Below are 121896 nucleotides of genomic sequence, written 5' to 3' on the forward strand. Positions count from 1 at the left end.
CCAATTTTGGTGTCATCTGTAAACTTATTAACCATTCTGCATGCATTCACATCCAAAACATTTATATAAATGATGATAAGCAGTGGATTTAGCACTGATCCTTGTGACACATCATCGGTTATAGGCCTTCAGTCCAAAAAACAACCTTCCACCACCATCCTCTGCCCTCTATTTTCAAGCCAATTTTGTATCCAATTGGCTAGCTCCCCATGGATGTTAACCTCCCTAACCAGTACATCATGCAGAACCTTGTCAAATGCTGTACTAAAGTCCATATAGACAATGAGGAGAAAGTGAGGTCTGCAGATGCTGGAGATCAGAGATGGAAATGTGTTGCTGGAAAAGCGCAGCAGGTCAGGCAGCATCTAGGGAGCAGGAGAATCGACGTTTCGGGCATTAGCCCTTCTTCAGGCCATTCCTGAAGAAGGGCTAATGCCCGAAACGTCGATTCTCCTGTTCCCTAGATGCTGCCTGACCTGCTGCGCTTTTCCAGCAACACATTTCCATCCATATAGACAATGTCTGCCATTCTGCCTTCATCAATCTTCTTTGTCACTTCTTCAAAAAGCTTAATCAAGTCATTGATAGTTGATTTTTATGTGCTCGATGTATTGTGAATAGTGTTAAATACTGTCCAATCATCAGCAAATATTTCTGATGTTTCGATTGAAGGATCTTGATAAAGCATCCATAGAGGTTGAGCACGAGACACCACTTTTCTGAGAAATTCCTGAAGTGATGTGCTGGAGAAGAGATTGTTGGACCATCTTCCTTTGTATTAGTTATGACTCTAACCAGTGGGGAGTTTCCTCTAATTGCCATTGACTTGAGTTTTGCTGGGGTTCCTTGGTTCCACATTTAATCAAAAGCTGCTTTGATGGTCAGCCACTCCCACCTTTGGAGTTCAGCTCTTTTGCTTGGACCAGGTCAGGTTATCCAAATGATAAGTTTCCAAAGAACCTGTTTAGCTAGTTTCACAACAGTTTTAATGGCACAAATGCTCTGGTGACTTTTTATCCAAGTTCTTTAATAAACCCAGTTAAATGGTGCATTCGTCTCGAACAAAACCTTTCTAATTCATGATTCTGGCTTCATGATCCTGCCTTCAGCTTTCTGTCCTAGTTAACTAAATTACACACACTTCCTTGAATTATATGCCTTCTCTGTTCTCCCATTTGCTGGGGTGGTCCTCTGTTCTCTACAGCAATTGCCTGTCTGGCCACACAGCTTTTGTGTGTTGATATTCTTCTTGTTGGTATTGCTTCCACTTCAAAGAATGCCAGGTCATATGGACCAATGCCAATTAATATTCGAGAAAATTACAATAGATCCCTTCACAATTGATGGAAACTTCTAAAAGTCTGTTTCAAATGTTTTTAATGAGTTACAGTTTCCACAGATATTATATTTTTTCACACAGAGGTGGTGCGTGTATGGAATGAGCTGCCAGATGAATTGGTGGAGGCTGGTACAATTACAACATTTAAAAAGCATCTGGTTGGGTACATGAATAGGAAGGATTTAGAGGGATAGGACCCAACTGCTGGTAAATGGGACTAGGTTAATTTAGGATATCTGGACAGCATGGATGAGTTGGACCAAAGGGTCTTTTTCTGTGCTATACAACTCTATGATTCTATACGTTTTCTGACTGTACTGCTTCCAGGTCAAATGTTATTACTGGGCAACTTTCTGCAGTATTGTTTAACACCAGTATTGTGACTTAACTTGAAGACCTTGGCCAAGTGCATGACTAGTTCTGGAGCACAAATCTTCACTACCACAGCTGGGATGTTGTTGGGCTTATAGCCTTTATATATTTAGAATCTCCATCCTAAATGGCCTACACTGTATCCTTAGGCTGTGAGCCCTGTTTCTGGACTCCCCAGTCATTGGAAACAGCTGTCCTGCCATTTACCATGTCTAGTCCTGTTATACCTTGGTAGTTTTCTGTGCGATTCCCCCTCATTCTTCTAAACTCCACTGAATACAGTCCTATCCGATCTGGTTTCTGTTCCGATGTCTCAAGAATCAGCTGGAAGAGAAACAGCCTCTGATGGGAAGAGTGGCAACTTGTGAAAACATCCCTACCTTCAGTCTGCCTGAGGCCTGGGAGGAGCAGCAGCAAGACTGAAGTGGGGACGGGTAAGTGCAGAAAGAAAGGATTGCTGCTGTACAGGTTGGGAAATGAAATTGGGAGTCGGGAAGCAGGTCAGATGTCAAGGCTGTGGGTGGGTCAGTGGCTGGGTTGGCAAGTGAATCATGGGATGAAGCTGTGTAGGATGGTGGGATAAGGCTGCAAGTATGCTGGGGACAAGGGTGTGAGTGGGCCAGGGTCAGGGTCAGGTCAGCGAGTGGATCAGGGAATGAGGCTGTGAGCAAGTTGGAGGGGTTAAACTGTAGGGAACTTGACAGGGTGAATGCTGAAAGGTTGCTCCCTCTTGTGGGAAAGATTAGAACTACAGGACAGCATTGAAAATAAATGGGTCACTCATTTAAGACAATCTTTTCCCAGCAGATATTACTGTCTGATTTATTACTCAATTATAATAAGCGCTAGAAATCTCATCATTATTTCTATGACAAGCAAATGCATCCACTGTGTCACTGCTGACTATAATTATACCACAGAGGGCAAAACAACTGACACAAACCCATCTCCCTGGCATCTGTCTGAAATGACAACTTGAATAATTTTTGTTTCAAATGTGCTGTATTTGTTTTTGCCTCACTGGGATCCCACAAGCAGAGGCTACCGAGCAGCACTAACAGTGGAAGTCACCTACGACTGCTATAAATTGCCTAGATGCAGATTTATGTCTCATCCTCTGCTATTCCTATTTCAACCATCTGATGGAGCCTGTGCTCACTTCAGCATTGTCTTGAGGACATGTGTTCTCCCTGCAACAAAATTGTGTTTATATAGCATCAGTGATATAATAAAACTTTCCAGTGTTTCACAGGATGGTACTGGACAACAAAATGTAACACCAAGCCTCAAAAGAGGGATATTAGAGGAAATGACCGAAGTCTGATAGAAGAATTGGTTTTAAGGAGTGACCTGAAGGAGGAGGAAGTCTGTGAGCTTAGGGACTTGTCAGCTGAAGGCACAAGCACCAATAATGGCACAATTAGGGTCAAAGACCAGAGTTAGAGAATCACAGGGATCTCAGAGGGTTGTGGGATTGGTGGAAGTTACAGAGGTAGGAGAAGGCAAGGCCATAGAGGGATTCAAATATAAATATTATAATTTTAAAGTCAAGGCAAGACTTTCCCAGTACAGGTCAGTAAACACAATGGTGATAGGTGAACGGATTGGTGTTAGTTAGGGTACCAGAGTGTTTTGCATCACCTCAAGTTTCCAGAGGGTATAAGATTGCATATCTTCTAGTAATGTGTTGAAATACTCAAATCTCAAATAAAAATGATGTGATTGAGGAGCTGAGGTGTGCAGACATGAAAAATGCTATGGAGGTGGGAACATATGGTCTTTGCATGGGTGGCATACAATTCTCTTGTAGACAGCTTGGCTCAGCCTCAGCCAATGGACCAGGAAAGGGTGTCATGCAGAGCTTGTGATGAGGACTGAAGGTCATGGTTTCAGCTTCCCAATATGTAATTGAAGGACATTTTTCTCATGCAATAATCTGATATTTTACTTAGATGGGAGGGTCCATTGGAGGTGGTGGTGAAGTAGATCTGGGAGTCATCAACATGTAAGTGGAAACTGACATGTTTTCAGATGATGTGACCAAGAGGCAACAGGTAGATGAGAAACAGGAGGGAGGGAACTACATAGATTCGTGGGGGACACCAGAGCTACCTGTGCTATTGCAGGTGATTTTCCACCTATGAACTTATGGACAAAGACTTGTGCTATACCCACCCAGCAAGATGCTAGTGGAGATCTATTGGAAAAGAATGGTGTAATTAATAATGGTAAAAGCCTGCAGTCAGGCTAAGAAGTATGAGGAAGAAACAACAAACTTCATCAGACTCAAATAGATGGTTGTGACCTTAAAGAGCTTTGATTCTGTGGAGGTGAAACATGACTGGAGGGATTGAAACATTGAGTTCTATGAATAACAGATGTGAAGTTAGAAGGTACATCACATTCAAGGGTTTTGGAGTGGAAAAGGAGGATGAAGATTGGACAATAGTTAAAAAGAACTAAGGGGTCAAGGGCTTTTTTTGAGGAGGTAGCGATGAGAGCAGATTTGAAGAAATGGGGGACAGAAGCTGAGGAAAGAGAACTGCCAACAATGTCAGCCAACATGGGAGCCAGGAAGGTGAGTTCCGTGGTGAGCAGTTTAGTGGGAATAGGGTCAAGGGAGAGGAAGGTGAGTCTTATGGACAAGATGAACACAGAAGAAGTATTAGGTGTGATTGGAAACAAACTAGTGAACGATAGGCTTGGGTGGGCTCTAATCGTTTATCATATGCTTATTTTTGCTGATCCAGGTGAGGGTTGGGGCCAGAGTGTTAAGAAAATAATTTTCAGAAAAGACAAGAACACAAAGGCTATTTTTGTAATCGAGGTTGATAATGGAATAGTTTAGATCAGAGTGCGGTGCTGGAAAAGCACAGCTCTTTAAGGTCAGGCAGCATCCGAGGAGCAGGAAAATCGATGTTTCGGGCAAAAACTCTTCATCAGGAATAGAATAGTGACCAGTTCCACAGAAAAGAGCAAGCCCCAATTACACTGTAACTGATCATGAGTTGTATACAATTGAAAGAACTACAGAATATTTGATTCTATCATCCCTCATACTCAATAACAATACATTAGCATGATTTTCAGAATGGAATTTACTAAAATGAAACAATGATAAGAATTACGTTCTGGAAACCTGAAGCAGACAATTCTGTAAACAAAACCAAGCTGTTCAGCTTTCTCGTCAGAGGAGCGTCAATATGGGTTCTGCATCAGAACTTAGATTTTTTAATAGATTAGATTCCACACAGTTGGCCCTTCGGCCCAACAAGTCCACACTGACTCTCCGAAAAGTAACCCACCCAGACCCATTTCCCTCTGACCAATGCACCTAACACTATGGACAATTTAGCATGGCCAATTCACCTGACCTGCACATCTTTGGACTATGGGAGGAAACTGGAGCACCTGGAGGAAACCCACACAGACACTGGGAGAATGTGCACACTCCACACAGACAGTCACCTGAGGCTGGAATTGAACCTGGGACCCTGAGGCTGTGAGGCAGCAGTGCTAACCACTGAGCCACTGTGAACCTGCTTAACAATTGTTCACCTCATGCTTCCTTGTGTGACTTGTAAGTTTAAAAATTGGAATGCTGCTACATATTATCCATCTATATATGATGTAGACATATCAATTCTCCTTCACTGTGAGTGGCGCTTGTGGTTACAGTGTGATAAAATGAGAGTCCTCCACATTTACAAGACCCTACTCTAGCTCAAGCTTTGATTAATATAATAAACAATGGGACTTTTATGGAAGGGACTGAAATAATTCCAAATTGTAATCTTTTCCAGGCTTTGTGTATGTGACAATGTGTGTGAGAATGGTATCATGTTTTAAACCGTTGGGACAAATGTGTGATAATAAAATATCTTCATAATCTTAAAATTCATAAATGCTTGTACAATACTGAAATAATTTAAGTTTGGGCTATTCATTTGGAGGATAAAAAAAAAACAAACACACACACTAAGCTCACAAATTAGAACACTTTGATCGCAGACACCAGTGGGTGGCACGGTGGTTAGTACTGCTGCCTCACAGCGCCAGAGACACGGGTTCAATTCCTGCCTCAGGTGACTCTCTGTATGGAGTTGGCACGTTCTCCCCGTGTCTGCGTGGGTTTCCTCCGGATGCTCCGGTTTCCTCCCACAGTCCAAAAATGTGCAGGTTAGGTGAATTGGCCAAGTTAAATTGCCCATAGTGTTAGGTGTAGGGGAATGGGTCTGGGTGGGTTGCGCTTCGGCGGGTCAGTGTGGACTTGTTGGGTAGAAGGGCCTGTTTCCACACTGTAAGTAATCTAATCTAATCTAAAAAAGCACATAAACTCTGTCCATGACATCACTCCTAGCATGCATCTAGGTGGCTGCTGGTATCTATCCAAAGGAATTATACAAATCCAATCCCAGAATAGATTATTCTACAGAAATAGTGTAATGATGTAAATCTTTGCTCTTTCATGCAAGCTAACTTAAATTGCTGTAAGTGATCAGCAGTAGTTCTGTTAATAACGTGTCCAGATTTAGGAAGCTGATCTTCATGAACGATGATGTATTTATCTTGCAGTTTTAACTCCTGAAAGAGAATAGAAAAGAAATGGACAAAATAATTCCTGCAATTTATCATAGAATTTTACGGTCCAAAATGAGGCCATGCAGCCCACCATTTCTATCCCCTGATTAGATTTAGAACACAAAGCAGAGATGGCCTTTAGTAGAGTGATCTGCTCTTCCTGCTGGACATTGGACTTTATTAGCTGGCTACATGAATAGGAAGGGTTTAGATGGATATGGGCCAAATGCTGGCAAATGGACAAGATTAATTTAAAATATCTGGTCAGCATGGATGAGTTGGACCGAAGGGTCTGTTTCTGTGCTGTACAACTCTATGACTCTAGTCGAACAACTTTGACAGATGCCCCTATCTTTTTCTTTTTCTCTTTGCTTTTGACAGTTACGATGAAATCTTCTTTCCCCTTGCAGATTAAAAAAAATCATATCTGGGATGTAGAAGTCACGATGACATTAGCTTTTGTGCTGAGACTCCCAAAGCGCTGGTAGACAATTCTGGCATTTTGACCCAGCAGTACTGAAATATAACGATACATTTCCAAATCAGGATGGTGTGTAACTTGGCGGGGAATGTGTAGGTCAGTGTGACTACTCATTCTATTTATCTAGGTGGTGGAGGTTTGGGAGATGTTTTTGAAGAAATCTGAGTGAGTTGCCGCACAGTGTGTTGTGGATGGCCACAGTGTGTCAGTGTGTTACATCCAGGTGAGGAGGGATATCTGGCTCCCCTCTTTTAAACCTTGATTGGCAGTTCCAACAAATACTTTTGTTACTTTTCTTACCATGCATCTATCATATGGCAATAATTGAGTAGAAAATGAATTACCAAGGCTTTCTTGTCATAGAGTCACACAGCACGGAGACAGACCCTTCGGTCCAACCAGACCATGTTGAACACAATCCCAAACTAAACTAGTCCCACTTGCCTACTCCTAGCCCATGTCCCTCCAAACCTTTCCTATTCATGTACATATCCAAATGTCTTTTAAAAGTTGTAATATTACCCACAACCACCACTCCCTCAAGAGGTTCATTCTACACATAAACCACCCTCCGTGTAAAAACATTACCACTCATGTCTTTTTAAAAATTCTCTCCTCTCACCTTAAAAATGTGCCCCTAGTCTTGAAATCCCCATCCTAGAGAAAAGAAAACTACCATTAAATCTATCTACACCCCTCATTATTTTATAAACTTCTATAAGGTCGCCTCTCGATCTCCCTACACTCCAGTGAAAAGAAATCCCAGCCAACCCAGCCTTTCTTTGCAACTCAAATCTTCCATACCTGACAACATCCTGGTAAATCTCTTCTGAACCGTCTCCGGTTTAATCACATCCTTCCTATAACTGGGCAACCAGAATTGGACACAGTATTCCAGAAGAGGCCTCACCAATATCCAGTACAATCTCAACATGATTTCCCAACTCCTGTACTTAAAAGGAGGCAAACGTGCCAAATGCCTTTTTATCCACCCTGTCTACATGTGATACAAACTTCAAAGAATTATGTACATGAACCCCTAAGTCCCTCTGTTCTACAACACTACCCATGACCTTATCATTAATTGTATAAGCCCTGTCCTTGTTTGTTGTGTCAAAATGCAATATCTTGTGTTTATCCAGATTGAACTGAAAGGAATTTCACAATCTACTAACCACAAGAAAATATAACAAAATTGTGACAGTAAAACAGGAATTAACAGGAAAAATTGGGCTAAATAAAGTAAAACTGTTACCACTAGTTGTGGATTCTAGTTCGGGGGAATACTCTGAGAATTAGAGCCAGACTCTTCAGGATCCTCCAGCTTTTGGTCTGGCACTTGGAAACTGCCAGCCTATAACACCCCATCATGGACAACCCTTTGCACTGGGAAAATGGCTAGTTTTGAATAGACTGTTTCATCAGCTGAGGCTTATCCTGATGTGCATCCCAGGAAACTGGTGGTGAAGCACTCAGGCCTATATTACAGAGCTTGCCAGGGATGGACATCACAAACTCTAGCCTGGTCTAATTTCTTGGCATCACATGGAGTGGCTTTAACGATGCCGGGAATCTCAGGAACCATCAAGATGGATCACCACCTTGTCACTTTTGGCTGCAGATAAAATTTAATCTTGCCTGTTTTCCCTGCAGTGCTGAGCCGCCACGTCCAGGAGGTCTATTTTATCTCATCGCCAAGGGGTTGGGAGCAATCCACTAAGGTTTCATGTTGACATCACTGCACCGCCTTTCATTTGGGGTGTTTTAAAACACCTTTGTGTTGAGAGCTGTTTGACGCACGCTCCTTGCCCTAGTGCCTGCTTCACTGAGTTTCCAAGTTTCAGCAAAGACAGGAAATTCCGGAGCATCCTGAACTGGCAAAGCGATGAGAGACTGACCATCACCTGCACTGAACAGAATGGTGGGTCATACACACATCATTTCACATTGTTACCTGTGACTTCGTTGTTTAAAAGTTGTCAGGTTGCGTGTAGAACTAAAATGAACGATTCATTGTCGTCAAACGCGCCGTTACTTAATAACACTACAGCTGCAATGTTTTTGTTTGTGGGATTAACTGCAGCAGCCAGTCTTTGCTGGAAGCTGGACTTTGACGTGGTTAAAGTTGTGGGGTGGGGGCTCAGTATTGTTCTCACATCTCCGGCTCCACTTGCTCTGCAGGTTTGCCGTGAGCTGTTACTGCTGGTGGTCTTTCTCCTCCTCCTCCCTGTGCCGGATACCCGGAGTATCTCAGACTGCTGCCCCCGCCGGGGAAAGTGCTCCTGCAAACTTTACCAACTCCTGTACGGCGCAGGTAACCACGGCGCCGGCATCTTAACGGTCGGGAGACGGAACCTGGCACTCGCGGGGCTCGTCTCGTCGTCAGATCTTCAGCTTCGCATATTGACCGGGAAACAGGGCGGGAATGAGCCGAGCAGAGAGCGGGTCTGCAGCTCCACTCCAACCTCCAGCAGCCTCTGTCTCTCTGCAGCAGCCTCTCGCACCAGTCCCTCAACTGGGTGACATGGGAAATGGCAGGTTTCCCACTGAGTGACCGTGAATGTTTTGCTAAGTGATGTGTTGGCAGCACTTAGATATCGAGTGCCGTATGGTTACTTGTGTAGTTCCCTCCATGATATTGTCCAACAGTTGATCTGTATTGTATAATCATCTAACCACAGATCCGACTATCCGAAAACACATGGTGATTTTGCAATGTAAACATGGCCCCACTTGGTATTTGTAATAAATCTTGTTTTCTCTGTTGTTGTTCAGAGCTTGAATGATTAAAAGACACAGTTGAGTATTGATTAGAGACGCAATATCAGTGTATCCTTTAGATTTTGTAAAACTGCGCGGTAAAAAAATCCGCGTGAGGTTGCAAACTACCTTGAAATAAGATCAGTTGTCCGTCAGACAGCGCTTAAACTGTCCAATACGTGGATCCCTCTTTTTGCAGTATATGAGACAAGTTAAGCAAAGAGTAGAGAGGGGCAGTGCGGCAGGAGCATTAATTAAACAGTCTTAACAGTCAACCAAAAACTGGGACTGAAAACGGAGTTTATAACCTGCATTCGGGTAGAACACTTGCTAAAATAAAATAAGGCATGCATCTGATTTTGACACGATTCCTTAGCATAATTATATAAAAAAAGTTTCGATTGTGAACCTGAGACACTGACACAAAAGCTAACTGATTTCACACACAAGCTGGAAAACACCAGGCTGCAAGTGCAGAGCGCGTGTTCTGTTTTTGCACATCGCCTGGCAAGTTTACACATTACGAAGCCTAAGACAGCAACCACTGGCTCCTGAGAACGTCTTGCTGCTGAAAGTACTTTCGTAGGTGACACTGTCAATCACACAACCAAAACATGGATTTAAGCTGCACCTTCAACTAGAAACACAACCAAAAATGTCTCTCAGGATCGTTCGAAAGCAACATTTTGCAATGGTGCCACATCAGCTGATGTTCGGCCACACAACCAAAAGCACAGAGTGGGACATTTTCAGGTTACTTTTCACGATAAACAGGTTCGAGACGGGAAAGATATTCCTGATGGTATGGAAGTCCAGAATCAGGGGTCCACAAAACCTCCAGCACACTAAAAGATCCTATAAATCAACAAACAAAACAAACGTCATTTACAAAATATCTTGCAAGAACTGTAATGGACACCACATTGGACAAATAGGCAGATAACTAGCCACCAGGATACATGAACATCAACTAACCACAAAAAAACATGATCCACTAACACTAGTATCCCGACATACAAATGAGGAAGGACACCACTTTGACTGAAACATCCATCCTATGACAAGCCAAACAGAGACATACACGAGAATTCTGAGAAACGTGGTATTTAAACTGGAACTCTACCAACAAACACATCAATTTGGATCCCATCTACCATTCCCTGAGAAAAAGAAGAAATGACATCACCAATCCAAGGACACCTAAACACATAAATAGAAAGTGGGACATAACACCAGTGCTTCACTGGAGGCTCACTGATGATGTTACAACATCTTAAAATGAACCTTCCAGCTCGGTGATCATGCATCATGGGGGGCTTTGGAGCTGAAGGATTTAAATAAAAGGGTTTGAGGCTATGAAACAAATTGAAATCAAGGATGTTAAAAACCAAGGTGCTAAATTTACTGGGAACCAATATAGGTTAGCAACGAGGACGGGATGATGGGTGAAGAGACTTGAAGCAAGTTAGGGCATAGCCAATAGAAGCTTTGGGTATCCTCAAATTTAGAAAAGGATAATTTATGGGAAGTCAGCCAGGGGTACATTGGAGCAGTCACGTTTAGAAGTTACAACAACGTGGATGAGAGTATCTGCAGCAGATGACCTGAATCAGGAATTGGGTCAGGCACTGTTACTGACCTGAAAATAGTCAATCATAGTGACAGTGCAAAGGTGCAGCCAGAATTTCTTCTCACTGTCAAATATGACACACAGTTCCAATCATTCTGGTACAGTCTCAAACCATTGCTAGGAAGGCATGACTTAGTGGTTAGAAATCTGAGTTTGTAGCTGGAAAAGTATGTTTGTATCTGGGAGGAAAGACAAAAGCTCTATTCTTACTAATATTTAATTGGTGGAAATTTCTTCTCATCCAATACTGGAACAAGCTAGTTGGCAAATTAAGAAACAGTGGCAGAATTGAAAGTGGTGATGGGAAAAGTTGACCTTTCTTCCAGTGTGTCTGTGCCTGAGCAAACATTATATATGCTGCTCTTTCATTGTACCTTCTCTTTTTAAATGCTACTATTAAATTTCATCCACAATTGTACAATGAACAAGAAGAAAGCCCAGGGAACAGGCCCTTTGGCCCTGAGCCGACCAAATCTACTGTCTAAATCTGTTGCCCAATTCCTAAGCAGGGGATTACAACAACTCTGTTTTTTAAGGATGATATGCATGCATACGTGTGTGCAGTCAAACTAGGGCAAAGACTCATTTACCAAGTTTTACTGTGACCCACTCCAATCAGTGGGTCAGCTTCCCCTTATTACACTGTCATTTTTTGCAGGTTTATACTTGCAACAGCAGCATTAACTACCTAATAGCCAATAGTAGTACAGAACTATACTTTTGGGTTCTCCAATCTGTCACTAGACGCACTCTCCCTATAACCAGCCCACCATATGACATGGATAATGAACCTCTGCTTTATCATGATACTGGATACAGACAATTAAAGTAGCCTCAGCCAATCATTTGACTGTTAGCATTATCTGAAACCCAAAATGCTGTCTCTTATGAACGCCTAATTAAATGTGGCCAGTTACAGCTATGCTGAAAATTCGTATGTCCACTTGTTTAAGGATCAATCAATACGAAAGAACTAAAGAATTCCAGGCAACCTCTGTCCCTGTTTTCACCCTGAATAAAAAGGAATATTGGAATTTAATGCCTGCAAGACAAATGTGAATAGATCCCATCAACCTTCCATTATGCAGTGATTGTTTCCCTCATCTAAAGTAGACAGGCTGCCTCAAACTCCCAAGATGTTAAACAACAACATGATGACTATAATCAAAACACATACAAGCCTTTGGGAATAAAAAGACTTCAAACCTGTGGACATCACATGAGGAAGCCAGTATGTTGCCTTCCTTTAAATCTACAGAGTTCCACCTAAATTAATTAAATTGTAAGTGATCTAAGCAATCAACGTAATAAATAGTAAAATTCAGAAATGGGTAATCTTAACAGAAAGGACTCACCTAACCTGTTTTAACAGAGAGTTGACTAGGGATCCAACCACTTGGAAATTCAACTGCAAGAAATCTCTCAGTTTATTGAGAATTCTTCACTTTGAGATCTTCACTTCAAACATAAAGGATCAAATTTATCTAAGAAACTACAGACCTATCACAAACGAAATTGAAATAATTATAACTGTAACAGTACATTACCTTGATCCATACCTAATCTTTGTGTGAGAATATATGAGAGAGAGAAGAGCCAGTGAAATGTTGCCTTATTTTCAAGGTAAGTGGAAGAGAATAAACAGCCTTTATTTTAAAACTCAAAAAGCTCGCTTTTAGAATTATTTAATTAGGAGATATTCTCATGGATACAAAAGCCTGTGACATACAAATGTGATACTGATCATGGACAATAAGGGCACATTCTATGTAAGACATTGGATACAAATTGTGTTCTGACCCCAGCATCCCCAATATACTTGGTCCATGATTTTCTTCGTTTTAAAAGTTCAAAAAGTTTATTTTGTTGAAGGATCGTCTTGATGAGAAGTGTCTGAACCTCTGACTTCATGGGTTGATTAGCTGCAACCATTGAAGCTGGAGTTAAATGCTAACCTAAATCTACGTTCCATTTTATTCATTGGGCTTTCACATTACTAACCTGGGTGTTGAAATTTGGGAATGATCCAGAAAAAGGCAATACTGTTAAGGACCATGCACGCCAAATTTTTAAGCATGTAACAGTTAAAAATGACGAATGACTAAACTTGTAATATAAATGAAAAGTAGGACTAGGGTATCTGGATTTTGTGAACCACATTTTGTGAACGACATCCCTGATCTATATTATCCTTCTTTGCAAGTATTTATATATACATCATATATTACATGTGGAGGAAAAGAGATTTTGTACATCTATATGTTTCATCCTCTGTCAACAGATTATACCATATTTAAACTGTCATTAGTTCTTCAATTACATTGTTAGCAGCCACTTTAAAATTATATATTTTTATAGCAATTTTAATATAGTAAAATATCCCGAGAAACTTTGTGAAAGCAGAATCAGCAATAAACTGACATCAAGTCAAAGGAGACGGTAGAACAGATTACCAAAAGTTTCATCAGAGAGTTATGGTTTTGGGAAGCATCTTAAAGGAGGGGGAAACAAAGAAGCAACAATGCAAATGGACCTGTAAGAGGCCACAATACAGGAAAGTAGAGTTCACAGAGTATCGTAGGGATGAGGGAAGGATGAAGCCCGGACAGGACTGGGATGGGGTTGGATGTTATGGCAGGAAGTAGGTGGTCTTACCAACAAAGAGAGCATAGTGCTGGAATTTCTACCTCAGAGTGAGGGGTTTATAGTGAGGATCAAAGTTTCTCCCTTCTCCCACGTTAAACCGGACAAAATATCTATTCGTGAATATGGGATAAGTGAGCTAAAACCAATGTATGAGGGGGCCAGGCAGGGTCAAGACATTAGGCGGTGAAGTAGACTTGTGTGTCGCTGAAAATGTGTTGCTGGAAAAGCGCAGCAGGTCAGGCAGCATCCAGGGAACAGGAGAATCGACGTTTCGGGCATAAGCCCTTCTTCAGGAATGAGGAAAGTTTGTCCAGCAAGCTAGCTGGACAACCGCCCAGACAACCGCCTCCGCGATCGCCGCCCAGACAACCGCCTCCGCGATCGCCATTTATTTTTTAAACTAAACAAGCTAGACTTGTGTGTCACCAATGTGGAATCTGTTTGTGGATAATGCCATTGAAATGTCGCAAATACAATGGTCATAGGTAGGAAACACAATGTACAGATGCTTGGGGTACTCCAGAGATAATAGCATAAAAGTTAGCTGAGAAGCCACTGCAGGGGAACAATTGGCTCTGCTGAATAGATATTATGGATCCAGGTAAGGTTTACATGATTTCACCTTCTATTACCAACCACTTAGAAACAACTAGCAGAGGAAGTGATTGGTCACAATAATTGCATCTATCATTCTTTAATGTTAGGTATGACAGTGTACTGACTCATCATGTCTTATATAAGTTGATTTCACAGAGAATTCTCATCTTTTACAAGCATCTCCTTTGTACATTTATAAAGAGCATGCCAGGTTCACCAGCAATGCTTTAAAACTGCTGATCTTCTACACCTTTGGATATTATTGGGAGAGAGATCTTAATGCATTTGTAGAAATAGTATCCTGGTATTTGGCTAAATATACTAGAGAGATGTACTGATATGAATATTCTCAATATGAAGTATGATTTTGCACTTAAGAACTAGCCAATTACTTACACAAGATAAGAAATCTGCTATTTTCCACACCATTTGGAATGTACACCATGGACTTTACAGCCATAATGATTATACAAGATATTTAAACACAATGAAAATACCTCATAATATATTTTGTGTATCAGTGGTGCTTTGGAAAATGAATATTAGGGTAATAAGTCCCTTAAGTATCAAAACTGCAAACCAAACAGTTATGCATAAAGGTTAGAACAGGTTATTGCTAATGTAGTTACAGATCATAACTTATGGGATCATTTAAATTAGCAACTTGTGGAATTTAGAAACTATTTTCAAAAAGCAAAAACTAGTTTTATTATAAATTGTTACACACCCAAATAAACTTATCACTTTAACTTACTTATTTCTATATTCTATTTATAATGATTGCTGTATGATTTACTTTGAATTCGTAAAACCATTCGCCGTGCATAGAAGTCTCTGTATTCATCCGGAAGCTCTTCCAGTGTTTTTAAGGCTCGGTCTAAAATCTGCATAGCTCTTGAGGCTGCCACAGGGTCCTTGTTTCCATAAGTGTCCGTTTTATCATAGCAGTTTGCAGGAAGATGTTTCCAAAATACATTCACTCCCACTCCAAACTCTTTAGCAACAGTGTTATGAAACCACAGTGCTGAGAGAGAAATGCAATCAGTAATTCAGATGATTATTAACATGATAATTACAAAGAATAATTCATAGACTGCATGCTGAAAGCATATTAAAACAGTACAAGTTATGAATTGTGGATCAAATTCATTAAATGCAGGCAAGTTATAAACAGCTTTTGTCAGATACAGTTTGCAAAAAGCTTTCTGAAGCCCTTCTATTTTGTCAAGATATAGTGCAATAAAACAAAGTTATGGTCTTAAATTAGTGAACATGTTCAATTGCATTTCCAGAATACACCTTGCGCATTATTATTTTGGGCCTGCTATTTTGAGCCAAGCATTTTACAAGCTCACATGTACTTCAGATATTAATTACCTCACACTAATAAGACTGTGTTCTTAACCAAATTACTCAACTCATTCTATTTTCTACACTTAGTTAAGCTCATCCTGGACCAAATATATTCTTTATAAGCTCTTGGAAAAGACAGAGAAAGATATGGAGGGGCAGTGAGGCCACAGGTGGGCTGGGGGAGCAGAAGTCAGAGTTGTCACAAAAGGTGGTTCAGGTCCTCAAGGCGATGGGAGAAAGAGAGAAGCAACAAGCCTCTCCTTTTTCACATCTGCAACCTCCATTACAATTTACACTGATAATTTGGAGTTAGGGATAAAGTGCAAAATTTGCACACTAAAATGAGTGGTAGAGCAAAGTGTGCAGAGGCCATAAAGTCTGCAGAGGGATAGAGATTGGTTACGTGAATGGTCAAGGGTCTGGCAGATGGAGTATAATGTTGGTAAATGTGAGGTTCTCTATTTTGGTAGGAACAGCATCAAAAAGGACCATTATTTAAATGATGAAAAATTGCACCATGTTGTTGTGCAGAGGGACCTGGGTGTTCTTATGTATGAATCACAAGAAGTTGGCTTGCAAGTGCAACAGGTCATTAAGACGGCGAATGGAATAGTGTCCTTCATTGCTTGAGGGACGGAGTTTAAAAATAGGGAGGTTATGCTGTCGTTGTATAGGGTGCTGGTGAGGTCACACCTGGAGCACTGTGTAGTTCTGGTCTCCCTCCTTCAGAAAGGATGTATTGGCATTGGAGGGGGTGAAGACGAGGTTCACTAGGTTGATTTCAGAGTTGCCAGTGTTGGTTTATGAGGAAAGATTGACTAGACCGGGATTATATTCACTGGAATTTAAAAGAATCGGGGAACTTATAGAGACATAAAAAATTACGAAGGGTGGCATGGTGGCTAGCAATGCTGTCTCACAGCGCTGGGGATCTGGGTTCGATTCCAGCCTCAGGTGACTGTTTGTGTGGAGTTTGCACATTCTCCCAGTGTCTGCGTGGGTTTGCTCCGGTTTCCTCCAATAGTCCAAAGATGTGCAGGTTAGTGAATTGGCCATGCTAAATTGCCCATAGAGTTTGGGGATGCGTAGGTTAGATGCATTAGTCAGGGGTAAACATTGAGTAAACTGTTTGAGTAGGATACTCTTCGGAGGGTCGGTGTGGACTTGTTGGGCCAAAGGGCCTGTTTCCACACTGTTGGGATTCTACGAAATCCTTTTCAAGCCAATCATTAAAGTGGCATACATTGATTCAGTTATATAACCATTGTAACAATGCAGTAAGGTCCTGTTTTATCAGATAGCAACAAATATAAACAAAGTTCTCATATATGTGCCTGATATATGGGCACCTGCACTATGAATTCGTGGAAGGTAAATGGTGTGTTGGCCTCCATAGCGATAGAATTCAAGTACAAGAGTAGGAATGTTTGCTGCAACTGTATAAGGCATTGGTAAGACAATACCTGGAATATTGTTCAGTGTTGGACTCCTTATCTGAGACAGGGTGTTCTAGCTATTGAGGGAGTGCATCAAAGGTTTACTAGACTGATTCGTGGAATGGTAGGACTGACATACTAGGAGAGACTGGACTGGCTAGGACTATATTCACCAGAATTTAGAACAGTGAGGAGAGAAACTAGAAAATTACAACAGGATTAGATAGGCTAGACATAGAATGTTCTTGATGACCAGAGAGTTTAGAATCTGGGTTCACAGTCTAAGGATAAGGGGTAAGTGTTTTAGTTCAGAACTAAAGATGAATGTCTTCACTCAGAGGGTGGTGAGCCTGGGAATTCTCTGCCTCAGAAAACTATTGAGGCCAAACATTGAAGACTTTAAAAAAAAAATGTAGATATGACTTGAGAACTAAAAGGATATGGGGAAGAAGCAGGAACAGGGTATGGAGTTGGATGATGAGCCATGATCACATTGACTGACAAAGCTGGCTTAAAGGGCTGAATCGCCCATTCCTGCTAGTATTTATTTTTAAATCGACCTGCTCATAGATTAGATTACTTTACAGTGTGGAAACAGGCCCTTCGGCCCAACAAGTCCACACCGACCCGCCGAAGCGCAACCCACCCAGACCCATTCCCCTACATTTACCCCTGCACCTAACACTATGGGCAATTTAGCACGGCCAATTCACCTGACCTGCACATTTTTGGACTGTGGGAGGAAACCGGAGTACCCGGAGGAAACCCACGCAGACACGGGGAGAATGTGCAAACTCCAGACAGTCAGTCGCCTGAGGCGGGAATTGAACCCGGGTCTCTGGCGCTGTGAGGCAGCAGTGCTAACCACTGTGCCACCGTGCCGCCCATAATTAGACACTCTGACAGGAAGGATGTTGTGAAATTAGAAAGAGTTCAGAAAAGATTTATGAGAATGTTGCCAGGGTTGGAGGGTTTGAGCTCTAGGGAGAGGCTGAATCGGCTTGGACTGTTTGCCCTGGAGCGTCAGAGGCTGAGGGGTGACCTTATAGAGGTTTAGAAAATCATGAGGGGCATGGATAGGATAAATAGACAAAGTATTTTCCCTGAGGTGGGGGGGGGGGAAGTCCAGAACTAGAGGGCATAGGTTTAGGGTGAGAGGGGAAAGATATAAAAGAGACCTAAGGGGCAACTTTTTCATGCAGAGGGTGGTGTGTGTACGGAATGAGTACGATTATATTTAAAAGGAAATTGAATAGTACATTAATAGGAAGGGTTTAGAGGGAGATTGGCCAAATGCTGGCAAATGGGACTAGATTTATATAGGACATCTGGTCGGCATGGACGAATTGGACTGAAGCATCTATTTCCATCCTGTACATCTGTGCGACTCAAGCTTTGGAGCAAATGCGACTTGAATCTGGCCCTCCTGCCTCAGAGGTAGGGAGACTACTGCTGCACCACAAGAGCCCGACTCCTGCACGTTCAATGTTTCCACAAATTAAACTAGAATACACATAGGTCTGTTCCAATTTCTGGAATCCAATTTTTGTTGAGGTGTGGAGGTGTGTTTCAGTGTTTTAAATAGAGAAATTTCAAGGAATGTCTTCATTCTTTGACTTGCACCATTTCTCACCAGTCTTTTCCACATTGAGAACTGACGAGGATCCAAAACACACCAATGAATTTGGGATCCCCATTTTAAATGGTGATGAAAATCAGATTTTGTCTTGGAAATTTTTGAATGGTGGGGTGGGGTTTTAAAACCCATTAAAAGGACATCAGGTTTGAGAGTTCATAAAGAAAATGTAAGCCTGCTGTGGAATCAGCAACATTTTGAAAGGTAAGTGTGAGACAATATGACACTTTTAAATGTCATTACTTCAGTGCTATGTTGTAATGTTAGTGGGATTTTAATGCAGTGATGTAGCATTGGAATTAGTCCTGTGAAGATAAGTTAACCCTTACATTGCCCAGCACAGTGTAATAGTGCACTGCAGTACTTTTCTAATGTAGCACACACTATAACATAAAATAAAAAGTTCCCTATAATCTTGTATTTGTGCGTTTTCTGTTGAGAGATAATATTTTGAGTCTGATATGACTCTTCTTCAGAATTGTTATTTCTTAATTCAAGAGTTTGGTTCAGAACCTCTGAATGGGCCAGTTACTTGCTGGTCAACGTTATATTGGATAAAGGGGAGACAAATGCCTTCATACAGAACTGAGAAAATAGGTTCTTTTATTTGATAGGGGATAAAGCAATATAAAGGCTACCAGACTTTTGCAAAAAGGAAAATGCAGTATGTAAAAATTCATTTGTTAAAAACAAGATTGACCTATTTAGCTAACAGAAGAATGTGCCCAAGGTTTAAATAAAATGGTTGCCAAAGGATCTGAAATTATCCACCCGGTGTCTGTGAAACTGTTCAGAGTTTGGACCGAACTGCATCATGTGACCTAATTTTGAGAAACATATACAAAACAATTACAAACAAGATGGATGCTATTTGAAGTGTTGTCATGCTGCAGTGTAGGAAGATGTCACTGCTAATTTTTACACAGCAAGACATGATTGGATAATTTATGTTTATTTGTATTAATTAGGAATAATTAGTGGGCATGATAATTAGCATGTTTTGAGTATTGCCATAGGTTTCTTTACATCTAATTATGGGGCAGATGTGATCTCAGCTTAATATCGGACCTGAATGACAGCAATTCTGACAGCTCCTCAATCATTTGAATGTATGCTGCATTCAAGTGTAATCCTAGGTGCTCAAGCCTCTGGAATGAGCTGAACCCATGATCTTTTGACTCAGAGACAAGAGTGACACATTCATTATTTAGTCAAATTTAACAGTAGCATAATGCTTCCTTTCATCTGCAGTTAATATGATAAAAGGATAAAAGTTGATTTTGACAATACCTGGAATGAAAAGCACATCTCCTGGATCTAACTGACATTCATAGCACTGAGCTTTTGCAAATTGTGGATATTTTCTTAGATCTGGATTCTCCACGTCTAAGACCTCAGATTTATCTCCTGTGCAAAGTTAGGAAAAGAAGTGAAGATGACAGTATATTATTTAGCAATAACAGTTTCAAAATCAATTATTTTGAGGAATTTTTAACATTTTAAAATGTCAGTCCACATATGGATTGATTTCGATCTCAGAGATTCTACATTTTACCACTGAAACAGGAAACAATATCAGAACCTTAAAGATGTCATTATCGGTACATCACATATCACTTGCGAAAACAACAACTTGTGCAAATGAATGTGCGTTAGGTAATCCTTAAGGAGGGAAACATTTTTTGTCTATGGTGTTTACCAGATTACATTTATGATTTTTTAGATTGCTGGGACTGTTATTGTCTTTTCTTGTGCTTTAATAATGATCTGATTGACTCTAATGTTCAATACTTGTAAGAAATATATTCACAACACAGTAAATGTCCTTATTCCCTTTCTTTTGCTATTCATTCACTTGCTATACTCATTTCTTCAAAATGCTTCCACTGAGTTAAAGGGACAAAACCCTGATAAAGTTGTGCAACAATTTTTATCACAATTGCCAAGTGTTACTGCTAATACATTTTGTTGATTCTAATATTTTTTTTAAAAATCCATGTGAAAACCATGCAACACTAACTAAAAAAAAATGACCAAAAGAACTTGGTCATTCTCCTGCTCATGCCTGTTTCACTACGTCTGTCTCTTAACTCCACATATCTGTTGGCCTTTGCTCCATATTCTTTCATTCTCTTGCCAAGCAAAATGCCATCGATCTTGTATTTCAGATGCATATTGAGCCAACATCAAATGCATTTTGTGGGAAAGAGCACAAAATTTATGACTCTTCATGTGATTAAGTATTTCTTAAATTCACTCCCAAATGGCCCGTCTTGGATTTTAAGGTCCCATTGACTGAAATACTCCCCCCACCACTGGGGAAAAATAAAAGTTTCTCTATTTACTCTATAATTTTCTTTCACAATCCGAGAACCCAAAATCAAATCATTCCTCAACTGTATAATATTCTCATGTATGCAAGTACAGCTGAGGCAATGTCTTCTTATAATCTAGCCTTGAAGCTCTGATAACACGTTGATGAATCCTAATTACACTTCAAAGGCCAACACGTTGTTTCAAAGATGTGATGCTAAATCAGTTGTGCACAGTTCTCCTGGTGCTTTATGTAGTTGCAACAAAACATCACCTTTTATATTCTATACCTAGCTGAAGTCTAATTATAAAGTGTGATGTTCCATTAGCCTTCATGATTTCAGATTTGTATCTGCTAAGTTTTTCTATATTTATTTATTGAAAATGTTTTACTCTTTCACAAAAAACAAGTTATAGAAGTACAAAAATACAGAAGAGTAGAAATAATACATTATATTATATTAATGTTAACAATAAACTACCTACTACTCTTCAAGATACAATCGTCTCATATTTACTAAAGTTAATGCAAGTTAAAATAAACTCAAATTAAATGAAATAGTATTAAATTAAATTACAATCCAATAAAATTAAACCACATTATGTTACACTACATTACTCCACTTGCCGCACCTCCACCAAAGCTCCCTGTCCTTATTCCCTTTCTTTTGCTATTCATTCACTTGCTTTACTCATTTCTTCAAAATGAGTAACAGTTATTATACCTGTATTTACTAGGCCTCCTCCCCCGGAGTCCTTGGTCCACCATATATGGCCCTCACGACTATGTAAAGGCCCTAATCAGTACCGCTGATAGGTCCATGTCTATGTAATTTAGAAAGGGCTGCCATGTCTTATAAAATCGCTCTGGTCTGTGGCGCACCATACTTGTCAGATAATGTTGGGGGTCGTGCTACATGACAAGTCTGCACCACCCCGCAAGACCTGGAGATTCTTCTGATATCCAGTTCATTAGGATGCTCTTCCTTGCGCAGTGTTTAAGAATGTTAAATAATCTCTTCCCCTGCTCACCTAGAGAGGGCAGATTCAGCAATCCCAAAAGAAGGGATACTGGATCCTCCTTAACTTCAATTCCCAGGATCTTCTCCGGCTCATTCACCATGGCACCCCCATTATTTGCGAATCTTGTAGCAGGACCAAAAGCAATATGTGTGAGGGTGCCTATGCTGATTTTACATTTGGGACATTACAGAGAAACTTTGCTGACCTCTCTGGTGCTATATGGGCCCTGTGAAGGATCTTCAATTGCATAGCTTGTGTTTCATTGCATATTGAAATTTTCTTTACATTCTCCCATATATCCTCCCATGTTTCCGATGAGATTTCTTCCCCTAATTCCAGATCCCATGGAGTCTCTCCATATCCCCTAAGGCATTTCATCTCTGCAGATGATATATATTACTAATCGAGAGAGCGCCCCCACATCGGAGCACTGTTCTCTCTATATTCGACTTGTAGGGCTGAGCCAAGAGCGTGGTCTTCTTCTACATATAATCCCTAAACAGGAAGTATCAGAAAAGGTCTTTATTAGGAATCGCATATTTCTGACTTAATTGGTTGAAAGACATCAAGACCTCTCCCTTGAATAAATCTCCCAAACAGGAGATTCCCTTACCGTCCCATGCTCTGAAGCCAAAGTCCATTGACACCAGTTTAAATCCTGGGGCTCCCACTAATGAGGTGAATGGCAAAGTCTTTAGCAAATTGCCCTCACCCTGCCACATTATCCTCCATGCTTTCACTGTATTTAAGATAATTGAACTCTCACTGTGGTCAGCCACAGATCTCATCTTGTCCATATACAGTAAGTTGGTGAGGGACATCTTGCCTGAGAGGCCGCAGCATCAAGCCATTTCGACCTCGAGTCCTTATGCATCCAGTCACCCACATATGACAGCAGGGCACCTATTTGTTATCTCTTCAGATCTGGGAGGTTCAACTCCCCCATATCTTGTGGAAGTTGCAGCTTGGTAAGTTTAATTAGGGGCACCTAGGGCACCAAATAAATGTTCCATGCCAGCCGGTAAAACTCTGCAGCATCCGCCTGGGTAACAACAAACAGGAGCATCCTCATAGGATATAATAACCGAGGAAGAACATTCATTTCAATCAAGACTATACGGCCTAACCATGATATGGGTAGCCCCTCCCAACACTGCAAGTCCTGCTTTATTCTCTCAAACAATTGTACAAAGTTAACTCTGTACAGCTGATGGAAGGTAGGGGTAATAAAAGTTTCCAGATAGAGAAAATCTTTCAGTGACCACCTGAAAGGAAACTGCATTCCATCCTCCAGTTTTGTTACTTCCACCAATTCCCCCCACGGGCATGACTTCTGACTTCGCAAAATTTATCCTGTATCCTGAAAACTGATGAATAATTTAATTTTTTTGTATTAGCTGGGGTATGGACTTTTCCAGAGTTAGCCAGAAACAGAAGGACATCATCCACATAAAGAGTAATGTTGTGTTCCTCAATTCTCGCCGATGGTGCCACTATTTCAGGATCCTTCTGGATGGCCTCCGCCAATGTATCAGTTACCAAGGTAAACAGCAGCGGCTAGAAAAGACATCCCTGGTGGCTGCCTCTCCCCACACTGAAATTGCTTGATTTGACACCATTCATAACAACCACTGCCTTGTGGTCTCTCCAGCACTGCCACCCACTTGGCCACTTGGAATAACAGGTAAATTCCTCCCATTAGAGTGGAGACACTTCCACACATCCAGTAGCCCCAACTCCTTGCAGAAGTCCACTAGATGTCTAGACTGCAGAGGTGTACTTGACAGACCCCTTGGCGTCCTGTCTACCCCGGGGTCCATGCGATGATTAAAATCTCCTCCTATAACCGTACGATGCACCTCAACAGCCATTCATTTAGAGACTGCATCAACTAAAATTTGAGAAGATGCACCTGTGGGCAGTAAACGTTCAGGATGCCATACTCTTCTCCGTGTACCAGAGCCGTGAGAATGATGAACTGTCCATAATCATCTTTGATTTGATCTATCACCTGAAATGGGAGGTTCTTTCATACCAGTATAGTCACTCCTCTGCTTTTGGAGTTGGAGGAGGAGGAGGAGGAGGAGAATACCCTATCGTATCCCCTCTGCTGTAATTTCAGACGTTCCCTATCAGTTAAATATGTCTCTTGTAACATAGCGATGTCAATCCATTCTTTCTTAAGATTTGAAAGCACCTTTTTCCGTTTAATGGGGGAATGGTTCCCCTTTATTTTCCAGGTGCACAACCTGTAAGATCGCTAGCCCGCGGTTCCCCGAGAGGAAGAAGCCCATTCAATGTGCAGCGAGTGGGGAAAAAACACACTTTATGAAATCTAAGAACGACTCCGACAAACATTACTAAAACTAAGAAACTAACCACTATTCCTAACTTGAACAAATAAACACAAAAACCATAAATCTCCAGAGATCTCCTCCCTCGCCCATAGAGGGCATTAACTCCCAAACTTAGAGCTGCCCTGGCACCTTCCAGTTAAGACCTCGTCCCCAAATCCAGCCAATGGAAAAAAAACCATGTTATTTACACTCCTGTAAGTTAACAATGGACACCACCCCGCTCCGCCCCGCCTCCCCCTCCCCCCCACCCCCCACCCATCACCTTATCTCAACTCCATACATCTTTACACCAAAGAAATAACCGCCCCTCACCCAGAAAAACAGAACTGTAAAATAATAGATAACCACCAAACGGATATAATATGAAACAAACCAGATTTTACACCAAAGCAATACCAAGCCTATAAGGCTCGAGATCACGAAAAGGAAAAGAACAAATAAAGAGAAGATTAAAAAAAAATTATTCCATTGTCCACACACACCTTTTCCTCTTTCCCCCTTTGTCCAAGTCTATTATTTCAGCGAGTTCAGAAATTCTTTTGCTTTCTCCATCAAGTCGAAGTTAGACAGATCCCCCACATTAAAACGTAGTACTGCCGGTACCTCAGAGATTACAGCATATTTAAGTCTCTTAATTTTTTCTTAACATCATCAAAAGTCTTCCTCTTCTTAATTATGGCCCCAGTAAAGTCTTGAAAAAACATTATCCTCGAACCTTTGTATACCAGAGCCTGTGGATCTCTTCCCAGTTTTCTGGATGTTTCTATTATTAACTGCTTTTCTTTATAGTGCTGTAGTTGCACCAGGACTGGGCAGAAGTGTTGATCCGACTCAGACTTGCGCATTGTGATCTGGTGGACCCGCTCCACAGTCGCCCGGCCCGACTCGATCTCCATCCACAGCAACTCCAGGAGCAATTTCTCAAGGAACTCAGCCAGGTTCGGGCCTTCCTCTCAGTCCATGACACACGTTTTTTCCTCCAACCTAGATTTCAAGGTCGTCGACCTGTTCCAGCAAATCCCGAACTTGGCCTTTCAAGGTTTGGGCCCGCCCCTCAGAGTTCTCCGTTGGGGTCTCTGAGGCCGGGGTCCTTTGCTCAACCGTTTCCATGCGTTGATCCAATGCCCGAATCTCCTGCTCATGCTTTGTCAGCATGGCAGTAATTGATTCTAGCGCTGTTTCCATTTTTTTTTCACTGACTTTTGCAAACTCGGTGAGTAGGTGCTGCTGCTCCACCAAGCTTAAAGTCGCCGCCACAGGAGTCAAAGCAGCGGCTGTGGGTGTGTCCAACACAACAGGGGAGTGCTCTGCCTGGTGCACTCTCCTACCTCCCTCTCCTATAGCCGTTTTCATTTCGACTCCAGAACCTCCAAATCCAAATTTGAAAAGGTTCTCGGTGCTCTGCCTGCTTTATACTGAAAAGTTTCCTCAGGGGTGGCAAATGGGGGAGGAGTAGGAGCCCTTGCCTGGGGTATGGCACAGAGCCCAACACAGCAGACTTTTCAGACTGCCGCCATCTTGAATCTCCCTAAATGCAACATATTAATGATCTGTGAATACGGATTCCTAAATTGTTTTGAACTGCCACCGTTCCGAGCTTTTCACCATTTAAAGGCACTTCAATCTATCTTCTCTAGTGCAAAATAGATTACCTCACCTATACCTGTGCTGAAATCCACTTGCAATAGCTTGCTCACTCTTTCAACGCATAAACGTTCCTCTGTCATTTTATGCTCCCATTCACATAATTTACTCATGCTGTGATGTGTTAGTGTGTTATCCAAGTCATTAATACAAAAGAAGTAAATAACTGATGTCCTGGCAAAGATCTTTGTGGATGAGAGATTCAGCAAAGAAGTTTTAGAAGAAATAATTCCCCAAAATTAACACAATACATTTTGAATTCAAAATATTTTTGGGGAAAAAAAAAGAGATGCCATCCTCTATAGGACTCTCTACAGTATCCTTGATATCCAAACATGATTTGGACATATATCTTGAACAAAATTAGCTAAACAAGTTAGATTTGGAGGGAGTGAACAGAGAAAAAAACCCTGAAACAATGCATTAAGAACTGCAGAGCGTAGGTCCTACCTTCACACAGTATATAAAAATGTATCTTTTAGGGCTACCGGGTGAACTATGTCCCCAAACAAAATCCACTTAGGGTAAATATTTTACCAGGACTAGTTCTTCATTCAAATTTCCTTCATCAGAGAGGCAACGGCCAAGTGGCATTATCACTGGACTGTTAATCCAGAGACCCAGGAAAGGTTCAGAGGGCCTGGGTTTGAATCCAGCCATAGCAGATGGTGGAATTTGAATTCAATAAATATCTGGAATTAAGAGTTTAATGATGACCATGAATCCATTGTCAACTGTCAGGAACAAACCCATCTGGTTCACTAATGTCCTTTGGGGTAGGAAACTGCCATTCTTACCTGGTCTGGCCTACACGTGATCCCAGGCCCACAGCAATGTGGTTGACTCTTCACTGCCCTTTGGGCAATTAGGGATGGGTAATAAATGTTGGCCTAGCCAGCGACACCCTCTTCCCATGAATGAATTTTAAAAATGTAATGACATAACTATATATTTATGAGGAAAAGCTCCTCTTAGTAGATTCCGATTACATAAGAATACAACCTTATATTGATCATCATCAATTACTGGTAGTAATTGCACAGCAGTTATAATTAGATCAATTTAAAAAAAGGAATGAGGAGAGCTAATGGGTTAACAGTGAGCTTAAAACACTTGAAAAACATTTTGTTTTTATAACTGGTGTTCAACCTTTAAATGAATATTCAAAAATCATTTACGTTAAGCCGATGGAACTAATCATCCCTTACAGCATCAGCTACAATCATTACACTTTCTAGTTCTGGCAAGATATGTCAATTAGGTTTGATGATATTTATCTTCAAATGAGTTTTTAACAGCCACTATAGGATCTGAGAAAAGAGATTGGGTCTGGTTTATCATCATGGATGAGCTAGAAGTCATAGCTCCCATCCTGAACATGGTCCTCTGTATTCTTGTGGGGGTCTGTTTGGATGTGTGCATGCCTAATTCACAGAGCCAGTGGACAATTTACATCGTCAGCTATTTTCATGGAAGCAGGATTACGGTAGCCCAGGTGTATGAAATGCTGAATAATCTCTGCAATGGTAGTTCTGAACTTTAGCATTTATTTGGCTGTGGATCTGGATACTTTTGCGAGCTGGAGTGGAGGGGAGGGGAAGAAAAGAGAAAATAATGCTCTTTGGTGGCCTTTGGGGTCAAGCTAATGCCCTTTGGAATTGTTTAAAATACGCATAAATGTACATAAACTGTGCATAAAGTCATTGGAATGGTCAACAAACCTGTCTAAATGTCTGAAGCACCTGACAAAGGGACGTGTGAAAGGTTATTGTCAAAAGTTTCAAGAGGGTGAGTCTAAGGGGGCCGTAAAAACTGTCAGGAAGAGCTGTGAGAAGGAACTATAAAGTTATGAGAAGTCTATTCTTTAAAATTCCAAAGAAAACACTGAAATGTTAAATAAAACAGTTGTTTGTTAATTCACTCTGACATAAGCTGGAAGCCTTCCTTATTGGATTACTGCTGCTTCACTGACTTCATAACCATCGTTTATCACAGTAGACTACCTGCAATTTCTCAGTTTCACTGACAGGCACAAGTGATAATACACTTGTTGATGTGGTGCTTGAATTTCAATGCCTGTAATAAAAGATTGTGCATTTGAATACACTGTTTTTTGTCAAAAGGCTTTATTTATCTCTATCAATAAACAAATCGAGTTAGACCCCATCTACCACCCTCTGAGAAAAAGAACAGGAAATGACATCACCAACCCAAAGAAATCCAGACATATAAATAGAAAGCAGGAATCATATACACTGCTTCTCCTGAGGCCCACTGAAGATGTTACCTGGTAGGGTGACGGAATGTCTGGAAATGAACCTTCCAGCTCAGCGGCAAACCTACATCTAGAACCTCAACCTGAGCCACAAATCTTCTCAAAATCTTAGCATATAGATCCCATCCGGTCCTGGAGACTTGTCCACCTTAATGTTTTTTGAGACACTCAACCTCTCTCCTTCTTAATATCAAGATGCCCTAGAATATTAATATACCCCTCCCTAAATTTACCGTTATCCATGTCCTTCTCCCACTTCCTCCAGTTCCATATATAAATTTCCTCTTTTGTCCTGGAGTGGTCCTACCATTTCCGCAGCTACCCTTTTGCTCCTAGTATACATTTAAATGCCTTGGCATTCTCCATAATCCTACTTGCCAAAAACATTTAGTGGCCCCTCTTAGCCCTCCTAATTCCTTCTTTAAGGTTTTCTGCTTTCTTTATATTCTATATCGGCCTTATTTGATTTTAGTTTGCGAAACCTTAAATATGCTTGTTTTCTTTTTCACTAAACTTCCAATATCTTTTGTCATCTAAGGTTCCTGAAATTTGCCATCTTTATTTTTCATCCTCACTGGAACATGCTGGTCCTGAACTCTGGTCAACTGGCCTTTAAATGATACCCACATGTCAGATGTGGATTTACCCTCAAACAGCCACATCCAGTCTAATTCCTTTAGTTCATGTCTATTACTGTTGCAATTCGCTCTCCTCCAATTTAGCATTTTCACCATGGGACCAGTCTAACCTGATCCATAACATGATGAGTACTAGGTGAGTTGGCATGGTATGTGTAAGGGCAAAAGATGATAGACAGCATAGGTTACTATGACCTGAAACTAATTTGGGGGTTTGGCTTGACATGGAGGGTATGAGGGACAGAGCTGTGCATGAGCTGTGAGGGAGAATTAGGGATGAGAGTTAGAGAGATATTTCATGTTTTATATTGTTTCGTTTTCATCTTTGGGCACAATGTCAAGTGCTAAGGCAGGCTTTCGACCCATCCCACTTACATACCTGGCAGTCCTCAGTTCTTTTGGGGTTGCCTACCCTGACTTCTAATTCAAACTTTACCCTCTGACTGAAAATCTGACATCTGGCTGCCATTTTTCAAGGTTGGGTTCATAATGCCAGGAATTCTCCCAAATGGAGAATTAAATTGTAGGCCTGTATTCCTTTTAAAATTTTACTACATATCTTACCTGTTAGGTACAGATAAGGTGCATCCTGAGGACTGAAGAGGATCACTCGCTTCCTGCCGATTACTTGGATCAAAAAGTTATCCATAACCTACGGCAGATAATTATTTTAGATACATTTATTTCATTGAAACTACAGATTCAAGAAGATTCTGTCCATTGAATTTCTAGATATAGCGTACATTTAGTATTCATGCAGAAAGATTTTCACATTATCTGGGAGACTGCTTTTTGCTGTGATTTTTCTTGCTTTTAAAATGGAAAAAAAAAGCCATTCTCTAACAAACTAGGATACTACGATCACCCAATCATCTGGTGAGAAATGAAGACAATATGCAGCCATTGCAGCTGATACATCAGAAATGAGAAGTTGCTCCCAGTGATGCCACTACTGGAAATTTTCAAACAGCAGTCCTCGTTAAAGAAATAGGCAGAGAATGAATAATTAAACATGCAGGGTTTTTGGGAAGAGAGCTAGAACTGCGGGTAGATATATCTTATATTTAACAAGGGGATGAGTAAAACCTGAGGCTGGAGGGGAGGAGGTCAGCCACCAAATGGAGCTGGAGACATTTTAAATCAACCTATTCAGAGATGTTAGGACCCACTTTTAGAACAGGTGGGACTTGAACTCGGGTCTCCAAGCTCAGAGGTAGGGACACCACCACTGCCCAACAAGCGGCCTGGTGCAATACTAGAAAAAAGAATTAATGATAGTTAATACAGCTGCACAACTATTCTTCAAACAAATGAATTCACAATAAAACTAGTTAGGAACTCAAGTACCAAAATTACAAACAACAAATTATCTAAACTGAAAATAACACTATACTGTTTATACATGACAATATCTAAATACTGCTCTGCTAATTCTTTCCCTATTTTGGCTAGTTTTCTTCCCTTCTTCATAAAGTATTGGCTGAAATGTAGCAATTTGTTGCCGGAAATTTAACAGAATTTCACCGGAATGTGAGTGTTCATACAGCACATACAGGCAAATTATTTGAATACAGGACCATTACAGCCAAGACTGGTTCAAGTCTCCGCATGTTTATACTTTTATTGCAGGAGTAGGAACTTCAATTGATCTTCTATTCCAAATATTCCTCTGTTACATTTTAATTGGATTTCTGATGAAGATTACCAGCCCTGCACAAATGAGAAACGTCTAGATTCTAACTTATTTAAGTACTGTCCTCAAAAATCTGCAGGTTGGTGCATCTCTCAGTAAGACTGGGTTTGTTACATTCTGGAAAACCATTGCTATTCCATCAAATTGGTCTGCTGTACCTCTTTCCTCTCGCTCAGGAATAAAAACTTGGTTACCCTTCTTAAAATACACACTAAATGTTTTCTCCTTAACCTTGTGCAGAAACTGGGAGCACCTGTTTCTTGATGCCAGTCAGACCATACCACCATTGATAACTTGACGATGCTGTTGACTTCAGGTAAGAGACATCTGACATTCTAACAAAATCATTACTGAGAAATTGTGATGAGTCAAATTGCTGGGGATTCAACAAATATTCATCTTCATAATTCTAATTTTAAATATGTGTAAAAACACAAGTTTAGCTATGAAGGGAATGAAAGGGCATCTATGTAACCTGACTTCTTAATAAACATGTTTCATGTCAAAAAGTCCCAAACAAGAACAGCAAATAACCGTGCCTGCAGGCTTTGGACATTCTTTCACAGGGAGCTCTTAATATATGGCAGTATTCCAAGAGCTCTGTGATTTCACGGTCCTGTGTTACTTAACTCAGATCTGATTGTCTGGCATGATCATACGAAAGAGTTCAGCTAATCCAGAGTTACCAGTCCAGAACTTAAGTTTATCATGGACAGCATCCTACGGAATTTTCTATTCTGCTGGTGGAATGGTTGACAACTTCAATACAACTGGAATTTTGGATAATCTGAATTCGACTCACACTGATGTTGCTGCATTATTATGTAGTCATATATTAGATTCTAGTACTAAATTAGCATTCAGTGGAACTAATGCTGTTTTATGAAAGTACCCCAGCTTGTAGCTTTGTCCAGACATTGCTGCTTGGGGCTGTCTCCCATTAGCACAGCCGAGGACTACGTGAAACTATTGGCAACTCATATTATGTCCAAATGTTTCTGGTTGTAGCAGTAACCGGAAATATGTGGGAATTACTTGAGTTTTCAACAGTTCCAGACCGTCCTTTTTCATAAACAAAAGCCGGTCCTACTGAATTACTTATTTTATACACAAACTTATACATTATTTAATGCATGAACTTTGTGTCCCTGGAATAGTATTAATAACTGCACAGTGTTTTATAGCCAACAGCCAGAAACACAACCTCTGAATCAAAGTCAACATTTTTCTTTGATCACTGCAATTCTTATATCTGAAATCTATGTCCCTTTTATCTTGTTTGCAATTTCAAAGTTAAAAAGCCTCATTTTATGACATTATAAAGGTTGTTTAATTTAATTTATTCTATGCCTCTTTAATAATATAAAGCATGATGAGTGTTAAACCTGTTAATTTGCCCAAGGGAGCTTTACAGCTATATGACGTGGTCAGCTGAATATGATAGACCCTCGAGAAAGGGCACCATGACTCATTCATTTCCTATTACTGGTTTCCTACTTTTAACAGCATCATAAAACATGGAATTTGATATGTAACCACAAACAATAATATCCGGTAATGAGTACCCATTAATAGAGAGTAAGGTTGTACGGGAAAGTACTTTCAAGGTAAACTGCTTGGACTCTTTTATCTTTGTCACATGCAGTTTATTTTATAAAATTCTGTTAGAAGGCTGGGACTACCGTACTGTGCAAACACACAGAGGAGATGTGGCATTTGAGACTGAGTAGAAGCCACTTTCACTCTCAGCTGCCAATAACAATTACTTAAGCCAGCAAAACCCTGGCCTGCTTCAAGGTAAACAGTCATTTTTTGGATCAGTCTGACCTATTCTCCAGGTTGTAAGTTCAGAAGAAAAACGGCACTGATTGATGTTCTTTTCGACCTACAGTTATTGATTCAGCTTATTTAGAACACTGGCTATGTGGGAATCCACAGTTACGACAAAACTACTGTACTGGGTCTTCTTAGGGATGTCAAATACTTTATACATTTTAAAATTTCTCTCAGAAACAGGACACAAAATTTGCAGTTGTCAAAGCATTTCACCTTCATCTCACTTTGATCAAAGACCCAGCACAATTACGTAGGAACAGGAGTAAGCCATTCACACTGCCATTCAATCCAATTGTAACTGATTAACCAATTCAATGCCTTTTCCCCGCACTATCCCCGAGACCCTTTTAGTCATTGGTATTTAGAAATCTGTTATGTTCTACTTCAAAAATATTTAATGACTGAGCTTCTACAACCACCTGGGATTGCAATCTACATCCCTTTTACTTTATTGGGAATTTCAAAATAATGCCTCATTTTATGAGATCACAAAAGGTTTTCTTAATTAACTTATTCTTTGCTTCTTTAATTCTGGGATACAGAATTCCATGAATTCCCTACCCTTGGAGTAAAAAAAATTCTCTTGGTCTGGTCCGAAGTGGCTTCCCCTTATTTTGAAACTATCTCATCAGGTTCTGGACTTCCAACCACGTTAACATCTTACCTGCATCCACTGACAGTCAACAGTTTTTTTGTTTCTTTTACTGTACATTACATCTACTTGTAAATACTAACACGTTAAAGGATCGGCTTCAAGGTGGCTGCATTCTTCTTCAGTTGGAAGGCTGAAAGTCCCATTTCCTGAGACTGGAGCACTTAGTGGGTGGCACAGCGGTTCACTGCTGCTTCACAGCGCCAGGGAACTGGGTTCAATTACATCTTCTGGTGAGTGTCTGTGTAAAGTTTGCACATTCTCCCCATGTCTGCATGGGTTTCCTTCAGGTGCTCCAGTTTCCTCCCATAGTCCAAAGATGTGCAGGTTAGGCGATTAGCCATGGGATATGCAGGGTTACAGGATAGGGTAGGGGCTTGGATCTGGGTGGGATACTCTTTGGAGGGTTGGTGTGAACTCAATGGATTAAGTCACTTGTAGGGATTCTATGATTCTAGTGTGGACTTATGTGAATACTGATTTGGTGAATACTGAGGGTTTGTTGTTGCTGCCATCTGTTGAATGAGACATTAAATTACAGCCTCAGCACTCTTTTAACATAAATGTAAATGGACTGTGGATAAAGTGGAAGTCAGTTCTCCTGGTATTCAGACCATCTTTCTGCTACTCAATTAAATAACACTAAAACCAAATTTGGTAATTCAGTAGTTTTTTGGCTTGGATCAATTACTAGCTGATTCATATATATTAACAATAGCCCACCAATTTGTGAACATGCTGCAAATAACTGAAATGATCTTCATTCCAACACTATGTGATGTCAACATCTGCTCATTTGTTTATTTCATGGAACCCTGAAAAGTCTGTGAGCCTCCAGGGAACTGTGGCTCCAGCTCGAGAACTACTGTGGAAATCTTTTTCATTGCTATGTGCAAGCTGGTTCTTGCTTTTCTCTATATTTTATCTACATTACAAAAGTACTTTGATTGTGAAGTGCTTTGTGACTTCCAAAACATAAGGTTATGATGGAAATAAAAGTTCTGTCTTTATCTGAGGTGATGTTAAGCTATCTTGCATATCTAACAGTCAGATATTAAAGCAGGTGAGATAACATGTAATTTAAGATTAAATTGAACATTTATATCATATAGAAGTGGAGAAGGCTGATGTGAGTATTGTTTGGCTGGCTAACCACATGGCTTCAAACTGGAAAGAAGCCTTATCCTGGGAAATGTTTAATATATCCATACAATACATACAAATTAACAGAATCACCATATTAACACATGCTCCTTCAAATGAATATCTACTGCTATACACTACTATACTAAATACACTATACTATTAGTAATGTTATGTACATTGGTCATGCTACATACATCATAATGAGTCCACAGCTGCAGGCCTGGTGAGCTGATGCGAAAAACACTGGAGAAAAACTGATCCTTCTCAAAAAACTCTGGGATGTTGATGTCCTCAGCTAGAGGTGGGAATTGTTTTCTGATATCTGCTACATCCTGTTTTTAAATCAACAAATATGTTGTCAGGTCTTCTCTGATCTACAAACTAATAGAAATAACTTTGTATAAAATGGCTACGTTAAGAAATGATATTGCATTGGAATCTGATAATTTGTACAAGTGTCATTATTAAGCCATTCCAAACTTGCAGGTGTAGTGGTTGCATTTAGGATTAACAATCAATTAACTGTATCAAACCTGAAAATTATCTGACAGTTATCTGATTAACACTCAATAAATTATTCCGTTACTTTGACAGCAACATTAATCCATTTATTTTGACTAGATTCACACCCCTTTTAAATGGAAACAATTTATATTAACCTTTGATCCCTTTGTTAAAATATTAGGAAGATTGATTAAGCACAAAGTTTAATACATGTAATAAAACAACTAGTACTTGTATAGTGCCTTCGATGCAATGAAATGCCCCAAAAAGCTTCACAGGAGCATGATAAACAAAGGAGTCACCAAGCGTTATAAGGGCATCTTAAAAGCAGATAATCAAATGCTTGGTTAAAGAGGTAGATTTTAGAGTATGTCTTCAAGGAAGATATAGGTAGTTGGGCAGGTAGACAAAGGGAATTCCAGAGCTGCGGGCCTCAGCACCTGCAATTACCAGTGGTGGATCATCTAAAATTGAAGTCACACAAGGAGCATGAATTAAGGGAGCTCAGTTATTTCAGAGCTGGAGGACTCAACTGAGATAGGGAGGAGTGAGGCCTGAAGGGATTTGAGAACAAGGATGAGAATTTTAAAATCAAGACAGTGCTTGAACTGAAACTAATGTTGGAGAGGGAAATCTGACCCAAGCTATCAAATATTCACAAGGTAACATTGCTTATTGTGATTTCTCTTCACCCAATTTTTGTAAATTTTACTTTACTATTTCGACTTAAATAACAAATTTACATATTACAGTGATCTTCACCAGAGCTGGATTAAGGATTCTTATGGCCACAGATTTAAAACTATTCAGGGTTCCTCAACACCAAATCCACTAATCCATTAAACACAAACTTTCAGTAAAATGCATGAAGATACAGGCCTTTGAAAGTTTACCTTTTACTGGAATAATAAAACATTTCTCAGAACATAATCACTCCAGTGAAAAAAGTATTTCATTGTTTGGGAGAAGATTTGTAGCTCGGGTGCTCATTGTTGTGGTTCTGTTCGCCAAGCTGGGAATTTGTGTTGCAGACGTTTCGTCCCCTGTCTAGGTGACATCCTCAGCGCTTGGGAGCCTCCTGTGAAGCGCTTCTGTGATGTTTCCTCCGGCATTTATAGTGATTTGTACCTGCCGCTTCCGGTTGTCAGTTCCAGCTGTCCGCTGCAGTGGCCAGTATATTGGGTCCAGGTCGATGTGCTTATTGATTGAATCTGTGGATGAGTGCCATGCCCCTAGGAATTCCCTGGCTGTCCTCTGTTTGGCTTGTCCTATAATAGTAGTGTTGTCCCAGTCAAACTCATGTAGCTTGTCATCTGAGTGTGTGGCTACTAAGGCTAGCAGGTCGTTTCATGGCTAGTTGGTGTTCATGGATGCGGACCGTTAGCTGTCTTCCTGTTTGTCCTATGTAGTGTTTTGTGCAGTCCTTGCATGGGATTTTGTACACTACATTAGTTTTGCTCATGCTGGGTATTGAATCCTTCGTCCTGGTGAGTTGTTGTCTGAGAGTGGCTGTTGGTTTGTGTGCTGTTATGAGTCCTAGTGGTCGCAGTAGTCTGGCTGTCAGTTCAGAAATGTTTTTGATGTATGGTAGTGTGGCTAGTCCTTTGGGTTGTGGCATGTCCTCATTCCGTTGTCTTTCCCTTAGGCATCTGTTGATGAAATTGCGGGGGTATCCGTTTTTGGCGAATACATTGTATAGGTGTTCTTCCACTTTTTGCAGTTCTGGTGTACTGCAGTGTGCAGTATTTCATTGTTCATCTAGTAAGGGTCCACCTGGATCAGATGTTCCTTGTGTTTATCCATTCCCACCTTTGTACAACATGTAACTTTCAATCAGAAACCAGAATAAGCAGCTGATCTCTAATATTACTGCATCCAAAAACAGATGTGCTATTTAATTCTTTCCTTCATTCACAAATATCAATTAAAATATTATGCATCTTATAAATTCTTTAACTAAGGAATTTGATTTTTTTTAAAAGGAGGGACTAAAGGTCGAATGTTACTGATGTAGGCACCTCATACACCTGACAATCTGGGCAAAATTACGAAACACATTTGCTACAGCTCGGTGTGAAATGGTACAATGGCTGCCTGCTTTGTCCACTTTTCAATTTTTATTTATTTGTTCATTGAAAGAGGGTATTTCTGACGAGCCTAACATTTTTTGCCCATCCTTTAATGGGTTTGACTGCAGCAAGTGTTTTAAAAATGATTTACTAACCAATACATTTGAGTGTTTAATTGTTTAACTAAAAGACACACAGATAGGTTTACATGTAAGTGGAACAGCACAGACTGGAGTTGTGCATCAGGATCATGCAGAATCCCCTTCGTGGCTGATTCTGTGGGAAATACCTGGGAAACTGAAACTTCTGATAGGTGCTTCACCTGCATCTGGAATCCTCTGAAAATGTCCCTTAGGCTCCAAGAGTTTGAACGGTTCCAACTCACTTAAGCTTGATAGATATTCAGGAAAGATTAGAGGGTTACAAACTCACTGTAACTCTCGGGCAACCATGAAACTGAATACTCAACTCACAAATGACACCTGCTCCCATGAACTACATAACACCCCATCCCTGACATTCCTCAATCCCTGACACATTCAATCCCTGGGCCTGACCACAACCTGGCCCTGACCACCCAATCTCACTCCAGTCGCCCCCACCCCCAACGCCGCACAACCACATTGTCACAACAATCAGAAAAACACAAGGTACAAGTCCTGTATCCGCCTCTGTGACTTTCTGTCCCTGTCTCAACTCATTTGCTGCTGAAACCTGATTTATGCTTTTGTTACGAGCAGGTTTCATTCATCTTGGCTGGCCTCCAACATTCCATTTTTCAATCTGACATCATCCATAACTTCGCCTATCATCCATCTCATAGTAAATCAGGTTCATCTATAATCCGGTGCTCTCTGATCTGGAGTTAAGCAACATCTCAATTTAAAACTTGAATCCTTGTTTATGAATTCCTCAAAACATTAGCTTGCTCTCTCTCCATGGATGCTGCCTGACCTGCTGTGATTTCCACACAACTATATATTTCAATTCATTAGACTTCAATCTTTATTGAGCCACATATAAAATTGACTTCATTTTTCTTGTTGTGACAGAGACATCCAAACCAAATCATCATTCCTACCTCTGTATTTGCAATGCAATAAAATTAAGATCTTCAAAAACCTTTAAAATTAACCCCAATGTTTCCAAACTAGACTTTTGTACAACCAAATCCAGAGTGTCTGAATAATCAATTTCAGAGTCCTGTTTCTATCTTAGATAAAAGACTGAGTAATTTATTAACAATTTCTTAACTTAAGAACTTGTTGTTCTTAAACAACAAAGTAATCTAACTGGCATATTCTTTAAACCTAACAGCCTTTGTTTACAGCCCCAGTCACACAAAAGATAGATAAGCAAACAAATAAACACAGTTAAGAGATATCTAAAAGAAAATAACAAAGCTGGCCAGATTACTTAAGTGGTTTTCATGAAGTGTTGTCCCACAGGCATAGAAAATGGTTTCTTGTTGATTTTCTGAAGATATTGTTCAGGTTCACCTTTACAGTTTACTCAGATAAAGGCGGCAATAGTTACAAATTAGTTTTCTCTTCTCAGAACTTCCAAGAACTGTAATGGGAGATTAGGCAAGGAGCTTTCAAATGTTCATGCTGTGGTATCAACAGTCAGGTTCCTTTTTCCACTGAGAAACAGTCCAAAACGCAATTCCAACACTGACCACTTGTTGACAGACTGTCTCCTCCCCTAGATCCAGTGCTGTTCCCTCCACACTTCACTTCAGCTCTGATGAACAGTCATCTACACTCGAAACATTAGCTTGCTCTCTCTCCATGGATGCTCTATGAGCTGCTGTAATCTCCAGCATTTGTTGTTTTCAGTACAATTTCCAACATCTGCAATAATTTCCAACATCTGCAATAATCTGTCATCTGCTTGAGCATAAAATCTTTTCTAGACTTGCTACTATCAAATTCCAGGTACTGACCTTCTTAATAGCCAGCTTCTGCTACCTGTTTAAACAGAATGCTCTTCCCTTGCGACGAAGTATCTCAGAATCTTTTAATTGGGAACCAACCCACATTTAACTTCCAGGTCTGCCCTCACGAATAAATCAAAGCTTGTTTGGTCTGTTTGCCTTTTAACACAAGCTGTTACCCACAGTTCAAAGGTCATTTTCAGTTCACATTTCTCAGTTCACAGCTTCAAACCAAAATTAATTAAATAATTTTTAAAAATTAAGTCTCAGTGAGGGCTCTAACATTCTGGTCATTGCATCCTTTATAATTCCTAAAGTTTCATATATATCATTTTACAAGTACTTTTTAAAATATTAATTCAAGTTGCTTTGCTAATATATAGCATATTAAAGTTTTGCAATAAACTAGAATTTGTGATGAATCTGTTGCTGTCAAATGTCATATAATTACAAAGTTCCCTGTTGTGAAGCATATTATTAATAATAAATGTGAGACCTGAAGTCCATATTTCTGTATTTCCTTTGTGTTCATGCATCTTTTAATAACAGCAGTGACATCTGAGATCTTTCTAATTGCATAATCTGATTACTGCATTTGATCTGGATTCAAAGGAAAGTTAATTATCTGCAGATTGCAGAAGGTTTACTACAAATAACTGTACAATGATCTATTTGACAGGATGTGGTCAAAACTGAATAGCCTAAGTAATATTTGACTACCAGCAGTTATTTAGTTGAGGTCCTCTAGCAAAGGTTGCCCTGCCTACTCAATGAATATACTGATTAAGAAGGTCACAGGCTGTAGTCCTGGCTTATGTGGCAAATGGCTTACAGACAGTGTGGATTACACAAGTGGATAAAGTAAGCACTGCACACTATACAATGATATCAATTTGATATTCTCCATGGATGAAAGTCAGTAAGGATGGGATCAGACCTGATGATGCTGCTGTTAAGAGACAAAGCACCAGATGTGTTGGCTGACAGCATGAGCATTTGTGAAATATTAATAGATACCAGAGCCCACTAAGTGAAGCCTAACATGACTTCATTACAGCAAAAGAGAAAACTAGAAATAAAATAAGCATAGGTAGTGGTTTAGGAGCTGCACATTGTGAAACACTTCATTGTTTATTCACTCACCTTCCGTGCGTCTACTCCTAATGACCTTAAATAATATTTTTCATCCTGCATGAGAAATAATCATTAAATTAGTCATAAGAGCATTCAACTCATAAATCTGTGCAAGTTACAGGAGTCGTTAAACTTTCATACAACCAAATGTCAATAAAAGTTCTGGAATAAACTCATCTACAGTCTTGACTTTTCATTGATTGCTCCCTGCAGAGTTCTCAAAGAAACATTAGACAATTCACAGGCTTATTTTTGAGGCAAATGGGTGTAAAACAAATCCCTGAAGAGGTTAAGCCAAATGTGTTTCAACTTCAACCAGTCTGTTGAAGCGCTAAACCAAATGAATTATGTAGATAAGCACAGTCATACAAATTACTACAAAATCCATAAAAATTCTGTAAGACAAGACAATAGCAATTTTTCTCTTTGTGACACATTTTGAAAAGTCAAACTGATTGCTTTTGTACTTGCATAATAAATTATTTTGATCAAGTTTAAGGACTTAAATAATTTTAGCATATAATCTGCAGCAACTATCATTCATAGTTGTATTGTCTTTGTAATTTTGATATCTTTCAATTGGAAATTTTAAGAGTTCTCCTGTGGCTCAAAGAATAACAGCACATGGTGAGTCATGTAGATTAAAGTGCCCATTCTAACAAACCTTAACTAGCATTTCAATAGTGATTCTATTCAACTGGTTTTATCTTTTGGAATTTGGCGAGAGAAACAACACACACAAAAATTGTTGCTGAAAGGGCATTTGTGTTTGGTTCTGATGGACTGGTAAAGTTGGATTGCCCAGTAATACTCACTGCCCAGGTAAAAATGGCTTCCTGCCCCATTCATCATTCATATTTCAGCATGCATTTTCAGGAGAGGAACAAGAACAGAGGAAGGTTTGGAGACACAGTAGATAACAATTTCAATCATAGAAGTTTGAAGTGTGGAAGAGGCATGAGCTAAGTTCTTATCCTTTTAGATAAATACATTTACTAAAAAAACTCTGAGACAACATATTAAGACCTACTCACCACAACATACCATAGGAACACAGGACTTGAGAATAGAATTATGTCATTTGGCTCTTTTGAGTCTGTCCTACCTAAATCTAGTTGTGCTCTTAACTCCTCTTTCCTGTCTAATTGCCATAACCCTCGACTCCCTTCCCTAACAAAAATCCAATTCAGCCCTGAATAAATTCAATGATCCAGCATCCTGTGTATTCTGGGGAAGAAGAAATCCACAGAATAATGACATCATAAATGGAAAATCTCCTTTCCTTCAACACTATCCCCTAGTTACAATCACTCTGACAAGGGGAATATCCTCTCAGAATCTGCCCTGTGAAGTCCCTTCAGGATCTTACATGTTTTAATAAGATCAGCTCATACTCTTCTAAATTCAAATAGGTAAAGGCTCAACATGTTCAAACTTTCATCACATATAGGTCTCTTTCATCCCAGGAATGATTCAAATGAACCTTCTCCGAACTACTTCTGGCAATAGCTATATCTTTTTTTCAAAATAAGACAACCAGAATTGAACACAGTAATCCAGATGGTCTCACCAAGGTCTTGTACATCAGCAGTAAAATTTCTCAGACGTTATATTCATTTCCCTTGCAGTAAACAATTTTGAGACTTATGTACCAGGACACCCAGATTCCTCCGAGCCTCCATTTCTGCAGTAATTCTCCATTTAAATCATGTTTAAAAATGTTGCCTGCCAAAGTAGACAAGTTCCCACATTTAACTTCACCTGCCAAAATTTTGCCACAACTTATTTCTATCCCATTGAGGACTTTCTATCTCCTTTTGACATCAATGAAGTACAGATATAGAACAGAGGTGCATATACAATCAGTATATATAAAGTCGCTCTTCACCCTATCCATACTGAAGCAAATATGCCTGACTCCAAAGTTCATTCCTGTGTACCTAAACTGACAGTAAACACTATATGCCCCTCCATGAATTTGTGAAAAAAATTTAATCATCCAGATCTTCTACATATCCAATTTCTTCTTCATTAATATGTACCTTATGGCTTTATTAACCGTGATTCAGTCACAAAGGTATTGTTTATATATATATTAAAACAGAGTGTGTACCTCACTGCTCCGTTAAAACTTTCAAGTCTTGGCAGATAGAACTTCCTACTTGATATTGTTTCTCACTTTGCCAACGTGAACCGAAAATATTCCTGCACACAGCACTGCTGCCTCACAGTTTCTAAGACTTGATTTCAACTTCTGCCTTGGGCATCTGTCTGTGAGGAGATTATATGCTCCACCCACCTCCACATGGGTTTCTGTTGAATTTCTAGTTTCCTCACATAGTCCAAAGATGTGCAGGTTAGGTGGATTGGCCATGCTAAATTGGCGCATAGTGTCCAGGGACGTACAGGCTAGGAGAGTTAGCCATGGTAAATGTGGGGTTATGGGATAGGATGGGCTTGGGTGGGATACCCTTCCAAGTGTCTTCTATTTGCACTGTAGCGATTCTGTGGTCCAATGTAATTCGTTATTTTCAATACCAAACAGTTGAAATATTTTACATTTCTCTCGGCAAGTATAACTTGCAAAGTTGCTGTAGCCAGAGTTAAAATTTAGAAATGGTTTTGTTACCATTAATAGGGGGGCAGGGATGCATTGTAGCAGTTATACAGGGCCTTGGTGAGGCCACACCTAGCATAGTGTGTGCAGTTTTGGTCTCCTCTTCGAAGGAAGGATGCTCTTGCTCTCTCTCTCTCTCTCTCGAGAGTGCAACGAAGGTTTACCAGGCTGATTCTGGGCATGGTGGGAGAAAGTGAGTGCTGGAGATCAGTGTCAAAAAATGTGGTGCTGGAAAAGTACAGCCGGTCAGGCATCATCCCAGGAGCAGGAGTGGATGTTTTGAAAATAAGCTCTTCCAACATTCCTAATGAAGAGCTTATGCTTGAAACATCAACTCTCCCGTTCCTCGGACGCTGCCTGACTGACTGTGCTTTTCCAGCACAACACTTTTTGACTCCAATTCTGAGTATGGTGGAACTGATGTATGAGGAGAGATTGACTAGGTTAGGATTGTTTTCGCTGGAATTCAGATGAATGAGGGGGATCTCAAAGAGACTTACAAAATTCTAACAAGAATAGACAGGATAGAAGAAGGGAAGATGTTCCCAATGGTGGATGTGTCCAGAACTAGAGGTCACAGTCTGAGGATTCGGGGTAGACCATTTCGGACAGAGATGAGGAGACAGTTCTTCACCCAAAGAGTGATGAGCCTATGGAATGCATTACCACAGGAAGAAGTTGATGCCAAAACATTGAATGTATTCTAGATGTGGCTACATATAGCACTTGGGGCAAATGGGATCAATGGTTATTGGGGAGAAAGCAGGATTAGGCTACTTATGAAACTATATTGAGTAGGACGATCAGCCATGACCGTGATAAATGGCGGAGCAGGCTTGAAGGGCCAAATGACCTCCTCCTGCTTCAATGTTATGTTTTTATGTAACTTTCTCATCATTTGGCAACAATTTGAATTAGCTTTAACCCACTGAAATAAACTTGCCATAACCAACCTTGGTTCCAAAGAAGTCATACCGGATTGGAAAGATTAACTGTTTCTCTCTCCATGATGCTACTAGAAATGCTGAGTTTCTCCTAAATTTTCTATTTTTGTTTTAGTGCAAGTTTTAGGATTGGTTGGATTAATACCTCAGATAAGAAGTATTCTGTGTGGACTGACTCTGCTGCTCGCTTCACAAAAACATCAAATGGTAAAGTTCTGCAAACAAGAATCAAAAGCAATTAACCTACAATCTGAAGCCACAAACAACGAAAACATCATTTAACTAAGTCATCTCCAGTAATATTTGATCTCTGGATAACCAAAAGAATAAGAACATATAAACATACATAAAATCACAGCAAAAGACCAGTTGATCTAATGAATTTATTCTACCTTGACGGAGCGAAATGAAGATGATCAAGTTAGCTCTGGGCAATTATTCATGGCAACTGGCATCACAAACATCCATTACCTTACTTATTTGCAAATGATCAAGATGCTCATCACTCATAGGAACTTGTTCAATTGTGTGAAGGCTTGCAGTCAACCAGTGGTATCAGGATATTCCAGAGGTTGTACACTCCTGGCATCACACCTGTCTCTGCTTTGCAATTTGTACTGATATCCTATTAGTTCTTCTTTCCCTTATTAGCTCAAATAGTCTATCCATATGGACAGCATCTGATCCTTTTACGGTTTTAAAGACTTCAATAATATTTCTTACAAGTCTATATTTTCAATTTAAAAAGTCCTCGTTCTATAACCCTGCTTGACAACTACAAGCCTTCAAATTGTATGTCACATTGAATGGTCCTCTGAATCATTTCTGGAGCCTTAACTTCAGTCATCACTTGAAAGAAATAAATTAGAATAGGATATTCTAGATGCGCAAGTCTAAGGCCTTACAGAGTCATGGAGATGGACGACACGGAAACAGACCCTACGGTCCAACGCATCCATGCCAACCAGATATCCTAAATAAATCTAGTCCTATTTCACAGCACTTGGCCCATATCCCTCCAAAGCCTTCCAATTCATACACCCATCCAGATGCCTTTTAAATTTTGAAATTGTACCAGTCTTAATCCCGTCCTCTGGCAGATCATTCCAAATACACACACAAACACCACCCTCTTGCTGAAAAAGTTGTCCCTTAAGTCCCTTTTAAATCGTTCCCCTCTCACCTTAAACCTATGCCCTCTAGTTTTGGACTCCCTCAGCCCAGGGAAAAGACCTTGTCTATTTACCCTATTCATAATGTTATAAACCTCTATAAGGTCACCCCACAGCCTCTGATGGTCCAGGGAAAATAGCCCTATTCAGCCTCAAACCCTCCAATCCTGGCAACATCTTTGTAATTCATTTTTTGTCATGTACAAGGAAAAAAACTGCACTTCTAATTTAACCTCTTAATTGTTTTAACAATACAGCTTTAATTCCTCATATGCTTGTTCAACAGCTTTTAAATCTAATTATGCACCTTCACTGCCCAAATCCTGTTCCACACAGCAGCCATGAGGCTGAACCCTGCTGCAGCAGTTGCAGTTATCTGTACTAAGGCAGGATATTCACTGACTCCCTCTCACCTCAGTACACGCCAACAAGTGCAGGAAGAGCAGGAGCAAGCCGCTAGGCCCTCAAGCCTACTCCACCATTCAATAAGATCATGGCTGATCAGTTTACTCCACATTTCTACCTACCCGATAATCTTTCAACTCCTTAAAAAGAATCTTTCTTTGCCTTAAAAATACTCAAGGACTCTGCTCCAACCTGTTTTGGAGGAAGAGGGTTCCAAATATTCTCACCGCTTGCAAAAAATCTCCTTATCTCAGTCGTAAATGGGCAACCCTTTACTATGAGCTGAAAATGTGTTGCTGGAAAAGCGCAGCAGGTCAGGCAGCATCCAAGGAGCAGGAGAATCGACGTTTCGGGCATGAGCCCTTCTTCAGGAATTCTTCTTCCTGAAGAAGGGCTCATGCCCAAAACATCGATTCTCCTGCTCCCTGGTTGCTGCCTGACCTGCTGCGCTTTTTCAGCAACACATTTTCAGCTCTGATCTCCAGCATGTGCAGTCCTCACTTTCTCCTAGAACCCTTTACTATGAAACAGTGATAAGATTTTCCAGCGGAGGAAACATTCTTTCCACACGCTCCTGGTTAAGGACCTTAGGATCTTGCATGTTTCAATCAAGTCATCCTTTAATTGCCATGTGTTCAGTCTGTTTATACAGGTCATTTATATACAGTAAGACTTTGAGGGCCAGGACTGATCCTGGTGAAACACCAGTCATTATACCTTGCCAATTACAAAAACATGAAAAAGCAGAACCACAGATGTAATAATCACAGGACTACTACCTGAACCATTTGTAACTTGAACTAGGGTAAATAAGATTAGACCTCAAATGGCAAAGTGGGATTCAATTCTTCTGGCACTGTCACCTGTTCTCTGGGTGGGGGCGGAGAAGCTATTCCATTGAGATAAGCTTCATTTTAATGATGCTGGGATCAGTGTTCTGACTGATTGTAAAACAATCATAAATCAGATGTAGATAAGTGGAGGGGGGGAGGGTTCTATTGAAGGGAAGCTTGAAGGACCAAAAAGAAATGAGAGAGATGATGTGCAGGGTAGTGAATAACTTAATAATCAAACTATAATAGAATCAGGTACAAAATACATACACAAGAGTGCAGCAGAAATTGGAACGAGAGTAAATAATAATGGCAAACTGACAAAGCTTAAGGTTCTTTACATGGCTTTTGTATCAAGACAGAACAGTTGATGACACAACCAGTCATTTCTAATGGCAGAAATAAATGAATATGACTTGGTAACTAGTATGGAGACATGGTTGCAGGGTCGCCAAGACTGGGAACTCAGCATTCAAGTGTATTTGAATTCCATAAGAATAGGCAAAAGGAAAAAGGTGAGGTAGCTTCGTGAATAATCAGTGCCATAGTGATTCATGAAGTAAATACAACAGATTGTGATGTGCAATCTGTTTGGATAGAATTAAGTAATAGCAAGGGAAAGTAGACACAGGTGGTAGTCCTCTGTAGGCTCCCCATGAATTGCCTCACTGTAGGACAAGGTATAAATCAGGAAACCATGGTGGTGTGTAAGAAGGGTACTATAACTGTCAAGGGCGATTTTAATCTCCACAATGATTGGACAAATCAGACAAACAAGGGTAATTTTGAAGGCAAATTTGTAGAATACATCAGGGATTGTTTCTTGGAGCAGTACTCTGCAGGACCAATCCAGGAATAGGCGATCTAATAACACGCAATGAAATAGGAATAAGAAGAAATCTCACAGTGAAGGTCTCTAGATGGTAGTGATCACAACATGGTTGTGAATTTCAAATTTACTTTGAGGGAGAGCAAATTGGGTCTGAAACCAGTGTCCTTAATGTAAATAAGGGTAATTACATAGGTATGAAGAAAGAGATGATTAAAGTAAGTTAATTAGATAGTCCAAGGGGAATGTCAGGCACAACCAGTATGAGACACTTGGGAAGATACTTCATTATGCTCAGCAAAAATTTATTCTGGTAAAAAAGGAATCATTGAGAATGATGGTTAAGAAAGGCAATCAAGGAGAATATTCAAGCAAAACCGAAGGCATGCAAAGCGCCAAACACTAGTGGTAAATCAGAGGATTGATTTTAGAACCAGATGACTAAAAACCTGATAAACAGGAAGGAAATGGGTTATAAAACTAAACTGGTAAGAAATATAAAACCAAACAGCAAGAATTTCTGCACGTGTACAAAAAGAGAGTAATTAAACTAAATGTGATGATGACACTGGTGAACAGATAACAGGGATTAGGGAATGGCACATAATTTAAAATAATATTTTGCATTGGTCATCACAGTGGAGGTCATTATCATCATTAAATTATAGATACAAGGTGCTCCTGGGAGGAAAGATCTTCTAGTAACTTCTATCATGAAGGACAACATATTGGACAAACTAAAGGCACTAAATGCAGACAAGTTGTCAGGACCTGATACCGTGCATCCAAGACTTTTAAAGGGAAGTAGCTACAGAGATAGTGGAGGCATTGATCAAAATATTTCAGAACTAGATTCCTGGAGAGTTCCAGCAGGTTGGAAAACCATTAATGTGATGCTTCTATTCACAAAGGGAGGAAGACAGAAAGCAGGACACTATAAGCAAGTCAGCTTAACATCTGTCATTGGGAAAATGCTACAGTCCAATATTCAGGAATTAAGGAGTTAAACATAAGAGTCATGGAGATGTACAGCATGGAAACAGACCCTTCAGACCAACCCGTCCATGCCGACCAGATATCCCAACCCAATCTCGTCCCACCTGCCAGTACCTGGCCCATATCCCTCCAAACCCTTCCTATTCATATACCCATCCAAATGCCTCTTAAATATTGCCATTGTACCAGCCTCCACCACTTCCTCTGGCAGCTCATTCCATACACGTACCACACTCTGTGAGAAAAAGTTGCCTCGTAAGTCTCTTTTATATCTTTCCCCTCTCACCGTAAACCTATGCCCTCTAGTTCTGGACTCCCCGACCCCAGGGAAAAGACTTTGTCTATTTACCCTATCCATGTACCTCATGATTTTGTAAACCTCTATAAGATCACCCCTCAGCCTCCGATGCTCCACGGAAAACAGCCCCAGTCTGTTCAGCCTCTCCCTCCAACCCTGGCAACATCCTTGTAAATCTTTTCTGAACCCTTTCATGGTTAAAAGATTGGTGCAGCTAGAATGGCTTCCATGGGGCACTGGCACGAGTACTGGTGTGGAAAGGAATTTTTCTAGTGAGATGGGCTTTACTTGAAGCAAGGTGGGACCACTGCTGTGGCCACTAGGGCTGTAGAGAGGCCTTAAAACTAGTCGGGGAAGGGGTTAAGTTTGGAAGAGGGAAATTTAGGTTTACAAAACAAGAAGATATGGCAGAATTACATGGACAGGCATGTGGACAATAATACCCAGAGTTGTAAGGAAGAGACAAAGCATATAAGCATTGGATAAGAGCAGTAAATAAGGTCAAAAAGAGAAAATAATGGTTAAAAAAAAGCAAATTTAATGGCACTTTACTTGAATGCTTATAGTATTCAGGTATAAAAATAAATGAATTAACGCACAAATACAGGTTAATGGGCAAGATCTTATAGCCATTAGACAGACATGGTTATAAAGGACATCAAAGCTGGGAACCAAATGTTCAGGAATATGTGTCTTTTCAAAAAGTTTGGAAGGAAGGAAAGGGTGCTGGGATAGCATAAGTCATAGAATAAGTATGATAGCATTGGTGCTGCAGCTTTTACAATTGAATCTCACCAAATAACTCTAAGTGGTCACAGGAAAAACTCAGGAAGACCAACCATTTTATTTTCTCACCTGTCTCTCTACTGGAAGCTCTTAGTAGAATGATTTAAAATGAGCAACTCCACAATTCATCATTCAAAGTGGCATCATGCTCAGCTCTTTGTATAAGTTCTGTATAAGTTACCTAAATTTGAACTCAAAATCTTGATAATCTAGCGTTTGTTTGTGTCAAACACACAAGTACAATTAGATACTGAATCAGAGCAGAAACGTAACTCTGTGAACATTTTCATTACATTAAATATTGCTCTGAAACTAACAATAATGCACTCTATAGAAAATAAATTTAAATTCAAAAGAAGCAATCTATGAGCAGACTAGTATATTAGTACCTGTAGATAAAATTTTTGTTGATAAAATCCATCTGTGGTATTGATGCAACATGAACCTTGACCTCCTGCCTTCCTCCAGTCGTACTCAGGTAGTCAACTGTCCATTTTGATGTGCACGAGCCGAGGGGGATTCCTTTAAGAACTGCAGGTTTTCTCTAAGGTTTATGGGGAGGGAAATATAATGGAAATGCAAATTGACATTCAAATCCCAATTGAAAAAAAACATTTTCCAGCAGTCAACTATTTTGTGAAATTATATTTGCAGACCTGCTCATAACTGCAGTAGTTATTTGTAAGTATCGCATCCAAACTTTGATTTGATTTATCATTGTCACATGTACTGAGACAGTGAAAAGTTTTGCTTTATATGCTATCCAGGCAAATCATACCTTACACAAGTGCATCAAGGTATTAGAACCGAATATTGAATGTAGTGCTCCAGCTACAGAGAAGGTGCAGACAAAAATCAACTTTAATATATGAGAGAACCGTTCAAAAGTCTGATAGCAGGGAAGAAACTGCACTTAAATGTATTGGTGTGCGTTTTCAAACTTTTCTATCTTCCGCCTGACAGGTGAGGGTGGATGACAGTATAACTAGGGTGGGAGGGGTCTATGATTACGTTAGCTGTTTTCCCAAGGCAGCAGAGAGTCAATGTAAGGAAAGTTGGTTTGCAAGATAAACTGGGCTGTGTTCCCAACTGTCAGTATTTATTGAATGGAAAGAGCAGTTGCAACATCAAGCTGTGATGCAACTAGATAAGATGCTTTCTATGATGCAACTTTAAAAATTTTTAAGTCACTGTGGACACTGTCTGAGCAAGTAGAGGGGCAAAACGACTAAATTTGCTTGTGATCCTTCTGTGGTTGAAATTCATTATGTGGGCTCAAACAAGAAGAACAGTCATATCTGCAAGGAATGGAGTGATATGGACTAAGGGTAGGCAGCTGAGCTCTGTCATGGACAAGGACAGCTTCTGCCTCCACAATCTGCTCATCCTCTTCCTCCTCAGAAGATGACTCCCATCCCCCAGTTCCTCAGCATCTAGCATATTGCTTCATTGCTCGTTCCAATTCTGTAGACACAGCGCATCAGGACCTCTGTCTTGATTATCCTCCCAGGCCAGTTCAACCAGTGGAGCTGTACCTTCAACAGCTCTATCATCTGCTCCATGAAGGCCCTGGATGAGGCATAGATGAAATTAAATATGCACTACACATCAGTGCAATGGTGTCATGAGCCATGATCACAATGGGTAGTGCTTGTATTCCACTAACTAGCTTTATGAGGTCCTGGACCTTAAATACATCAGGTACAAGAGAGTGCTCCAGGATGTACATGCTGTGGCAGCTACAGGGTAGTGGGCACACACTTCCAAGGAAGTGGTAGCCTGATCATTTATCAAGTGCAGCCCCTCCTGTTGATGAATTCTCCAATGTTGCCCAAGCTGACACACTGAGCTCGTCACGGGGGATCAAAATGAATGGTTGGCATTGGTCGGTGTTCTGATACATCTTTGAGAGCACTACTGACAGATCCTACACAGGTCACCCACGGTTTCCTGGAAGGATCCAGTAACAGAGTTCAGAGCAGCAGTCACCTTCCAGCCACCAGGAGAGAGTGGCCTCCTGCAACCCTCAGGTGCTGCTCCAGAATCCAACAAAGCTCTTCAACAGTGTCCTGAGACATGAAGAATCTGGATCAACACTTACACCTCACCCATCTTCAGGAAATGAAGTTTGGACTGAAAGCCCCGATCCCCTGTGCACCTCATGTATCCTACAACTGTGACCTCTCACTGAGCTGGATGTTCCTCATCCTCCATGCTGGACTGCTGCTGTTCCTGGGCTTGTCGTCATCCCTGATTCTTCAGCCTTCGCCTTCTTAGGTAGGTAGCCACAGTGACCAATATCATACCAGCAAGAGGTCACAGGACTAGGGCTGGAAATGATATACATTGGGAACAGGAGGAGAAAAAGGGTTCTTAGATAGCAGAAGAGTCACTGGTGCCCTACCCTGATAACAAGGGACATGCCTCCATCATTCATTCCCTTCAGGCTCACTATGTGCTGCAACCTGGTGAAGATGGTCTTGGTCCTGCTAGCTGAGTTACTGCTAAATGTAATCAAAAAGGGAGAGAGAGCCTATAGCACTCCATTACCTTTTTTCTCCCAGATCCACATCAAACTTTCAGCTTCTCGCTTCATTCGTATAGACTATCATTGAACTTACATGACAAATGATAATGCAAAGTTATGTAGCTCTCACTGCATCGTTGGGAGTTGCACTAATACCGGTTCAGCTTCAGCCTGCAATGGTCTTTTGGAGTGACATTTTTGCTAACTGCAAAATCATTGAGGTGCCCATGGACAATGTGTATGATACCAGTCACATTTGTGTCTGACTCAAACTTGCCCTCTGCATGAATAGCAAATGAGAAATGAAACGACTGCAAGTTAACTGTGGCTGGGGTTTGCAAATGGATGTGTGAGAAAATTCATGAAGCAATGTCACAGGGTCCAGCAATTGACGATGCTAGACTTTTGTCCATTAAAGTGACACTGACTTCACCCATCCTGGGCACTGCACCAGCTATTTTCTAGCTGCAGATTGCATCTAGGGGACAACAAATGATAGTAGAAATGCAGATTGAAGTGGGCAGACCCTGTCTGGTTACTCGTTACCTCCCTGCTCCCTGCCAAGGACTTCATGTCTCCTTTTGCCTCACACTATCCCAAACACCCATCCATCCCATGTGGAGATCCACTGCATTGAATTTTGTTCTCCCTCAACCCTGTGTTTTTGCTGCAGAAGCAGCTGGCACACGCTGTAGGTGAGGTGTTAGATTGGTGTCTCAGTATGCCATTCATCAAGAATACCTCCCACCCATCACCTCCAGAATGATTCTCAAGCAGTCTGTGTGTCTGCACTAAACAGCACCTCAATGCAGCAGTAGCCTTTGGCTCTCACTGAAACATCAAAGCACTAACAGGATTGGCACAGCAGGCAATGCAAGGCAAGGATACTGCCTGCATTGTGGGTCAGTGCTAAATGAGACTGACTACAACAGCAAGTAGGCAGCCCTGACATGCAATCTGGTCCAATTCTTGGGCATTCAAAATGTTTCTGCTGCAGCCTTTCAATATTAGTTGCCAATGCATGCTGTAATGCGAGTCAGAGCTTCCGAAGGGACCAGCCAGTATATTAGAGAGATGCTACAATGGTTGTGACAGCTTGGCAAATAGCAGATGCTGGAGATTACTGGAGTTTGATCTGATGAGATTAACCTAGCTGCAAATGGCTCCTACGCCCTGCCCTCAACAGCAGAGGTCTGTTCTTTACTCCAACCTGGCTAACGTTCTCTTGTCCTCAACAGCCAAGGTCCGTTCCATGACGTGACCTGTCAACAGTTGCTTCCTGTGTTAGTGTAAGAGCGTGCAAATAAGTGAGTGAATTAGTGACAGTGAACATGTGTAACAGTCAGTGAATGTGTGGGAGACAGTGACAGACTGAGTATGTACGATTTAAAGTTATTGAGTGTGTTTACAGCTGCACTAGTAGAGGAAGTTATAATTATATAGGCTGTCGTCATCATCATTGGCAGACCCTCACAGATGAAGATGACACTTTTCCACTCTCAGGGTGAGTCCACAGTTGGCTGAACAGTCCGACGCAACTATAGACTCTGTTACACCTGGGTCAGGTGGTCATGGAAAGGGGTGGATGGGGCATTGGTGTGGCAACGCACTCCTTTTTCTCCTGGTTTCTGCTTTTTCCCGACATCAAGTTGCAAGGAGCTTGACACCTTCCTGGATGCTCTTCCTCCACTTTGGACAGTCTTGGGCCAGTGATTCCCAGGTGTGAGTGGGAATGTCGGACTTCACCAGAGAGGCCTTGTGGGTGTCACTGAAGAGCTTCCTCAGTCCACCTGGGGCTTGCCTGTAGACAGCCCATATCTCAGAACCATATGAGTGGGCAATAATCACGACAGCTCTGTATACCATTAGCTTGCTGCTGAATCTGATCTTGTTGTCCTCGAACATCTTTTTCCTCAGGCAGCCTAAGGCTGTGCTAGCACCCTAGAGATGATGCTGCATCTCTTCGTCAATAACTGCTGGTCGACAGGACACTCGCAAGGTATTGGAAGTGGTCACTGTTCTCCAAGGCCTCCCCATGGACCTTGATGGCCAGGGGTTTGGTCAACAATGCCAGGCCAGGTTGGTGGAGAACCTTCATCTTGTGGATGTTCAGGGTGAGACCTACACTCTCATATGCCTCCGTAAGGGCGCAGATGATGGTCTGGATTTTTTTGAGTTTGTATATTGTATTTAATGACGTCATTTACCATGACTCTTATCTCAACATCTCCTCTTATCTGACACATGGTAACCCTCAGGTTAAGCCACTGTCTCTCTTTAATGAGAAAGTAGCCTTATGTCTGGTACGTCGTGTCTTTACCTTTAGCATTCATAGGCAAGCCTTTCTACACTGTTAACAATCTTACAAACTCTCCTATGTTACAATGGTAGCATTCCTATTTCTGAGCCAGGAGGTCTGGGCTGAAGTCCCACCTGTTCCACAACATCTCAGAACAGGTTGATTATAACCCCCTAAAATTTCTAACACTGTGCTGAACCTGAATTTATACTTGACCTTGAAAAGATTGTTTGATAGCTACAACATTGGTGTTAAATCATTTGACCTTTGCAACCTTAAAAACTCAGATTGTTGATACAAGTGGAATCACATTGTGCATTTGGATGCAATTAAAACTTTGAATCACTTTCTTCAGTATAACACAATGCAAGTCATCCAAACTAATTGCACTGACCTCAAGGATAACTGACTGCTTCAATGCTTATAACCCTGACTTTGTCATCAAGGCTTACAGGATGGTGCTGTTGTTGTCTTGTAGAGGCTGAATGCCAACTCTCAGGCACTGCTTCCTATCCTCCTCCTGAACAATGACCCATTACTGAACATCAAGCTGTTATTTCCAGGACTGTTATTAATCTCATCTCCTCTGGAGATCTCACCTCCATAATTTTCTCATAGAGCTCTAACCCTACACAAACCATTTCTACTTCTTCCAAAAATCCACAAACTGCCATGGCACACTTATAACCTGTTTTGCCCGACTGAATTCATTTCTTTCCATCTTGACACTACTTTTTCTCTGCTCATCCAGTCTCTTGTGATACTGAGACGTTCCATCGGTTCCAGTTTCCTGCCCCCAGCCGCTTTCCTCTTTGCCATGGACATACAATCCTACTACAAGTCCAACCACCACCAGGATGGTCTGAAGGCTCTATGCTTCTTCCTTAAAAAGAGGCCTAAACAGTCCGCATCCACAGTTGCCTTCCTTCACCTGGTTGAGTGCATTCTCATTTTGAACAATTTTTCCTTTAAACTCATTTCACTTTGCCCAAGTGAAAGCTGTGACTAATGGATAATTGCCTGGTCCCAGTTATGCTTGTCTCTTGTCAAGTAAGTGGAACGTTGCCCACTTCTATAATTCTTTCTCTGGTACATCAACGAAATTATCAATCCTACTTCCTGCTCGTCCAGAATCAGAAAGATTCATCAATTTTGCTTCAATTTTCATCCTTCCCATATCTTTACCCAGGCTGCAGTTGACTTCTCTCTCTTTCATTTCCAAATATCCATGAAAAACGTATCAATTCCCAACTAAAGTTAACGCAACTACACTTCCTCACATCCTGCTTCTGGTAAGGACTCAATTTCATTCTACTCATTTCTCCACCTCTGTTGGAAGTGTTCCAACGACAGAGAATGATGGGACTTCGATAAGAGTGTTTCTGACAGATTCCTTGTTTCTCAACCAAGAATCACTCGCCACTGTGGTTAACAGAGCCTTTATCATTGTCTGATTCATTTCCCGCATTTCTTCCCTTTCGCTTTTTCTGCTTACTCAGTACAGCCTTCAAGAATCAACAGTGAGTGTAAAAACTTCAGAGCATTAACAGTCCACCATTTTAACTTTGTGTAACAGTGCTACTCTGTCTGTGAGAATGATCTCAACCTCACCATTGCCTGTCATTTTAATGTGGGCTGAAAATGTGTTGCTGGAAAAGCACAGCAGGTCAGGCAGCATCCAGGGAACAGGAGAATCGACGTTTCAGGCATAAGCCCTTCAACGTCGATTCTCCTGTTCCCTGGATGCTGCCTGACCTGCTGTGCTTTTCCAGCAACACATTTTCAGCTCTGATCTCCAGCATCTGCAGACCTCACTTTCTCCTGTCATTTTAATGTACCGTCTTGCTCCCTTGCCAACCAATCCATCCTAGGCCTGCTGCAATGTTCCAAAACATTTCACACAACAGGTGGAACAACTCATCATCTGCTTAAGCACTGTACAGACTTCAAGACTCAACATTGTACTTGAATACTTCAGACTACGAACAGTGTCCTCCACTTTGTTTTTTCATCTTTCCCCCACCAACCAAACATAAACATACACACACATTTTGTTCATTTCACTCTCAGAAGAGCTGACCTCTTTTCTCCTATTCAAATCTACCATTCATACCTATATTATATATTTACATCTCAATTTTTCCTTTATCACAGTTAGCACCCGTTTTGTCTTTTGCTCTGTGCACCCTCACCATCTGATCCATTTGTTCATCCTCACCCTTTGTCAACAATGTAAACCCTATCTTCAGCTCCAAAGATCCACATGTGGACTCGAACATTCAACCTCTCTCCACAGATGCTGCAAGACCTACTGAGTTACTCCAGCATTCGCTATTTTTATTCCAGATTTCCATGTGCACTGTATCATGCTTATTAATTTGAGGGTTCCCTTGCTCCTCACTTTACACACCACCAGCCTTTGCATTCAACGAATAATCCTTTTCCAAAGGATGCCACAATCAAACATGCCTTTCCCCTACCTCGTCAGCATTGTGCAGGGTCCATTCCCATTATGACACTTGAGTCCACTCTTCCATCACTCCGAACACCTCTTCAGCCTCGTTGATACCTTCCTGTTCAATTGTTGTTAATCATGCTTTTATTACCCTTTCCTCATTGTCCAAGGTCCCAAACACTTTTTCCAGGTGAAGCAACAATTTATTTCTACTTATATCAATTTCATTGACCATATCTGCTGCTCACTATGCAGTTCCCCCTCCATGGAATGGGCAACCGTTGTGCGAAGCACATTGGTCTATAAATATGACCCAATCATGTTGTCTTCATGCTACCATTTCTGTCCTAGGCCTGATGTGGCACTCCAAAGACCAACACAACCTGGAGAAACAGCATCTCATTTTCCATTGAGACACCATCAGAACTCAACATCAAGTTCAGCAATTTCTGAGCATGAACACTGTCCTCCTTTGGATTACCCTCTGTGCTGATCACTCCAGTGGCTTGTTTGCATAGGTTTGTTCTCAGCAGAGGTGACTTATTTTCTATTATTCACATCTACCATTAATATCTATTCTGTATCGATTATCACTCCTCTATTATGATTAGCACTCCCTTACCATTAACACTTACTCCTCTTCTTCCCTCCCTACACTCCCACCATTTGTCAACAATAAAACTTGCACTTCCAAATGGACTTGAAACATTAAATCTATTTCTCTCTTCACAGATACTGCAAGACCTGCTGAGATTCTCAGCACTTTTTATTTTTTGTATACTTAGATTGTCATCTATTGCTGTAGCTGTTAGTCAACATAGAGGAAATTCTTATCCACAGCAGTTCACCACAAAATGGTTACTTTGTCACATTTGTTGCACATTTAGCTTAAGGCTAAAATTCAACGTTTTTAAATAATGTACATCATTTCCCACAAATCCCATATTTACAAACATTCAGGAAACATTTGGTTTTCTACGAGAAGATTGGCTGTGTCATATGTTGCTGTCCCTTTGGCTTTCTGCACTGCACACATATTCTATGCATTCCATTCCTAATTACTTTTATTTGTACCACCACACTTTTAGAAATGTGGCAGCTTTCATGATTTCATAAGGGTTCGGTTAGCCTTGAGAAGCAGTTTGTCTCTCTCAAATTAATATTCATAATAGAGTTCAGTCTCCTATCAATTCTTAAGGAATTACAAAATGGAAAATGTATCCTTTGGCACATCTTGCAGTACTAATTTTGAATATTTTTCTGTTGAACTAGCATTTCTTAGGAGGAATGTTCTTGCATGATTCACAGTAGTGAAGCCACTCAGCAATATTCCATCTTGATTTCGTCATCAGCTTTGATCTAGGTCCACCAAATGCCATAGAGCTCAGAGGCTTCTTTCCCAACCACTGACTACAGGATTACTACGAACTTTCGGTTTCAACCAAGAGGGTAGTTTGTCCAGACCTAGTTCAATCTCTTCCACTTTTCTAAAGCATTTATATCCAACATGGTACGTAAGGGCTGGGAGAAGTGTAGGCAAATCAGCCCCTCGTGCCTGCTCTGGCATTTAATGTGATCTTGGCTGATTGTATCTTGGTAACATACAATGGCTAAGCACCACCATAAGTGAACATATTCTAATTTGGTTAATTAACTACTTCAATCACACAGTCTGTCGAATACGTTCCTCAAACACGAACAAAGAACAACAGCAGACCCCTCAGACTTTCCAGCATGTTCTGCCAATAAGATCACGGCTGATCAATTTTAACCGTGCTGCACACCCCTGGTACTTTTTCATCCCCTTTGTAATCAAGAATCTATCTGCCCCACCTTAAAAAGTCTGCATCCACTGTCTTTTAAGGAAGGGAATGACAAGCACTCTAAACCCTCTGACAGAAAAAAAACAATTAATAATATTGTATTTGTGGTTCACTAGAACCATTAAATAGAATACAAGCAAGACAGAGGGCAAACTAGAACAGGGAATATTTTATTGAGTGTCCTCTCATCTCCACGGTTAGTCTTAGACTGCCCTCGAGCTTCTGACTCCAGTTCACCTGACCCACTCTCTTAAAGGGGCAACACATACACAACTATATACATAACACCTCACCTTCTATTTCCATTTTCTCCTTATCAGTATATACACATCCAACAATTATAACTGATGGAAATGTGTTGCTGGAGAAGCGCAGCAGGTCAGGCAGCATCTAGGGAACAGGAGAATCGACGTTTCGGGCATTAGCCCTTCTTCAGGAAGAAGGGCTAATGCCCGAAACGTCGATTCTCCTGTTCCCTAGATGCTGCCTGACCTGCTGCGCTTCTCCAGCAACACATTTCCATCTCTGATCTCCAGCATCTGCAGACCTCATTTTCTCTTCAACAATTATAACTGTCATACAAACATTGGAGCTAACATATATACTTCGTCAGGAATACATACGAGAAAAAGAAACATGGACAAAGAAAACGATCCTTCTGTAATTACAGTGACATGGTCAGTCAGGGGGATAGCGATTCCTCAAATATCGTCTCCTTGCCTCAGGAACCTTTTTCACTGCAGTCTCCTGGGATTCTAGCAGCTCCTGAGTCTTCTGCATGTATGTCCCTCTTTGATTGGCTGTTGTTGTACTGTGATGCTGCTACTGTCTCCTCTCTGAGTATAGCCAACCCCGGCTCAAAGACATATGACTCAATTCATACCACTAGTCCCATCTGGACTGGCTTGATATTCTGAGAGATAGCCCACCCTACCCCAACATTGGTGAGGTGCAGCGACCAGTTGGTCCTTGTGCTCCTCCAGACCAGTTCATCCCAAGTCTGCACTGAGTATGAAAACTGCCCTGTTTGAGCCACCACCACAGCTGGGCTCCATTTTTCCCCAGATGGATAATTCCAAGCCAATATCCTCTCCTCTATGGAATATCTTTGAATTGCGAGGTTCCCATCCTACTGACCATCTGTCCTAGATTTCATTGTCACTTCTCTGATCTCCTCGGGTACAGTAAGTCGAACACAGTTCTCAGCTAGTAGTTGAACATTAAGGACACTGGTGAGCACTAGGTCGTCACATGTGGTGTATTCCAGTACATGCTGAGGAACTTGCTGAGTCACCATCCTGGTGGACCATCCTCTTGCGAGGCCTTTAAGTCTTGTTTCAAGGTTTGTACAAATCTCTCTGCCTGGCCATCTGTTGCCAAGTGATATGCAGTCAATCTCATATGTCTGACTCCATGATTTCCAGGTAATCCTCAAATTCTTGCACTACAAACTGTGGACCATTGCCACTGTGTTCCCGAACCTGGTGGATATTTCATCCAGTCAGTCTATCGTTACTTCCACTGAGACTGGCTTCATGACTGCCACCCCGGGCCATTTGGAGTGAGCATCCATGACTACTAGCAATATCTGTCCCTCTACTGGTCCATGAAAATAACATGAATCCATTGCCATGGTGATCGAGCCACCTTCCTCATTAATATGAAGGATTCACATGATCCCACTGTCTCCTCAACCTGAGAGTCCAAATCCAGCCACCAATTGCATGGCAATTTCTTTCATTTGTGCCACACTGGGTGCCTTTGGTACTCTTGTTCCAATACTTTTCCTCTTAATGATGGAGGAATAACAATTCTCATACCCCAATTAAACACCCAACTGATCTGGACAACTCCCACGTCGTGGACAGGTAAGGGCATAACCGTGTGCAGTTTCTATGACAAGTCCTTCTTCTCATGACTAAGACCACCACTGGGCTCAAGACTGGGTCATTACTGGTAGCATTCTGCATCTGACTCATGTGACACTGGTACCTTGTCTTTCTGGGAAATGGACATAATTTTCAAGTTCCAGTTGGGAACATCTTTATTTCCTGGTAGTGGTAACCTTGATAAAACATGTGCATTGACCTGCTTGTCAGACTGCTGGTATCTGACCTTATTTGAATCGGCAAACAGAGCCAATGCCTATCTCTGCAGGCATGCTGTCTCATTGATGGCATTCCTGTATACAGGCCAAAAATGGAGGTGAGCAGCCTGTGGTTTGTCAGCAGCACCAAGTACCTGCCAGAAAGGAAATGGGTGACCTTAATACCGAACACAATCTTCATCCTTCTTTTTCCACTTGGGCACACTTATCCTTTGTCTTTGTTAGTGACCTTGATGTGAACACAATGGGCTTCTCTTATCCGTTTGGCAAGATGTGTGATTGTACAGTGCCAAACCCATAACATGAGATGTCACAGACTAACTTCAATGGCAACTTTGGGTCAAAATGAGTCAATACTTGCAATCTTTTTTACAACATGCTTCACCTCCTGCTAAGCGTCCTCACCCTGCTTGGTCCATTTCCATTTCCACCCTTTTCTCAGTTGCCAATGCAGAGGTTTTAGCACAGCTGTTAGATCAGACACAAACTTGCATAGCAATTTACAAGTCTGAAGATGCATCTCAGTTGTGTGACATATTCTCTGGTCTAGGGGCCTTCATAATGACCTCCATCATCTTGGGCACCTTGTGTTGTCCCTCGCCATCAATTACATAGCCCAGGTAATCTATAGAGTCCCTAAAAAAATACATATTTCTCTCTTTTAACACTAGACACCTGGCAATCCACTCAAAGTTGGCCCATGGTCACCTGGAATAGAGCCAGCACAGAAGAGATGCCAAAAGACAATTGCTTGTAGCAGAACAATCCACTGTGTGTCACTATTGTCAGTGGTGTCTAGGACTTCTTCATGTCCGCATCCACAAGTTGGCCTGCGACAGATCCATTTTTAAGTCTTGCATTCCCCCAGGTAGTTCAATAAACAGATCCTCAATAGGTACTGATCTAAACAAAGGGTTGAATTGAATGTGACCCTAAAGCCACTACAAATCCTCTCTGTGCCACCTGTTATTAAGACGGGGATGAATGGAGTGGCCCATTCACTGCTGGCTACTGGTTCCAATCTCCCATGTTCACAAGCCATTCTAGTTCTGCTTCCACTTTCAGCTGGAAGCGCCTTCAGACACCTTGGATGAGCCTTGCACTTCAGTTTAATTTCTACTCCTTTCATTTCCCCCAGAGTTCCCTGAAGACATCCTTTTACCTGTCCCAAATCTCTTGCAAACTCATTTTTGAATCCACCAGCCTATTAACCATGCCCCAGTTTAACTTTAATTTCTGTAACCAAGAGCATCTGAATAATACAGGGTAGTCCCCTTTCACTATGCTCTGAGGCAGTTTGACACACTCGTCCCTTAGCTGTACTTCTATCTGTACACAGCCCTTCACTCACACCATTTGTTCCATGTATGTGCGTGCTGTAATCTTGGCAGGCTTCAATACCATTGCCTTTAGCTTTGCCCATATATGATGTGGGTATCAGAGACACCGCTGTACGTGTACCCCAATTCCATCTTTATTGTCTTACACTCTAATTTGGGAAGAACCTAGAAACAATCAGCTTCGCCGCATACCAACAGGACGTTTAACTGAAGCTCTGCTGACTCTGAGCCTTCTGCTTCTACAGCAGACCTAGCTGACTCCCGATCTACTCCCTGCCTTGTAATATGTACCTTATGTCTTGTCCTCTGAATTGTATTCTTCTCCTGCTTGAGTTGTATTTGGTGATTTCAGACAATATGGCTCACTTGTTTAGAGCCACGGCACTGTGCCTCTTGTGGGCGGCACGGTGGCACAGTGGTTAGCACTGCTGCCTCACAGCGCCAGAGACCCGGGTTCAATTCCCGCCTCAGGCGACTGACTGTGTGGAGTTTGCACATTCTCCCCGTGTCTGCGTGGGTTTCCTCCGGGTGCTCCGGTTTCCTCCCACACTTCAAAGATGTGCAGGTCAGGTGAATTGGCCATGCTAAATTGCCTGTAGTGTTGGGTAAGGGGTAAATGTAGGGGTATGGGTGGGTTGCGCTTCAGCGGGGCGGTGTGGACTTGTTGGGCTGAAGGGCCTGTTTCCACACTGTAAGTAATCTAATCTAATCTAATCTTGACTGCAATACGTGTATTTCTTGTGGCTACTCTTGTCACAAGATTGGCAGTATACAGTTGGTACCACGCTCTGCTGAATTTCCATTATTTTATGCACCAGGGCATCTTCATTCTACTGTGTGGCTTTACAGGTGGCCAAATTCGTTGAGGTAGCAATTTCACAAGCTGTCTTCAAAGCATGGTCTTCCCATGTTAGCTTCTGATGGATGGCTGTGTGTCATAGCCAGAAACCAAATGGTCCCACAAATCATCTTGGAGCAATTCTACAGATTCACAACGTTCTGCTAGCTTCTTTAAGACTGCCATAAATGGGGCATAGAGTTTCCTCCATTTAATAAAATGGAAATGTTCCACAATCATCAATGGGTTTGATGCAAAATAACACCCCAACACCTCACATAGTTCTTGGTATGTCTTCTCCACAAATTTCTCTCACTGTACCAAACTCCTTTGAACCAAAGTCTTGCTCCCAACAGTACTCAAGAAAACTGGAACCATCATGTTTTCAGCCACCTTATTCACCTTTAAATACACATCCAAATATTCTGTTTATACCATCCAACATTCTGTCTCTCCATCAAATGGTCCCATGCTCCAAATTAGGCCATCATTTTGTTTTTCTGCTATTTGAATCTAGTCACCATTTGCAGCCCGAGTCCCCTCAGTGATTGCTCTCCATGGCAGTCATTTTCCCACTGACTGTGCAAGCACACCTGTTCTTCCCTGGCCGCAGCCAGTCCCCTCAAGAGCACACCCTACAACAACTTTGGTAAGGTCTTGGATGAGTACTCCCCTCTTCAGGCATTGGTTGCAAAGCCAGTCTCCTCACAATTGTTTCAAGTTTGGGGTGCTGAAAAAGCACAGCAGGTCAGGCAGCATCCAAGGAACAGGAGAATCGACATTTCAGGCAAAAGCCCTTCATCAGGAATTATTATGCCCGTAACGTTGATTCTCCTGCTCCTCGGATGCTGCCTGACCTGCTGTGCTTTTCCAGCACCACACTCTCAACTCTGATCTCCAGCATCTGCAGTCCTCATTTTCTCCTCACAATTGTTTTCCTTGATGTTACCTACACAATTGTGCTATTTTTGAAGTTCAGGCATTTGAGAAAGAATGTGACACTTGCACACGTTGTGGGTCAGACCCCATTCTCCTTGCCAGTTCTTGTAATTGTTGTTCATTTGAACAACTAAATAGATCACAGATTAGACAGAAAGTAAACTACAACATGGATTACTTCAGTGCATCCTCACATCTCCACTGGTCTTAGACTGCCCTCTAGCTTCTGCCTCCAGGTCACCTGACCCGCACTCTTTAAGGGGCAACACACACCCAACTACATATATAACGCGCCACCCCTTATCAGTATATATACATTCAACAATTATAACTATTATACAAAGATTGGAGCTAACATAAATACATCACCAGGAGTATACACAAAAAAAACTTGGAAAAAAAACAACTCCTATGTGGTTATATTGACTTGATTAGTCAGTCGGAGGATGGTCATTCCTCATGTACCATTTCATCGTCGCAGGAACCTTTTCCAGTGCAGTCTCCTGGGATCCCACCAGGACCTGATTCTTCTGCATGTACATCTATCACTGATTGGCTGTTGTTGCCCTGTGATACTGATGCTGTCTCTTCGGAGTATAGCCAACGCTGGGTCAAAGGCACATGACTTTGGTCGACACCATTGGTCCCATCTTGACTGGCTTGGTAGTCTGAGACAACTCCCCCCAACATTGGTGAGATACAGCAACCAGCTGGTCCATATGATCCTCCAGACCAGTGAGTCCCTAGCCTGCAGAGTATGAAAATAGTCCTGTTTGAGCCACCACCATCACCCCAGGTCCATTTTTCCCAGATGGGTAATTCTGGGCCAACACACTCTCTCCTCTTTGGAATACTGTTGACCGCAACGTTCCCGACCCTTCTGACCATCTGTCCTTCTTGATTTTGTGTTGCCACCTCTCTGTTCTCTTCTGGCCTCAATAAGTCAAAAATGGCTCCCAGCTGGTGATTGAACATTAAAGTCACCTGCGAGCAATGGGTCATCGTGTGTGGTGTGTTCCTGTACATGCTGAGGAGCTTGAGTCGCTGTGCTAGCGAACCCTCCTCGTGAGGCCTTTTAAGGCCTGTTCCAAGGTTTGTACTAATCTCTCTACGTGGTTGTTTGTCACAGGGTGACATTGAACTGATTTCATACATCTGACTGCATGATTTCCAGGTATTTCTCAAATTCTTGCAACACAAACTGTGGACCCTTGCCTCTCACAAGTTGTTTGGAGTTCCTGAACCTGATAAATATTTCACTCATTCTTACTTCCACTGATACAGGCTTCATGACCACCATCTTGGATCACTTGGAGTGGGCACTCACGACTAGTAGCAACATCTGTCCCTCCACTGGTCCCATGAAATCAGCGTGAATCCACTGCCACAGTGATTCCCACAAGGAAGGGGCGGCAACAGTAGCACCTTCCTTACTAATGTGAAGGATTCACATGATTCCACTGTCTCCTCAACCTGGTAGTCCACATTCAGCCACCAAATGTAGCTCCTGGCAATTTCTTTCACTTGAACCACACTGGGGTGCCCTTGGTAGTCTTGTTCCAACACCTTTCCTCTTAATGGTGGAGGAATAACAACCCTCATTCCCCACATTAGACATCCAATAGATATGGACAATGCGCTCCTCCTGGACAGGTAAGGGCATAATTGTCTTTCCTCTCATGACTAAGACCACCATTGGACTCAAGACTGGGTCATTCTTGGTCGCATTCCACACCCGACCTGCTGACACCGGTACCCTGTCAAACTGGGAAAAGTAAAGATTTTCAGGTTCCAGTTGGGAACATCTTTATTTCCTGGTAGTGGTAACCTTGATAAAACATATACATTGTTGTGCTCATCACACTGTTGGTATCTGATCTCATGTGAGTAGGCTGACAGAGCCAGTGCCCATGTCTGCACGCGTGCTGCCTCCATTGATGGTATTCCTGTATACAGGCCAAAAATGGAGGTTTGCGATTTGTGGTATGTCAGCAGCACTAAATGCCTGTTGTAAAGGAAATGGCTGACCTTCTTAATACTAAACACAAAGTTTAATCCTTCTTTTCCCACTTGGGCATTCTTCTCCTCTGTCTTCTTTAGTGACCTCAAGTGAACATACTGGGCGTTTCAGATCTATTCCGCAAGACATGTGACAGTTTTCAGGAAGAGGGTGGTGTTTGTGTGTTTGGAACAAGCTGCCAGAGGAAGTGACTGAGACTGGTAGAATTTCAACATTTAAAAGGCATCTGGATGGGTATATGAATAGGAAGGCTTTAGAGGGATATGGACCAAGTGCTGGTACACGGGACTAGATTTATTTAGGATATCTGGTTGGCATGGATGAGTTGGACCATAGGGTCTGTTTCCGTGTTGTCCATCTCCATGACTCTATATGTACAGTGCTAAACCCATAAGGCAAGGCATCACAGACAGACTGCAGTGGCAACTTCGGGCTGAGATGAGTCAATACTTGACCTTTTTTAGGGCTTGCTTCACCTCCTGGTCGGCCTCCTCACACTCCTGGATCGGTTTCCATTTTTCCGGCCTTTTCCCAGCAACCAAAGAAAAGGTTTGAGCACAGGTTTTACTTCCCAAGATAGCAACGGTGCACGGTGACTCTTTGCGAGCTGTTCCCAGCAGATAATCTCCTCACATCTTTTATAATCATTCTATTCTCTTAAATCTGAATTTTAAGTCAGTCAGAATTACTAACAACGCTCTCTTTAATCTACTTACTTTTTTTATTTCAAAAATATACTTTATTCATAAAATGCTTTGATGATCTGTACAACTGGACATGCCATACATATGTAAACATTCCATTTGTTTGCATACCGAAAACAGAGTAATCATTCGTATTTACAGGTCTGTACAATTACATTTTTAGCTGAAGCGTCAGCAGAGCCCAAATGACTGCGCGGGCCCCCTGTTCTTCTTTAGGCAGGCAGATGTTACACGGTGGTCTTTCCCCACCGCACCTTGGCGGCAGCTGCCCCAAGCTTCAGCGCGTCCCTGAACACATAGTCCTGGACCTTGGAATGTGCCAGTCTGCAACACTCAGTCGGGGTCAACTCCTTCAGCTGGAAGATCAGCAGGTTTCGGACCGCCCAGAGAGCGTCCTTCACCAAGTTGATGATCCTCCAGGCACAGTTGATGTTCGTCTCGGTGTGCGTCCCGGGGAACAGGCCGTAGAGCACGGAGTCCCGCGTCACGGCGCTGCTCGGGACGAACCTCAACAAACACCACTGCATTCCTCTCCAGACTTCTTCTGCGTAGGCACATTCCAGAAGGAGATGTGTGACAGTCTCGTCCCCCCCGCAGCCGCTTCGAGGGCAGCATGCGGTGTGGCTGAGAGTCCGGGCGTGCATAAATGATCTCACAGGCAGAGCCCTTCTCACCACCAGCCAAGCCATGTCTTGGTGCTTGTTGGAAAGCTCTGGCGATGAGGCATTCTGCCAAATGGCTTTGACAGTCTGGTCAGGGAACCGCTCGATAGGAATTCGTCCTCTCCTTTTCCCGAAGGGTCTCAAGGACACTATGTGCTGACCACTTCCTGATGGACTTGTGGCCAAAGGTGTTTTTCTTCATAAACTTCTCCACGAAGGACAGGTGATATGGAACGGTCCAACTACTCGGAGCGTTCCGCGGCAGCGAGGCCAGGCCCATCCTTCGCAACACCAGGGACAGGTAGAACCTCAGTATGTAGTGACACTTGGTGTTTGCGTACCGGGGATCCACGCACAGCTTGATGCAGCCACACACAAAGGTGGCCATCAGGGTGAGGGTGGCATTGGGTGTATTTTTTCCCCCGTTGCCCAGATCTTTGTACAGCGAGTCCCTTCGGACCCGGTCCATCTTTGACCTCCATATGAACTGGAAGATGGCCCGGGTGACTGCAGCGGCACAGGTTCTGGGAATAGGCCAGACCTGTGCCACGTATAATAGCAATGACAGTGCCTCACACCTGATGACCAGGTTTTTTCCCGCGATGGAGAGCGACCGTAGCGTCCATCTGCCAAGTTTCTGCCTCATTTGCTGATACGCTCCTCCCAAGACTTGGCGCACGCCCCAGCCCCTCCGAACCAAATACCCAGCACCTTCAGGTGGTCGGTCCTGACGGGGAAGGGGATCGAGGATTGGTCGGCCCAGTTCCCAAAGAGCATGGCCTCGCACTTGCCTCGGTTTACCTTGGCCCCTGAGGCCCGTTCGAACTGGTCACATATGTGCATGAGTCTGCACACGGACAGCGGATCCGAGCAGAAAACGGCGACGTCATCCATGTACTGGGAGGCCTTAACCTGCAGGCCCCGCTGCCAGGAATAGTCACCCCTCTCAGGCTCGCATCCTTCCTGATGGACTCGGCAAATGGCTCTATGCAGCACACAAACAAGGCAGGAGAGAGAGGGCAGCCCTGCCTGACTCCAGATCTGACTGGGAAACTATCTGATTCCCACCCATTGATTGAGACTGCACTGACAATGTTGGTGTAGAGCAGTCTGATTCAATTGCAGATTCCCTCCCCAAAGCCCATTTTGGAGAGAACATCTCTCATATACCTGTGTGATATCCTGTCAAAGGCTTTCTCCTGGTCCAGGCTGATCAGGCAGGTGTCCAACCCACTGTCCTGCACGTAGGCGATCGCATCCCTGAGGAGCGCGAGACTCTCAGCGATCTTCCTGCCCGGCACAGCACAGGTTTGGTCAGGGTGAATCACCGACCCTAGAGCAGACCTGACCCGGTTGGCGATTACCTTTGACAGAATTTTGTAATCCGCATTCAACAGTGAGATTGGTCTCCAATTTTTGAGTTCCTCCCTCTCCCCCTTCCGCTTGTAGATGAGGGTGATGATGCCTTTCCTCATGGATTCGCTCATGGTACCTGCCCGAAGCATACTGACATACACCTCCAGCAGGTCCTGGCCAATCAAGTCCCACAGAGCGGAATAGAGCTCGACCGGTAAGCCATCGCTTCCGGGCCGAGGGCCTTTGTCAGCTCGTCCAGAGATAGCGGCTGATCCAGCCTCTCTCGTGTTCTGTCGTCTAAGACCTCCGTGATAGAGGACAGGAATGACTGGGAGGCCGTGCTGTCGGTCGGCTTCGCGTCATATAGACTGGCATAGAAGGATTTACTGATCCTCATGACGTCAGCCTGAGATGACGTTATCGAGCCATCTTCTTCCTTCAGGCTGCTGAGCACAGAGCTCTCTTTGTGCACCTTCTGGAAGAAGAAACGTGAGCACGTCTCGTCCTGCTCCACCGAGCAGACCCTGGACCAGAAGATTATCTTGGAGGCCTCCGAGGCAAAGAGCGAGGCTTGCTGGTCCTTCACCTCCTTGAGGTCCTCCGTGACATCCACTCCAATCGTCTGCAGCAGGAGCAGGTTCTGCATACTTTCCTGAAGCTGGGACAATTTTCCCCGTCTCTCTCTCACCTCCTGAACACCTTTGAGCATGAAGAACCTCTTGATGTTCCCTTTTACTGTTTCCCACCAGTCCGCTGGGGACTCAAAGAGGGGCTTCACGGTTCTCCAACCTGCATAGTCCCTCGAGCTCCTCAATATTTTGCGGGGTCAACAGCTTTGTGTTCAGCTTCCACGTTCCCTTACTAGCCCGCTGCTCGTCCTGTAGGTGACAGTCGACCAGCAGGAGGCAGTGGTCAGAGAAGAACACCGGCAGGCAGTACAGGTCCGCTGCTTCAAACCCGCAGCACTCCAGCAAAACCTTCTTCACAAACCCTGTCCGATTGACCGGTGTGCGCTCCTCCACCTTCTTCACAGTCACCCTGACTGTGTTGCGAATGCCCTGGCCAGGGCTGCGAGCGGCTACTGAGCCCATAGCTCTGAGGTTGGCTGGTACCTGAATTGGCGTTAGGCCGAAGCCAGCATAAAGATCCACCAAGAGCAGGTCAGCACAACCAAACGATCCTCCAACGTCCAATCACGATCCAGCGATGGTCTCTAGCAGCTCCGACGACTCACAACACGATCCCCTTGGTTTCTTCCCCGCCAGTACACGTCTGCTGCGTCGCACCTGCAGCACTCGAACAGAATCTCTTCCTCTGGTCCTCAGGAACTACACATATTCCGAGCCAAAAGGCTACTTACTTTTTTTTTATTTCAAAAATATACTTTATTCATAAAATAATTTGATGGTCTGTACAGTTGGTCATGCCATACATATGTAAACATGTACATACAGAGATCAGAATTTATCATTTTTACACAGGTCTGTACATTTTTCAATCATATGCCCATATATTTAGCTGAAGCGTCAGCAGAGCCCAAATAACTGCATGGGCCCCCTGTTCTTCTTTAGGCAGGCAGACTTTACACAGTGGTCTTCCCCCACCGTGCCTTGGCGGCAGCTGCCCCAAGCTTCAGCGCGTCCCTCAACACGTAGTCCTGGACCTTGGAATGTGCCAGTCTACAACACTCAGTCGGGGTCAACTCCTTCAGCTGGAAGATCAGCAGGTTTCGGACCACCCAGAGAGCGTCCTTCACCGAGTTGATGATCCTCCAGGCACAGTTGATGCTCGTCTCGGTTTGCGTCCCGGGGAATAGGCCGTAGAGCACGGAGTCCCGCGTCACGGCGCTGCTCGGGACGAACCTCAACTAACACCACTGCATTCCTCTCCAGATTTCTTCTACGTAGGCACATTCCAGAAGGAGGTGTGTGACAGTCTCGTCCCCCCCGCAGCCGCTTCGAGGGCAGCGTGTGGTGCAGCAGAGAGTCCAGGCGTGCATAAATGATCTCACAGGCAGAGCCCTTCTCACCACCAGCCAAGCCATGTCTTGGTGCTTGTTGGAAAGTTCTGGCGATGAGGCATTCTGCCAAATGGCTTTGACAGTCTGCTCAGGGAACCGCTCAAGAGGATCCGCCCTCTCCTTTTCCCGAAGGGTCTCAAGGACACTCCGTGCTGACCACTTCCTTACATGTCGGGTGATTTTTCAACCTCCAGAAACAACCAACTTTCCCCCAGCCCGACTGGATCTGACCCAAATACCTGCACCTTTTGGAGCACCTGACTGCATGAACTGATGCGACTCAACCGTTGCCACGAGAACCATGACAATGAATAGACCAGTCACTTTCCTGTTTATCGAAGGCCTGACCTGGACATTGATCGACAACCCAACCTCATGGAGATCTGACTTTGAGGCCTCACTAGACAGAGAACAAGACCCTTTAGAGTGCCCAAGGCCACAACCATTGTCCAGGATCCCATCAAATGCACCCGAACGGTAGACTGCCAACACGGACTCATGGGCCTGACCAGAGGCAGCCCTTACCTAGGAAATGCCTGCAGGTGAGACCGAAAAAACATGGTTTCAAATCCCACCTCCCCAGCATACTCCTGGCAAATGTACAAGTTACTGAAAACAAGCTGGATGAAGTTTAAGCTAAACTCACCTACTGAAAAGAGTTGAGAGACTGCTACGTGCTCTGTTTTACAGAGACACAGCTCACTCCTACTTTACCTGACTGAGCCTTACAACCTGATGCTTTTTCAGGTCACAAGATGGCCCGCACAACAGCCTTAGGCAAGGCAAAGGTCTTATGGGTCTGTCTCCTAATAAACACCTCTTGGTGCACGGACGTGACGACTCTGGTGAATTATTGCTCATCAGACCTAGAAACACTGTTGGTGAAGTGCCGTTCCTACTACCTGGTGTGGGAGTTCACTTTCGCTATCCTGACAGTTTACATCTCACCTCAGATAGAAGTGATGAGTGAAGTTGATGAAGTATATATTGCCACAAGTAGCCTCGAGACGGAATACCCCAAGATCTTGTTCATTGTAGCTGGTTACTTCAATCAGGCCAACCACAAGATTGCCCTACCAAAATACCATCGACACACCTCCTGTCCCACCGGAGGCCTAAATACCCTTGACCATTGCTACATTACCAAAGATATCTACCGCTCCATCCTCTGCCCACATTTTGATAAATCAGAGTAGATGGCTGTGCTCTTTCTCCTGGCTTACAAGCAGAAACTGAAGCATGAGGATCTGGGACAGAAGGTTATACAGTGCTGCTCTGACAAAATGGATGAACTCCTACGTTACTGCTTAGAGTAGGTGAACTGGTCCATATTCAAGAGCTTAGCACCAAACCGAAATGAGTATGCCACTACCGTCACAGACTTCATCAGTAATTGTGCAGAGGACTGCACGCCAGAGAAGTTAATCGGAGTGCTCCCCGACTGGAAACCATGGATGAACTGGGAGATGCATTCCCTACTGAAGTCCAGGTCTGAGGCATTCAAGTTGGTTGACCCTGATGTATACAGGAAATCCAGGTTTGATTTTTTCAAAGCCATCAAGGCTGCCAAGAGACAAAAACAGACTAAATCCCAGACTAACCCCCTGAAAACACGTCGACTGTGGCAAGGTTTACATGATGTAATGGGCTGCAAAGTGAAGTCGAGTCGAATTGCCGACAGCAATGCATCCCTCCCTGATGAGCTCGATGTATTCTAGGCTCGTTTTGAACAGAAGGCCAATGAAATGGTGTATTTTTACCAACAATCACCATGCAAACGTCAGATCGGCCTTCTTCAGATTGAACCTACGGAAAGTGACTGGCCTGGATGGAGTCCACAGCTGTGCACTCAGATCCTGTATGGACCAGTTGGTAGGAGTATCACAGATATCTTTACACTCTCTGTACTATGATGTGAGGTCCCCACCTGCTTCAAGAAGATCACTACCATTCCGGTGCCAAAGAAAAACCAAGCAGCATGCCTGAATAACTATCGCGCAGTGGCTCCAACATTCATGATTATGAAGTGCTTCAAGAGGTTAATAATAGCACATATCAGCTCCAGCATCTCAGGTTGCCTTAATCCACCACAATTCGCCTATTATCACAACAGGTCCACAGCAGACACCACCTCCTTGGCTCATCTGGATAATGACTTCACCTTCGTCAGACTCCTATTTATTGACTTTAGCTCTGCCTTCAGACACAATAATTCCAAACAAACTCCAAGACCTAGGACTTGGCACCTCCCCTCTGCAACTGGATCATCATTGTGACCCACAGACCACAATCAGCAAGGATAGACGACAATGCCACCTCCATGATAGTCCTCAACACTGGTATCCCACAAGGCTACATACTCAGCCCCTTACTATTCTCCTTACACACACACACATGACTGTGTGGCCAAATTCAGCTCTAACGCCACTTACAAATTTACTGATGACTGCAATGGATAAAGACAACAATCTCTCCCTCAATGCCAGCAAAATGAAGGAGCTGATCATTGACTTCAGGAAGCGGAGTCAAGGTCACGCCCCTGTCTGAATGAATGGAGGTGGCCAAGTGCTTCAAGTTCCGAGGAGTAAATATCAACAACAATCCATGTTGGTGCTACAGACATGAAAGCACACCAACATCTCTATTTCCTCAGAAGGCTAGGGATCTTCAGCATGTCCAAAATAACTCTTACCAATTCTTATAGATGCACCACAGAAAACAGCCTATGTGGAATCATCACAGTTTGACATGGCAACTGCTCTACCCAAGACGCTAAGAAAATACAGAGTTGTGAACACAGCCCAGTCCATCATGCAAACTAGTTTGCCTTCCATTGACTCAGTTTACACTTACTGCATCCTCGGGAAAGCAGCCAACATCATCAAAGACCCCTCTCACCCACTCTCTTCCACCCTCATCCGGCAGAAGGTACAAAAATTTGAAAACATGTACTAACAGATTCAAGAAAAGCTTCTTCCCTGCTGTCTTATCTTATCAGACTTACAAATGGACGACTCATATATTAGAGTTGATCTTTCTCTGCTATATTCTGCATCTTGTATTATTATCCTGATGTACTTATGTATGATTTACCTGGATAGCATGCAAAACAATATTTTTCACTGTATCGTGTACATGTGACAATAATAAGTCAAATCAAAACAAGTTGCCAGATTATGAATGACTTGCCATAGTAATTCACATGTCCCAAGAACGATCGCATTTGATACACATTCTCTGGTCTAGGGGCCTTCATGATGGCCTCCATCTTCATGGACACCTCGTGTAGTCCCTCACAATCAATTACATGGCCCAAGTACTCTATGCAGTCCCTAAACAACACTCGTATTTCTCCCTTTTTACTTGTAAGCTGTGTTCCTGCAAGCATTTAGAGTTTCTTCCACGTTTTTCAAATGCTCCTCTTCATAGGATCCAGTATCTAAAATATTGGTGAGAAAACCTGGCAACCCACTTAAAATTTGGTCAATCACATGTTCCTTCATGACCCTATCTGCAAGTTGGCCTGAGACAGATCCATTTATAACACATTTTTTCCCCCAGACAGTTCAAAGGAACAGATCCTTAATGCATGAAAGAAGATATTGATTCAAACACAGGGTTGAATTGAATGTAACCTTAAAGTCACTACAAATTCTGACCGGGCCATCTGTTTTTAAACCTGGGACGATTGGAATGGCCCATTCACTGCTGGTTACTGGCTCCAACACTCCCAGGAACTCCAACCATTCCAGTTCTGCTTCCACTTTCACCTGGATGGTGTATGCTATTGGATGTGTCTTCATACTCCTTGGATGAGCCTCCCACTTCAACTGATATTTAATTTCTACTTTTTTCATTTTCCCAGAAATGCCCCTGAAGATGTTCTTATACCTGTCCCAAATCTCTTGTAAACTCGATTCTAAGTCCACCAGCCTATTAACCATGCCCCAGTTTAACTTTAATTTCTGTAAACAGGAGCATCCAAATAATTAGGAGCAGTCATCTTTCATAACATAGAGGCAGATGGGTGCACTGGTCCCTTAGCTGTACTTATACCTGTACACAGTCCTTCTTTAGCACCAATTGTTCCATCTATGCCCACAGTGTAATCCTGGCAAGCTTCAATGCCATTGCCTTTAACTTTCTCCTAATATTCTGAATCTGCGCCAGCATCCAATTCCATGTTTATTCTCTTAACTTTAATTCGGGACGAGCCCAGACCGAAACCCTGCTGACTCTGGGTCTCCTGCTTCTCCAGCAGACCCAGCTGACTTCCTGGCTGACGGTACGAACTTTCTGTCTTGTCCTCTGAACTGTTCTCTTTAAATACCACTTCTCTGCCTTGAATTGAACTTGGCAATTTCAGTCCATATGGCCCATTTGCTTAACCCACGGCAATGGGCTTGTTGAGTGCAACACTGACTTCTTGAGACCACTCGTGGCATTGTACAGTTGGTACAGCACTCCATTGAGTTTCCACTATTTTAAGTACCAGGGTATCGTCACTCAACTGTGTTGCTTCTCAGGCAGCCAACTCCATCAAGGTAGCAATTTCGAAAGCCAGGTCTTTCCTTGCTAGTAAGTTCTGTTGAATGGCTTCATTATTGGGGTATACAAACCAAGTGGTCCCACAAAGCTTTTGGAGGAATCCTCCAAATTCACAATGTTCTGCTAACTTTTTGAAGCTGGCTACAAACTGGGCATGAACTATTCTTCATAGTAGCTAAGTAACTATATTCAATTACCACTGCTGCCATCATAGTAGCAATGTTGCAAAATAATTCACATAGTTCTTGGTATGTCTTCTCCGCCACTTTTTCTGATTGCACCAGACTCCTTCGAATCAGCAACACTCAAGGTAAAGAAACATTTACTTTACAGCACAATAATTCCAATGATTTAAACAATAAGGCTACGTGTTATTGGAACAAGTCTATGATATATTGTTTTCAACGGTACTCAGGAAAACTAGTGCCATTATGCCTTCAAACATTTTACTCTTCTTCAAATACATCAAAATCAAACTGCTTGGTGCATAACGTCCATTCTGTCTCTTCATCAAATGGTCCCAAGGCTCGAAACTGGACCGCCATTTTGTTTTCGCCCGCCACTCGAGTCTAGTTGCCATTCTCAGCCCAACTTTCCTTAGTAAACACTCGTCACATCATTCGCTCCTTCACTGACTGTACAAGTGTATCATTTTTCCCCAGCATCAGTTGCAGTCTGAGTCCCCTTGCGACCACTCTCTTCAATAACTTCGGTCAGCTCCCAAGTGAATACTCCCCTCCTCAGCCGTTGGCTGCGGTCCCAGTCCTCTCATGACTGCACCCCTTCCAGTGTGTACTATTCTTTCCTGGGGTGTCATCCACAGCCCAAGTCTCTTCATGATCACTTCCCTCAATGTTACCTGAACAATTCTGCACCATTTTTGAAGTCCTGGTGACATCCTTCGTCCTAACTAAAAGAAACACATTTGCACAGTTTGTGGTTCAGATCCCACTTTCATTGCCAGTTACGATGTATTTAGTGGTTCTGGTGAATTACAAACAACACAAAGTAGGCGGAGGGTAGACGAGAACAAGCAATACATCCTCTCATGTCCGCAGTCGGTCTCAGACTACCCCTCTAGCTCTCAGCACCATGTTACCATACCTATTTCCTTAAAAGGGGAAACACACACTCAATTACACACAATTACTGTCATACGTCAAGCTTCAAGAGATCAGTTGTACCTTGCATAGTCATTGTTAAGTTGTTGACACTTTTGCTAACAACATGTTAAACAAGAGTTTCAGAAGGCAGTTGTGAGTTCTTGTGTTGATTACAAATGGGTGGAGACACAAAACCATAATAAAGACAGCAGCATGTACAGCAAACAAATAACAAAAATCAAAATATTTGCTAGTATCTGTATCAAGGTGTATGCAACTTTTAAGAACATAAATGGAAACTTTGTTAAAAATCACAACACCAAGTTATAGTCCAACAGGTTTATTTGGAAGTATTAGCTTTCAGAGCACTGCTCCTTTATCAGGTGATTGATGACCAGGACAATCACCTGATGAAGGAGCGACGCTCCGAAAGCTAGTGTTTCCAAATAAACTTGTTGGACTATAACCTTGGTATTGTGTGATTTTTAACATTGTCCACCCCAGTCCAACACCGGCATCTCCAAATCATGTAAACTTGATTGGTGACCTACCAAGGTTCCAGAGAAGGCACAAAGTCAGCAATGTCTGAACATTAGCAAGGCGGAAGACAAACTTGTCCGTGAAGTGTTACTGAAAACAGCCTGGAGAGACTTTTAACAAATAAAAATCACTGGAAACGGTGGATAGAATTAAGGAAAAAGACCAAATAACTCACGAGGGAGATAAGGGAAAACCACCCTACTCTTTTCATGGATATTACTTCAGGCTAACAATTCAATCTGACCCTCCATACAAATTGTACCCAATGTCACAGTTATTCCCATCTGGTAAAAAAATAAAGAATTTTTGCTACAATTTCAACATTTACAGGCAGAAAAGTCTGAATGAAAATCCACGTTTAAAATTCGGTCAGAAATGTTAATTCATTCGAAACTCATTACTGTTGGAAAATCAAGTCTTTAAAGTTAATTGTAATTTCCCGGCGTCTTTAAGCAAATGTATCCTCGTTTCCTCAGTGAAATAAATCAAAGTTATTTTTCTTTAAGAAGGGGGAGACTGGAAAGGCTCAGGACGGTGATTAATCTACAATATATTAAAGTGAGCGGTGTGTGTCTGGCGGGCCTGAAGGGAAGGTCTGTCCCCTACACACGGAAGGCCCCGGCTTACCATCGGGTAAATCTCCCGGAGGAACCGCTCCCGGTCCACACTGTCATACACCAGCACGGCCGCCCTGCCCTCCGCTTCCATCTTCACACAGTCCCCCCGCCCGCCCGCCACAACTACCGCCCCCTCCCGGCCCGGAGGCATGGCGCACGCACACTTCCCGCTGCGAGGAGGATACAGCCTGGTCCTGGGTGGGGGATACAGCCTGGTCCTGGGTGGGGGATACAGCCTGGTCCTGGGTGAGAGGTGCAGACTGGTCCTGGGTGGGGGATACTGCCTGGTCATGGGTGAGAGATGCAGGCTGGTCGAGGGTGAGAGATGCAGGCTGGTCCAGGGTGAGAGATGCAGGCTGGTCCAGGGTGAGAGATGCAGGTTGGTCCAGGGTGGGAGATGCAGGCTGGTCCAGGGTGAGAGATGCAGGTTGGTCCAGGGTGGGAGATGCAGGCTGGTCCAGGGTGGGGATACTGCCTGGTCCAGGGTGAGAGATGCAGGTTGGTCCAGGGTGGGAGATGCAGGCTGGTCCAGGGTGAGAGATGCAGGCTGGTCCAGGGTGGGGGATACTGCCTGGTCCAGGGTGGGGGATACTGCCTGGTCCAGGGTGAGAGATGCAGGTTGGTCCAGGGTGGGAGATGCAGGCTGGTCCAGGGTGGGGATACTGCCTGGTCCAGGGTGAGAGATGCAGGTTGGTCCAGGGTGGGAGATGCAGGCTGGTCCAGGGTGGGGGATACTGCCTGGTCCAGGGTGGGGGATACTGCCTGGTCCAGGGTGGGGGATACTGCCTGGTCCAGGGTGAGAGATGCAGGCTGGTCCAGGGTGGGGGATACTGCCTGGTCCAGGGTGAGAGATGCAGGCTGGTCCAGGGTGGGGGATACAGCCTGGTCCAGGGTGAGAGATGCAGGCTGGTCCAGGGTGGGGGATACTGCCTGGTCCAGGGTGAGAGATGCAGGCTGGTCCAGGGTGGGGGATACTGCCTGGTCCTGGGTGAGAGATGCAGGCTGGTCCAGGGTGGGGGATACTGCCTGGTCCTGGGTGAGAGATGCAGGCTGGTCCAGGGTGGGGGATACTGCCTGGTCCTGGGTGAGAGATGCAGGCTGGTCCAGGGTGGGGGATACTGCCTGGTCCTGGGTGAGAGATGCAGGCTGGTCCAGGGTGGGGGATACTGCCTGGTCCTGGGTGAGAGATGCAGGCTGGTCCAGGGTGGGGGATACTGCCTGGTCCTGGGACAGGGATACAGCCTGGTCCTGGGTGGGAGATACAGCTTGGTTCTGGCTGGAGGATACTGCCTGATCCTAGAAGAGTGATACAGCCTGGCCCTGGGTGCGGTGTACAGCCTCGTACGGGGGGGGGGGGGGGGGGGGGGAGACCCAGCCTAGTCCTGGAGGGGGGGGGGGCGGGGTGATACCCAGCCTAGTCCTGGAGGGTGTGATACAATCTGGTCCTGGGTGGGGGATACAGCCTGGTCTTAGGAGGGAGATCAGCATGGTCCTGAGAAAGTGGTACAGCCTGGAGCAACAGGCTGGTCTAGGGAGGGAGATAGGGAGATACAGACTGGTCCTGGAACAGAGGGTGATACACATTGATTCTGGGAGGGAGATATAGGTTGCACCTGGAAGGTCATCATTTGGGTGGGGGATACAGCCTGGTCCTGGGAAGGAGAAACATAAGAATCCTGCATGAGAGAAAGATACAACATGGTCCTGTGGGGAGATAGAGAGATATAGATTGGCCTTGAGAGGAAAGTACAGATTGATTTTAGGTAGGATATACACATAATTCCTGGGAAAGACCAAAATGTTACCTAACTTCTTAAAGCAGGAAAAAGTACACACGAAGTTAGTGTCATAGGCCAGATCAAACACCCTCAGACTTCTTATTTTATTTAAATTCAAGTGTTGTGTTCCAGATGTGATCTGATTAGTCCACTTTAAGCAAAACACACTTCATTCTTACAAAACAGTTAAAAACAGAAAAAAAAGTCACAACTTTACTCTCTTGAAATATTTAATAAAATAATATATTATTTTATTAAACACTGAGCAACAACTCTTCCAATATAGCAACACCCCAAAAACACACCTTTGCAAAAGCAAATTCAGCAAAACAGATTTTCTTCGTGTACTATCTCCCTTCCAGTCCAGGAGAAAGGAATACTGAAATAAACAATTTAGCAGCAGAGACACAACTCAAGCTTTTTGCTGCAGCAGACAGAAAGAGAGATGTATCTGTCAGTTTCAACATCCAGTTCCAAACCCCACTGAAAGCAAAACAAAAACCTTGGATATCTGTGAACCTGAATCCACCCATTCAAGTTTCTTTAATACAGTCAGGGAGCTCAAAGTTGCTTTTGAAGTGGTCCATGTGGTTTCTCTTCAAGAGAAACAGTAAAGAACAAATCACTCTTAAAGGCCCAGTACAATCACAACAGAAAACATCTTCGATATATTTTATAGACTAAATATGGCACACCAAAAATAAAAAGAATGGCTGAGAAATACATCTCATCTATTTCTTTCCATAAACCTTTAACATTCTTTCATTATAACACATTTTACTGTTATTAGTTTTAAACACTAAAAGAGATTTACAAACATTTATGGTCAGAATCAAAACTTCTCACTGTAAAAAATGACCTAAAAGTATGCACATGTGCAAGATCAGGTCGAAGAATATTAAAACATTTTTTTGTCTAGAGGATTTTTTTCACAGCTACAATTTATGAAAATCTAATAGGGAATTGTTTTCTCCTGAGTTGAAAAAGCAGAGTTTTATTTTATTAATTCACAGGAAGTGGATGTCATCGTGTAATAAGTGCTGGCCAGCCAAAAGGCAGTTAAGTGTCAACCACATTGCTGTCAGTCTGGAATCACAAGTAGACCAGACCGGGTAAGGACAGCAGATTCCTTCCCTAATGGGCAATAGTGAATTAAATGGGTTTTTCCTGATAATTGACAATGGTTTCATGATCATCATTAGTCTACTAATCTTTATCAAATTCAAATTCCACATCTTCTATGGTGGGATTTGAACCCTTGTCCCCAGAACACTAGTAGGATCTAGGGATTAACAGTCTAGCAATAATAACACTGACAAGCTTATTATTATTCATGGAACAGTTCTTTGAAAAGAATAAAGCCAAAGAAAACAAGTTCCCAGGTCACACTCTTAATCCATGACAAAGTTCGTGTTTGCATTCAGGTTTCGTAGTAACATTGTAACTGCCCCTTCCATAAAATGAATTTGTTTTCTTGGCCTTTATCACTGGAGTTGGACAATGAAGAAGCTCGGTAAATGACCGTTATCAACTTCTTTCACTTCTGGAATCAACCCTGATATATTCTTCTCATTTACCTGTCAGCTTTTTTTAGAGCCTTTCCAATCAAATCTATTGAATCTCATTTTTAGCAAAAGTAAATTGTATCAAATATCATCAACCCTTCCCAAGCTATCTCCTCTTTCCCATCGAATCACCTACTGTCATTTCCAACCAATTCCTTCCCATGTCATCCCAACCACCAATCCCATGTCAACCCTCATGGAAACAATCTCCCCTACTACAGGTACACAACCCTTTGTCCGAAAACCTTGGGGCCAGTTGTTTTTCCGAATTCAGATATTTTTGGATTTCGGAATAAATGACATTTTCACTGTGAAATAAAAAAAATTACCTAACAGCAGACACACGTGTGAATAGTACAAGTGCTGAGACACAATTGATGCCTGCCAGTGCTGGGCCATGCCACCAAGTCACATCTGAGTGATGGTGTGGGTTTGGAGTTGGGTCACCTGGTCACACGCCAAAATGACGCTCCGCACTTCACAAAAATAAATTCGGATTTCGGAGCTTTTCTGAATTTCGGATAAAGGATTGTGTACCTGTAGGATAATGTTACTGGTGTTTTGTCCATGTGGTTGCTGTTCTCCATTCACCTGACCCTCATCACATCCCGTTGTTGTCACTGCCCACCATACACCAGTCCACCATGTGTCTCACATCTTACTTCTGTTGGGTTATGCTTCAGTTTGAATGCAGTATATCTTTAATTAAGAGAAATGTTTGTAATATTGTCATCGTGTGACCCAAGGAATAGTAAGGTCCAGATTCCAACCTAACGGTTGTCATTTAAAGCATGACCCACTGATGAATGTGTGCTATATTTTCTAACCAAATAGCTTTGCATTAGCCTAGACACTGAAGTACTTGTGGCTATAATATAATTGGAAAGTGAGGACTGCAGATACTGGAGATCAGAGTCAAGAGTGTGGTGCTGGAAAAGCACAGCAGGTCAGGCAGCATCCAAGGAGCAGGAGAATTGATGTTTCGGACATACGTCCTTCATCAAGAGCTCACGATTCCTGATGAAGGGCTTATGTCTGAAATGTTGATTCTCCTGCTCCTTGGATGCTACCTGACCTGCTGTGCTTTTCCCGTACCGCACCCTCAAGTTGAATATATGTGGAACAGGAGCTGTAATAAATGTCTTTCAGCACATCCAGTTTTAATGCCACTGGAGCTGAATTAACACATCAGGGCAAAAACGGTGGCAGATCATGGGAGGAAGTTGATGTGTGTGGCAATTGCTGCCCACCAAATTAACCCATCAACGGTCACTTAGATTGATCCAATGAAAACAGTGAAGAGAGGGAGGAGCAGGCATGATAATAAAGTCAGATGCAATGCTGCATATTCCAGAATGTTGGCCTAAGGAGCAGACGTAATATTGAAATAATTTCCAGGCTAAAGGCACAGGTTTGGGGAGATCAATAATAATTGTGACACATCATGTGCACCAAACAATGAAGATAAAGTGACAGGAGAGCCTCCTCCACCTCCAGCATGAACCTGGGATGGAGCCCTGTCCTGAGACAGTTCACGGGATGGTGGTGAATTGAAGGGTCTTCCAGTCCGGGATCCGCACTGTGGAGCAAGATGAGATGTGCTCACTATTCTTCTTCTAGAAGGTATATGAGGAGAACACCGTGCTGGGCGGCCTAAAGGAAGGAGATAGCTCGGTAATGTCATCTCAGTCTGACATCCTGAGGATCAGCAAAATACTTTTATGCCAGACTGTAAGACCCAAAGTCCACAGACAGAGCGGCCACTCAGTCTTTCCTGTCATCTATCACAGGAGTCTTAGATGATAGTTTATGGGAGAGGCTGGACCAGTCATTACCTCTGGATGCGCTGACCAAGGCCCTCGAGTCCTTAGAAAAGAATAAAACTCCAGGAAGCGATGGCTTACCAGCCGAGTTGTAGTCAACACTGTGGGACTTGATAGGCCAGGATGTACTGGAGGTGTATGACAGTATGCTTCTGGCTGGTACCATGTGTGAATCCATGACGAAAGATATCATCAACATCATCTACAAGAGGGAGAGGGAGGAAGTTAGAAACTGGTGACCAATTGCACTGCTGAATGCAGACTGCAAAATCCTGTCTAAGGTCATTGCTAACAGGGTCATGTCTGCACTGAAATCAGTGATTCACCCCCAACCAAACATGTGCTATACCAGGTAGGATGATCTCCAAGAGCCTCATATTCCTCAGGGATACAATTGTCTATGTACAGGCTGGGGGACTGGACACCTGCCTCATCAGCCTAGACCAAAAGAAGGCTTTTGACAGGATATCACATGTGGGACATGGTGTCCAAAATGGGCTTTGGGGAGGGAATCTACAATTGGATCTGAGTGCTCTACACCAACATTATTAGTGCAGTCTCAATCAATGGGTGGGAATCAGAAAGCTTCCCGATCAGATCTGGAGTCAAGCAGGGCTGCCCACTCTGTCCTGCTTTGTTTATGTGTTGTATAGAGCCCTTCGCTGAGTCCATCAGGAAGGATGTGAACCTGAGAGGAGTGAGTATTCCAGGCAGTGGAGCCCTGCAGGACAAAGCCTCCCTGTACGTGGATGCTGTCATCATTTTCTGCTCGGATCTGTTGTCTGTGCGCAGACTCATGAGCACCTGCGACCAGTTTTCAACTGGCCTTGGGAGCCAAGGTAATTCGAGGCAAGAGTGAGGCCATGCTCTTTGGGAACTGGGCCAACTGATCTTTCATTCCCTTCACCATCAGGACAGATTACCTGAAGGTGCTGGGTATATGGTTCAGAGGGGCTGGGGTATGGACAAAATCTTGGGAGGACAGCATCACCAAGGTGAAGTAGAAACTGGTCTTCTGTGAGCACCAGTTCGTCTCCATTGAATGTAAAAACCTCGTCATCAGGTGTGAGGAGCTCTCTATTTTGTTGTACATGGCACAGGTCTGTCTCATTTCCTGAAACTGTGCTGTTACAGTCACCCAAGCCACCTTCCACTTCATCTGGAAGTCTAAGATAGATCCGGTTCACAGGAACTCTATGTACAAAACTCTGGATAATGGGATGGAAGAATGTTCCCAACATCGCCCTCATCCTGATGGCCACCTTTGAGTGCGGCTGCATCAAGCTGTGCGTAGACATTTGGTACTGAGGTTCTACCTAAACCTGGCCTCACTCCTGCTGAACGCTCCGAGCACGCCTGGTTGGTCTGTATCACCGCATGCTGCCCTCAAAGTCATTCCGGGGTTTGAGACTGTCACACATCTCCTTCTGGAATGTTCCATTGGAAAGGAAGTCTGGAGAAAGATGCAGTGGCTTGTGTCGAGGTTCATCCTGAGCTGCTCCGTGACGCGGGACTCTGTACTCTACAGTCTGTTCTCCGGGACGCACACTGAGACAAACATAAGCTGAGCCTCGAGAACCAGCAACTCAGTGATAGGCACTCTTTGGTCTGCCTGGAACTTGTTGGTCTTCCAGATCAAGGAGTTGACCCTGATTGAATGTTGCAGACCAGTACATTCCAAGATGCAGGATTATGTGCTGAGGGATGCACTAAGGCTTGGGGCAGCGGCTGCCAAGGTGCAGTGGGAAAAATCCACTGTCTAAGGTCTTCCTGCTGAAGGTAAATGAGAGTCAGTTCAGGTATTGGACTCTCCTAGTGCCTCAAATGTAGGTAAATATTACTATTGTATGTACAAGAAGGGTCTTTGGTTTTTTTTGGATGGAGTCAAAGTTCAATGTTTTGTTTATTTACTTGATATGCAACTGTGCAAAACCGAACTGCCTTTGTGACAATGTAAATATTCAAAACGATTTTCATGAATAAAGTATATTTTTGGAAATAAAACATAGTGGTGGTGAGTTAAAGGTATTCAGAGGGGTTCAGTGAGCTCTGGGCGGTACCTGTTCCTGGGGTCGGGGTTGTTGCCCGGACGGATGAGTGTGTGGGGTCTCGCCTCCCCAGCCAATGGGAGGAGCGGACCTGTTGCCCGGTGAAGATGGCGCTGGCGGTCAGGCGGTGCCGCTTCGCTCTGTCCTGGGCTCACAGGCAGCCCGGCCTCGGCCCAGGCCCCATGGCCGTCTCGGTCCCCGTGCCGCGGTGCCTGGCTCCGCCCGGGCCTCTTCCCTGGGCCCGGCGGTACAGCACTGAGCCGGGACCGGGGCGCCAGCCGCGGCCCAAGAAGGTGGTGGTGGTCGGGATCCCCAACCCGTTCATCTGGGCCCGCACCAAGATGTACTTCTTCCTGATCAGAGCCTATTTCGATCAGGACTTCACCTTCGAGGAGTTTTCCGCCGGTGCCAGGCAGGTGGGTGACTGAGCTGGAACAGGAACGGCCGTGAGATCAGGGAAGCAGGACATTCGGCCCGTCCGGTCTGTGCTGGCTCCCTGGTCGTCCTCTTGACTGGGGTCAGCTGGACACTTTTAGGATCATTCGTGGTTACAGCACACACAGGATCTTCGGCCCATCATGTTCGTGTCGGCTCTTTGTGTTAGTTTCTCCCTCCCCACTCCCATGTTGATGAGATGAAACTGATAAGCAAAAGTTCAGTTCAGGGTAAAAACAATGACTGCAGATGCTGGAAACCAGATTCTGGATGAGAGTGGTGCTGAAAAAGCACTGCAGTTCAGGCAGCATCCGAGGAGCAGGAAAATCGGGCAAAAGCCCTTCATCAGGAATAAAGTTCAGTTCTGGATGATGCCCGAGTGTTTTGGGGTGGGGAGGGTGGATGGATGACTTGCTTTTGTCAGAAGAAAATGTGAAGTTGTTTCCCTGCATCGTTGTTGATCGGAACGAATGCTGACGTGACTCTTTTCTCTGGTTTGGGAGATATATGGAAATTGCAATCCAAAACAGAACAACCTCGATTATTTGAACATCAATTGTCTGAACAAGATCTCAAGATCCTGATTAGATTAGTTAGTGTGGAAAGAGGCCCTTCGGCCCATCAAGTCCACACTGACCCTCCGGAGAGCAACCCACCCAGACCCATTCCCCTACATTTAACCCTTCACCTAACACTACGGGCAATTTAGCATGGCCAATTCACCTAACCTGCGCATTTTGGACTGTGGGAGGAAACCGGAGCACCTGGAGGAAACCCACGCAGACACGGGGAGAATGTGCAAACTCCACACAGACAGTTGCCTGAGGTGGGAATTGAACCCGGGTCTCTGGCACTGTGAGGCAGCAGTGCTAACCACTGAGCCACCTTGCCTCCTGTTATAAACAATGTCCGTTATCTGAATTCCCTGTTTTCTGAACAAAATAGTCCCTGCCTGTTTGGTTTGGATAATCAAGGTTGTTCTGTACGTACAAGTTGCAAGTGATTGTCCAACTTGTTTTCTAATGGAATAATGTCTGTGTCTTGGAGGTGAATTAGGTAGATACGGACTATTGAAGACTGGCAGCATGTGACTGAAGAAACTAGTTAATGGTTAGTCAAAGTTGTGGATGGGAAGAATATATGAAAAACTGCAATAAAGCATTGAGGAGAGGATCACAGTGCTGATGGAGGTGATAGAGATAAGTTAGTGTACAGCCATGGAGTGATTCTATAAACAGTCAAAGATTTTGATTTTAACATTTTGGAAGGCAGGAAGCCATTGGTGATTGGAATACTGGGCACCATTAAACTTGTTACCCAACATTTCACTCAAACATGTTTCTACTAAATTTGTTGAATTAGGCCATCCAAAAAATTCAGGAAATGGATTTACATTAAACTTACATATCTTTGTCACTTATTCTAACAACCAACCTATTCTCACCTCACTCAAACACATAAATGTCCCTGAACTTGAGTCAATTTCCTCTCCCAACACCAAGTAACTGCAGTTTATAATAATTAATGCTACTTACAGACAGTTTTTACACAAATCACTGTTCAGTCTCTCCACCATAATGCTCGAACCTTTTTTTTAAAAAGATTTTTTTTTAAGAAATGCCTCTCCGTTACCCTGGGCATAGTTCTCTAACCAATAGAACACAAAACTGTCAACTTCCTAAATGCGTCTCCAACCACTAGTTATCCAATCTATAATCACAGCGACCAGCCTTTCGTAAGAACATAAGAAATGGGAATGTGAGCTGAGCACACTATCCTGTTCACTAATGGCCAACATGCTCTTTGCTTTCCTAATTGCTTGTTGCATTCATCTGCAAATTTTGTTCCTTGTATGAGAACACCTAAGTCTCTTTGTCAACTTTTAGCAGTTACATTTTGAATGCTACGTCTTGCTATTCCCAACACAAAACGAACACTATCACATGATATTGCATTGCTTCACAAGTCAGTAAGGTACTTTGAGGTTTTTTTTATCACATGTTGTGATGCATTTCCAGTAAAGGTAGGATTTGAACTCAGAACCTTGCCCCAAAGGCAAGGACAGTACTGATATGCCAAAAGAGCCCAATGTGGTATTTTGAAGTTCTTGTAACTAATTTAGTTTAGTTGATGTGACAGCAAATTTGCACATATTAAGGTCCCAGTTGTAATTTTGAGATGAATGCATCTGTTTTATAAAGGTTACTGAATGTTGGCCAGGAGCCCAGCAGTTTTTACATTTGGAGATATAGTTATATATTGTGTGGTAATGTAATGAACTTGGGGTTGGGAAGGTGTAGTGTTGATGTGAATGTAACAGTGAATCTACATCATCATGGAGAATGAAGCAAGGTCCTGTGGCTTCTGAGATGATTCTTCAGCAGCATCATGGTACAGATGAAATTATATCCTGTCCAGAGTTAGTATTTACCATGTTTGAATAAAAAGTAATGTTGACTGGCAACATTTTAAAGGGAATACAACTAATGAACTTAAAGCAATGTTGAAACAAGAGGAAACTGATCAAATCCAACTGGTATTTCCCGTGTCAATAAAATATTCTAGTTGTCCCTTCATCCTATTATAGAGGAAAGCCTTGAGTGTTCTGGTAAATAAGGCATGTTTTCTCTCTCAGGAGATTCAGGCATTGACATAGAATGCCAGATTCCTTCCTGTGGCTAACTGAAGAATCTATTAACAATGTGCTGCCTAGACTTGTTAATGCTCATGCTGTGCAGATTTGTCAGGTTCTTTGACTTTCCTCCTCCAGTTGGCCAAAGATCAATACTGAGGCACAGTCACACATTGTGTGTAATCCCCTTCAAATAGTAGAAGAATGTCCCAGCACTTAAGAGTCATAGTTATAGAGATGTATAACTTGGAAACAGACTCTTCAGTCCAACTCGTCCATGCCAACCAAATATCCTAAATTAATCTAGTCCCGTTTGCCAGCACTTGCTCATATCCCTCTAAACTCTTCCTATTCCTGTTTAGGAAGGAAACTGCAATGAGGGCATTTATTTTGAGAGGTCTATAAAAGAAGGGCTGTACTTCTGATGCTCTATAAGGCTCTGGCCAGACCACTTTGGAGGATAGTGTGCAATTTTAGCACCCATGTCCCAGGAATGATGAATTGGCCCTGGAGAAGTTCAGAGGAGGTGCACACGAATGGTCACTGAATGAAAAGCTTAACTTATGAGGAGCACCAGAGAGAGGTTAGGGCCGACCAGGGATAGTGGAAGAAACTTGTGCCTGGAGTCTGAAGAGGTAGTGGAGGCCCTAAATGATTTTTTGCTTCAGTATTCACTAGAGAGAGGTACCTTGTTGATGGTGAGAATACCGTGAGCCAGGTTAAAAGGCTTGAACAGATTGATATTAAGAAAGTGGATGTACTGAAAATTCTGGGAAGGATCAAGATAGGTAAGTCCCCAGGGCCAGACCAGATATACCCAAGGCTACAACGGGAAGCGAGGAATGAGATCACTGTGCCTCTTGGGTTGATCTTGCATCCTCACTCTCCATGGAAGTAGTACTGGATGATTGGAGGGAGACAAATGCTGTTTTTCTGTTGACGAAAGGGAATAGGGAAATCCCAGGGAATTACAGACCAGTCAATCTTACATCTATGGTAAGCAAGATACTGGAAAGGATCCTGAGACATAGGATTTATGCCTATTTGGAAAAACATAGTCAGTATGGCGGTGTGAGGGGCAGATCATGGCTCACAAGCCTTAGTGAGTTCTTTTGAGGATGTGACAAGGGAAGGTGGATGAAGGACGAGCTGTGGATGTGGTGTATATGGATTTCAGTAAGGCATTTGATAAGGTTCCCCACGGTGGGCTCATTCAGAAAGTTAGGTATGCGATACAGGGAAATTTGGCTGTCTGGATACAGAATTGCTACAGAAGAAAGCGAGTGGTAGTGGATGGAAAGTATTGCACCTGGAGGTCTGTGACCAGCGGTGTCCTGCAGGGATCTGTTCTTGGGCTTCTGCTCTTTGTAGTTTTTAATAAATGATTTGGATGAAGAAGTGGAAGAGTGGATTAGTAAGTTTGCCAATGACAGAGGTCAGTGGTGCTGCAGATATTGTAGCCTGCAACAGCCCTCAACACTAAGACATGGACAGGATGCAGAGCTGGGCTGAGAAGTGGCGGGTGGAGTTCAACCTGGATAAATGTGAAGTAATTCATTTTGGAAGGTTGAATTTGAATGCTGAATACAGGGTTAAAGACAGGATTCTTGGGAATGTTGAGGATCCTTTTTTTAAAAAGAAAAATGTGCTTGATGGGGCTACTCTCTGTTACCTTGCTTAAGAGAGATCCTGACCGTGGTTTTATTGCTTATGAAGCAATTAACATGACTAAATATCTTTTCATTAATTATTAATTTTCTGCTTTGCCATAGTTGTCATAGGGCATTGTTTAGTATGTCGATACATAACTGTGTGAAACTAAAGCTTCGAAATGTTCATTGATTCCTTCCATAGGCCTTTTCACAAGTGTCAAAGATGCTTTCAGAGTGCAATTTTGATGCCTTGAAGAATCTTGTATCAAAAGAGGTAAAAATACAATTTGTTTTTAGATCTACAATCAGATTTTTAGATCTCTAATAAATAAAAGATGTTTACTCTAGTAAATTTGTAATGACTTCAACACTTGTAAATAGGTAAGGTCTTTTCCCTGGGGTGGGGGAGTCCAGAACTAGAAGGTATAGGTTTAGTGAGAGGGGAAAAATTTAAAAGAGACTTAAGGGGCAACTTTTGCAGAGGACGGTGAGTGTATGGAATGAGCTGCTAGAGGAAGTGGTGGAGTCTGGTACAGTTACAACATTTAAAAGGCACCTGGATGGGTATATGAATAGGAAAGGGTTAGGGTGATATGGGCCAAGTGCTTTAAAATGGGACTAGATTAGTTAGGATATCTGGTTGGCACGGACAAGTTGGACTAAAGGGTCTGTTTCCATGCTGTACGTCTCTATGACTCTCTATCTTATTATTTTTTAAAATTTATACAGGTTTTGAAGAGGGATAGCATCTTGTCCTAGATGAATTCCAAATAGCACTTTGTAAAACCAAGTTGCTGAATGTGCGAAGTTCTAGATTCTTTGACAAACATAGTATTGTGAAGGAGGTTTGAAAGGATCCCTCAGAGCATGTTTCATCCCTATTGCTGGTATCTGTGTGTTCTGTTTTGCAATTTCTGGCTGTTTTTTTTTTTAAATTAGGACTTTGATGTTGTGGCCATTTCAGAGACATGGACAGGGTAGGGTCAGGAATAGATGTAGGTTCCAGGGTTTAGATCTTTCATTAAGAACAGCGAAGGCGGTAAAAGAGGGGAGGGTGTGACCTTCTTAGTCAAGGACAGTATAACGGTGGCTGAAGGAACATTTGATGAGGACACGTTTGCTGAGGTTAGAAACAGGAGAGAGAGGTCACACTGCTGGGAGTTTTTTATAGGCTTCCGTAGAGGTCCAGGGATGTGGTGGAAAGGATCGGCAAAATGATTATGGGTAGGAATGAAAGGAACAGGGTGGTCATTATGGGGGACTTTAACTTCCCCAACATTGACTGGAAATGCTATAACTCTAGTACATTGGACAAAGCTGATCCATCCGATGTGTTCAGGAGGGTTTCCTGACACAGTATGTCGAAGAGCCGACAAGAGGGGAGGCCACACTGGATCTGATGCTTGGTAATGAACCAGGCCAAGTGTTTGATTTAGTGGTAGGTGAGCACTTTGGAGAGAGTGACCATAATTTGGTTACATTTAGTTTAGTGATGGAAAGTATCGATGGGGCATGGGCAATTATAATGCGATGAGGCAAGACTTAGAATGCATAGAATGGAGTAGCAAAATGCAGGGGATGGGGACAATCAAAATATGGAGCTGGTTTAAGGAACAGATATTGCGTGGCCTTGATAAGTGTCCCTGTCAGACAGAGAGGAAGTGACGAGGTAAGTGAACCGTGGTTTACTACAGAAAATGCATCTCTTATTAAGCGGAAGAAGGAGGCTTATGTGACAATGAGACGAGATGGTTCAGATGAGGTGATGGAGAGTTACAGATTAGCTTGGAAGGAATTAAAGAGAATGTTAAGAAGAGCAAAGAGAGGACATGAGCAGTCTTTAGCAGGTAGAATAAAGGAGAACCCTAAAGCTTTCTATAGGTATGTGAGGAATAAAAGAATGACTACGGTAGGAAAAGGGCCAGTCAAAGTCAGAAGTAGGAAGTTGTGTGTGGACCCTGTGGAGATCAGAGATGTTCGAAACAAATATTTCTTGTCGGTTTTCGCTCAGGAAAAGGAGAATATTGTAGAGGAGAAGAATGAGATACGAGATATTAGACTAGAAAGGATCGAGATTAGTAAGGAAGAGGTGTTATCAATTCTAGCGGGAGTGAAAATAGACAAGTTCCCTGGGCCAGATGGGATTTATCCAACAGTTCTCTGGGAAGCTAGGGAAGAGATGGCGGAGCCTTTGGCTTTCACCTTTGAGTCGTCATTGTCTACAGGTTTAGCACCAGAGGACTGGAGGATTGCAAATGTTGTGCCCTTGTTCAAGAAGGGTCAGTGGAGATGACGCAGGTAATTATAGACCAGTGAGCCTTACGTCTGATGTAGGAAAAGTTTTGGAAAGGATTATAAGAGATAGGATTTATAATCATCTAGCAAGCAACACTTTGATTGCATATAATCAACGTGGTTTCATCAAGGGCAGGTCATGTCACACAAACCTCATTTAGTTCTTTGAGAAGGTAACCAAGCATGTAAAGGAGGGTAGGACAGTTGATCTGGTGTACGTGGACTTCAATGAGGCCTTTGATAAGGTTCCACAAGGTAGACTGTTGGAGAAAATGCAGAGGCATGGAATTGAGGGTGATATAGCAGTTTGGATTTGTAAAAAGTAGTGGTTGGTGGAAAATATTCAACCTGGAGTCCGGTTACTAGTGGTGTGCCACAAGGATCTGTTTTGGGACCACTGCTGTTTGTCATTTTTATAAATGACTTAGATGCAGACATAGGTGGATGGGTTAGTAAGTTTGCAGATGACACTAAAGTCGATGGAGTAGTGGACAGTGTGGAAGAATGTTACAGGTTTCAGGAGGACTTGGATAAACTGCAGAATTGGGCTGAAAGGCGGCAAATGGAGTTCAATGCAGATAAATGTGAGGTGATTCACTTTGGGAAGAATAACAGGATGGCAGAATACTGGGTCAATGGAAAGATATTTGGTAGTGTGAATGTGCAGAGGGATGCTGGAGTCCATATACATAGATCCCTGAAAGTTGCCACCCAGGTTGATAGTGCTGTTAAGAAGGCAAACGGTGTGTTAAGTTTCATTCGTAGAGGGAGCCATAATGTCATGCTGCAACTATACAAAATGCTAGTGCGGCCGCACTTGGAATATTGTGCACATTTCTGGTCGCCCCATTACAGGAAGGATGTGGAAGCATTGGAAAAGGTGCAGAGGAGATTTACCAGGATGTTGCCTTGTCTGGAGGGTAGGCTTTATGAGGAAAGGCTGAGAAACTTGGATCCGTTCTCATTGGAAAGAAGAAGGCTAAGAGGGGATTTGATGGAGACATACGAGATGATCAGAGGATTAGATAGGGTAGACAGTGAAAGTCTTTTTCCTAGGATGATGATGTCAGTTTGTACGAGGGGGCATAGCTACAAATTGAGGGGTGATAGATTTAAGACACATGTCAGAGACAGGTTTAGATTAGATTAGATTAGATTACAGTGTGGAAACAGGCCCTTCGGCCCAACAAGTCCACACCGCCCCGCCGAAGCGAAACCCACCCATACCCCTACATTTACCCCTTACCTAACACTACAGGTATTTTAGTATGGCCAATTCACCTGACCCTGCACATCTTTGGATTGTGGGAGGAAACCGGAGCACCCGGAGGAAACCCACGCAGACACGGGGAGAACGTGCAAACTCCACACAGTCAGTCGCCTGAGGCGGGAATTGAACCCGGGTCTCTGGCGCTGTGAGGCAGCAGTGCTAACCACTGTGCCACCGTGCCGCCCACGGTTCTTTATTCATAGAGTGGTAAGGGCATGGAATGCCCTACCTGCCAATGTAGTTAACTCAGCAACACTATAGAGATTTAAACACATGGATGATGATGGGATAGCGTAGGGGGGGGGGGGGTGAGCTTAGAATAGTTTACAGGTCGGCGCAATATCGAGGGCCGAAGGGCCTGTTCTGCGCTCTATTGTTCTTTGTTGTTCCACATTCTAAGTACTGAGCTGTGGCTTTACAAAGGAGGGGAGAATGGCTTGAGCATTTTTTTTAAAAGAACAATTGTCTACTTAACCTCAAAAATCAATGTGGACTCTAGGACTCTAACATTAACTTTCTCCTTCAAATCAAAATGATTAAAACTATGCTTTGTATATTATTGGCTGTTAAATCCTTTTGGAGGTGATAACTTGCCAGCATCCTTTAATTTCATTGAGAAGCCATTGTATTAACATGATGATCTGTGTCTATCAGCCGGTCTGTGTTGTTCTTTTGTTATCCAAGTGTTTTCTATACAGGCTTTGGAGGAGGTGGAAGAAAAATGTTTAGCTATGCCTGTTAACCGCAGGGAGGCCTTAGCTGCTGAATTGGATGAAATTATGTATAGCACACCAGGCGATGTTGGAATTTATTATGATAATCAAGGTTTGTCTTTTTTTATTATTCATTTGTGGGATGTGAGCTTTGCTGGCTGGCCAGCATTTATTGCCTGTCCCAAGTTACCCTTGAGAAGGTGGTGGTGAGCTGCGTTCTTGAACCACTGCAGTCCACCTGCTGTGGGTTGATCCACAATGCCATTAGGAAGGGAATTCCAGGATTTTGACCCGGCGACAGTGAAGGAACGACAATATATATTTCCAAGTCAGGATGGTATGTGGCTTGGATGGGAATTTGAAGGAGTGCCAATATATCTGCTGCCGTTGTCCCTCTAGATGGAAGTGATCAAGGCTTTGGATGGTGCTGTTTGAGGATCTTTGGTGAATTTCTGCATTGCATCTGAAAGGTAGTAGCAGCAGTGTGGAGGGAGTGGATTGATTAAACTTGAGATAAAACTGTTGGTATTGTCTAGATTGGTGTAATCAGATTTTTCTCATGAAATCATAGCGCAATTATTAATAATGAGTACTTCCTGGACATTAACTGTGTTTGCAGATGAAGAGGAAAGAAGACTAATTGGAATAGTAATGTAACATGGATGTCAGTGACTATGTGTACATTACCTATTGCTTGTTGCATGTAAATAGGATTATCATCTATGAGTTAATCCTAGAAGCTTTTGCTATCCTGGCCGTTACTGAAACTTAATTCACTTCCTACTTATTAAGGCTGCCCTTCTAACTACATTTCCAATGGTATTTCCTTGGTCTAATCAATGCCAGTGTGGCATTTGTTAGTTCTGGCGTTGACATGTCCTTTTAGTCTGTTGGCAACCTTTCGTTAAGCACTGCATTCACTCCACTTTGTTAAATCACCACCTGTCACCCTCACAAGTCCACATGTTGCTTCTTAGTTTAAATCTCTGGCCTCTGCCCTGAGTGGTTCCCCATTAGTTATTTCTTTTCACCCACCTTCCCTTACTGGCTCCTGATATCACTGCATTCCAGTCTTCAATACATTTCACACTCATTATTAAGAACCCCTCCTAGATGTTCTTCCTTCCCATGAATTTTCTTGATCTTCTCAACATAAGGTCCTGCCACCTGAAGATTTCACTTCAGTCAAAACCATTTCTATTTGTTTCCTCAATTTGTTGAACACCTACATCATTCTAATTACTTCAGACCCTTCTACAATTATCTTCATCCCAGGGGAAACTTAACACCTTCCTCACATCTTTGTGATGCCAATTCCACATTCTCCACTAGATAGCCATCTGCCTTGTCACAGCTATTGCACTAAACTTGCTGACGGTTGCTTTGTTTCTATTATCAATGCCTCAGATTTGCTGTAAATTTCCTCAGTGGCAATTCCCGCATCGTGTCCGTGAATTTGAGGGTTGACGGTTGGAATGCATTTGGAGCTGATTGATAGTTGTATCCACTGCTGGATCTGGTCAGATTACCTAAAGCAATATTGGGCTGAATTTTCCAAGGAATGGCAGTCTTGGACAGGTTGCAGATTTTCTTTTCCAAAGGAAAAGGGAGCCCTCCATTTCTGAGAGGAAATTCAACTCTGGGCTCACTCAGAAATGTGGAACTGTATATCCACATTGGGGTCAGGCTAGTGGAGGTGGGTAGGGATGTCTGGCCAGATCTGGTTGGGTGTTGGGTTAGGCTTTTGGGGGCAGTAAGGGGTCTGGGAAGATGTAGTTTGGGGGGGGGGTGTCCTAAGTATGAGTTCAGTTTAATTGTTACTCAGGAGTTATACTGTTCGTTTCACAGTCTAACCTTTCCTCAGTATTTTACTTAATCTAATCAAAACCATCCCAAGTCTCAGATTTAAATGGAGACTTTCAGAATATTCCAGAAGTAGAGGCTTTACTGAGTGGATAATTCAATTTCCTCAGCAATTCTAATAGTATCTCCTTGCATGACTGTGATAAGTGCTCACAAAATGACTATCTAGCCAGTGGAAAATCTGGACCATTGTACCTTTGTTTTACATTTTTAGCTCATGAACTGAGCTTCAAATCTCTCCATACCACCGCCAATGCCATGTGGCCATTGAAATCCATTTCCAAGATTTTGACACACCTTGAAACCATAGGGAATTTGAGAGGGAAGCTAGATGATAGCTTCCCCCCATGCTATCCTGTAACCCTCAATTTCCCATGGCCAGTCAACATTCCTGGCATGATCAATCCACTTAACATGCACATAATTGAAGCACTCTGAGGAAACCCATTAACTCCACACAGTCACCGACCGAACCTGGGTCACTGGTGTTGTGAGATAACAGTGCTAATTGCTGAGCCACCGTGCCATTTATTGCTTCAGTCATAGATGAGAGTGACTGTCCTTTATCAATGCAGTTTTTGAGTGAGCATGGCATTAAGGAGCCTGAGCAAAATTCGAGTTAATGGGAACAACTGAAACGACTGTGGTTAAGGTATTTCATCTTGCACAAAGGAAGTTAGTTGTGTTTATTATTCATTCATCTCAATGCTCAATCATTCCTGCATTCATTAGGATTTAGATATCCAAGGCCTAACCATCTTTGACTGCTTCATCAAGGACTTTTCCTTTATCATAGAGCCAGAAGTACTGATGTTGGCACAAAGTTCAGAATCATTTGTGACTTTTCTTATGCAGAACCAGTCAGTACTCATTTGCATTAAGACCTGGATAACATTCAGGCTTGGACATTTATTGCAGATAGCATTTGTTCACTTGAGTGCCAGGCAATGACCATCCCAAACAAGGGAGAATTTAACCATTGCTGAATTCCCCATAATAACATTGGGAGTTCCCATTGACCAGAAACTTAAATGGACCTGCCATAGAAATACTATGTTTATAAGAGCAGGTCAAAACCAGAAATTCTGTGGCTTGTAACTTGTCTCTTGTATTCCCAAATCCATTTCACCATCTGCAAGGTACATTTCAGGAACGTGATTGAATACTGTTCACTTGCCTGGATAGATGCTGCTCCAACAATACTTGAGATGCTTGACACCATTCATGTACAAAGCAACCCAATTTATTGGTGCCCAATCCACCACCTTCAACATGCATTCCAATCACATCTGCCGCGGAGTGGCAACAGGGTATGCCATCTACAAGATGGCTGACAGTGACTCACCTACTCACTCACTGATAGCATCTTCCAAACCTTTCACAATGAAAGATAAGGGAGCAGCTGACAAAATTGCCGTTCCTTCACTGCTGGATCAAAATCCTGGAACTCCCTAACATCAGTGTCCCTACATCCCAAGCTGCTCACCACCACCACCTCCAGGACAATTTGGATTGGGCAATAAATTTTGGCCTAGCCAGCAGTGGCCACATCCCATGAACAAAGTTTTAAAACCATTTAAGGGAACTGTGTTGAAGGAAATATTTTGTTATTTTTGCAACTAAGAAAAGATCCACTGCATCGTATTGCTACCTTTTAATGTGAGTGTCCATTACTTAGTAGGTGTCTAGAAATCTCAAAGTTCAACAGAGCTGATATTGATCTGTTGTGTAGTGTCAGAAATTAAACCTGCTGCCTTCTTCCTTATAATGTCACAGTTGGATAAGGAGACACATCATCTGATAGGTTACTTAGTAACCTATGGTTCCTGGCTAAGTTTGCGCTAATGAGAGTGGGGAAAACTGGAACTAAGTGGTGGTATGTTTGTCCTGCTCCCATCAGCTGAAATACAACACGTCAGAAATGCATTGTTCCTATCATTTTTTGTTTTGTATTTGCAACTGTGCTTTTTAAAATAAAATGGCTAGTTTTCATTGATGTCAGTGTACTTAATCTTAATTTGGGGTTTTGTTTTACTGTACAAGTAATTTTTGGTATCAGAACGTCAGCCTTTGTTTTGTTATCTCAACAGGTAGAAAGTTTGTCAGTATAATAATGCGATACTGGTACCTGACTGATGTTGACCTTCCTGATGAGACACCTGAGGGAACAAAAGTGTTTCAAGTTGTCTTTGGTGATGAAAGCAGTAAAGACAGCTTACGCCTTCTCACAGCCAACTATGAGTAAGTTGTTTTGACTAAACCTGTATGCATATTGGGAGCTATGGCAATTGTTTTGAAGGCATATGCTGTTTATTGCATCTTAAATTTACAAAATGAATTGCTTGCTTTGGCTACATATAACCAGAAGAGAAACTCAGTCTACCTTGTTTCGCAACCAAATGATTCTGCCATCTCACTTTCCCAGGACTGGGTATAACATGAATTTGGTTTTATTACACAAGGGCAACGTGGTGGCTCAGTGGTTGTACTACTGCTTCACAATACCAGGGTCCTGCATCTAGACTGAACTGGAGCAGTTCATCGACTTCACCCACAACTTCCACCCCACCCTCAAATTCACTTGGTTCATCTCAAACATGTTCCTCCCTTTCTCGACCTCACCATTTCCATCTCTGCTGACAGTCTCCAGATGGATGTTTATTACAAACCTACAGACTCCCATAACTACCTAGACTATGCCTCCTCCCATCCAGTATCCTGCAAGAACTCAATTCCATTCTCCAAATTCCTCCACCTCCGTCGCATCTGCTCAGAAGAGGAGATATTCCACTCTCGAGCTTCCCAGATGTCCACCAACTTTGAACAATGCACTTTTCCTCCTCCCGAATTCCAGGCAACCTTCTGCCGCACCACCTCCATTCCCTGTTCCACTGCTCTAACCCCATCTTCCCCCCGCCAGAGTCCCCCTGGTGCTCACCTACAACCCCACCAGACTCCACATCCAGTGCATCATCCTTAAACATTTCCACAAATTCCAACTAGACCCCACCACCAAGAACATCTTCCCCTCCCCACCACTCTCTGCCTTCTGCAAGGACTGTTGTCTTCGACAATCCTTGAATTGTGCCACTCTTCCCATGCCCCCAACCCCCATAAACTACCAGGTACCTTCCCCTGAAACTGGAAAAGATGTAAGACCTGCCAGTATACCAGGGCCCCAAACAGTCCTTCCAGGTGAGACAGAGGTTCACCTGCCTCCTCTAACCTAGTTTACTGCATCAGGTGCTCCTGATGTGGTCTTCTCGACATCAGGGAGACTAAACATAAACTTGGGGAACGGTTCACCAAGCATCGCAGCTGGACTCGCTGGGGCCAACCTGACCTCCCAGTCACCACCCATTTCAATTCCCCAACCATCCCCTTTCTGACATGACCATCTTTGGCCTCCTCCATTGCCAAAATGAACCACAGCACAAATTGGAGGAACAACACCTAATCTTCTGCCTGGGCAACCTACAGACTGAGAACTCGATATTGAGTTTTCCGATTTCAAATAACCTCCCTGCATCCCCCCCCCCCCCCCCCCCCCAAAAAGACTCCCTTCCCAGCCTCTTCTTTTTTCCTCCTTTCTTCCATTCCTCCCTGCCACCAACTGGATTCATCCCTCCCATTGACCAACCAGGTCGTACCTTCTACCTGTCTTCATCTATCCCCACTTCACCACCCTGCCCCCGCTACCCTCTTTATCTGCAGTTACCCCCACACCCACCCCCAGTCCTGAAGAAGAGTTACACCCAAAACGTCGACTTCTCCACCTCCTGCTGCAGCCTGGCCTGCTGTTTTCTTCCAGCCTCCTCCCTGTCATTTCACAGTACCAGGGACCTAGGTTTGATTCTAGCCTCGAGCATTTGTCTGTGTGGAGTTTGCACATTCTCCCTGTGGTCTGCGTGGGTTTCCACTGGGTGTTCTGGTTTCCTCCCACAGTCCAAAGATCTGTAAGTTTGTAAGTTAGATGGATTGGCCATGCTAAATTACCCACAGTGTTCAGGGATGTTAGGTTGGGTGCGTTAACCATGGGAAATGAAAGGTTATAGGGATAGAGTAGGAGGGATGGACTTGTTGGGCCGAATGGCTTGTTTCCACACTGGGGATTCTACAATTTTAAAAAAAGAATTGTCGTTGTGACAAATTTCTGTTTTCGCCTCTTGCTGCGAGAGTGGGGCTGCTGCGTGAGTAAGTTGTGGAGCAAATCAATTTCCCAAAATGCTTCCAGAGTTGTAGCAAGACTTGTGATAATTTGGAAGAAGCTGGATTATGGGGTGACCTACAAAAGGACAGAAGTGTGTTGCGTCACCACTTATCAGGGAGTCAGCATTATAGTTGAGCTATGTTGACTAATTTGAAATTTTAATAACATCAATGTGTAATAGATTTTAGGTGAACATGGCCCAGCTGAGGAACTCAGTGGACGGATAGATAGTGAAATTAAATGCAGAGAATTAAGGTGATACATTTTGTAGGAGAGGAGAGAGATGCTAAATTGTAAAGTGGGTTCAGGAAGCACAATCTGGAGTTGATAGAGCAGGTTAATAAGCAATTAATAATGTGCTAGGATTCTCTTCTCTAAATAATGGCATTAGTGTACAAAAGCCAGGAAGTTATGATAAAATAATATAAATACTATTATATTAATATTTAATCCTAATTGGGTTATTGTGTCCAAATTATGAGCACCACACTTACAGAAGGTGCGAAGGCCCTGCATGGTGTACAAAAGAGATTTACTAGAAGGGTTTTTGAATTAAAAACTTCAGTTTTGTGGCTAGACTGAAAAGGCAAAAGTTGTAATCCTGAGAGTAGAAAAGTCCAGTGAAAGATTTGCTAGGAGTGTTTACAGTCATGATGAGCTTAGATAAAATTAGTTGGGATGAACTTTCCAATAGCTGACAGCTTGATAAACAGAGCACAGATTTAAGATGAGTGGTAAAAGAACCCAGGGTGATTAAATGTAAGTGATTAAAATTTGGAATGCGCTACCTAGGAGGATAGTGAAAATAGATTCAATAATAGTTCTGCAAAAGGAATTGGGTAAATATTTGAAGATGAAAACTGTAGTGAAGGTGGAACTAAGTGGATTGCTCTTCAGAAGAGCTGGGACAGGCATGATGGATCAAATAGATGGCTGCATGTACTATCATGTAAATGGAAACTTATTTCTTAAAAGATATTTTCAAAGTGAATATGATTAAATATAGAACATCACATTTCGTTTTATCTGTCTTCAATGTTTGAGTTTATGAATTTGCTGAAATAATCTGTTCGTATGTCATGCTGAAATTTTAAAGCCTAAGGATTAAGAAACACAACTGTCATGTATTTGATCTCAGCCAAAATATGTAGATATCAAGTTGGCAGGTCACGTACTGTTCAATTAGGTTTAATTCAGATGTCTTCTAGTTTCAGTCCATTTATTCTGATGGTATTCACTTAAAATAGTGGAAACACATTAAACAAAAATCAAGAACAGCTCCAAATTATGAACCTGAGTGCCTTTCACCTTGGCTCAATTCTCCAACCCCACTTAATGAACTGGAAGTCTTACCTGCCTGATGATGATATAGTTTGGCCAGTATGAGTCCTGTATTCCATTTGTGTGGGTTTACGGCTCAAACTGGCCTTTGAGTAGCAGCCTCATTTGGATCCAGGTCACAAATGGATAGTGTATGAACTGGGGTTGAGGCACAGCAGAAAGAGTTTTGTCTATAACAGGCTACTGTAATTACAAATGCTTGGAGCTGATGAAGGATGCTTGAAGTAGGAAATTGTTATTTTTCCTCGAATGAAGAGCTTTCAGCTTGAGCACAAAACTTTATAAGTGGAAATGGCTGGAAAGCCTAATGCGATTCTGTTGGAAGAAAGTCTGTCAGTACATCTTCTGTCATTTGATCCACATTTTGTTTGAATGCTGGACAGTTAAAGTTTGATGAAGGCAGAGTAATTTGGCACAAAACAATGTTTGACTATCTATAAAATTAACCTCATAATAATCAGTTTGAAAGTCTTTATATCACAGCCATTTTGCCATGTCATCAATTAGTTTCCTTAGAGATAGCATATGTTTAAAAATCTAAGTGAAACTTGATAATGTATTCACTTGAACAAGCTGAATTGTGCATATTGTTAATATGAAATCATTGCAAAATATTAAGTTATGGATAGAAAATGACAAGGAATAATGTAGTTGATAGTTTTGTTCAGTGTGGATAATGAGTTTTACACAACAATAAAGCTCAAGATCTATAAAGGTCCAAGGTGAAGTAAAGACAGGACAAACTCTTCTAGGCTACCTACCTCTTGGGCATATTTTGGTGGCTTCTGTTGGAATGTGCTCAAATATGAACAGTGGGTAAGGGCAAGAATATATTAGGCTGTGATGCTTTATAGGTTATGGATAACCTAAAGATGTTCACTGTCAAGGACCATAAGAAATGAACAGTTGCGTGAGGTACCAATAAATGGGCCCAGAGGAACCATCAAGGCAAAAGTGAGGACTGCCAGAGGAACCATAATCCACTTGAAGGTAGTGTGAAGTCAGCAGAACACTAGGGGAACGTGGATTCATTTTGTGCTTTTTATATTGAGATCTTTAGCATTTTAAGTCCTTGTTCTATTATTCTTAAAGCTATGTGGCAATGAGAATTTTCTTTAACTGCCATTTTAAATTTAGTCAATTTTATATTTCTCATTAATTTTAGGTTTCGGCGTGAATTTACACAAGGTGTGGAACCAGATTGGATCGTCACAAGGATACAGCATTTCAAATTATTGGAGTAATTCTGCTGAAAATCTTACTATAAGGATGTTACTGCATAATTCACAGCCAACAAAGACGACCTGCAAGACTGAGCCCTTTTGAGCTGTAATTTTTTTAATTCTATAAAATTCAAGCGTCAAATTAGATGCTGATATTACATGAAAGACATTTGCAATGTTTAACTATTGTGAATGATACCTCGATTGTAATTGATTTTGTCACCACAGAATTGCAAAGTCTTCATGACTTTTTTTGAAAAAAATATTATGCTTATGGTGGATCTCCTGGTATCTCTTCCAATGCGTTTGATTTGGTATTCTCAGCAGAGAGGTGTAAGTGGACCTGGATAATGGCTGTCTTCTGGAACTTGCAACATAAGTGTCACTACAAAATTGCAGCAAATATGCAAACACTCCTTAAAGGTGTGCAATGATGGAGTTGGAGGGAGAGGGATAGAAAGTGAATATTGATGTGTTGCTTCCTGTCGAATGTCCAACAATCGAAGTTAATAAGCATATTCCAGTAAACCCAAATACATGTAATTTCTTGAACATTATAGTAAGGTAATTACAAATGTAGGAAGTTAACCCATCTTATTTCAAAGAATACCCTGGAGTTTCCTGTGACAGAATTCAATTGGTTTTTAAATGTAAACAGAAATCCTATGCATCACTCTACCTTAAATTTACCTGCGAGACATACTTTGATATTGATTCTAAAACTGCCTTTCATATTATTGATGTACATCCTCACTGCCTCACCCCAAGTCCTAGTCAAGCAATTTTATTTTTTGGGAGTTGCTTAATTCTTGGCCTTATCAATTTTTCTCTGCATTCCCTCCAGGTTTTGAATATATCCATTATGTTTTACAGACCACAACTAGACACAGTGATCAAGCTATGACCAAAGCATGATATAATCTGAGCCACGATTCCCCCATTATTCCATTGTGTTTTTCTCTTTTCTGTTGGCATCTTTGGTCTGTATTGATTTGTCATGTTTAACATTTGGCCGAATAAGATTTCTGCTGCTTTCACCTTAATCCATGACTATAACAGAATCTTTCAAGGAATAGAAATGTTTCCTATTTTTCCTTTCTATGCAATATCTTGCATGTCTGTATTAAATTTAATCTGCCAATTTCCTATGCATTTTTGCATTTTGTTCAACTAATTTTCTAATTGTGACCTTTCCTGTTGAAGAACAGCCAGTTCTTCCATAAAATCACTTCAGTTATGTCGTTGCCAAAAAACATTCAGTATTAACAAGGTTTACCATTTCTTTCTCTCCTGAAGTTGCTGACTTCTGCATGTTTTTGGTTCCACAGGTAATAACGGTTCTCCTCAAAGAGGTGTACCTGTGTAAGCCGTTCACTCCAATTTTTCACTGATGTCGTGACCACTGGATAGTGATTGGGTGGCTGTTACGCATTGTTTTTCTAATGCTCCTTTCTAGTAGGCAGAAACCAGTTGTTCTGTGCTGTAATAATCCAGTTGAAGAGGCAACCCTGTGTACAGTCTGGTGCCTCCTGGTCTGCATTGCTGTTTTGCAGAACAGATAGAGAACTTACCAGCTGGACAGTAGGAAAACGGAATACTTCCAATTGGGAAATTTTCTGCAGATCTAAACTGCTGAACTCAGCTCCTTATAATTGAAATGCAACGCAAGGAATTATTTTTTGACTGCTCCATCTTCCCACTTGCAGCTAGTTCTTAAGTAATTCCAGTATCTTATTCTTGATCACTCTTCCTGTAACTATTCAAGCTGCTGCAAAGTGATGCTTCCAAAATGTGCTTTCTACAGTAAGCCCTATATTGGGCAGTGCTTGTGCAATCAGTTGTCATTACTGAGTAGTCTGAGGAAAAATACTTGCACATTATTTGGTCGCTATTTTGTTTGATTCCAATGTCCAGTTCTTCTCCAACGTGGAATAAAAGAAGCTGGGTGATACTTCAAAAAAGGGTGAAGAGCAGATTGGAGAACAAATTAATTTGTTCCTTTTTACATTCCTTCTCCTTTTACACAAAAAATAACCTATGTGAGTCAATCTGCACTCTTGTCACTTGTGAGTTAAGGTTTTAGATCAACAGGAGCTAGGCTGGGTCCTCCAAACTAGGAGACTCCTTGGGTCAAATTAATTTACTGGTCAGTTTACTAAACAAAGATAATACACTTACAGGTTGAATATTGTTTGACAATGTTTTTCATCTAATCTGAAGAATTTTATCTGTAGGGATCCTTTTATAATTATCTTATTTGTATGGTAGCAGATGTAGATTGGCTGTTTTCCATTTATCAATGTATTTTTATTACTCCCAATGGGAGTATTATTATGAGGGGCTACTGTACTTGAAATGCAGTGAATTTACAGAAAATCTTTGCTGTCTCCTCCCTTGGAGAGTATTACTTGCAGCACATACTGTGGTTCAGTTTCACGGGGTTCATTTTGTACGCATTTGAAGGAAAAGGCTCAACACTTGATAACTTTGCAAAAACTATGAACATTTATTGCTGGTTGAAAATGTGATTTCCTCCTGTATTATCCTTCAATGCGACTGTTGCATCCAGTGATATTTAAAATAACATAACATCCCAAAACTTTAATTAAAATAAATGAGCAGCAGTCTCTTTAGAAAGGAGCACCTGGAACACAAATCAAAGTTTCAGCAGAAACTTATCAAATTAATGTTCTTGAGGGAAGTGGGGTGGTGTGTGTTTGGCAGGAGGGCACGGGAGGAATGATACGTCCAAGCCCCATATAAATGCCTGAATGTGCAGCCTGTCCCTCATTATTCCAAACATTCTGTCTGAATTGTCTATAAGCTAATTCTGTGGTAAGGGGACAAGACCAATAGTTAATCCTACACTGTTTCAGAGTACTGCCTGACAACTGGTAGGTACAGCATAAAGCTCCTCTTTCAGAAAGGATTCAGAAATTTATGGAACTGAATTCAAAAAGAGAAAGTGAGCGCTGAACTACCAATAACCTATTAATATTTGATTTTTGAACTGTTAATTAGACTGACTTTTGTAATTGAAACAAATTTTCAGGTAATTTTGTAAAACTAAATTAATATCCATCTAATGGTGCTAGCTTTGCTGTGATTGTAGTCATAACTAAGGACTTGACAACACTTGTCGTAGAATTATTTTTTTCCACACAAAATGAACAGAATACGCTCCTCATAAGATGCAACTACAAACACTTCGATGTTTTTATTGTAGTTTTCTTGATGTTTTTATAAAATTTCAAGTGGTGAATGTTGAACTTTTAAAAAAATTTGTGAAGATGAACTTTTTTTATGAATAAATATGCTTCAAAAGTCACAATTCTTTTGAGTTCTCATATTAGGGGGACTAGTGTTAATGACAGTCTGATTAGCAAATTGTTAATTTTGTCAGATCTGACTGATGTTTGGCCTTTCAAAATGAAGGTGCTGAAACCTGCTCAGTGAAGTTAATGGTCATGTTTAAAATACTTTTTTTGTTTTGCAATTGCAGGCTGAATGACAGCTGATGATGTATAATTGGTTCATTAATCTTCCAGGACATATTAGACTCCCTACATTGTGGAGACAGGCCTTTTGGCCCAACCAGTCCACACTGACCCTCCAAAGAGGGACCCACCCAGACCCATTTCCCTCTGACTAATACACCTAACAGTATAGGCAATTTAGCTTGGCCAATTCACCTAACCTGCACATCTTTGTGATTATGGGAGGAAAGCAGAGCACCCAGAGGAAAGCCACGCAGACACTGGGAGAATGTGCAAACTCCACACAGACAGTCCCCCAATGCAGGAATCGAACCTGGGTCCCTGATGCTGTGAGGCAGCAGTGCTAACCAGTAAAGCCACCGTGCCTGTAATGTTCTATGTTCTATAATCTTTGTTAACTTATTCCTATTGCCTTGTGTTAATTTAAATATGGTTGTATCTAGGAAGTTAATGCTTTCATTATGTTTTGTGACTTAAGTTTAATGGGGAGCAAGTTTGCTCTAAGCTACCGGATAGTTCCATGCCCACACTGATTGGCACACTGACACATTAACTCTGCTTGTGGGATGGGCCTCTGAGGTCCATGCAGCAAAGAAAAATGAAAGGGAATGTTGATTATTATTGAGGATGTGTATGAATTCTTAAAATTCTCTTTCAGCTTAAATACCCTGTATGTCAACACAAATGTAAAAGCTATTGTAACTACAGTTCTGCATAACTAATAAATGAGTTAGTGAGAGTGGAAATATGAGCCTTGAGAAATTACAAGAGAAGCTCTCAAAAAAATATATAGACCGCCCCCCCAAAACAGAATGCAGTCTTCCAGTGAAACCTGCCTTAATTTTATTGCTTTTCATAACAGATTCCTACCAGCATTTTGGGTGGAGTTAGCAATTCCTAAATTGGTACTAACCTTGGAAAGCGAAACAGTTCCAGACTTAAACAAAATAACTGATTTGTACAGAGATGGTTGACAAATGTGCCCTCTTATTTCTTCCAAGGCTTTGTATCTCAAGTTGACTTGCAAGAAAATCCTTCTCAAAACCACCACCTTGATGGACCCCCACCACCAAAACCACTCCAGTCTTATGACCACATTTCATGTTGGCTTGGGGATATAATGTGTTTTCCTGTTAATTGTGTGCTTCCTTTGCCAATGATCTTGTGAATTAATGTCTAACATAAAAGGTTAAATATATCTATACAATTGCACCTACTGTGTTCTTCCCTGATATGTGTCCCAATGTATGTCTGAGAAAATTGTGGATCTTTCTAATATCTTAATTTCATGCATTTTGTAAACTCTTTTTTTCCTGAGATGTTGGCTTCTCCTGGACTTGATAAATTGACAAAGGGTATGAGCTATGTCTCAATCAGAAGAATCATTTTTTTTTTCTTAAGTTTAAAATGTAAATTCTGTCTAGAACAATTTTGATTTAAAAATTGCAAGAGAGCTTGGACTTTGTAGTAATGACGACACTCCTCAGATCACAACAGTTTTTATACATATTGGAAAGAATTAGTGGATTTTATCAAATGACCTGATTTTAATTGAGATGGAAATCCATAACCTTAACCTCCTATTAAGCAGATATTTTAATGTCTGCTTATTCGTTTTTTAGGGGTGGTTTACAATTATTTGCCTCACTTTTCAATGGCATATTTCCTACTGAGCAAGCGTCAGATAAATTCTGCCACATGAGGGAGTATGAGACTGATGAAGAAGCATTGCTCTTCACCTGTTATTCTTACTCGGCAATTACTGCTTTATTATTCTGCTGCTGGGAAGGAAATAGATAGTCATAGAAATGTCAGCATAGAAACAGGCCCTTTGGTCCAATATGTCTACACCAATCCAATATCCTACAAAAGTCTAGTCCAATTTGCCAGCATTTAGCCCTTAACCCTCTGAACCCTTACTATTCATGTATCCATCCAACTGCCTTTTAAATGTTGTAATCATACCAGCCTGTATTATCTTCTCTGGTAGCTCCATTCCATACACATACCACCTCTGTGAAAAAGGTTCCCCCCTCCCCCCTTTAGGTCCCTTTTATATCTTTTCCCTTTCACCTTAAACCTATGCCTTCTAGTTTTGGATTCCCCACCACACCTCCCTGGGAAAAGACCTTGGCTATTCACCCTATATATGCCCCTCATGATTTATAAACCTCTAAGATTACCCCTCGGCCTCTGACACTCTAGGGGAAAATAGTCTCAGCCTCTCCCAATAGCTCAAGCCCTCTAACCCTGGTAACATCCTCATAAATCCTTTCTGAACTCCCTCACGTTTTGGAACATCTTTCCTAATGGAGGGAGACTAGAATTGCATGGAATACTTCCATCAGTGGCCAAATTAATGTCCTGTACAGCTGCAACGTGACCTCCCAACCCCTATACTCCATGCACTGACCAGTGTAAAGGCAAACATATCAAATGCCGCCTTCACCATCCTACCTACCTGTGACTCTTAAGGAACTATGAACCTCTTTTTATTTAGCAATACTCCCCAGGACCTTACCATTAAGTGTATAAGTCCTCTGCTCTTTTTTTAAAAAGATCTTGGATTGTCTTGCTGAATTACTGCGTTAGCAGTGTAAATTTAGTGTTAACAACGATAACTACAGCTGGGGATAACTATTTGAACAAGAAGCTATTTTGGGAAGGGAGTGGCAGTGACATTGTGGGAACGTCACTAGTGATCTGGAGATATTAGTTCAAATCACTCTGTGGTGAAATTTGAATTCAATAAAATCTGGAATGAAAATCATTAAACATCATTGATATTATACAGTCCCATCTGGTTCGTTGATTTTCTTTTGGGTAAGGAAATCTGTCATTCTTACCCAATCTGGTTTATATGTGACTCCAGACCCACGGCAATGTGTTTGACTCTTCACTGTCCTCTGAAAAGGCCCTTGAAAGCCACTTACTCTAAGGAGCGATTAGAGATTGGAAATTAATGCTGGCCTCATCTGGCCAGCACTGCCCACATCCCATGAATGAATATAAGAATCTAAATGAGCATGTACATGTGACCTGAAGTTGAAGCTTTTTGTCTTTTACTCATCAGGACTGCAATGTAAGAAACCAAAATTTGACAAAAACACACCAATTTATTCAGCATTGGAAGAGACTGTTGATTGGTTGGAGAGTAGTGAACATTGAGACAGCTTAATATATGAATTGTTAATCTTAACTATCTGACCAGGCAGTTATAATCTGGTCAGGGCATTATCATGGGAATGCAGCAGGGAATAGTAGTCTCAACCCTGCTTCAATGAAAGAAGTATGATGTATGCAAATACTCTCTTTGCCTTCATGGAATATGGTGCTGTACGTCAACATATGCAGCTTCTAATACACACAAATGAAATGCATGATGGAGAAGACTGATAAAACTTAGATTAGTTTCTGATGTATTTTTAGCACAGATTGAATTATTTAATAAATGCTGTTCATTAGTAGAATCACATTCATGTTGGGCACTCAAATGTCTGAGTTTTGCAGACATTAGCTGGTTGAGCATGATTGACATGCTGCCCGCTGGACAATCAAAAGAAGTGTTCTTTGAAGGACCACTAGTTGGAGCATGTGGTTTACATACCTAGCATCACATTGGCACTAAAACTCATGAATCCACAAAGTTGCCAACACAATTGGTTTAGTAATGTGTGATATTGTGGGAATCCTAGTGTGCGACCACTGAACATACCCTTAGGTCAAAAACAATGGAAAAATGTTGTCTCGGAAACAGCCCAGAAAGAGACAGTGAGATATGAAGTTATATGTTTGTCATGCCATCCAGGATGACTACTTAACATTTGTCTATGACATAGGCTGAAGAACACTGCATATTTGTGTGTTTTAACTAATCTCCAGAACTTTAGAGTTATTTGAGGTGGCAACCACTACACATTTTTCTCTCTCCATCTCACCCACAATTGTATAACTTTGTTACCGTTTTCCCCCACCCCTCCAAAACAAAGTCTCCTTTCCATTGGGTTTTGCCTCTCATTGGGATGTGATTGCTTGGTATCTCTCATATTCCATGAGTCTAGGTTGTGAATCTCAGAGCATTATTTGAAAGTGGCAAGAAAGGAAATGGGTAAAATCTGATCCCTCTTTACCCAGTGTTCTCACAAGTGCCTTGTGTTGTTGACCATGAAACTAGGCTGATTTTTTTCCAGAATGGTCATCATCATGGAAGCAAGACTTGGATATTTTTAATCAAACAATTATGACCCACCTCTGAACCAAGTGGGTGTTGAACTCAGACATTGTGCCTCAGAAGTAGGGACACTAACACTGTGCAACAACAGTTCCTGGGAAGGGAGGTTTATGATTCAAGGACTGAAGCAGGTCATGAACCTATTTAAACATTCTAAAAAAAAAGCTCCATATTTTATACAGAGCCTTTCATAAATACTTATGAAGTGCATTCACTTAAATATCCAAGTATGTCATCCATTTTAGGGATATCAAGATTCCATATGCAGCAACATATAGAAATTGGCAAATTATCCATTTTAATCAAAAACAAATTGCTGGAGAAACTCAGCAGTTTTCACAGCATTTGGGAAGAAAGCAAGGTAACATTTTGAGTCCAGTGACTCTTCATCAGAACTGTTAGTAGCTCGGTAAGACTGACAGGTGGAAACAGAACCCAGAGAGAGAGAGACACAGCAAGGTATGAAGTGAGAAAGTAAACAAGGAGATAATGGATAGCAGGCCAGGACAGAAGAACAGCTGAATAAGAGATAATAATTGCTAAGAAAACGAGTTAACTGTGCTGAATGCAATTCATACAGCATGATAATGGGCCTAGAGAATGTGGGAATGCATGACTGTGCGAAAAGCAACCCATGTCATACAAGAACCAGGTGTAGGGTCGGTAAAAACATACCTAGAAGTGTGGAATAAGGCTCTAAAGTTATTTACTTCAATGTTGGAGTGGGAATGTGGCAGAGTGTTGAAGTGGCAAGCAATGGGAAACTTCGGATAGAACTTAGGTAACCTCATCTGCATCTCACCTCCCTAATGTAGAGGAGACCACATTGTGAACAGCGAATGCAGTAGACTGGATTGAATGAAGTGCAGGTAAATTGTTGTTTCACCTGGAAGGTGTGTTTGGGGACTTAGATAGTGAGGACGGAGGAAGTAAACAGGCAGGTGTTACATCTGTTGCGACTGCAGAGTAAGTTGCTGTGTGGCTGGTGTTAGGAATGGTGGAGGAGTGGACCAAGCTGTCCCGGGAGGAACAGTCCCTGCAGAAGGCTGACAAGGGGAGGGGAATATGTCTGATGGTGGCATCCCACAGAAGCTGACAAAAATGGCAGCTTTTTTAGAATTAGAATCCCTACAGTGTTGAAACAGGCCCTTCGGCCCAACACATCTACATCAACCCTCCAAAGAGTAACCCACCCAGACTCATTCCCCTATCCTATTAGTCTACATTTACTCCACTAACCTAACCTAAACACCCCTGAACACAGTGGATAATTTAACATGGCCAATTCATCTAAGCTGCACATCTTTGGACTGTGGAAGGAAACCCACGCAGACACAGGGAGAATGCACAAATTCCACACAGACAGTTGCTCAACGCTGGAGTCGAGCTGGGACCCTGCTGCTGTGAGGTAGCAATGCTAACCACTGAGCCACCGTGCCACCCCAAGCTTACAATCCTTTGGATGAGGAGACTGGTGGGTGGTAAGTGAGGATCAGAGGATCAGTCAGGGTTCACCCTGCTGAGAATCCTGCCTTTAACCTCTGCATTCAAATTCAACCTTCCAAAGTGAATGACTTCACTCTTTTCCAGGTTGAACTCCATCTACCATTTATCAGCCCAGTCCTATATTTTGTCAATGTCTTGTTGCAACCTACAACAATCCTCCACACTATCCACAACTCCACCAACCTTTGTATCATCGGCAAACTTACTAACCCACCCTTCCACTTCCTCATCCGAGTCATTTCTAAAAATCACAAAGAGCTGAGCTCCCAGAACTGATCCCCGCAGAACTCCACTGGTCACTGAGCTCCAGGCTGAAAACTTTCCATTTACCACCACCCTCTGCCTTCTATGGGCCAGCCAATTCTGTATCCAGACAGACAGGATTCCCTGTATCCCATGCCTCCTTACTTTCTGAATGGGCCTACCATGGGGAACCTTTTCATTTGCCTTGCTAAAATCCATTATCACCACATCCACTACTCTACCTTCATCAATGCGTTTCATCACTTCCTCAAAGAATTCAATAATGTTTGTGAGGCATGACCTGCCCCTCACAAAGCCATGCTGACTATCTCTAATCAAACTATGGTTTTCCAAGTAGTCATAAATCCTATCTCTCAGAAGGCTCTCCAATACTTTGCACACCACAGACGTAAGACTGACTGGTCTATAATTCCCAGGATTATCCCTATTCGCTTTCTTAAAAAAGGAAATAACTTTTGCCACCCTCCAATCATCTGCCACCCTCCAATCCTCACTGGCACTACTTTAGTACTCTAGTGCCAGTGAGGACGCAACGATCACCGCCAAAAGCGCGGCAATCTCTTCCCTCATTTCCTGCAGTAACATAGGGTATATCCTGTCTGGATCAGGGGATTTATCTATCCTCAGGTTTTTTAAAATTTTCAGCACATCATCCTTCCGAACATTAATCTGTTCTGGTATAACAAGTCTGTTTCACATTGTCCTCAGAAATGTCAAGTAATCTCAGTAGTGAATACTGAAGCAAAGTATTCATTAAGGACTCTCCCACCTGCTCCAACTCCAGGCACAAGTTCCCTCCACTATCTCTGATTGGCCCTACCCTCACTCTGGCCATCGTCTTGTTCCTCACATAAGTGTAGAATGCTTTAGGGTTTTCCTTAATCCTACTCACTAAAGCTTTTTCATGCCCCCTTCTAGCTCTCCTAAGTCCATTCTTCAATTCCTTCCTGGGCTATCTTGTAACCTTCTAGAGCCCTGTCTGATCCTTGCCTCCTCATCCTTAAGTACGCTTCCTTCTTCCTCTTGACTATAAGTTTCACATCCCTTGTCACCCAACGTTCTTTCAACCTACCAGATCTTCCTTGCCTCAATGGGAAAAACCTGTCCAGCACTATCAGCAGGTGCTTCCTAAACAACCTCTACATTTCTGTTGTGCATTTCCCTGAGAACATCTGTTCCCAATCTAAGCACCCCAGTTCCTGCCCAATAGCATTGTAATTCACTCTCCCCCAATTAAATACTTTTCCATAACGTCTGCTCCTATCCCTCTCCATGATTATAGTAAAAGTCATGGAGTTGTGATCATTATCACTGAAATGCTTTCCCACTGAGAGATCTGAAACCTGACATGGTTTACTGCCAAGCACCAAATCCAGTATGGCCTCGCCTCTAGTCTGCCTATCTACACATTGCATCAAGAATCCTTACTGGATACACCTGCCAAAAACTGCTCCATCCAAACAATTTGAACTAAGTAGGTTCCAATCAATGTTAGGGTTAAAGTCACCCATGACAACAACCCTGTTACCTGTACACATTTCCAAAATCTGCCTCCCAATCTGCTCCTCCATGTCTCTGTTACTATTGTAGGGTCTGTAGAAAACTCCCAATAAAGTAACTGCTCCTTTCCTGTTTCTGACTTCCACCCATATTGACTCTGTAGACAAACCCACCTCGATGAACTCCTTTTCTGTAGCTGTGATAATGTCCCTGATTAGCAATGCCACTCCTCCACCTCTTTTACCTTCCCCGCTATTCCTTTTGAAACATCAAAACTTTGGAACATCCAACAACCATTCCTGTCCCTATGATATCCAAGTCTCCATAATGGCCACAGCATCATTGTTCCAAGTACTGACCCATGCTCAGAGTTCGTCACCCTTAATCCTGAGACTTTTTGCATTAAAATAGACACACTTCAACCCATCACACTGACTGCACCTTTGTCCTATCAAGTGTCTATCCCTCTTTATAGACTTTCTGCATACAGTATCTGGCTGTTCACTACATACTCCATCACCTGATCCATAGCTCAGGTTCACAACCCCTTGCCAGTCTAGTTTAAACCCTCCCGAAGAGTTCTAGCACACCTCCCACCCAGGACATTGGTGCCTTTCCAGTTCAGGTGCAAATCATCCTTTTTGTACAGGTCCCACCTTCCCCAGAAGGTATCCAATGATCTACATATCTGAAGCCCTCTCTCTCCTATCCCAGCCCTGCAACCAGTGGGGACAGTTTCAGGCCTTTTTTCCAGGAAGAAGCAGAGAACCCTGAGACCATTTGTGGGCGGCACGGTGGCACAGTGGTTAGCACTGCTGCCTCGCAGCGCCAGAGACCCGGGTTCAATTCCCGCCTCTGGCGACTGACTGTGTGGAGTTTGCACGTTCTCCCCGTGTCTGCGTGGGTTTCCTCCGGGTGCTCCGGTTTCCTCCCACAATCCAAAGATGTGCAGGTCAGGTGAATTGGCCTTGCTAAATTGCCCGTAGTGTTAGATAAGGGGCAAATGTAGGGGTATGGGTGGGTTGCACTTCGGCGGGTCGGTGTGGACTTGTTGGGCCGAAGGGCCTGTTTCCACACTGTAATCTAATCTAATCTAAAACCATCTGGTGGGGGATGGACACGTAAAGGCATTGTACTTCCTTGATGAAAAGAAGTAAGCTGGTTCACCTCAAACAGAAAAGTTTGAAACCAACATAAAGCATCAGTAGAATTGTGGATACAAGTGAGGAGGGACTGGACAAGGGGAGAAATGATCGAGTCGGTAGGAAGAAATAAGTTCCTTGGTACAAGAGCAGGCAGTAACAATGGGTCAGCATGGGCAGTCCTGTTTGTGGTTATTGAGGAGATGGTGGAAGTGAGCTGTACAGGGTTGGGGGACTTTCAGCTGGGAGGCTTTCAGGGAGAGATCCCCAGATGAGGTGAGGCTGGTGACAGTCATGGACACAGTGGCCTAAAGGTCAGTAGAATTGTGGAAACAAGTGAGGAGGGACTGAACAATGGGAGAAATAATCGAGTCAGTAGGAAGAAATAAGTTCCTTGGTACAAGAGCAGGCAGTAACAATGGGTCAGCATGGGCAGTCCTGTTTGTGGTTATTGAGGAGATGGTGGAAGTGAGCTGTACAGGGTTGGGGGACTCTCAGCTGGGAGGCTTTCAGGGAGAGATCCCCAAATGAGTCATGGACACAGTGGCCTAAAGCTCAATGGTGGAACCATGGTCCAGGTGGAGATAACTGCAAAAAATACGGAGGTATGGCATTGAGGATGAGTTGGAGGTTTGGATTAGGAATTGGCTGGCTGGAAGAAGACAGAGGGTAATAGTTGATGGTAAAGGTTCATCTTGGAGTGCAGTTACTAGCAGTGTTCCGCAAGGATCTGTTTTGGGACCATTGCTATTTGTCATTTTTATAAATGACCTGGAGGAGGGGCTGGAAGGTTGGGTGAGCAAGTTTGCGGATGATACGAAAGTAGGTGGAGTTGTTGATAGTGAGGAAGGATGTGTCAGGTTACAGCGGGATATAGATAAGTTGCAGAGCTGGGCAGAAAGGTGGCAAATGGAGTTCAATGTAGGTAAGTGTGAGGTGATTCACTTTGGTAAGAGTAACAAAAAGATGGGGTACTGGGCTAATGGTCAGATACTTGGTAGTGTGGATGAGCAGAGGGATCTTGGTGTCCATGTACACAGATCTCTGAAAGTTGCCAGCCAGGTAAATAGTGCGGTGAAAAAGGCTTATGGCGTACTGGCTTTTATTGGTAGAGGAATTGAGTTCCGGAGTACTGAGGTCATGTTGCAGTTGTATACGACTCTGGTGCGGCCGCATCTGGTGTATTGTGTGCAGTTGTGGTCGCCATACTATAGGAAGGATGTGGAGGCACTGGAATGGGTGCAGAGGAGGTTTACCAGGATATTGCCTGGTATGGTAGGAAGATCGTATGAGGAAAGGCTGAGGCACTTGGGGCTGTTTTCATTGGAGAAAAGAAGGTTTAGGGGTGACTTGATAGAGGTGTACAGGATGATTAGGGGTTTAGATAGGGTTGACCATGAGAACCTTTTTCCACGTATGGAGTCAGCTATTACAAGGGGGCATAGCCTTAAATTAAGGGGTGGTAGGTATAGGACAGATGTTAGGGGTAGGTTCTTTACTCAGGGAGTCGTGAGTTCATGGAATACCCTGCCAGTAGCAGTGGTGGACTCTCCCTCTTTATGGGCATTTAAACGGGCATTGGATAGGCATATGGAGGATAGTGGGCTAGTGTAGGTTAGGTGGGCTTGGATCGGCGCAACATCGAGGGCCAAAGGGCCTGTACTGCGCTGTATTTTTCTATGTTTCTATGTTTCTATGCTCGATGTCTGCAGCGTAGCGATCAGTACACCAGACAACAAAAGCAACATCTTCATCTGCAGCCTTGATGACAAGTCCGGGTTGGGTCTAAGAGCACGGAGTGAGTCAGTTCAGAGGGAGATCGGTTCGAATGGGTAAGGGTGTGGCAGAGAAGTTAAGGAAACTGATGTCACATGGCTCTGTTTTAATGGTGTGGTTATGTGATGAATATTCAACTTAGAAAATTATTTGTTCTCCAATTCATGTAATTTATTTTAGTCTTTACTTGAACATGTCAATGGGGTAGGAGTATGGATTAATAAGCCTTTCAATAGTACAGTACTGCAATGAAATATCAATCCAGATCAAGTGCTCAAATTCTAGGTGACTTTGAAGCTACCATATTCTATTTAAGAAATAAGAGGGAGATTCATTCTCATTCCAGGAGTAAAATACATCAATGGGTGTCATTTTAAAACCTTAATGAAATGGATTTGACAAGTGCAGATTTATTACCATTTCTGAAGGCCAAGACCATTGATTTGCATTGAAGATTCTCTCCTGTGGCTCCAGCAGAACTTGGTTAACCCATCATCAGTCATGACTTGAATTTGAGGCATTGCTGGACTGATTTCCAATGTGCAGTGTCTTTCCCAACTGAGCTATGGGACTTTGAAATAAACTTGGCGCCCCTATCAACCCCATACTGCTTAAATACTTTTATGGTCCTAGTTGGATCCGGAAACATTTGCAAATGAAATAGAACATAGAATATAGTATATTACAGCGCAGTATAGGTCATTCAGCCCTCGATGTTGCGCCAACCTGTGAAACCAATCTGAAGCCCATCTAACCTATACTATTCCATTTTCATCCATATGTTTATCCAATGACCATTTTAATGCTCTCAAAGTTGGCGAGTCTACTACTGTTGCAGGCAGGCCGTTCTATGCCCCAACTACTCTCTGAGTAAATAAAAGTGCATCACATTATTAAAAAATGCATGTATTAGTCTCAGCCTTATGTTATTGCCACCTTTCAAGAGCATCACCATCTTCATTTTCCATTGTTTCATATGAATCATTTGCCTGTAAATAATCTATAAAATTTAAATGCGACATCTAACTATGTCAGCACAAATCTGTGAGTAAAAGGAGAGCTAAGTTCCAGTGATGCAAATTGAAGATATGGTGCACACAACTCTACAGAAACACCACGAAAAAGAGACAACAATGTGCAAACATCTGAGATTCTGCAAAGGAAACAAGTGGCTGCAATAGCAGGGACCAGACCAATAGCTTTCAAGAGTAACAAACATCATTAAAACCCTCCACTAAAAGAATATAAGGGGTTAAAGGCTCTGAAGTTCAAGAGAGATCTACAGACCTCAGACTGTGAGGAGGATGGCCCAAGTCAAGTGCCTTCTACCCAACAAATTATCATTCATCTCGGTCTGAAGGGAACACATTCAGGAAGAATAGAGAATCCTCTGGTTCTTGAGTATTGGTAAAGTCAAAGACCTGGATGGGGGTGGGGAGACATGGGGTCATAAATGGGTAACAAAAATAATATGAGTGAATAAAACATTGTGGAGACAACTAAAAAAGTAAATGGGTCTGAAGTAAGCACCACCGACTCTGAAGACTTGGTCAGAATAAAGAAGAAGCTGATCGGAGACAGATCCAAGATTGGGTATGCTGCTAGCACTCTCTGGAGTCACATTCACGTGACTCCCACATACGACAGGATGCGCATTCCATTTAGCAAGGCTGACCTGCCAAACTATAACTTTAAAAACTCTTTATGATTGTTAGAATAAGTAGAATAACTTACCAGTTACTCATCAATCAGCTTCTTCCTCAGCTTTCATTGCATAGAGTTGAACTCTTGCTGTTTGTCTGTTGCTTTTCATGCAGTTTTCAAAATTCTGCTCACCTTGAGATTGAAAAAATTAGAAGAAAGGAGCACCTCCCTTCCCTCTTCACTGAACTCCCTTACTCGCCAAACTCTCAGATTTACACTCTGTTGCAGCTACATTCCAATAGACAGCACTCTCACCTTCCTTGTATCTACTACTGAGATTTCAATGAATGAGCTTTCATGCAGCTGCAGAGCTGGATTAGATTTGTTACTTACTTAATTAATCTTACCTGCTTTTCAGCAGAGAGCTTGTTTAGCCACGCCCATACCAGAAAGAAAGTTGTACCTTAAAATAGTAAATTTAAATTAATTACAAGCAAACAATGCCAGCTTTCATAAACATATTAAAACTTAAGACCAGAAAGGTAGATCATTACAGTGGCTCTCTTCATCCATGCTAGAGCACTCAGGCTTGAAGATGCTCATACAGAGACCCACACATATACATGCTGATTTTGTTCTCATCAGATTCATCGATAAGTTTAGAGTTTGTACATTCTCCCCATGTCTGCATGGATTTCCTCCGGGTGCTCCAGTTTCCCACAGTCCAAAGATGTGCAGGTTAGGTGAATTGGCCATGCTAAATTGCCCATAGTGTGTCCAGGGATGTGTAGGCGAGGTGCATTAGTCAGGGGTAAATGTAGAGTAAAAGGGTAGGGGAATAAGTTTGGGTGGGATACTCTTCGGAGGGTCAGTGTGTACTTGTTGGGCTGAAGGGCCTGTTTCCACACTGTAGAGATTCTATTTTCTTATAAAGCATGTGGTGAATTTAAAGGAAGGAAAGGAATGAGTTTGAGTGTTCGAGAATCAGTTTGTTATCTTTTCAAGTCCACTTAGGGCATAAAATTACTATGTTTGCTCTAAGATTTTTAAAAGCATTTTATCAGCCAGTTCTGTAAATCTGAGGATTGGCCATTGTGTAATGGTGACATCACTGGATTAGTAATTGAGACAACCAAACTGATACAGCAGGGAAACATAGGTTCGAAATCCCAACAGTCCAGCTAGTGAAATTTGGATTCAATTAACATAACTGGATTTAATCTCAGTATTGACTACCATGTAAACATCATCGATGGTCATAAAAACTCTATCAGTTTCATCCTTTAGGGAAATAAATCAGTAACCTTTACCTTGTATTGACTTCATGTGACTGCAGACCCACTGCAATTTGATTACCTCTTAATTGCCTTATGAAATGGCCCAGATAGCCATTCCATTCATTGGTAATTTGGGGATGGGTAACAAATGTTGATCTTGCCAGTGTTGCCTACTTTCCATAAAAGAATAAAACAAAAATTAAAATAGTAAATTGATCCTAGAGTAACAATTTTGTTTTTTACTCTTTGACCAACTTAATTTTAATTCAAACATAAATATTGTGTGGATTCTGGAAATCTGAAATAAGACAAAACAGAAAATGCTGGAAGCTTTTCAGTAAGTCTGTTAGCATCAGTGGAGACAGTGAAATATTAACTCTGTCAGAACTGATGATAGCTCATTGGCTTGAAACCTTAACACTGTTTCTCTCTCCACAAATAACGCTACATGTTCCTGTCATTTTCTATATTTCTCACTGATTTTAATGCAGATAAATGCTGGCCACTTAAAGAGATGGAGGTAAAATCAGGACGAACTAATGGAAAGATCTGTGACAAGTTGGAAGGTTGGAAAGACTTTTGCCCTAACGTATTTCCAGCATTTCCTCAAATTTCCAGCATCTGCAGTATTTGACTTTTGTGATAAATTTAATATTTCAAACAGGCGCAATTCCGGACACCACCTAGACAAGCCAATAGGTGATGTACGTGTTGATCCAGAGCCCATGCAATATTGAGATTTTCCATTAGAAAAAACCAAGAGAATGCTAATTGTGAATTCCAGGTGATGGTACACAGCCAAGTTCCTGCTGTTTTATCAGCTGGGTTTTGCTTTGATTTCTGACAATTTAATAAACATCTGCCCTTTATAAAAGACAATCAATAAATCATAAAAACCTACAACATGCAAGGAAGACATCCTGTCTTTGCTAGCCAACAAATAACTATCCAGCTAATCCTGCTTGCCAGGTCTGGGTTTGCAGTCTTGTAAATTACAGTACTTCAAGTAGACATCCAAGTATTTTTTAACCGTTATGAATATTTCTGCCTTGACTACCCTTTCAGGCAATGAGTTTCAGATAGAATCCCTGCAGTGTGGAAACAGGCCCTTCAGCCCAACAAGTGCACACCAACCCTCCGAAAAGTAACTGAACCCAAACTTATTCCTCTACCCTATTTTCCTACATTTACCCCTGACTAATGCACCTAACCAACACATCCCCAAACACTATGGGCAATTTAGCATGGCCAATTCACATAACCTGCAAATTAGATTAGATTAGAATAGACCACTTACAGTGTGGAAACATGTCCTTTGGCCCACAAGTCCACATCAACCCACCGAAGCACAACCCACCCAGACCCATTCCCCTACATTTACCCCTTCACCTAAGACGACTGGCAATTTAGCATGGCCAATTCACCTAACTTGCACATTTTTTGGATTGTGGGAGGAAACCGGAGCACCCAGAGGAAACCCACGCAGACACAGGGAGAATGTGCAAGCTCCACACAGACAGTCGCTCAAGGCGGAAATCGAACCTGGGTCCCTGGTGCTGTGAGGCAGCAGTGCTAACCACTGAGCTACCGTACCACTCATACTGAGACCCCCTCAGTATCTGTCATAAGCTTCCCTTATTTTTCCCTTTGTTCTTTCCTGTAAGGTCTTGACTTTTCAGGGGACACTGAAAATGTCAGTGGTATCCTTTGTATTTAAGTGAACATACTTTCTCTCAATTTGCAATGTCTGCTATTGATCTGACATTGATGTACCTTCAAGAAACTGCTTTCAGTCCACTTCTGTTAAGTCACATCTCAGTTCAGTAAAATCAGTTTTTCCCTAATTAAGGAACTTTTATTCCTGGTCTACCTTTGTCCTTTACCATAACTAATTAAATCTGAACTTGCTATTTATTTATTCATGTGCTGAATGTATCACTGGTTAGGTCACCATTTATTGTCCATCCCCATTTGCCCTTGAGAAATTGATGGTAAGCCAACTTCTTGACCTACAGCAATCGATGTATTGCAGATACAATCACAGTGCTGTTAGGATGGGAATTCTCAGATTTAACCCAGTAACACTAAAGGATTACTGCTAAAGCACCAAACCAGCATGGTGCATGACTTGGAGGGAAGCTTGAAATTGAATCAGGATCATATCCACCAAGGTGTTCCCAACAAATAGACCTTCCAACTCCCAGTTTCATTCCCTAAAACTAGGTCTAGAATTACTCCCTGTTACATCATTGTTAAAAATGTTCTTTTGAGCATACTTTTATTCCTGGTCTACCTTTGTCCTTTACCATAACTAATTAAATCTGAACTTGCTATTTATTTATTCATGTGCTGAATGTATCACTGGTTAGGTCACCATTTATTGTCCATCCCCATTTGCCCTTGAGAAATTGATGGTAAGCCAACTTCTTGACCTACAGCAATCGATGTATTGCAGATACAATCACAGTGCTGTTAGGATGGGAATTCTCGGATTTAACCCAGTAACACTAAAGGATTACTGCTAAAGCACCAAACCAGCATGGTGCATGACTTGGAGGGGAGCTTGAAATTGAATCAGGATCATATCCACCAAGGTGTTCCCAACAAATAGACCTTCCAACTCCCAGTTTCATTCCCTAAAACTAGGTCTAGAATTACTCCCTGTTACATCATTGTTAAAAATGTTCTTTTGAGCATACTTTAAGAATTTTGATTCCCCCGTGGTTTCCACACTAATTCTATCTCAGTTTACATTAGGGTATATTAAAGGGCTTTAGAGATTGGGTTGGAAATCGGACTAGCTCTTTTGGGAGCTAGTACAGACACGATGGGTCAAATGGCCTCCTTCTATACTGTAAAATTCTATAATTCTATGGTAGTTGAAATTCAATAATATGTTTTGTTTTGCATTTCTTAGAGATTTGTCTACATATTTGGTCCTACATCTCCCCCTAGCTGTTTGTGCTGTATTGTGCTGGTAGTGTGATTAACCATTTTCTATTCTTAGCTATATCTTTATGGCCTCTTTTAATGATGCTTATGCCAAATTATTCCTCTTGACTGTTATAATTACCCCTAACTAATACTGCAACACTCCTCTGTAAATCCCTGTATCCCATCGGAAAACCCTATAATCGAGGAATCTGGCTTTCTGTCAGCCACTCCTAACTATTAGCTAAGTTGCACTGTGCCAATCTATATTTTCAGCTCCTCTGCTTTATTCTTTAGACTTATTGCATTGAAATATATTCTACTTAGCACAATCAAGCTCTCCCCGGTCTCTTTTATCAACAATAACAGTGTTCTACTGTGGATACTGGCAATCTGAAATAAAAACAGGAAATGATAGGGAAACTCAGAGGTCAGGCAGCTTCTGTTCTTT

General features: G+C 42.3%; 2 protein-coding genes and 1 long non-coding RNA gene across 4 annotated transcripts; 2 read left to right on the forward strand and 1 right to left on the reverse strand.

Moving 5' to 3' along the window:
• Positions 1 to 8438: 8438 nt before the first annotated feature.
• Positions 8439 to 9535, forward strand: LOC148149551 (uncharacterized). The gene is made up of 2 exons (XR_015757515.1): positions 8439 to 8694; positions 8955 to 9535. It is a non-coding gene; the product is annotated as an uncharacterized LOC148149551 (long non-coding RNA).
• A 3297-nt stretch (positions 9536 to 12832) lies between these two features.
• Positions 12833 to 76930, reverse strand: tyw5 (tRNA-yW synthesizing protein 5). Of its 2 annotated transcripts, XM_043692957.2 has the most exons (8): positions 76840 to 76930; positions 49321 to 49475; positions 43758 to 43827; positions 40061 to 40105; positions 34603 to 34740; positions 29646 to 29733; positions 20122 to 20238; positions 12833 to 15430 (listed from the first exon to the last, which is right to left on the reverse strand). In XM_043692957.2, the coding sequence occupies exons 1-8, from the start codon at positions 76918 to 76920 to the stop codon at positions 15174 to 15176; spliced, it is 951 nt and encodes a 316-aa protein (XP_043548892.1). In that variant the 5' UTR covers positions 76921 to 76930; the 3' UTR covers positions 12833 to 15173. The 2 variants fall into 2 exon arrangements, with proteins under 2 accessions (XP_043548892.1, XP_043548893.1); XM_043692958.2 differs by lacking the exon at positions 34603 to 34740.
• A 6382-nt stretch (positions 76931 to 83312) lies between these two features.
• maip1 (matrix AAA peptidase interacting protein 1) lies at positions 83313 to 106386 on the forward strand. Its single transcript, XM_043692959.2, has 5 exons — positions 83313 to 84459; positions 88965 to 89036; positions 93026 to 93152; positions 96994 to 97144; positions 101620 to 106386. Exons 1-5 carry the CDS (start codon positions 84151 to 84153, stop codon positions 101696 to 101698), a joined length of 738 nt encoding a protein of 245 aa, XP_043548894.2. The 5' UTR covers positions 83313 to 84150; the 3' UTR covers positions 101699 to 106386.
• The last annotated feature ends 15510 nt before the right edge of the window (positions 106387 to 121896 follow it).

The sequence above is a fragment of the Chiloscyllium plagiosum genome, unplaced genomic scaffold, assembly GCF_037043375.1.
Source record: "Chiloscyllium plagiosum isolate Xiang-an unplaced genomic scaffold, Cpla_swu_hap1 HiC_scaffold_7, whole genome shotgun sequence".
Taxonomy (NCBI): Eukaryota; Metazoa; Chordata; class Chondrichthyes; order Orectolobiformes; family Hemiscylliidae; genus Chiloscyllium; species Chiloscyllium plagiosum.

Excerpts from the sequence above, each read along its gene's own strand:
- tyw5 (XM_043692957.2), bottom strand. The coding sequence starts at position 76,920 with ATGGAAGCGGAGGGCAGGGCGGCCGTGCTGGTGTATGACAGTGTGGAC. Across the intron at positions 49,476-76,839 it reads TCCGGGAGATTTACCCGATG|AGAAAACCTGCAGTTCTTAA; the intron begins GTAAGCCGGGGC and ends CATAAACCTTAG. Across the intron at positions 40,106-43,757 it reads CAGAATACTTCTTATCTGAG|GATGAAAAATATTATTTAAG; the intron begins GTATTAATCCAA and ends TTTCTCATGCAG.
- maip1 (XM_043692959.2), top strand. The coding sequence starts at position 84,151 with ATGGCGCTGGCGGTCAGGCGGTGCCGCTTCGCTCTGTCCTGGGCTCAC. Across the intron at positions 89,037-93,025 it reads AGAATCTTGTATCAAAAGAG|GCTTTGGAGGAGGTGGAAGA; the intron begins GTAAAAATACAA and ends TTTTCTATACAG. Across the intron at positions 93,153-96,993 it reads AATTTATTATGATAATCAAG|GTAGAAAGTTTGTCAGTATA; the intron begins GTTTGTCTTTTT and ends TTATCTCAACAG.